Source organism: Staurois parvus, unplaced genomic scaffold, assembly GCF_062004578.1.
Source record: "Staurois parvus isolate SC_StPar_1 unplaced genomic scaffold, SC_StPar_1.0 ptg000106l, whole genome shotgun sequence".
Lineage (NCBI taxonomy): Eukaryota > Metazoa > Chordata > Amphibia > Anura > Ranidae > Staurois > Staurois parvus.
The window spans coordinates 4,185,511-4,329,689 of record NW_028317902.1 but is presented as its reverse complement, the minus strand read 5'-3'; the positions used below and the strand labels follow the sequence as shown (position 1 = coordinate 4,329,689).

The 144,179-nt window shown below is 41.8% G+C and overlaps 2 protein-coding genes and 1 long non-coding RNA gene across 4 annotated transcripts; 2 read left to right on the top strand and 1 right to left on the bottom strand.

Moving 5' to 3' along the window:
* Nucleotides 1–24,501: 24,501 nt before the first annotated feature.
* LOC149467538 (uncharacterized) lies at nucleotides 24,502–64,694 on the bottom strand. Of its 2 annotated transcripts, XM_089671499.1 has the most exons (15): nucleotides 64,569–64,693; nucleotides 64,399–64,466; nucleotides 63,228–63,281; nucleotides 59,945–60,001; nucleotides 58,554–58,604; nucleotides 55,365–55,430; nucleotides 46,065–46,112; nucleotides 45,595–45,636; nucleotides 44,972–45,019; nucleotides 40,520–40,570; nucleotides 36,951–37,007; nucleotides 33,095–33,166; nucleotides 31,463–31,498; nucleotides 26,757–26,829; nucleotides 24,502–24,689 (listed from the first exon to the last, which is right to left on the bottom strand). In XM_089671499.1, the coding sequence occupies exons 1-14, from the start codon at nucleotides 64,660–64,662 to the stop codon at nucleotides 26,791–26,793; spliced, it is 783 nt and encodes a 260-aa protein (XP_089527625.1). In that variant the 5' UTR covers nucleotides 64,663–64,693; the 3' UTR covers nucleotides 24,502–24,689; nucleotides 26,757–26,790. The 2 variants fall into 2 exon arrangements, with proteins under 2 accessions (XP_089527625.1, XP_089527626.1); XM_089671500.1 differs by lacking the exon at nucleotides 33,095–33,166 and having other exon boundaries at nucleotides 64,569–64,694.
* Nucleotides 64,695–74,992: 10,298 nt separating this feature from the next.
* LOC149467537 (uncharacterized) lies at nucleotides 74,993–75,358 on the top strand. Its single transcript, XR_016311916.1, has 2 exons — nucleotides 74,993–75,178; nucleotides 75,271–75,358. It is a non-coding gene; the product is annotated as an uncharacterized LOC149467537 (long non-coding RNA).
* A 671-nt stretch (nucleotides 75,359–76,029) lies between these two features.
* Nucleotides 76,030–82,123, top strand: LOC149467536 (uncharacterized). Its single transcript, XM_089671498.1, has 2 exons — nucleotides 76,030–81,943; nucleotides 82,036–82,123. The coding sequence occupies exon 1, from the start codon at nucleotides 76,036–76,038 to the stop codon at nucleotides 81,715–81,717; it is 5,682 nt and encodes a 1,893-aa protein (XP_089527624.1). The 5' UTR covers nucleotides 76,030–76,035; the 3' UTR covers nucleotides 81,718–81,943; nucleotides 82,036–82,123.
* The last annotated feature ends 62,056 nt before the right edge of the window (nucleotides 82,124–144,179 follow it).

The following is a 144,179-nucleotide window of genomic DNA, read 5'->3' as shown; positions in this document are numbered from 1 at the left end:
TCTCTCTCTCTCTCTCTCTCTCTCTCTCTTCTCCTCTCTCTTTCCCTCTCTCTCTTCTCCTCTCTCTCTCTCTCTCCTCTCCCTCTCTTCTCCCCCCTCTCTCTCTTCTCCTCTCTCTCTTCTCCTCTCTCCCCCTCTCTCTTTCTCTCTCACTTTTCACAAGATTAAAGTAATCTGGGGCTAACAAGCCGCTGGATTACTTTTACAGGCGGTGGAGAGGCGCCCCTCCCCCTCCTGTCACTGACGCCTTTACCAGGTTCTACCATGCAGTCCAAATGCATACAATCAGAATGATCTGTGTCTGATCGCATGCATTGTGAGGTCAGAGGAGAGATTTTAGGTCTAATAGACCCCAGATCTCTCCATAAACAGGAACTGTCATGGCCCATGCTATCACAAGGGATGTTGTTCATCCCTTGTAATAGAAATGAAGTTGATTAAAAAACAGTTAAAGGTACAAAAAAAATTAAAAAAAGAAATAATAAAATAGCAAAAAAAAATTAAAACACCCTTGTTCCCCTATGCTCACGCGCACATAGGTCCCTCATGCATATGTTAATTGGGATCGCACCACACCTGTGAGGTACTGCCATGAATGTCAGAGTGAGAGTAAAAATTCTAGCACCAGACATCCTGTGTAACGCTAAACTGGTAACGTGTAAAGGCTTTTAAAATGTTGCCTATGGAGATTTTTAGGTACCATAATTTGACACCAAATGGTATACCGTGGCTGGTGTGGGACAAATTCAGATGGTGGGGGAGTCCGATTTTAGTCTTGGGGGGGGGCGCCCAATTTTAGTCTTGCCTAGGACAGCATAAAAAAACGAAATACATCACTGATTGGAGGGGTGGCAATAAAACTCAAGATATAATTGCAGACATTAAAACTGAAAGGCCTGAATGCAGACCTAGATTTAAATTGTTTTATTTCAAATATCTGAAAGATCTCCTTTAGGTATAATTAAGAAGGGATATTGATTATATTTTATTTTAGGTAATAATATTAAAATATAAAAATGTTTTAAAAATTATAGTATGGTATAATAGAATAATATAATATAATCTTTTAATGTAGTTAGATCTAGGAGGGTTTATATATTAGCATGTAAAGATAATATTATTTAACTATTTTATAATCATTTTTATTTTATTTATTTTAATCCAATTTAGATATTAATACAAGTGTAGGACTCTGGACTTATTAGAGTCTGGAGATTTGTGATTATGGTATATAAAGTAGAAGTATTTTGGTAGAATTGGGATAAGGAATTATATATGAAATGCTGTATTCATATTTTACCACTAGATGGTGGATTGATTCATTTATGGATTTAGGTTCCTCTTTTATACATAATCTTTGATTATTATTATTATACAGGATTTATATAGCGCCAACGGTTTGCTCAGCGCTGTACATTATAATGGCAGACAATACACGAGACAGTACAGTAACAATACAATACACGAGGGGTTCGAGGGCGGGGAGAGTGGTACAGGAGGAAATAGCTGTGGGGGATGGAGTGGTGGGAAGAGCAGAGGAGATCAGCAATTAGGTGAGGGCGGGGTAGGCTTCTCTGAAGAGATGATTTTTCAGGGTGTGCCTGAAGGTAAGGAGGGAAGGTGACAGTCTGATGGATTGGGGTAGTGAGTTCCAGAGGATGGGGGAAGCACTGGAGAAGTCCTGGAGACGGGCATGGGAGGAGGAGACCAGGGAACTGAACAGAAGGAGGTCTTGTGAGGAGCGGAGAGTGTGTTTCGGGTGGTAGATGGATATCAGGTCGGTGATGTAGTTTGGGGCAGTGTTATGAACAGCTTTGTACGTTAATGTCAATATTTTAAATTTTATGCGTTGGGCAATCGGAAGCCAGTGGAGGGATTGGCAGAGGGGGGTGGCGGATACAGAGCGGTTGGTAAGGTGGATGAGTCTGGCCGCAGAATTCAGGATAGCCTGAAGCGGAGATAGCCTGTGTTGGGGTAGGCCGGCGAGGAGGGAGTTGCAATAGTCAAGTCGGGAGATGATAAGGGAGTGAGTGAGTTGCTTTGTTGTTTCTGTGCGTATTTTGGAGATGTTGCGGAGGTGGAGTCTGCATGAATTTGTCAGCGATTGGATCTGGGGCTGGAAAGACAGATTGGAGTCTAGAATGACACCTAGTACTCTGGCTTGCGTGGTGGGACTGATGGTGTGATCTAATATTTATAAGTTATTATATATATGAATTTCATTCCCTGTGTTATGAATTTCTCAATTGAGCACCTTATACTTAATATTATTTTGCAGAGAGATTCCTGTTATGTGGATTTAGTATTTTATGCATAATAATTCCCCCGCATAAGGTCCCCCGCATAAGGTATCTGCTTATTTAGTATAGTAAGTATTTGGTAGGAAGATACTACAGAATATATTCATATTTGTTAATAATGTAATTAAATTGTGTGATGGGGAAAGGCTGGTTATTGGTATTAGAGGAAGAGGTACGCTTAGCCCTAGTTAAAAATGGCGGATTGAGATGCGTTGGTCATTAGAAAATACAGTTAAATATGGCCGCTGATCCGACGAACACACCCCTTATGAGGGAGTCAGGAAGTGATGAAACGTGTCAAAGGACATGACGTTGGACGTTGCATGGTGACCGGAAGTGGCAGAGCGGCCATCTTAATTGAGGGAATATCATTATTGGCGTTCCTGGAAGCTGCTCCTGAGATGGGAATGGGAATATAAGCGGTTTTTATGTGATTTTATACTATTTTAATGTAAGCACAACTAATAAAGCCTGAATTTAATTTATGTGACATACTACACTATATGGTTATCTTTTTTCTATGAGTGATTACTAGAGATGAGCGAAGAATTGAAAAATTCGATTCGACTGATTCGGCGAATTCGTGGACAATATTCGATTCGAGTCGAATAAATTCGCTGTGAATTTAACTTAAAAAAGGGTGTTTCTAGGCTTCAGAGAGACTTAATATTAGTGCAGAACACTGTACCTTTAATTTAAATGCCCTTGGAGTCTGCTGGGGAAGAGAAATAATACTGTCACTCAGTATGACATGCAGATGAGTGCCGTCGATCTTAGAATCACCGCACACTTCACTCATTTGGCCAGTCACGGGGCCAAAACCAGTGTTTGGAGCCACAGTGTGGCGGTGGAGGCAGCAGCAATGGGAGGCCATACAGCAACCTATGACAAAATGGAAACCAGCAGGAGTGTGAGGAGACCTCAAAGTGGCACATGGCAGAGTGGGAGCAATGGGAGGCGGTACAGGGACCCAGGTCACACTGTGGGCCCAGCAGCAGCGTGACCAGGCGGTACGGGGGCCCATGGCAGATTTGGGGCCTGGCAGCACCTATGGGAGGCCTGTAACCTGCCAGCAACCTATGACAAAATGGAAAACCGCAGGAGTGTGAGGATACCTCAAAGTGGCACATGGCAGAGTGGGAGCAATGGGAGGCGGTACAGGGACCCAGGTCACACTGTGGGCCCAGCAGCAGCGTGACCAGGCGGTACGGGGGCCCATGGCCGATTTGGGGCCTGGCGGCACCTATGGGAGGCCTGTAATCTGCCAGCAACCTATGACAAAATGGAAAACCGCAGGAGTGTGAGGAGACCTCAAAGTGGCACATGGCAGAGTGGAAGCAATGGGAGGCCGTACAGGGACCCTGGTCACACTGTGGGCCCAGCAGCAGCGTGACCAGGCGGTACGGGGGGCCATGGCCGATTTGGGGCCTGGCGGCACCTATGGGAGGCCCGTAATCTGCCAGCACCCTATGACAAAATGGAACCCTGGGCTGGGGCAGGCAGAACCGCCGTATCTTTATCACGTTTTTCCCAGGCCACCGAATGGCGACGCTGCATATGCTGACGCAACGCTGTAGTCCCAACATGGGCCCCCTGGCAACGGCTACGTTTACTTCCTCGGGCGGCTTGACGAAAACTTGCCACACCGCCGAGTAGGAAACTTTGCACCCGCTACTCCTCACTGGCTGACTGCTACTTCCTCCGTGCACACCGGCACCACTACTGGCTGTGGTGGTAGGCTGCAGTGGAGCTGCTGCTCTACTCCGTGGCCGTTTGCCTCCACTGACACTGCTGCGACCCTGCTGCCTCCTGGCAGCAGCAATGGGAGGCCGTACAGGGACCCAGGTCACACTGTGGGCCCAGCAGCAGCGTGACCAGGCGGTACGGGGGCCCATGGCCGATTTGGGGCCTGGTGGCACCTATGGAAGGCCTGTAATCTGCCAGCAACCTATGACAAAATGGACAACCGCAGGAGTGTGAGGAGATTTCAAAGTGGCACATGGCAGAGTGGAAGCAATGGGAGGCCGTACAGGGACCCAGGTCACACTGTGGGCTCAGCAGCAGCGTGACCAGGCGGTACGGGGGCCCATGGCCGATATGGGGCCTGGCGGCACCTATGGAAGGCCTGTAATCTGCCAGCAACCTATGACAAAATGGAAAACCGCAGGAGTGTGAGGAGACCTCAAAGTGGCACATGGCAGAGTGGGAGCAATGGGAGGCCGTACAGGGACCCAGGTCACAGTGTGGGCTCAGCAGCAGCGTGACCAGGCGGTACGGGGCCCATGGCCGATATGGGGCCTGGCGGCACCTATGGGAGGCCTGTAATCTGCCAGCAACCTATGACAAAATGGAAAACCGCAGGAGTGTGAGGAGACCTCAAAGTGGCACATGGCAGAGTGGAAGCAATGGGAGGCCGTACAGGGACCCTGGTCACACTGTGGGACCAGCAGCAGCGTGACCAGGCGGTACGGGGGCCCATGGCCGATTTGGGGCCTAGTGGCACCTATGGAAGGCCTGTAATCTGCCAGCAACCTATGACAAAATGGACAACCGCAGGAGTGTGAGGAGACCTCAAAGTGGCACATGGCAGAGTGGGAGCAATGGGAGGCGGTACAGGGACCCAGGTCACACTGTGGGCTCAGCAGCAGCGTGACCAGGCGGTACGGGGGCCCATGGCCGATATGGGGCCTGGCGGCACCTATGGAAGGCCGCTAATCTGCCAGCAACCTATGACAAAATGGAAAACCGCAGGAGTGTGAGGAGACCTCAAAGTGGCACATGGCAGAGTGGGAGCAATGGGAGGCCGTACAGGGACCCAGGTCACACTGTGGGCTCAGCAGCAGCGTGACCAGGCGGTACGGGGGCCCATGGCCGATATGGGGCCTGGCGGCACCTATGGGAGGCCTGTAATCTGCCAGCAACCTATGACAAAATGGAAAACCGCAGGAGTGTGAGGAGACCTCAAAGTGGCACATGGCAGAGTGGAAGCAATGGGAGGCCGTACAGGGACCCAGGTCACACTGTGGGACCAGCAGCAACGTGACCAGGCGGTACGGGGGCCCATGGCCGATATGGGGCCTGGCGGCACCTATGGGAGGCCTGTAATCTGCCAGCAACCTATGACAAAATGGAAAACCGCAGGAGTGTGAGGAGACCTCAAAGTGGCACATGGTAGACTGGGAGCAATGGGAGGCGGTACAGGGATCCAGGTCACACTGTGGGCTCAGCAGCAGCGTGACCAGGCGGTATGGGGGCCCATGGCCGATATGGGGCCTGGCGGCACCTATGGAAGGCCGCTAATCTGCCAGCAACCTATGACAAAATGGAAAACCGCAGGAGTGTGAGGAGACCTCAAAGTGGCACATGGCAGAGTGGGAGCAATGGGAGGCCGTACAGGGACCCAGGTCACACTGTGGGCTCAGCAGCAGCGTGACCAGGCGGTACGGGGGCCCATGGCCGATATGGGGCCTGGCGGCACCTATGGGAGGCCTGTAATCTGCCAGCAACCTATGACAAAATGGAAAACCGCAGAAGTGTGAGGAGACCTCAAAGTGGCACATGGCAGAGTGGGAGCAATGGGAGGCCGTACAGGGACCCAGGTCACACTGTGGGCTCAGCAGCAGCGTGACCAGGCGGTACGGGGGCCCATGGCCGATATAGGGCCTGGCGGCACCTATGGGAGGCCTGTAATCTGCCAGCAACCTATGACAAAATGGAAAACCGCAGGAGTGTGAGGAGACCTCAAAGTGGCACATGGCAGAGTGGAAGCAATGGGAGGCCGTACAGGGACCCAGGTCACACTGTGGGACCAGCAGCAGCGTGACCAGGCGGTACGGGGGCCCATGGCCAATTTGGGGCCTGGCGGCACCTATGGAAGGCCTGTAATCTGCCAGCAACCTATGACAAAATGGACAACCGCAGGAGTGTGAGGAGATTTCAAAGTGGCACATGGCAGAGTGGAAGCAATGGGAGGCCGTACAGGGACCCAGGTCACACTGTGGGACCAGCAGCAGCGTGACCAGGCGGTACGGGGGCCCATGGCCGATTTGGGGCCTAGCGGCACCTATGGGAGGCCTGTAATCTGCCAGCAACCTATGTCAAAATGGAAAACCACAGGAGTGTGAGGAGACCTCAAAGTGGCACATGGCAGAGTGGAAGCAATGGGAGGCCGTACAGGGACCCAGGTCACACTGTGGGACCAGCAGCAGCGTGACCAGGCGGTACGGGGGCCCATGGCCGATTTGGGGCCTGGCGGCACCTATGGGAGGCCTGTAATCTGCCAGCAACCTATGTCAAAATGGAAAACCACAGGAGTGTGAGGAGACCTCAAAGTGGCACATGGCAGAGTGGAAGCAATGGGAGGCCGTACAGGGACCCAGGTCACACTGTGGGCCCAGCAGCAGCGTGACCAGGCGGTACGGGGGCCCATGGCCGATTTGGTTCCTGGCGGCACCTATGGGAGGCCCGAAATCTGCCAGCACCCTATGACAAAATGGAACCCTGGGCTGGGGCAGGCAGAACCGCCGTATCTTTATCACGTTTTTCCCAGGCCACCGAATGGCGACGCTGCATATGCTGACGCAACGCTGTAGTCCCAACATGGGCCCCCTGGCCACGCTTGACTTTCTGGCCACATAGTCGACATACGGCTACGTTTACTTCCTCGGGCGGCTTGACGAAAACTTGCCACACCGCCGAGTAGGAAACTTTGCACCCGCTACTCCTCACTGGCTGACTGCTACTTCCTCCGTGCACACCGGCACCACTACTGGCTGTGGTGGTAGGCTGCAGTGGAGCTGCTGCTCTACTCCGTGGCCGTTTGCCTCCACTGACACTGCTGCGACCCTGCTGCCTCCTGGCAGCAGCAATGGGAGGCCGTACAGGGACCCAGGTCACACTGTGGGCCCAGCAGCAGCGTGATCAGGCGGTACGGGGGCCCATGGCCGATTTGGGGCCTGGTGGCACCTATGGGAGGCCTGTAATCTGCCAGCAACCTATGACAAAATGGACAACCGCAGGAGTGTGAGGAGATTTCAAAGTGGCACATGGCAGAGTGGAAGCAATGGGAGGCCGTACAGGGACCCAGGTCACACTGTGGGACCAGCAGCAGCGTGACCAGGCGGTACAGGGGCCCATGGCCGATTTGGGGCCTGGCGGCACCTATGGAAGGCCTGTAATCTGCCAGCAACCTATGTCAAAATGGAAAAGCACAGGAGTGTGAGGAGACCTCAAAGTGGCACATGGCAGAGTGGAAGCAATGGGAGGCCGTACAGGGACCCAGGTCACACCGTGGGCTCAGCAGCAGCGTGACCAGGCGGTACGGGGGCCCATGGCCGATTTGGGGCCTGGCGGCACCTATGGAAGGCCTGTAATCTGCCAGCAACCTATGTCAAAATGGAAAAGCACAGGAGTGTGAGGAGACCTCAAAGTGGCACATGGCAGAGTGGAAACAATGGGAGGCCATACAGGGACCCAGGTCACACTGTGGGCTCAGCAGCAGCGTGACCAGGCGGTACGGGGCCCATGGCCGATTTGGGGCCTGGCGACACCTATGGAAGGCCTGTAATCTGCCAGCAACCTATGACAAAATGGACAACCGCAGGAGTGTGAGGAGATTTCAAAGTGGCACATGGCAGAGTGGAAGCAATGGGAGGCCGTACAGGGACCCAGGTCACACTGTGGGACCATCAGCAGCGTGACCAGGCGGTACGGGGGCCCATGGCCGATTTGACCTCGTTCATTACATAGTCCTGCCGACTCACAAATAGCGTGGCCTCCTCAAAGGGCCTGATCAAGCGCAGGTGTCACGCATGAGCTGCCAATGGCTGACATCTAAGTTACACAGGGAGTACCTTTATCCGCTTTTAACATCAGGAAATCTGTGATGACCTTTCGCTGTTCGTAAAGGCGGTCTAACATATGTAGGGTTGAATTACACCTTGTTGCAACGTCACAGCATGAGGAGTCGGTACGGGGGCCCATGGCAGATTACGTGCCTGGCAGCAGCAATGGGAGGCCCGTAATCTGCCAGCACCCTATGTCAAAAAATTCAACACACCAGCAGTGTGAAGAGACCTGAATGTGGCACATGGCAGAGTGTGGCGATGGAGACAGCAGCAATGGGAGGCCGTACAGGGACCCATGAGAGACTCTGGACTTGGCAGCAGCATGAGGAGGCGGTATATAGGGGCCCATGGCAGATTAGGGGCCTGGCAGCAGCTATGGGAGGCCCGTAATCTGCCAGCACCCTATGTCAAAAAATTCAACACAACAGCAGTGTGTGAGGAGACCTGAAAGTGGCACATGGCAGAGTGTGGCGATGGAGACAGCAGCAATGGGAGGCCGTACAGGGACCCATGAGAGACTCTGGACTTGGCAGCAGCATGAGGAGGCGGTATATAGGGGCCCATGGCAGATTAGGGGCCTGGCAGCAGCTATGGGAGGCCCGTAATCTGCCAGCACCCTATGTCAAAAAATTGAAAACACAAGCAGTGTGAAGAGACCTGAATGTTGCACATGGCAGAGTGTGGCGATGGAGACAGCAGCAATGGGAGGCCGTACAGGGACCCATGAGAGACTCTGGACTTGGCAGCAGCATGAGGAGGCGGTATATAGGGGCCCATGGCAGATTAGGGGGCTGGCAGCAGCTATGGGAGGCCCGTAATCTGCCAGCACCCTATGTCAAAAAATTCAACACAACAGCAGTGTGTGAGGAGACCTGAAAGTGGCACATGGCAGAGTGTGGCGATGGAGACAGCAGCAATGGGAGGCCGTACAGGGACCCATGAGAGACTCTGGACTTGGCAGCAGCATGAGGAGGCGGTATATAGGGGCCCATGGCAGATTAGGGGCCTGGCAGCAGCTATGGGAGGCCCGTAATCTGCCAGCACCCTATGTCAAAAAATTGAAAACACAAGCAGTGTGAAGAGACCTGAATGTGGCACATGGCAGAGTGTGGCGATGGAGACAGCAGCAATGGGAGGCCGTACAGGGACCCATGAGAGACTCTGGACTTGGCAGCAGCATGAGGAGGCGGTATATAGGGGCCCATGGCAGATTAGGGGCCTGGCAGCAGCTATGGGAGGCCCGTAATCTGCCAGCACCCTATGTCAAAAAATTGAAAACACAAGCAGTGTGAAGAGACCTGAATGTGGCACATGGCAGAGTGTGGCGATGGAGACAGCAGCAATGGGAGGCCGTACAGGGACCCATGAGAGACTCTGGACTTGGCAGCAGCATGAGGAGGCGGTATATAGGGGCCCATGGCAGATTAGGGGCCTAGCAGCAGCTATGGGAGGCCCGTAATCTGCCAGCACCCTATGTCAAAAAATTCAACACAACAGCAGTGTGAAGAGACCTGAATGTGGCACATGGCAGAGTGTGGCGATGGAGACAGCAGCAATGGGAGGCCCGTAATCTGCCAGCACCCTATGACAAAAAATGGAACACACCAGCAGTGTGTGAGGAGACCTGAAAGTGGCACATGGCAGGGGCATGATTCATGGCGGATTTAGACAGTTGTGTCAGGAACTGGTGGTTTGAAATCCAGACTAATCCACGCCTGATTCATTTTCACAAACGTGAGTCTCTCCACACTTTGGGTGGACAGTCGTGTCCTCCGCGGAGTTACAATACCTCCTGCCGCACTAAACACGCGCTCCGATGCCACGCTACTGGCCGGGCATGACAGCCTTTCAAGGGCAAATTCAGCTAGTTGGGGCCAAAGGTCAAGTTTCGTTGCCCAGTAGTCAAGGGGATTGTCTACCTCGGTTGGCAGGGTGCTGTCCAAGTAGGCCCAAGCCTGTTGTTTGAGCTCCTGCTCCAGGTCCACCTGATGCTGCTGCTGCTGCTGCGGCTGGTTAGTAGTTTCCTCACTGCGCTGGTGAAGAAAGCTACTCATCATCGACTGCAGACTGAGGCAGCCGCTGCTGGTGGAGCTGCCACTGCTCCTACCACCCCACCCCTCCCCTGCTGCCATGGCAGCGGAACGCGAGCGCACAGGGCCCACAGTGTCTGAGGATGGACGTTGGCGCACAAAGGCAGAGACCAACTGACTACATAGGTGGTTTTTATAGTACGTAATTTTGGCCTCCCTCTCAGCAGGTGTGAAAAAGGCCACCATTTTGGAACGATAGCGAGGGTCCAACAAGGTGGACAGCCAAAAGTCATCCCTCTGTCTGATGGTTATTATTCGGCTGTCGCTACGCAAGCAACCGAGCATGCTATGGGCCATTTGTGCCAAGGAATGCGAGGGACTCCCTGCCTCCATCTCCACAGCATACTGCCACGGTGCGTCTGGGTCCTCTGTCTCCTCCTCCTCCTCCTCTACCAGATGCTCCTGCTCCTCCACTCCTGTCCGCTGAGTGGAAAAACCACCCATTTCACTCAATAATTCCTGAGCACAAATGTCCTCCTCTACCTCCTCCTCTTCTTCCTGTCCTGGCCCCACAGGGGTCATGTGGCGTTGAGATCTGTGCGCCACGTCTACCGCACCCTGACCAGCCATTGTTAACAGCATTTGTTCCAGGACGTGCAACAGAGGAATGACGTCGTTCATCCCATAGTCCTGCCGACTCACGAATAGCGTGGCCTCCTCAAAGGGCCTGAGCAAGCGGCAGGTGTCACGCATGAGCTGCCAATGGCTGACATCTAAGTTACACAGGGGAGTACCTTTATCCGCTTGTAACATCAGCAAATCGGTGATGGCCTTTCGCTGCTCGTAAAGGCGGTCTAACATGTGTAGGGTTGAATTCCACCTTGTTGCAACGTCGCAGATCAGGCGATGCTGTGGAATTCCGTTCTGCCGCTGCAGCTCAATGAGGGTGTTCTTTGCGGTGTAGGAATGGCTGAAATGCATGCACAGTTTACGTGACATTTTAAGGATGTCTTGCAGTGGGATGGTGGATTTTAGGAACCGCTTGACAACCAGATTGAACACGTGAGCCATGCATGGCGCATGGCACAACCTTCCTTGACGCAGAGCAGACACCATGTTCTTTCCGTTGTCGGTCAACATGGTTCCGATTTTCAGTTTGCGCGGAGACAGCCATCTGTCGATTTCTCTGTTCATTACACTCAGAAGTTCCTCCCCTGTGTGACTACGTTCGCCAAGGCATACCAGGTGCAGCACAGCGTGACACCGTTGCGCCCTGCACATGTGATATGCCGGTCGGGTAATGGGACTTGGCACGGGGGTGGCGGCTGAGGACATGGCGGAAAAAGAGGTGGTAGAGGCGGACATGTTTGCTGGACCAAGGACGTGCAAACGTGGAGGCAAAAGCGTTGTGACCTGTCCAAGTTGCTGGTGCGGCTGTGCCAGCACCACGTTCACCCAGTGGGCCGTAAATGACATATACTGTCCCTGACCGTAGTTACAGCTCCACACGTCGGCGCTGCCGTGCACTTTGGCAGAGACCGACATGCTCAAAGACTGGCCCACCATCTCTTCTACATGTGAATGCAGGGCTGGCACTGCCTTTATGGCGAAGAAATGACGGCTTGGCACTCTCCACCGCGGCGCGGCACAAGCCATCATTTCTCGGAAAGGTGCTGAGTCCACCAGTTGGAAAGGGAGGGACTGCAGCACCAGCAACTTGGACAGGAGGACGTTCAGCTTTTGCACCATCGGGTGCGTGCTCGCAAACTGTTGTCTCTTGGAAACGGATTCCAAGAAAGACTGTTGACGGAATCCGAGAAGAGGAGTAGCAGGAGAAGGAGCATCTGAACGAGCGGAAGATGCCAACGAGCGACAACTCCCCTCAGCAGAGGTGTTGGAGCCTTGACTGGCTGATAGAGGGTGATTGACGACGTCGGGTGACGGAGCAAGTAACGGAGCGGGTGATGGAGCGGGGGCTGGGGCAGGCAGAACCGCCGTATCTTTATCACGGTTTTCCCAGGCCACCGAATGGTGACGCTGCATATGCTGACGCAACGCTGTAGTCCCAACATGGGCCCCCTGGCCACGCTTGCATTTCTGGCCACATAGTCGACATACGGCTACGTTTACTTCCTCGGGCGGCTTGACGAAAAATTGCCACACCACCGAGTAGGAAACTTTGCCCACGCTACTCCTCACTGGCTGACTGCTACTTCCTCCGTGCGCACCGGCACCATTACTGGCCGTGGTGGTAGGCTGCAGTGGAGCTGGTGCTCTACTCCGTGGACGTTTGGCTCCACTGACACTGATGCGACCCTGCTGCCTCCTGGGCAACCCACCGACTGTTTCGCTCGCTGCCAAGCTGGCACCCTCTTCTCCTGATGATGCGGAAGAAATTGCCTGATGACGACGAGGCAGCCAAGTGCGATCAACCTCCTCATCATCAAGTACGGTCTCCGCCTCACTACTAGCCCCCTCGGCTGCGTCTGGGTCAGGAGACAGACCTGTCTCTAGACCGGCTACCGAGCCACTCTCCTCGCCAGTACTTGTTCGCCTGGCTGCTGAAAAGGCCGATGTCTCCCCCCGTTCCTGACCGCCCTCTGTTAGCTCTTCCTCACTGTACAGTGGGGCTGAGCCCACAGCATGCGATACTTCGCTTGGTGAGGGAACAGCAAAGGACAGGGGCAGGTAGAGGACATGTGATTTCAGTGGGCTTGCTCCCGGGCCATGCCAACTAACGGTTGTGTCTGACGTACCCACCGACCGTTGGCTGTAGGTGTCAGAGGTGACCTGGGAAGAGGAAGACGACCGAGCCAACCAATCAATGACGGCAGGGTTGTCGGTGGAGACACGACCGCTGGATGACACCGGGAGCACTGGCCTCTGGCTGAGAATAGTGCTGCCTCGACCCCTTCCTCTGCTGCCACGTCTGCTCGCTCCTAAAACATTGCCTCCTCTGCCACTCCTCTGCATGTTGTCTGACATACTCTTTAATTCAACGATTATGTGTCCCTGAGTAACAATTCTGTGTCCCTGAGTAACAATTCTGTGTCTGTCCGAGTAACAATTCTGTGGCCCTAAGTAACAGTTCTGTGGCCCTCAGTAACAATTCTGTGTCCCTGAGTAACAATTCTGTGGCCCTAAGTAACGGTTCTGTGGCCCTCAGTAACAATTCTGTGTCCCTGATTAACGTTTATGTGGCCCTAAGTAACGGTTATGTGGCCCTCAGTAACAATTCTGTGTCCCTGATTAACGTTTATGTGGCCCTAAGTAACGGTTCTGTGGCCCTCAGTAACAATTCTGTGTCCCTCAAGAAACAATTCTGTGTCTGTCCCTGAGTAACAATTCTGTGGCCCTAAGTAACGGTTCTGTGGCCCTCAGTAACAATTCTGTGTCCCTGATTAACGTTTATGTGGCCCTAAGTAACGGTTCTGTGGCCCTCAGTAACAATTCTGTGTCCCTCAAGAAACAATTCTGTGTCTGTCCCTGAGTAACAATTCTGTGGCCCTAAGTAACGGTTCTGTGGCCCTCAGTAACAATTCTGTGTCCCTGATTAACATTTCTGTGGCCCCAAGTAACGGTTCTGTGGCCCTCAGTAACAATTCTGTGTCCCTGATTAACGTTTATGTGGCCCTAAGTAACGGTTCTGTGGCCCTTAGTAACAATTCTGTGTCCCTGAGTAACAATTCTGTGTCTGTGCGAGTAACAATTCTGTGGCCCTAAGTAACAGTTCTGTGGCCCTCAGTAACAGTTCTGTGTCCCTGAGTAACAATTCTGTGTCTGTGCGAGTAACAATTCTGTGGCCCTAAGTAACAGTTCTGTGGCCCTCAGTAACAATTCTGTGTCCCTGAGTAACAATTCTGTGGCCCTAAGTAACGGTTCTGTGGCCCTCAGTTACAATTCTGTGTCCCTGTGTAACAATTCTGTGTCTGTGCGAGTAACAATTCTGTGGCCCTAAGTAACGGTTCTGTGGCCCTCAGTAACAATTCTGTGTCCCTGAGTAACAATTCTGTGGCCCTAAGTAACGGTTCTGTGGCCCTCAGTAACAATTCTGTGTCCCTGTGTAACAATTCTGTGTCTGTGCGAGTAACAATTCTGTGGCCCTAAGTAACGGTTCTGTGGCCCTCAGTAACAATTCTGTGTCCCTGAGTAACAATTCTGTGTCTGTGCGAGTAACAATTCTGTGGCCCTAAGTAACAGTTCTGTGGCCCTCAGTAACAATTCTGTGTCTGTGCGAGTAACAATTCTGTGACCCTAAGTAACAGTTCTGTGGCCCTCAGTAACAGTTCTGTGTCCCTGAGTAACAATTCTGTGTCTGTGCGAGTAACAATTATGTGGCCCTAAGTAACAGTTCTGTGGCCCTCAGTAACAATTCTGTGTCCCTGAGTAACAATTCTGTGGCCCTAAGTAACGGTTCTGTGGCCCTCAGTAACAATTCTGTGTCCCTGAGTAACAATTCTGTGGCCCTAAGTAACGGTTCTGTGGCCCTCAGTAACAATTCTGTGTCCCTGTGTAACAATTCTATGTCTGTGCGAGTAACAATTCTGTGGCCCTAAGTAACGGTTCTGTGGCCCTCAGTAACAATTCTGTGTCCCTGAGTAACAATTCTGTGTCTGTGCGAGTAACATTTCTGTGGCCCTAAGTAACAGTTCTGTGGCCCTCAGTAACAGTTCTGTGTCCCTGAGTAACAATTCTATGTCTGTGCGAGTAACAGTTCTGTGGCCCTAAGTAACAGTTCTGTAGCCCTCAGTAACAATTCTGTGTCCCTGAGTAACAATTCTGTGGCCCTAAGTAACGGTTCTGTGGCCCTCAGTAACAATTCTGTGTCCCTGTGTAACAATTCTGTGTCTGTGCGAGTAACAATTCTGTGGCCCTAAGTAACAGTTCTGTGGCCCTCAGTAACAATTCTGTGTCCCTGAGTAACAATTCTGTGTCTTTGCGAGTAACAATTCTGTGGCCCTAAGTAACAGTTCTGTGGCCCTCAGTAACAATTCTGTGTCCCTGAGTAACAATTCTGTGGCCCTAAGTAACGGTTCTGTGGCCCTCAGTAACAATTCTGTGTCCCTGTGTAACAATTATGTGTTTGTGCGAGTAACAATTCTGTGGCCCTAAGTAACGGTTCTGTGGCCCTCAGTAACAATTCTGTGTCCCTGAGTAACAATTCTGTGTCTGTGCGAGTAACAATTCTGTGGCCCTAAGTAACAGTTCTGTGGCCCTCAGTAACAGTTCTGTGTCCCTGTGTAACAATTCTGTGTCTGTGCGAGTAACAATTCTGTGGCCCTAAGTAACAGTTCTGTGGCCCTCAGTAACAATTCTGTGTCCCTGAGTAACAATTCTGTGTCTGTGCGAGTAACAATTCTGTGGCCCTAAGTAACAGTTCTGTGGCCCTCAGTAACAATTCTGTGTCCCTGAGTAACAATTCTGTGGCCCTAAGTAACGGTTCTGTGGCCCTCAGTAACAATTCTGTGTCCCTGAGTAACAATTCTGTGGCCCTAAGTAACGGTTCTGTGGCCCTCAGTAACAATTCTGTGTCCCTGTGTAACAATTCTGTGTCTGTGCGAGTAACAATTCTGTGGCCCTAAGTAACGGTTCTGTTGCCCTCAGTAACATTTCTGTGTCCCTGAGTAACAATTCTGTGTCTGTGCGAGTAACAATTCTGTGGCCCTAAGTAACGGTTCTGTGGCCCTCAGTAACAATTCTGTGTCCCTGTGTAACAATTCTGTGTCTGTGCGAGTAACAATTCTGTGGCCCTAAGTAACGGTTCTGTGGCCCTCAGTAACAATTCTGTGTCCCTGAGTAACAATTCTGTGTCTGTGCGAGTAACAATTCTGTGGCCCTAAGTAACAGTTCTGTGGCCCTCAGTAACAGTTCTGTGTCCCTGTGTAACAATTCTGTGTCTGTGCGAGTAACAATTCTGTGGCCCTAAGTAACAGTTCTGTGGCCCTCAGTAACAATTCTGTGTCCCTGAGTAACAATTCTGTGTCTGTGCGAGTAACAATTCTGTGGCCCTAAGTAACAGTTCTGTGGCCCTCAGTAACAATTCTGTGTCCCTGAGTAACAATTCTGTGGCCCTAAGTAACGGTTCTGTGGCCCTCAGTAACAATTCTGTGTCCCTGAGTAACAATTCTGTGGCCCTAAGTAACGGTTCTGTGGCCCTCAGTAACAATTCTGTGTCCCTGTGTAACAATTCTGTGTCTGTGCGAGTAACAATTCTGTGGCCCTAAGTAACGGTTCTGTGGCCCTCAGTAACAATTCTGTGTCCCTGAGTAACAATTCTGTGTCCGTGCGAGTAACAATTCTGTGGCCCTAAGTAACAGTTCTGTGGCCCTCAGTAACAGTTCTGTGTCCCTGAGTAACAATTCTATGTCTGTGCGAGTAACAGTTCTGTGGCCCTAAGTAACAGTTCTGTGGCCCTCAGTAACAATTCTGTGTCCCTGAGTAACAATTCTGTGGCCCTAAGTAACGGTTCTGTGGCCCTCAGTAACAATTCTGTGTCCCTGTGCAACAATTCTGTGTCTGTGCGAGTAACAATTCTGTGGCCCTAAGTAACAGTTCTGTGGCCCTCAGTAACAATTCTGTGTCCCTGAGTAACAATTCTGTGTCTGTGTGAGTAACAATTCTGTGGCCCTAAGTAACAGTTCTGTGGCCCTCAGTAACAATTCTGTGTCCCTGAGTAACAATTCTGTGGCCCTAAGTAACGGTTCTGTGGCCCTCAGTAACAATTCTGTGTCCCTGTGTAACAATTCTGTGTCTGTGCGAGTAACAATTCTGTGGCCCTAAGTAACGGTTCTGTGGCCCTCAGTAACAATTCTGTGTCCCTGAGTAACAATTCTGTGTCTGTGCGAGTAACAATTCTGTGGCCCTAAGTAACAGTTCTGTGGCCCTCAGTAACAATTCTGTGTCCCTGAGTAACAATTCTGTGTCTGTGCGAGTAACAATTCTGTGGCCCTAAGTAACAGTTCTGTGGCCCTCAGTAACAATTCTGTGTCCCTGAGTAACAATTCTGTGGCCCTAAGTAACGGTTCTGTGGCCCTCAGTAACAATTCTGTGTCCCTGTGTAACAATTCTGTGTCTGTGCGAGTAACAATTCTGTGGCCCTAAGTAACAGTTCTTTGGCCCTCAGTAACAATTCTGTGTCCCTGAGTAACAATTCTGTGTCTGTGCGAGTAACAATTCTGTGGCCCTAAGTAACAGTTCTGTGGCCCTCAGTAACAATTTTGTGTCTGTCCCTGAGTAACAATTCTGTGGCCCTAACTAAAGTTTCTGTGGCCCTAAGTAACAGTTCTGTGGCCCTCAGTAACAATTCTGTGTCTGTCCCTGAGTAACAATTCTGTGGCCCTAACTAAAGTTTCTGTGGCCCTAAGTAACAGTTCTGTGGCCCTCAGTAACAATTCTGTGTCTGTCCCTGAGTAACAATTCTGTGGCCCTAACTAAAGTTTCTGTGGCCCTAAGTAACAATTCTCTGGCACTCAGTAACAATTCTGTCTGTCCCTGAGTAACAATTCTGTGGCCCTAATAACTTTCTGTGGCCCTAAGTAACAGTTCTGTGGCCCTCAGTAACAATTCTGTGTCTGTCCCTGAGTAACAATTCTGTGGCCCTAACTAAAGTTTCTGTGGCCCTAAGTAACAATTCTCTGGCACTCAGTAACAATTCTGTCTGTCCCTGAGTAACAATTCTGTGGCCCTAATAACGTTTCTGTGGCCCTAAGTAACAATTCTCTGGCACTCAGTAACAATTCTGTCTGTCCCTGAGTAAGAATTCTGTGGCCCTAACTAGCGTTTCTTTGTCCCTAAGTAACGATTCTGTGGCCCTCATTAACAATTCTGTGTCCCTGACTAATGGTTCTCTGTCCCTAAGTAACGTTTCTCTGTCCCCAAGTAACGTTTCTGTGGCCCTAACTCTGTCCCTAATACAGAGCGGTCTGCCTCTGTTCAATGACTGCAGGCAAATGAAGAATTCCAAATGGCCGCTATTTATAGCTCGACCATTACACAGTGCTGGCTGGCTGGCTGCTGATTGGCTGATGCGATCACATGTCATTGAGGAATGCATTATGGGTCAGCGCGCCTTGTCTGCGCGCCTTCCCAGACATCCCCGCTCCGTCGCCGCACATGTCCGCCGCCATTTTCGGAAAAATTTCGATTCGCGCGTCCGAAGTAGGCTATTTTTCGGATTCGGCGCGAATCGAAATTTTTCCGATATTCGACTCGAATTCCACTTCGGCTACTTCGATTCGCTCATCTCTAGTGATTACCTATGGATGGCTCTGGGAAGCAATACGTCATGTTTGGAAGTATGGGATACCTAAGGATTGATGGCCAATTGAATTATTTCTCTTAGAAGGCTTTTTGATCACATATTTAGGGTAAGAGTATTCACTCTAGCCACATAGAAGTGTTCACGGAAAAGTGTTTATATTGGAGTGTACACGGAGTGCCTCACTATTTCACGTGTTTTCACATTGTGTTTTTATATTGTGTTTTCACAATTTTTCACATATGTATATATGGTTTTGATCATTGATGCATTGAGAATAATACATTATCCAGTTTTTTTTTTTTGGAGGTACACATATTTTGGGATCCCTGGTTACTGTCACATCAGTTATATGATGATGCTGTATTGCACTGGTAACAGTATGTAAAAAAAAAATTGTGAAACTTTTTTTTCTCATTTTCCAAAAAATTATGGAAAAAAAATTACAACTTCAAAAAAGTTGCCATGAGTATAACTAAATATCTTGGACTCTCTACTTTGCAAAAAGGATCATATGGGGGATATCTGTATTGTGATGACATTTCTGGGCCTCAAGAATTTAGATTGTCCGTCAGTACTTTTTCAGATATACAGTGGGGCAAAAAAGTATTTAGTCAGCCACCAATTGTGCAAGTTCTCCCACTTAAAAAGATGAGAGAGGCCTGTAATTAACATCATAGGTAGACCACAACTATGAGGGACAAAATGAGAAAACAAATCCAGACAATCACATTGGCTGATTTGGAAAGAATTTATTTGCAAATTATGGTGGAAAATAAGTATTTGGTCACCTACAAACAAGCAAGATTTCTGGCTCCCAAAGACCTGTACCTTCTTCTTTAAGAGGCTTCTCTGTCCTGCACTCATTACCTGTATCAATGGCACCTGTTTGAACTTGTTATCAGTATAAAAGACACCTGTCCACAACCTCAAACATTCCCACTCCAAACTCCACTACGGTGAAGACTAAAGAGCTGTCGAAGGACACCAGAAACAAAATTGTAGACCTGCACCAGGCTGGGAAGACTGAATCTGCAATAGGCAAGCAGCTCGGTGTGAACAAATCAACTGTGGGAGCAATAACTACAAAATGGAAGACATAAAAGACCACTGATAATCTCCCTCGATCTGGGGGCTCCACGCAATATCTCGCCCCGTGGGGTCAAAATGATCACAAGAACTGTGAGCAAAAATCCCAGGACCACACGGGGGACCTAGTGAATGACCTGCAGGGAGCTGGGACCAACGTAACAAAGGCTACCGTCAGTAACACACTACGCTGCCAGGGACTCAGATCCTGTAGTGCCAGACGTGTCCCCCTGCTTAAGTCCACATATAAGAGGCCGCAGGGACAGGATAAACAGTATATCACGTGGTCAGTGGAACTCCACCCACTCTTCACCTACCGCCACTTCTTCTCCTTTTTTAGGCCTAAATTCCCCCCATTGAAAATGAAAACACACAGAGGCTGTAGGGGGGGACGAAGTAAACACCGCACCACACACCAAACACAAACATCGCAAACTGTAAAAATCTTCAACCTATCGAACCATCAATTATCAGACACTGAAATCTCTCTGCTTAATCGGGGTCTAAACTTTGCCCCCACCTCCCCACCAAACCTGTTCACACTATTCAAAGACCTACACAAATTGTTTTGCAACCTTACCCTAAAGAGATACTTTCACATTCAATCCATAAAAAAACAACAGACTGGCACCTCATCTGACATGGAAGATACTAATCTCCAAATCCACTTACCTCAAATTAACCAAAGATCTGCTACCTGAATTTAAACAAGAAGCCCTACTACTAACAAACACGGCTTTACTTGAGGGAGTCATCACTAAACAGGAAGCCTCCTTTTTATCCAAGGACTTCTATAACACCCCGTACGTCTACTTTCTACCCAAAGTTCATAAAAACCTTAATAACCCACCAGGAAGACCAATTGTAGCGGCTACAGGAAGCATTGCCAGTGGATGTTCACAATACATTGATCACATCCTACAACCACTGGCACAGGCCCAACATTCATACATCAGAGAAAGTGGACACTTGTTATAATTGCTAAAAACATATACATGGGAACCTGATTATTGTTGGGTCTCACTGGATGTTTGCTCACTGTACACTTCGATATCACATGACGTAGGCATTACTGCCATCCAACATTATCTATCCTTGGATCCATCACTCAATCCCATACAATCATCCTTTATAATAGATGCCACCACCTTCTGTCTCAAACACAATTATTTTACATTCAACAATGATTTTTACCTACAAACACAAGGCACGGCTATGGGAGCCAACTTTGCACCCTCATACGCCAACCTAACTATGAGCTTCTGGAAGGACACATACATATGGCGCAACAACCCCTTTGCCTCACATATCATCTTCTATGGCCGTTATATAGATGACATCATTGTCATTTGGGATGGCCCTACAACACACATAGACCAGTCTCTAACCCATTGTAATACCAATCCTTTTGGTCTATCCTTCACCTCCATTCACCACAAAGACACGTTAGTATTCCTTGATCTTGAACTATACCACGACAATCTCAACATATACACAAAGAATCGTTTTAAACCCGTATCTGGCAACTCATACCTTAACTTCAACAGCTGTCACCATCCCAAATGGATCCAGAATATACCTAAAAGACAATTCTGTCGCCTTAGACAAAACTGTACCACAGACTCGGATTACAACCTCCAGAGTGGCATCCTAATCAAGAAATTCCAAGACAAAGGTTATCCACACGATTTGGTAAATGATGCCTACTCCTTCTACCGAGAGGGCAGATCCCCAACACACAACAGTACAGAACCCTTAAACCAAGTAAGATTCATAACCAAGTTCCATAAACACTTCCACAAACTGGAATCCATCATTAACAGGCACTGGCCAATATTATTGCAAGACCCTCACCTTGTAGACATTCTGGACAAGAAACCCAAATACACTTACCGCAGAGCCACCATATAACCCCCCCACCAACACATTCAATTCACTTAGCCTCATACCTATTGTAGGTATGTACAAATGTAAAAAAGGTCTGTGCAAAACTTGCCAATTCGTTAAACATGGTCAGAAAACTTTCATCACAAAAGGCAAAACCTACACATTAAAAGAATTTTATAACTGCTCCACTGACCACGTGATATACTGTTTATCCTGTCCCTGCAGCCTCTTATATGTGGGGCGTACCATCAGACCCCTCCATGCCAGATTCGGAGAGCACAGACGCCTCATAGAAGATGGTAAGGACAAACACAGTGTCCCCCGTCACTTCCTGGAATACCATCATAAATCCACTGACGGCCTACAAGTCTAGATTTTAGAATCTATCCCCAAAAGTCTTTCAGAGTCTGAACGCTTTAATAAACTCTGCTCACAAGAAACTTATTGGATATTTATACTAGACACACTATCCCCGGGGGGGACTTAATGAGGAATTAGACATCAACACCATACTATAAACCCTTTTACAATTTCATTTACTATACTATATTTTCTTTTGCTTCTTATACTTTCTTGCTTTTTATTGCTCTCTTAATTTTTAATGTTTAATTTTTTTTTCATTATTTGTTTATTTTCTGTTGTGTATCTTTTCATTTTATATATTTATTCATTTTTTATTTTTTATTCTCCCAATTTATTATTCTGTGAATTTAAATTCGATCAATCTCAATTTTTATTCTAAATTTTACTTTTATTTTTATTTTTGTTTTTTATCTGTATTTTTATTATTTATTATTTTTTTTATTATTATTATTTTTAGTTTGTTTAGTATTTGTTTAGTACTTTTTATACATTTTTCAGTTTATATTCCATCCCATTTCTATATTAATTAATTTTTTACTTCATATTAATTTTACTTCATTCAAATTGTTATTCATATCCAACACTATGTTTATTCTTAACCTTCATTTTACAATCTACACCATTCCCTTTACTGATATCTAAGGGAGGATTATGCATAGAACCCCCCCCCCCTCTTTTTTTATCATCCTCACTATTACCATTATTTAGTTTATTGTTATTCCATCGGTTATAATTACTATGCCCACCACCTCTATTAAGTCCTTAATCACTATAATCCAATTATCATCACACCATTTTCAACCATATGGGCTATTTGTCATACCACTGTTACTTGTTATTTACTATTCATTATTTACTAAATGTACCACTGTTATCCCATGTTGATGTATCACTTTTGCAAGGCGATCCCCTTATTTTTATTTTACTTTTTATGATTTTTTTTAAAATCTATTTTTACTAAGCATGTGATTAATTCTAGCTTATCAATTGACTTACTCTTATTAATTTAAATTTTTTCAATATTTTCAAGTATTAATTTTTTTAATTTTTTCAATAATAATTTTTTCAACAATAATTTTTTCAACATTATTATCTCAGATTTTCCAATTTACACAATATCTTAGTTTTCTTACAGTGTGCACACTCTCACACGTAACCCCCCCCCCCCCCCTTGGTTTTTAATCACATCATGTTTCTTCTTTGTTATTTTTATTTTTATTTATTTTTCATTTTATTTTTATTTTTCTATTTATTTATTTTTCTTATTTTTCTTTTTCTTTTTGATTTTATTTTTACCATCCTTTTCCTTTTTACTTTATTTCATTTTTTCACCCATCTCGTTTACTTTTTTCATTTGTTCACTGTTCCCATCCATTCATCTTCCACATTTAATTTCCACAATTTTTTTCACCTCTTTTTTCATTTTTTTCTTCTTTTGTAAATTTCCCCCTTTTTTTCTCCGTGACTTTCCATCCATTTACATTCTAATCTAATAATCATCTTGCAGCAATGGTTCAATAACTTGTTTAATCACATGTGTACCCATTTGACTGGTTAATTGAAGTGTCAATTAGCCTCCTATTTCCGTATAAAGACAACATCCTTCTTCCACCTCCCCCTGCTTGATAAAGGAGCGCACTTTCACCTTGGCAGGCCAGAGCATGCTCCGAAATGTGTTGCAGTGCATTCTGGGTATCTGACGTCATCACGGCCACGCCGCCGCTGCGTTCCAGCTTGCGTTCCACCCAGCTCTGAAGGGAGGATGTGCATGCCGGCCGGCTCCTCAGCTGTTCCTCTCCAGCCACCACGCTGCTCCAGCGGCACGCTGACTACACTATCCTCCATTCTGATGACAGCTCTTCACCCTGTTCACCCATCTGACCGATGTTACAACCTACTACGGTTTTTTAATGCTTATATCAACCTCAACCATGTGGGTGTTTCTACCTTTCAACCTTAATAAAGTGGTATGCTGCACTTAGAGGCGCTTCTTCTCCTTCTCTTACTCCACTGAACAGCAAGGGGTCATTGGGAAAGTTTTGGAGGCCAGGGATGCTTTGCTTCTGTGTCCAGTGCCTATAGAGACTAAGCAGAAATGTACAAATCACACTTGGTACCATAGGATATTATCTGTTGCTATCTCTAGTAATTCAGTACTGGCTATGGAAAATCATTGTAAGGATACAGCATACAAATGATATGTATGTAAACTCTCCCTATATTACTGGGTTATATACTGCTAGTGTATTTATTCCTACTAAGTACTTTTGGTCAAGTACTCGCTGATACCGAGTACCGATACTTTGCAGTGCGATTTGCAGCAGAAGCGTTGGGGAAACAACATGAGATTCGATTAGGAATGGCACTGCATTCCTGTTCAAATTGCATGCCAATCTTTGCAGTGCGATTTGTGCCCATTCATTTTGTATGGATGCAAATCGCACTGCAAAGCATTGGTTTGGGGTATTAGGAGCATTTTCATGAGTACTTATGACAATACTGATATTGGTATCATCCCTACTAAATTCTATCAGATATGTTAGGCAAGATTTTCATTTTTACATTTAAAATCAAGGTAATTTAAATGTTCTTCAGATAACATGTTCAGAATGTAGTACAATACATTTTAATGAAAGCCTTAGAAGTTAGCCTTCCCAATTATTAAACTGTATACTTTACATAATATTCTAAATATTCTGGATAAAAATAACACAACTGCACACAAGCCATTAATTTGAAGGAAGTTTATTGATTAGAGATTTTAGTTACAGTTAGGAGATTTGTGGCACATATAAAGGAAATGTAAGAAAATCAGAAAAATAATCAAAAAGGTATATTTCATGATTAAATTTTATATTTTTTTTGTATTTTTCATGCATGCTGTCCTATTCACTACGTTTTGAAGTTCAAAATGCACCTAGAAAATAAATGTAAATTAGCCATATCAATAAACAACTAAATATAATGCATTCAGTACTGCAGCATGAAGAATATTTTATGTGTATCTCTTATCTGCACACAAAAACTTGACAAGAAGATTATTCAGATTTAAAGATGTAACTTTGGGTAGTGTTTTGATCAGTAATTAGGTGAAATTCAATGCTTTTAAAAGCAGAGGTCATGTTAACAATATAGCATATGTAGTGAAAAATGAGTTCTTAGTCTCATAGCACTGTATTAATTCATTTCAGATAATATTGAAATATTTGCAGTTCATGAATTTTGAATCCAAAACTTTTTTTAATTTCAATCTTCTAAAACTTAGTGCACTTTCATATTATGATGCCGTTGTAGTAAATACCTTCTCAGAAAAGACAGTGAAGGTTGCTCATCAGAGCACTTGTATGGCAAACTGTGACAATATACCCAGCCTACAGATCCAGTCAATTATTGAGTCATTACTTATGATGGTAATGAAGTCTATGCCTTTTTTGATGCTGAATGTGGTATTGATGACCACAAATGTGATAGTGTTTGTTATGTTGTGCACCAGAAAAACGTATAAAAGGCAGGAAACTGAAAACTGTTATGGTCAATGGCATCACTGATGGGATCCAAGATGAAAATCAGAGGTATTTAGTACCCTCATCCATCATCCATCTCTGCTCAGTTATTATACTACTCTGCTGTGGTTTTCCTATGCTGACCACAACTCACTCATCAGATTTTTGTCACCTTCTCTACCCTATAGAATTTTACAGGCCTTAAATCTACCTATTCTTTTTTGCATCAAGCAAGTTGCTCTGCCTGCTTCTCTTCCTTTCACCCAAAGATGTCTTCTCCACCTCCATACCATGAGCCATTTCCCAGACTTTATTCATTTTCTCATCATCTGTGCCACACTGATTAGAAACCAAATCTGATTTAGACCGAGTAAGGGAACTCATTTGCCAAATTGCAATCCTCCCACCAAAGCCAACACAACACTCCTGTGACACTGGCATCACCCAAAGGAATGAAGGATTTTATGTTTTCAGGATTCAGCTGTCTCTTCCCTTGGAACCCATCTTGATTCCATGTCACAATGTCATAGTCTGGTGGCTTTCCTGCAACTGCAAATGTGTGATGTACTCGTTAACGGTGATTATTGTGGAAATATGAGATTATTCAACTGTCTGGATAAAAGAGGGAAATGCTAACATGTGTTGCATACAGTATGTCAGTCTGCGCACAATTACTGATGCCACTAGCTTCCTTACCCCTTTAGCCATTTTGATTTTAAGTAGCATGGATGTCAGCTTTACCTCTGCTAACGACATGTCCAAAATATATTTTTGGGCGGCATAGTAAATAGCACTGAACTCACAAACTCTAACAGAACAATGAGTGGAAATTCTACTACAAAGTGCTTTAAAGCGGTTCTAAAGGCTGAAGGTTTTTTCAGTATGCAGCTTCCCCCACAGCCTCCCCAATATTTACCTGAGCCCAGTCGCATCCAACGATGTGTACAAGAGCGGCTGCTTTTTGTGGTCTGTGCCTCCTCATTAGCTGAGAGACCATTGATCTTCAAGTGGTTAATAGAGGAACAACTTTTTTTTTTTGCTAGAACAGTTTCTCAGTTTAGAAAACTTTAGCAGCTTTTAGGTCGTAAAACATCAAGCTCAGGACAGCCCTTGGTGGTATACTATGCCTGACAGTGCTGGGTAGAGAGAGCGAACACTAGTGTCAGGCTGGAACTCAGCTGCCTGGGAGAAATATCATAAATCAACAGACAGCTCAGTTTTGATCATTAATACTAACTTAGGCATACAAGTCTTGTGCCTAAAGGTGTCATATTCAATAAAAATGTATTTGCACGGAGTTGCTGACATTTGTGTGCAGTTAGCAACACATTAACATATCACATTTATTGCTGGAACGTGAGGGTAAGCTTTTCCTAAAATAAAGTTTCATTATAAGCCCTTCTGTTTTATTTTCTTGAAGTAAAATCCTGGTAGATGCATCAAAGAAGTATCAAACAAAATATATATAATATTAAACTTACCACAAGGTAATGTCATGAGCTGTTTCCATCCACCCTAACGACCAAGATCTAGTAGACTACCAACTGGGTCGATCTTGGGAACAAAATAAATAAATATATATAAATATATATATATATACATATATACACAGTAACTTAAAAAAGTAAGGAACCATATTGCTTCATGTCACGTTTGCATTGCAATATTTGGACTATTGAAATTTACATAAAATATAGATACTGTATTTTTAAGTTTCAGACTGCAGTGCAAAAATGGAAGACTATGTGATGCCTGATTGAACCACGGGAAAAAGCATTGCCTTTTATGGATTAAGGCCTTAGCTATACTTTATGGTGACATTTTAAGTATCATGATTTAATAAAGACAAGAACCTTTGGATACAGAGGCAGGTAGCAATACAGAAAAGAGGTCGTTCACACTGGTGGCAGTGCGGAATGCCCTCTGAACAGCAATATGCAGTGGATTACTTTTCAGAGGGTGGCATAGCAGCATTTGACAGACAATCCTGCCATTTTTTGGATTTCTGCTTTTTTTTTTTTTTTTTAATATCAAGGGTGATTTTGATTAAAAAAAACTGCACAGCAATCACAAGCCAAGCATTGGGCCCACAATTGCAGTGAGCTCACACTGACTTCAGAGGTGAGTTTCACAGGCATTGCCACCTGTCATACTCTGCGAGCTGAGTTAAAATTGACACAGCCATGCCATGTGTACAGCCCGCATTTGCTGCAATGTTTGAATTTAGGTGGGTGGTGGGGGGAGTTATTGAATGATGGTTCTACCATCTCTTTTTACTTCCCTCCCCGGCCATCAATGTGAGAGCCCTAAAAGGCATGGAAATTCTTACAGTGAAAGATTGGAAACTTGAGTATCTTTGGTTTGGAAAAGACATGTTAGAGGTAATTTAATTAAAATATTTAAATATGTCAAAAGCCAATACAACAATTTGGTGAATTGACTTTTTATTATGAGGACTGTACAGAGTACAAGGGGACATCCGCTGTGTATGGAAGAAAGGAGATTTTATCATCAGTCTAGAAAGAATTTCTTTACAGTAAGGGTGTAAGCTGTAGAATGCTTTACTGCATGATTAATAATGACACAGAAAATGGAATTTAAAAAAGGAATGAATGATTTTTTTGCAACTACTGAAGTCATAAAGACTAAGGTCAGTAGAGCAGTAGTTTGGTCCATGGATTTGATCCAACTGCCCTTGGCATGTCAAGAAAGACTTTTTTTCCTCCTCTGTGGAAATAAAATAGCAACAGTTTCCCAAGGGGTTTTGTTTTTCCTACTCTGAACCAAATCTGCAGGAGCTGATAATGTTTGTATTTGATAGGCTTGTATTTGATAAGTTTGTTTCCTTTAACCCACTGCCTGAGCTGATATTGCATTGTTTTTACACATTAAAATCATTTTAAGCCTGAAAATTAGTTAAAACCCCCAAACTGTATATATTGTCTATAAACAGAGAGCCTGGAGAATAAAATGGTGGTAGTTTCATTTTTTATGTCACATCATTACACAGGTTTATTAAATGCAAATTTTCAGTAAAAAATACACTAAAGTTAAAGTCTAAAGGTTTTTTTTCACCTTAGTGCATTCTCTGCATTAAGCTAAAAAAAAGTCCATAATCAACTTCTCCCAGCCCTTTCTAAATACTTCCTTGAGTCTTTTCTTGATCCAGCATTGTGCCTGAGAGCAGTAGTCCTGCTTTCTCTCTACTCACAGGACTCAGGGGCAGAAGCCATTGGCTCCTGCTGCTGTCAATCACATCCTTTGAAGAGGAAATGGGGGGTGGGGCACATTGTGTGCATCTATAGATGTACACAGCCTGGCTTGAGCCCACACATGTGCCCCAATAGCAAGAGCCTTGCTATGGGGGGCACTCTGAAGGGAGGAGGAGCCGAGAGCACCAGCAGGAGACTCCAAAAAAGGAGGTTCAGAGCCACTCTGTGCAAAACCATTGCAAAGAGAAAAGAAGTATAACATCTTCATTATTTTAAGAAAAGAAAAATGAACCTTTACAACCACTTTATTTTAGTGCACACAAATGCAATATATTAGCCAATCGTTTGGTAAAATATGAAAGATTAGGTGTGGACGTGTGCACAAAACCCCCTGCTGCTACCGACATATGCCATACATCATTGGCAAGGGGTTAAACATGCATGTACAATTTATCTAAATTTATATATTGTACTCTGTCATTATGTAAATTAAAGCCAAACTCTATCACTTTAAATAAGTTCAATTGGACCAGGCTGGTCCAAAAGAACTATTACCTTCAATAATATATGAACCCGCTGAGAGTCCTGAATAAGCTGTATGTAGTATCAGATTCATACAGTATACAGAGCTGTGTTCGGGCAGCAGGACAGGGACTTTTCTTCCCATTCCTAGAACTGGAACACTGCTCAGCCATCCACAGGATGCTTTGTGTTTTCCGAATGAGTGCAAAGCTTCCTCTGATTGGCTGAGATGGAGATCATGACACCATCTCCCTGCCTATCCAGCTCAGCCAATCAGAAGAAACCTTCTATTCATTTAGAAATCATTAAGCTTCATGTGAATGACTGAGCAGCGCTATCTCAGGTGCTGCTAAAACATGGGGCTGTATACTGTATGTAGTTGATGCGACATACAGTTTATACAGTGCTGACAGCGAGACCTGCTTGATCCAATGTAACTATTTTAAAGTGAGAGAAAGCTGGAGTCAGGCTACTTTCACATTGATCGGCCACAAAAACACAGCAAAAAGACGCAGGCGTTTTAACTGCACTTTTGCCGCGTTTTGTGAGCATTTTTTAAAGGACACGCAACTTAAAAGTGCACCAAAAACGCTTCTCAGAGGCTTTGGTTTTTAGGCGTTTTCCCAGCATTTTCCATTGATTTCAATGGGAAGAGGCATATTTGGGTTGTGTTTTTTAACGCACCAAACATGCCCCAAAGATGCTGCAAGCAGGAGTTTTTACACCGCAGCACAAGTGCAACACCTCAGTGTGAAAACATACATAGATATACATTCACATACATAGGGAAGCATTTTTCCAGGCGCTTCTTTAATGCAAAAACGCTTCAAAAACTCCTCTGTGTGAAAGTAGCCTTAGGCTTTAATTCTGTACTGTTTTCATGACCCTAAAGCAGGGCAGACACAGAATAAAACCTTGAGAGGGGTCTTGTTTAGGACATCACTGTATTTGTGCATTAGTGGATAGAACAACTTTAGAAATTAGAATTGTTGACAGCTTAGATTTAGATAAAACTATGTCTAAAGAGTCTTAGAGAAAATTTGGTTTAGACCAGACTAGTTCTTTAGAAGCAGCGGAGTGTGAAAATCAACATAAAGGTTGGACATAATTATTTTTTCACCCTCATTATCAATGATGCTATTAGGCCTCCCTCACACTATATGTGCAGAAAAACGGATGGAAACTGAAAATTTCACTTGCAGAGACATCAGTTTACATCAATTTTCATGAATGCTTCAATGAGTTTTATACATGTTGGATCCCTGAGCAGAAACAATCTGTACGTGATACTAGTGTAATGGTGTGAACAGGGCACATAGAGAACAATTGATTTTGCTGTGCCCTTGCAGAACGCATGCAGAAAAACTGACGTATGTGCACCATGGTGTGAACAAACCCTTACCCTAGGTTACACCCAGTGGCATCCCAAGGCAGGTGCGGGAGGTGCAGCCCGCATCAGTTTACACCGACCGCACGGGGTGACACCGGACCCGCTCCACGAAAAGGTGAGTTGTAAAGCAAGCCGACGATCCTCGCAGAATGGATCAGATCTGCGGATTGGGGAGAATAATGGATCGGACTCTGATCCATTATGCTCAGTCCTCAGATCCAAACCATCCTACGGAGGTCGTCGGCATGCAACCTATATGGGGTGACACTGGACCTGCTCCAAGTAAAGGTAAGCTGTAAAGAGAGCCAACGATCCCCGCAGGATGGATTGGATCTGCGGATTGAGCATAATGGATCGGAGTCCGATCCATTCTACTCAATCCGCAGATCCGATCCATTCTGCGGGGAATGTCGGAGGGGGTGTCACCAAGTGTTACTGCACTGGGTGACACCAACCCTAGGAACGCCTCTGTTTACACCTATACGTTTTTGCAGCGATTTGCAGAAATGCAGTACAGTCCATTTAACATGATCTCCTATGGGACAGGTTCAAATCTCTGCATTTTTTTATTGGAAAGGGTCAGGGACCTTTTTTGAATGCAAAATTTTGCATTTTTGGTTCCATAGACTTCAATGGGAACACTGTGGAAAAGCATGTATTGCATTTTTGCCACATTTTTTATGCGTTTTTGATGCGTTTTGTGTATAAAATCTGTCTAGCAACTAGAAAAATTATAAAAAAGAAAACAAAAGCAAAACGCATCAAACACGTGGCAAAAAAAGTAAAACATGTAAGTGCAAAAAGGCAAAATGCAATGCAGAAACGCCTCAAACACAACCTGCTTAGGTGTGAACCTAGACTTATTGTTAGAGTGAACTCTGTCTTTGATCATATACTGTTGCTGTAGATAAACTGTACTTAAAGAAATGTTTATACTTTTAGATATGATTTATCCAAACCTAAAGCAGATTATACTTACAATGCAGAATCTCAAAAATAATACTGCTTAAAATAAATAGCTTATGCAAAGCCGTATTTACTAAGGAATGCATTTCAAACTTACCAGCGGACATACAATACCAGCAATCAGTTTGAATTTCTATAATAAAGATAGGATAAGATAAAATAATTAACACACTAAGATAAAGCTATTTAAACAGTGGAATATTGTTTAGGTATTCATGCTGTTACATTTTTGCAGCTGTAAAGAAACATCACATAAATGTAGCACCCTTCTAGTTAGCTAGGGGGAGCTAGCTACTTTTTTTCAGCAAGAAAGGCTGAGTAGTAGCCTGGGCTGAGTCAGAGGGTCAGTTTTAGGCCAGAGCTGAGGGCTTTGCAGGTCAGTTCCCTGATACCTCCCCCTGCTCTAGAAACTTAGAGAAGGTTCTGTAAGCAGTGGGTGGGATGAGGAGGAGCTGGCCTGCACACTTATAGGACACTGGCCAATCCCCAAGCAGGAGGCTTGACATGGGGCCAGGGCAGCCTTTAAGTGTGAAAGAGCCTGCTCAGCAGGAGAAGAGTTCAGGTGGAAGATGTGAGAGAAGGCTGAGATGTAGGAGCCTGGGAGGGGGCCCAGTGGGAATGGGCCTACATACAGGCTGGGACCTTGAAAGAAGGAACACCTTTGGAGCCAGGGAAGGAGCCAGCCCAGCAGAAGGCCTGAAAGCAGCCACCAACCCTATTAGCTCACAGGATCGGACTGAGTGAGTAATCCTACACCCCCTGGGCCAGAGAGGGGGAGAGGGCACTCTGGTGTGAAACCTGACTAGCCCTCATCTGGGACTGTTAACATTTAGCCCTAGTTCACACTAATGTGGTGCGGCAGATCAGATGTGATTTGCACAGGAACCGCACCGCATTCCCGTGAAAATCACATGCAATGTCTGCGGTGCGATTTGAGCCATACATTTTGTATGGCTCAAGTCGCATCTGCACCAAAAAGACGCAGGACCCTTTTTTTCCCTCACCTGATTTGCATCGCATGAGAGTTCACACCCATGCGATACAAATTCTGGTAATCACTCTGTGTTTTGTGATCTGTTTTGGGGTGTCGTTTAACATTGACACCCGTAACAGTTCGCTTGGATACCGTGCAATTGCAATGCAGTGCGGGAAACAAACAGGATTCACTGCATTTCCTACACCGCATTAGTGTGAACCAGGGCTCAAAGTGGCAGCTTCGGATCCCCTTGCCCAGGGATTTCCTCCAGATAGGTGGATGAGAAGAGGATTCATCTAGGGTCTGGGGCAGTACACCAGGAGAGGCTGGAGAGCTCTCCCAGAAGAAAATTTCCTATCCTGCTCTTGTACATAGTTGCCAGGAAATTGTCCCCAGTTTACTGTTCCTTGGGCATCCCATGCATCCCTCTACCCTAAAAAATAAGTTTAAGGACTGTTTAATGTCTATGGAGTGCATTTCTGAGAAAATGCGTGCTGCCTGGCTGTGCAGGACTATAGGAGGACCCAAATCTTCAGCGACTCCTAAGGGCGGAGTGCTACATAGAGGTTACAAGTTTTTATTTTTCTTCAGCTGTAAAGTAGTTAGGCGGAATTTTTATTCTGGAAAATTAAAAAACAAAAAGTGTTTTTTGATTCCTGGTTGCTTTACTCCTAATTTGCCTAATGTAATATTAGCTGTATACAGCAGAATGAGGAATGCATACATAAATCATGAACCAACAGAACATTTTACCGCAGCAATAAGGAGTACTTTCTCAATCAGACCCTGAAGTACTTTTTTGCTAAGTGATCCCAGAAATTTTTCCTTAAAAAATAAAACAAATAAATTAGTGAAATCCTAAAACCACACAGACTGTTAGAGGTTAATACAAAGTAGCATTATTTAATGTGTTTATTGCTTTATATCTTTGTTGTATATTTTAGTTTAGCTTTTTTTGGTAGTATTTCAATAAACAAAAGAAGACCAAAAATTTTGAAAAAAACTCAAGTTTTTCTTGTTGTTGTTCTTTATAAGTGTATGCCTAATGTGTTTTGTTACAATTCTTTGGTGAAAATAACCAAAATTAGTGTATATTATTTAGTCTGTAGGAAATTATAAAGTCCGTAAACTATGGCATATATCTGAAAATTGGTCAGTCCTCATGTACTGACTGCACTGATCTCATTTCTTAAGGCCCAAAAATGTCAGGACAGTACAGATATCCCCAAAATTACCCCTTTTTGGAAAGTAGACAGTCTGCGGTGTTTAGTAAGAGGCATGGCAAGTTTTTTGAAGTTGTAATTGTTTGTCATAATTTTTGAAAATGAAGATATTATAAAAAACTAATTTTCACAATACTATTTTTCAAATACTTTCACTAAGCAGTACAGCGTTATCATATAACTGGTGTGGCGGCGATCAGAGACACTGACTGGTGACCGTGTTGAAAAAAAAATATATTTTTTTTAAAATTATTTATTTAATTACTTTTTTTCTCTTTTTTTAACTATTTATATATATATATATATATATATATATATATAATTTTTTTTTTTTTTTAATGAAACACTGTGGCCACATTTTGCGCATTTTTAGCCACACAATAGGTTTGGCTAAGACAGGAGGTGAGCGGATACCTATTATTTTGCACCGAGAGTGTTCCACGGCACAGAGTTTGACACTAACAAGATTGCAAGCACAGAGTGGACTGTAGTATATTTAATATGCACTTTACACAGTTTTGCACTGTTTGTAGCACTTTTTTAGCACTCTTTGTTCATTGCATTTTCAATTTATTATTTAATATTTTGTATATTTGTTTATATGGTTTTGATATTTAGATGCACATTGTAGAGCGCGACATATATGGTAATATTTATATATATTTTTTATGCACAATTTATGAGTATGTGTATAGTATTGCTGCACTACCTATTTATGGATATTTATTAGGTTTATTTAATTAATCATTTAGCAACAGTTTTTTCACAATAAGGAAATATCACATTTTAGCTCACAAGTATTTTCAAATTTTTTGACAGTAACAGATCTCGTCGCGGCACATGCAAGGCAGCGATCCGAGAGGACATCATATGAAGCCCACCCAGACCGACGAGAGTCCCGCTCAGCCATCATTCTCCTATGGGGATCGGGAACTGGTTAAGTAAGGCAAAATCCAAATGGATTTATGAAACCCTGGTACCGAAAGAACTCAATGTTGATTGAGTGCTTTATCTTAGAGAGATTCTTTAATTCTGTAAATTATATGGATTGATTATGCATATACATCATTTTTACATGATTTATTAAATATACATTTTAGATTACCATATGTTATAATATATATTGTAAACGGGAACCACACTTTGTAACCATTAGCGGGTTCTTTAAATATACACTAGTTAGGATTTCAGGCTGTTGAGCGATGTATCGCTGCACAGAGTAAATATTGCTATATCTATACATGCTATTTATATTCACTCAGTAATTAAGGATGAGTAAGGCTTACAAGTGGACGATGAGAGTGTTGCCATAGATACGTATAAACAGTTGGTATAGACAAAAGACGGCTAGCATCAGCCGACTCCAAACCTTCTGATGAAGCCACGCTCATGGTGTAATGTATAAGGGCTAGGAGCCAATGATGTAGTGTTCCAGATCATGTGACATACGAGGAGAATGTAGAGACACGGAGCAAGCGATGTACTACCAAGGGAATGAGTATGTGAGACATCTGCCTGTGGGAGCTCTTGCTCACAAGATAAGGATTCCATATCCCAAAGGGGATCTATGTGCTGGAATGCTTTTACTATGTCGTGCACCAGTCCAGTGCACATTTTAATGTGAGTGTCTTTCTAGCTTTTCGTTTAAATAAATTTGTTATATACGGAAAACACTATGATATTTTATTATATTCTGGGCATGATGTCAGGAAATTCAAAAGAGAACAAGAGGACATTCCTAATTCAACAGAAGCTAAATCTCCACTACCCTTAAAGGGACAAGCGCTATATAATCAATAATCTAGTAGGTCCATATCTTAAGGTGAGAGGCTGGTGGTGGTGGTTGTATCACAAAAGGTGATGAAGGTGCATGAAGACAGGTGCACTCACTGAGGAATTGGTGTGGTGAACCAGGAACAGTCATTAATGCAGCCACTGAGGACTATTTATTTGTGCATTTATTTATTTCTGTGGAATATTTTGATTACTTTGTCATATTGGAATGTATAGCATATTATTTTAAAGTGGCGGATGTATTTATGCCCATTTATAACTCGTGAATTTAATTAGTGCAGCGTTGGATCCTTTCAATTCTAATATCAGTTTTAGGTGTACTGCCTGGGAAACTGTCTTGTTCATCTTCTCCACTCCGAGCCTCAGTGTGACTTGTGTGGCTATGAGGTCAGGTCTTATTGGTATGATACTAAGGCTACTCAGTCAGCTGCACTAAGTGAGTAAGATAGTTGGTTTAGGGTTGCAGGTTGAAGTATAAATCTTGTCTTGGCTCTTTAGAATAATCTAACAAACATAATTTCCTCAATTTAGAGCACAGCTTATCAACCAGGTCCATATGTATCTCAGGAGATACTTTAGGCATTTTTAGGGGTACATACACTTGTAAAGAAAAAATCTATTATTAACAATGCAATGTTTTAGCAACTGAAGTCAGATATAAAACAGATTTTACCACATATTCTTTAAATAAGTTATTGTTTGGAAACCTTGATACACAGAGGGTACTAATGATCAGTGTATACCTGTCAAGGGTTGCAGTTCGGGATACAGTAATGATGAGGGGATGGTGGGAAGATCACTAAATGCAGTGGAAGTCACAGCAGATGGACACTGCCAGAAGTGTCTGTTTCAGAAGGAACTTCACCCCGGGGTTTCTCTGCATCGAAGCAGTGTTCAATACTCACAAGTAGTAGGATAGGTAAGTAATTTGCTTTCTTCTTTGCAATCACAGATCTCTTTAAGCAGCTTTTGCTTAAAGAAGAACTATAGGCATTTTGTTTTTTCATTTTGAATAGAGTAAGCGAGGATTATAACCTCTGTCAGTTTTTTTGCCATACAGTATGTGTCTCATTGGGGAGATTTCCCTTCACTTCTTATCCCATAGCCAAAACAGGAAGTGAGAGGAAATGTCTCTAAGGTGAGGGAATCCTGGAGTGTCACCAGGGTCACAAGAACTAGTGTCTACATTCGAAGAGTTCCCCTCTGTTCCTGTTCTGGTGTCAACCCAAAATTTGGCATTTTATTTTACTTTCACTTTCAAGGATAACAGTAAACAGGACAAATAGAGAGAGGGAATCTCAGTGACAGGGGCATTAAACAATAGACAACAATAAAAACCTAACAAGTTCTAGCCCCTCTCCACTCTATTCAAAACTTAAAAAAAAAAAGTTCACCTTTGGTTAATCTTTAAAAGTCACTTTAAGCTGAATTTTGTTACTGCAGTTATTATAAAGCCTGAGAAAATGATCATCAATTACATACTTTATTTGTTTAATCCACAGTTTAATTGCAACACAACCTGTTAGAGATGTTTCAAGGATTGACTGTAAGGATGAACATTCATTTAAATGCATTTTGAAGAACATTCTTACCAGTGTTTGATCTTCGTCCGTTCCAGCCACCTTATCAACGGCACATCCAGCTTTTTTCTGTTTAAAAAAGGTAAAAAGGAGTTTAGAACTATATATATATATATATATATATATATATATATATATATATATACTGCTCCAAAAAATTAAAGGAACACTTTGAAAACACATCAGATCTCAATGGGGAAAAATATCATGCTGGATATCTATTGGATATCTATAGTGATAGGGACTGAGCAATGTCTTAGGAATGTAAGGATGCCCTATCGTTTAATGGAAATGAAAAGTATCAACCTACAGAAGACTGAATTCAAAGACACCCAGAAAATCAAAGTGAAAAAAGGATTCAGCAGGCTAGTCCATTTTGCTGAAATTTCATTGCAGCAACTCAAAATGGTACTCAGTAGTTTGTATGGCCCCCACGTGCTTGTATGCATGCCTGACAATGTCAGGGTATGCTCCTGATGAGACAACAGATGGTGTCCTGGGGTATTTCTTCCCTGATCTGGTTCAGGGCATCACTGAGCTCCTGTACAGTCTGAGATGCAACCTGGCGATGTCGGATGGACCAAAACATGATATCTATTGGAATTGGGTCAAGAGAGCTTGGGGGTCATTCAATTATATCAATTCCTTCATCCTCCAGGAACTGCGTGCATGCTCTCGCCACATGAGGCCAGGCATTGTGCACCAGGAGGAACCAAGGACCCATTGCACCAGTGTAGGGTCTGACAAGGATTTCATCCCGATACCTAATGGCAGTCAGGGTGCCATTGTCTAGCCTGTAGAGGTCTGTGCGTCCCTCCATGGTTATGCCTCCCCAGACCATCACTGACCCACCACCAAAATGGTCATGCTGAACAATGTTACAGGCAGCATAATGTTCTCCATGGCTTCTCCAGAACCTTTCACGTCTGTCACATGTTCACCCTCATGAAGTCTGTTTCTGATTGTTTAGTCAAAGCCATTCACAGTCTGGCAGTGCTCATCCTTTTCCTTCTTGCACAAAGGAGCAGATACCAGTCCTGCTGATGGGTTTTGGACCTTCTACGGCCCTGTCCAGCTCTCCTACAGTAACTGCCTGTCTCCTGGAATCTCCTCCATGCTCTTGAGACTGTGCTGGGACACACAGCAAACCTTCTGGCAATGGCACATATTGATGTGCCATCCTGGAGGAGCTGGACTGCCTGTGCAAACTCTGTAGGGTCCAGGTATCGCCCCATGCTGCCAGTAGTGACACTGACCCTAGCCAAATGCAAAACTAGTGAAAAACAGTCAGAAAAGATGAGTAGGGAAAAAAATGTCAGTGGCCTCCACCTGTAAAACCATTCCTGTTTTGGGGATCGTCTCATTGTTGCTCATCTAGTGCACCTGTTGTTATTTTCATTAACACCAAAGCAGCTGAAATAGATTAACGACCCCCTCTGCTACTTAACTAACCAGATCAATATCCCAGGAGTTTAATTGACTTGATGCTATGCTCGGATTAAAAAGTGTTCTTTTAATTTTTTAAAAGAACTCTCCATATTACCTAATACAAATCTGCCATTTTCTACAGTGTTCATCTCAATGCTTCCTACTGATTTTGTTTCATGTAATATTTTAGCAACATGAAGGCACACATAGCAGCCAATTAGAACTGTTTTACTGATATCAGAATGGACATAATGCTTTCTCAATTGTTAACTTATATCAAAGTGTTTTTAAGATGTTTTGGAATATACAGGTGAAACTCAAAAAATTAGAATATCGTGCAAAAGTTAATTTATTTCAGTAATGCAACTTAAAAGGTGAATCTAATATATGAGATAGACTCATTACATGCAAAGCAAGATAGTTCAAGCTGTGATTTGTCATAATTGTGATGATTATGGCTTACAGCTCATGAAAACCCCAAATCCACAATCTCAGAAAATTAGAATATTGTGAAAAGGTGCAATATTCTCGGCTCAAAGTGTCCCACTCTAATCATCTAATTAAGCCATAACACCTGCAAAGGGTTCCTGAGCCTTTAAATGGTCTCCCAGTCTGGTTCAGTAGGAATCACAATCATGGGAAAGACTGCTGACCTGACAGCTGTGCAAAAAACCATCATTGACACCCTCCATAAGGGCGGAAAGCCTCAAAAGGTAATTGCAAAACAAGTTGGATGTTCCCAAAGTGCTGTATCAAAGCACATTAATAGAATGTTATGTGGAAGGGAAAAGTGTGGAAGAAAAAGGTGCACAAGCAGCAGGGATGACCGCAGCCTGGAGAGGATTGTCAGGAAATGGCCATTCAAACGTGTTGGGGACTTTCACAAGGAGTGGAGCCAGTGTATCAAGAGCCACCACACACAGACGGATCCTGGACATGGGCTTCAAATGTCGTTTTCCTCTTCGCTCCTGAACAACAAACAACGTCAGAAGCGTCTTATTTGGGCTAAATAAAAACAGACCTGGTCTGTTGCTCAGTGGTCCAAAGTCCTCTTTTCTGATGAGAGCAACTTTTGCATCTCATTTGGAAACCAAGGACCCAGAGTATGGAGGAAAAATGGAGAGGCACACACTGCAAGATGCTTCAAGTTCAGTGTGAAGTTTCCACAGTCTGTGTTTGGGGAGCCATGTCATCTGCTGGTGTTGGTCCACTGTGCTTCATTAAGTCCAGGGTCAACGCAGCCGCCTACCAGGAGATTTTGGAGCACTTCATGCTTCCTTCTGCAGACGAGCTTTATGGGGATGCTGACTTCATTTTCCAGCAGGAGTTGGCACCTGCCCACACTGCCAAAAGCACCAAAACCTGGTTCAATGACCGTGGGATCACTGTGCTTGATTGGCCAGCAAACTCGCCTGACCTGAACCCCATAGATAATCTATGGGGCATTGCCAAGAGAAAGATGAGAGACATGAGACCGAACAATGCAGAAGAGCTGAAGGGCGCTATTGAAGCATCCTGGTCTTCCATAACACTTCAGCAGTGCTACAGGCTGATAGCTTCCATGCCACACCGCACTGAGGCAGTAATTGCTGCAAAAGGGGCCCAAACCAAGTACTGAGTGCATATGCATGCTTATACTTTTCAGAGGTCCGATATTGTTCTATGTACAATCCTTGTTTTATTGATTGCATGTAATATTCTATTTTTCTGAGATTGTGGATTTGGGGTTTTCATGAGCTGTAAGCCATATTCATCACAATTATGACAAATTACAGCTTGAACTATCTTGCTTTGCATGTAATAAGTCTATCTCATATATTAGTTTCACCTTTTAAGTTGCATTACTGAAACAAATGAACTTTTACGCGATATTCTAATTTTTCGAGTTTCACCTGTATTACAGCAAGTGTTCAGAATTAAAACATTTGTTCTGCAGTTGTCATTTACCATGGCAGATTTGGAATTGAATACATTTGTGTATAATTGCCAAGCCCTGTGGGTTTATTCAAGAAGACAGTGCAAGTACAGCAGACTGGATACACAAAATGTATCCACATCTATGATATTTCAACTTACTCCCATCAGTTAACAAATAAATGGTGATTGGTTGGCAATCTACAATACTTTGCATCTACATTATGAAAGTTTCTTACCGCTATTTCTGTTACTGCAGCAGCAGCAGCAGCTGCACTCCCAGACTTTAGCTATAAAACAGAAAACAATGAATGTACATTCATATTTTATACAACACAGGCATTATGGCATTCAAAATACTGATTATAAGCTTTCTGTTTTGTTTGCCGGAATTTATAGAGTAAATCATTGTTAAAGTCAACCTAACCTGGCCACAGATGTTCTTGCTAAAATGCAGATATCAACGCATGCCTTTAGGCACCAGTGTCAGTCTTTACATCTATCCTTTTGTCTCTGTGGAACCCTTTGGATCTTGTGCCTAGGCTGTACACGCGGCCTTGACATCACTCTAAATTAAGATTTTATCCTTCATCTCCCAGTACATCTGTGTCATTTGACAGTTTAGCTATAAGGGTAGGACTTAAAGGATAACTGTACTTTCAATGAGAAAAAGGCAAAGAAAAAAAATATTATATCATATTCATCTGCTCCACATATTGCAATTTAATGTTATTAAAAACTGAAAATGTAATTTACTTCTTGTGTGATTTTCTGACTAAGCCACATTTTAGGCTGTAATGGAAATTTAAGTTTTGGTGATATACTTCCCAAGGGCTAAATGCTTCTGAAGGGGTGCAGACACTGCAGCTTTCCTCATTAGACCACTGGAAGTACACCAGGTCATTATAATGAACCAGATTGTGAAACAAACAGCTTTTTCTTCAAAGCAGAAAAAGTTTGTTAAAATCCCGCATTGTACATTATTCACCCAGGAGAATGGGGTTTATTTTTCTCAACAAAAGTGTATGAATGTGCAAAATAAAAAAGAAACACATATTTAACACATCTGTCAAATATATGCACCTTTCTCCATGATTTACATCTTTAATAATGGTGCACTCATTGACGAATACCTGTTGGTCCTTTAGAAATCCAGTGAGAATGTAACTTCCTGTGAACTCTGCTTTTGCTTCACCGAAATGCTGTGTACTACAGAACATTTCCCCTCTATGCTAAGTAGGCAAGGTGAGGGGGAAGTGTCGTCCTGTTCAGCAATGAGCAACCCAAAGTGAAAACACTGCTCTCCATATATACAGTATAGTGTGAAACAATTGTCACCCTGGGACATGTAGTGTAGTAGTACAAGGATCACCAGGTGAAAATAAAAGGAAAAAAGCTTGGGAAATTAATATGATTGCAGTCGTCATATCTAAGGACTGGTAAGCTGAACTTTTTGTTTTTTTGGGTTTAGATACATTTTAACACCAGACGTGGAAGCCCCATATATAGGTTGGGCACAAGGTGCTCCATAGGAACACAGAGGTCGATCTGAAGAATGGCAAAGATCATGAAGATTATCAGTAGACCCTGTGTGGTGCCAGCTCCTAAACACTGATGCTACCTTAAATAGTTAAGATACTTGTTTCTATAAATGTTTTGATTATTCAAAAAAAAAAAAAAATCCCACACACAGTATAAAGCAGTTTTATAAAACCACAGACTGTATGCTGTAGTGAAAAACACATTTTTGCTAACACAATGAACAATTAGATCATTCTGGTTTTGCTTGGTGAACATGCCTCTCATTGGATTGTTGGTTTATGCCAGAGTAGTAGTATTCCCTATTATTTCTATTTTTTAGTACAGTATAGTGATTGAGAACTATCACCATAGTACAGGCATTTTACTAGTGGAAGGAGCACCACATGAAAAAAAAGAAAGTTAAAATTAATGAAGCTACCACATCTAAGGTGAAGCCACAATATATTACATTTTTGGTCTTGAGTTTAGATACATTTTAACACCAGGAGAAGGGCTTAATCTCAGCCAGGAGAGATGTGGAAGACCCCTGTACAGGCTTGGCCAAGAAACACAGAAATTGACCTGAAGACTATCACAGGTTCTCCTCAGCACTGGTGTGACCTTAGATGTTTAAAAGATGTGTTTCTCTAAATATAGCCCTTCTAAACATTATTTAAATAACAATAAAATAAACTGTATTGAGTAGCAAAACACATTTTCTTCCCAACACAATGAACAATTAGATTTTTCTGGGTTTGTCTTGGGAATATGTCAGCTCATTCAGGTTGAATTCTGCTAACTTCATTATTCAATAAATAATTCAGAGCTGTGTTACTCCCTGACATTTACATGTTTGGCCACAGGGAGAGGGTGAAAAAAAGAAACACAGCACCTCTAAGTGTGTACTGTGAAGGTATTTAATAGAAAGATAAGTAGTAACTCACATCTTAGAATTTAAAAACAGGCACAGGGGTAAGATCAGGCTGCCTGATGAAAGATTGCGCCTGGACTCCTCACCGTCCTGCACATGCTCAGAAACGCGTCACATTTTGATGACGTCAGACGCCACATGTGCTGATCCCGGACATCTTGGAGACTCTGCCAGGCTCCACCATCCATGCTGCATATGCACAGCACTATCTGCTGGCAGACACCTTGGATATTCCACCAGGCTTACCATCCATGTTGCACATGCACAGCACCACCTGCTGACGGACTCAATCGATCTCCTCTCTAGATCAGACACACAACAACATTTGGCTACAGACGTCTCACCCTCTTACCCATGAGCCTGTTTTTAAATTCTAAGATGTGAGTTACTACTTATCTTTCTATTAAATACCTTCACAGTACACACTTAGAGGCGCTATGTTTCTTTGTTTCCCTTCTGCAGAGTTATGCTTCGCTCCTTTGCAGCTTGCCCTTAGTACCTACTGGACTACCTTCACCCCTGCCCATTTGGAACTCATCAAACACACATGGACTGCCACACCATGTGCCTGTTATCCCTCTTGTATTCATACGGAGAGGGTGGTCTATGGCATTCAGTGTTTGTGTGTTTTACAATATGCAGGTCACACAGAAAGGATATACACAAAGAGAATAAAAGAACACACATATAATATCTATATAGGTTATGAGAAATAAAACAAGTAAGCCAAAAGGAATTGAGGTGCATTTTTGAATTACAAACAATACTGCTAAAAGGGTTAAACGCAGAGTTTGGTTTTCACAGTTTTATCAATGATTTTTGATATTGGTAATATTTATTTTTGAACGCTAGATGGTGTTGTGTTATATTCTCAATGGGGATTAATGCTGATGAATTTAAATTAGGTTTTAATAGACATTTTATTGGTTTAATATTTACTTATTGTAATATGTGGACTTAAAGGGGAACTCCACCCAAAAGGGGTGGTTCAGCTTTAAGGCCTACTCATCCTGCCCTTTCACATTTGGCAATCTTTTTTGGAAGGGGGGAGGCAGGTACCTGATTTTGACAGGTACCCACTCCCACTTCTGCTCGGATCACCTAAGCGATCTGAGCGGAAGTGCTCCTTCCCCCCTCCCTCACCGCAGTCTTCTGGGACACAGTCAGATTCCAGGAAGACTGGGGGGAGGACTGGCGCATGTGCAGTGGGCAGCTGGAATGAAGCACTGGTGGCCAATCCTTTAAGAAGGCACTTGTATAAGTGATGAAACATTGATGGGGCGGGGCCAGTGACATCATCACCTCAGACCAGAAGTGAAAGAGGAAGTGAGCAGGCACCAGGCTCAGTGGTGCCGCTCATGATCTGCATTGTTTCCTTAAGGGGACAGGCACACTATTTTGCCACAGTACTCGGGAATTGTGTACACATACAAGTGAGTGTATTTTATATTGTTTTTAATAAAAGGAAATTCATACAGAAAGTACTGTGATCCTTTTGTATTTATTTTGAGCTTAGTCTGATCACCTTGTCTGGTGGATACTGTAGCTACTACCTTTTAAAGGGAAAAAGTATCTATTAACATTCGAGGTGGAAAAGAGTGAAAAGAGGATTCTGGTGAGTGTGGTGTGAGCATAGAGGGTGGTACACCTGGAAATATTTATACTTGAAGCATAATGAGTCCTGAAGTTGGATTTTGTGTACTGATCTATTGTATTTTTTATTGAGTTTTAATGTTTGTTTTACATATGCTATTTTTTATTTATTTATTAACATTGGTTGACACAAAAGGTTTAAGCGCATGGGACAATTTTTATTATTGCATATATATGAATTGAACATATATACTTTTTTATATTTATAGTAGCACTGGACTCTATGAATTAACACTTAACAGACAGCTTCCCTAATTCTCTGGGAATTTTGTTGGAAGGATTTCTATGCTGATGTTGCAGGGCTTTAAATATGTTGTGGCCATTGTTGGCAGGTTTGACAATATCTCCATCTGCTATTGAATTCCCTTTTGTGTTTGTTTTTATAAAAAATGCAGCATGGGATTTAGGGACACACAAAATTTTTGGGAAGAAAATGAGATAGAAGAAATACTGCAAGAAAATGAGTCCATGAGTTATGATATTTATGCTGAAAGGGGTATAATATTACTGAGTTTAGATATTTTAAAAAATAACATTTTCTTTTTATATAAAAAAAAATGCAGTTACAGATAGTATACCATATTACCTTACAAAACAGGTCTTTCAGATCTAGTATGCCCCCTGAAATAATATCCTGAAATGAAATACAGCAGTTCACTTAACAATTCACATTCAAATGACAAACATTAATTGAATAAACACAAACAATAGCAAAACTGTTTATACCTACATATATTTCTTTATATACTTTATGGCACGCTTTAGAGACAAACTCCAAATAAATCTATACATCTTTTCCCCTGTCAAAACATTTGTCATATTCTTGACGTTTTGAGATGAAGGCAAACCTAGCAGACCTGGCTTTTCTCAACAGCTTGGGTCACTAACCTTTAACTATTCTGCAGCCACTGTCAAAAATCATTTATGGATTTTATGGAGTGCATAACTGGATGAAACAGGGTTTGTTATGTCTGAATTAAGTTCAGCTTAATTAAATTAGCATGAAGATGTATATTAATGTTCATTAACCTCTGTGAAAAAAAAGTCTCTTCAATAATAATCTTAGGCTGTGTTTAGTATTAGACAAATGCCCAAATGATATCTAAAAGTTTAGATTCTGGTCTCATAGCAATCAATAAATCTAAACAACATAATACAGTCTATTGCTTCTGCCATTTCTATTTTACAGATGATATTTTATATACATACCGTAAGGGCTTTCACCGAGCAATCAGCAGGGATCAATTTGGACTATTGGAGGATATTATTTGTAATTAGTATATATGAGTAATTAAAGTTATGCATAAAGAAATCATGTAAATCTTCACACAATACAGTAAACACAGGCATGCATAGGTAAACACTATTTATTTAATATGATACGAGAAAGCATATTGTTTTTTCATATTGTTGTATTTAATAAATGATACAGTATGTTTTAGATGAGCAGGGCAACCTATTTCTTCTTCCATAGGTTGTGATGTTCTCAAATGTTGATTTATGTTATAGTCACAATTATTTCAATTTAATAATATACCATATTGTTTAAAACAGAAAAGCCCTTATTCATTACCTAATATTAATGTATTTACTGAGCAATGCATTGGAAAATATTATCATATTTAACATAATAAACAAAATAAATAATCTCAATTGTCAATATACAGTTTTGGCCTTACCAATGTGCACACAAGTTCTGCCTTGGTTTTGTCTAATCCAAACATTCCCTAAAACAACAAAAGTAAAAAAAAAAGATAATTATATTTCTTTACAAAAAGTATTATAGTAAGATCTGTACCCTGTCCCCATAGGCTTCAATAGGCTGCCTGCACATACCACTTGGTGGTTCAAGCCGCATAAACACACAGCCCATCCATAGACTACTGATCTTAGCGCACCTGTGAATGAAGATTAAAGCACAAAGAATTTTCTTCCCTGGGGACATAACTTTCTCATTGGCTTTGTACCTCAATCTTTGATTTGTCCCCCTTTCTAAGTGTATGTCACTTACATGACTCTTACTCATTGGTCTCAGCTGTAGCCCTTAATTTCTTGGGACAGGTTCTCTTTATATTAGAAGACAAGCAAGCCAATGGTTTTGATTTAATTATGGAATATAGATGGTTTACTTTGAAAATTAAGCGTTTACTTTGCTTAAGCTGCCCATACACAAGAGGAATTTCATATGATTCCTGCTGAAATGGCCAAAATCAAGCCATAAGTGTCCCTGAAAGCACCACCCAGCTCATCAAAAGTCAATAATAATAAAATTTTAATTGTACATAGCGCCTTTAACCACTTGCCCTCCTGAGGATTTACCCCCCTTAATGACCAGGCCTCTTTTTGCTACTTGGCGCTGCACTAATTCAACTGATAATTGCGCAGTCATGCAATGCTGCACCCAAACGAAATTTACGTCCATTTTTTTTACACAAATAGAGCTTTCTTTCAGTGGTATTTGATCACCTGTGCAATTTTTATTTTTCACGCTATAAACAAAAAAAGACCAAAAATTTTGAAGAAAAACTATTTTTTTACTTTCAGCTATAAAAAATATATAGTAAACTCAAAGTTAGTGATAAATTTAGGCCAAAATGTATTCTGTTCCATGTTTTTGGTAAAAAAAATCCCAATAAGTGTATATTGATTGCTTTGTGTGAAAGTTATAGCGTCTACAAACTATGGTTTTTTTGCTATACAGCGCTGTGCTAGTTTAATGGACAATTGCACGGTCATGCAATACGGTACATAAATGAAATTTATGTCCTTTTTTCAAACAAATAGAGCTTTCTTACAGTGGTATTTGATTGCCTGTGCGTTTTTTTTTTATTTTTTGAGCTATAAAAAAAAGGCTGACAATTTTGAGGAAAAAAAAACAATATTTTGGACTTTTTGCTATACAACATGTCCAGTAAAAAAAATTTAAAAATCAAATTTCATCATAAATTCCAGCCAAAATGCATTCTGCGACATGTCTTTGCTAAAGAAAACCCCAATACGTGTAAATTAATTGGTTTACGTGAAAGTTATAGCGTTTACAAATGGCGGGAAAGATACTGGGATTTTTAATTTTTTTTTATACTAATAATGGTGGCAATCAGCAACTTATGGCGGCGATCAGTGACTTATGGCAGCGATCAGCGACTTATGGCAGGACTGCGGGACTGCGGCGGACATATTGACACTGGGGGGGGGAACTGACTTGGGGTCACTGACATCCCCAGTGACACCAATACAGTGATCAGTGCACAAAAAAAAAAAACCAATGACACTGTACTAATGGCACTGGGGAGGAAGGGTTTAACTTTTTTATTCACTGAAAGGGTTAACTGTGTGAGGGGAGTGTTTTACTAGGGGGCAGGGGTGTGTACTGCACAGGAACACGGTGATCCGGAGAGATAAACTCTTCTTCCAGGATCAGCATGTCAGGAGCTGACAGGGAACTGACAGAAAGCAGAGCTACTGCAGCTGTGCTCTCTGTCATTGATTGCCGCTAATCGCTGGGACACAGCCGGAAATGACCGGCCGTGACCTGGCGACTGACATCCGCGGCCGCGATCGGCGGGGCACGTAGGGCGGTGGTGCGCCTCGCGTGCGCCCCCTACCTGTTTTGAAAAAGTAAGTTTTAAAAGTGGCTGGCCGGCAAGAAGTTAAAGGTAGCACCTTCCAGGTCCTCCCTAACCCCCCCTCCCTAACCTTCTCCTCCTTCGAGGCTCACTGCATCCGGCTCTTCTCACCCACCCCCTTAAGGATCGCAGTGATCTACAGGCCCCCCGGATCCATAGCCCGCTTCCTGGATGACTTCGCCGCCTGGCTTCCCTTCTTCCTCTCCTCTGAGCTACCGACCATCATCCTCGGGGACTTCAACATCCCCATCAACGACAACACCCCAGCTACCTCTCAACTCCTCCACTTAACCACCTCCTTCGCGCTCACACAACACACTCAATCCTCCACCCACATCAATGGGAACACCCTGGACCTCGTCTTCTCCCACCTCTGTACCCTTAACCACTTCACTAACACCCCCTTCCCTCTCTCCGACCACCACCTCCTCACGTTCTCCATCTCCCCTTCCCCTAACTCCCCCCCCCCAGTGCGCCAAACCATCACCAGCCGCAACCTCCGCAACCTGCACCCGGCCCCCCTCCACTCGGCTGCCGACCGCTTGCACGACAGCATCCTTCCACTGTCATGTCCTGACCTAGCCACCACCGCGTACAACGACTCACTATCAGCCACCCTAGACTCTCTGGCACCCCTAACCACACGCAACATCAAACCCAGACCGCTCCAACCATGGCAGAACGACCACACTAAATGCCTCAAACGTCGCAGTCGTGCGCTGGAGAGACTATGGCGCAAAACCAGGTCCCCTCATGCATTCTCCCTCTACAAATCTGCCTTCCTCACCTACACCTCCTCCCTCCACGCCGCCAAGCAGGCCTACTTCGTTGACCTGATCAACACCCTCTCTAACCGCCCTCGCCGACTCTTCTCCACCTTCAACTCCCTGCTCTCTCCCCCCCCTCCTCCACTCAGTACCTCACTTACCGCCCACGAGATTGCCACTCATCTCCATAGCAAGATTGACGCAATCCGCAAGGACATAGTCAACTTGCAGTCTACCTCCCCATCTAGCCTCCCCCCTTCCATCACCCTCTCATCTCTCCCCTCCTCTGACCTTGCAACGGCACTGCCCCCCACCACACCCAAGGCCCTGCCTACCGTAACCCCCCCATCACTGCACTCCTTCAGCCCTACTACCACTGAGGAAGTCACCAGAGTCTTCTCAGAAGCCCGCCTCACTACCTGCCCCCTGGACCCTATCCCCTCTCAACTCCTCCGGTCACCCCCCTCTTCCCTCATCCGCTCCCTTACCCACATCTTCAATCTCTCCCTCGCTACTGGCGTCTTCCCCTCCCCCCTAAAACATGCGCACATCACCCCCATACTCAAAAAGCCCTCCCTGGACTCCACTGACCTCAACAACCTCAGACCAATTTCCCTACTGCCACTCACGTCCAAGCTCCTTGAGCGCTTGGTCTACGATCGCCTAAGCGCCCACCTAACTGACAACAACCTCCTTGACCCACTACAGTCCGGCTTCCGTCCCCTACACTCCACCGAAACTGCCCTCCTCAAAATCACCAATGATCTACTAACCGCCAAAGCCAAAGGCGACTACTCTGTCCTCCTTCTCCTAGACCTCTCTGCGGCCTTTGACACAGTCGACCACCCCCTCCTCCTTAATAAACTACTCTCCCTTGGCATCAGAGACACCGCTCTCTCCTGGTTCTCCTCCTACCTATCCCAACGCTCCTTCAGCGTTTGCTACAACGGCGCCACCTCCTCTTCCCTCCCCCTCTCTGTTGGGGTCCCCCAGGGCTCTGTCCTTGGACCCCTTCTCTTCTCCATCTACACCTCCTCCCTTGGCAAACTCATACACTCCCACGGCTTCAACTACCACCTCTATGCTGATGATACTCAAATCTACCTATCCACCCCTCACCTCACCCCCACATTCTCCGCCCGCATCACTCACCTCCTAAACGACATCTCTGACTGGATGTCGCTCCATTTCCTCAAACTCAACCTCTCCAAAACCGAGCTTCTCGTCTTTCCCCCTTCCCGTGCCCCCCCCCCCATCCTTTCCATCACTACCAACAACACCACCATCAATCCCGCCCCGCAAGCCAAGGTCCTTGGCGTCATTCTGGACTCAAACCTTTCCTTTCAACCTCATATCAAATCTCTCACAAACTCATGCAGGCTCCACCTCCGGAACATCTCCAAGATACGCTCCTTCCTTACCCCAGACACCACTAAACTACTCGTTCACTCCCTGATTATCTCACGCCTTGACTACTGCAACTCCCTCCTCACCGGCCTACCCCAGTGCAAACTCACCCCGCTTCAGACCATCCTGAACTCAGCTGCCAGACTCATCCACCTCACCAGCCGCTCCACCTCTGCCACCCCCCTCTGCCTCTCCCTCCACTGGCTCCCCATTGCCCAACGCATTAAATTCAAACTGCTCACTCTGACCTATAAAGCCATTCACAACACTGCCCCTAACTACCTCACCGACCTGATTCCCAGATACCACCCTACCCGTACCCTTCGCTCTTCACAGGACCTCCTTCTATCTTGCTCCCTGGTCTCCTCCTCCCACGCACGACTGCAAGACTTCTCCAGGTCCTCCCCCATCCTCTGGAACTCACTACCCCAACCCATCAGACTGTCACCTTCCCTCCTCACCTTCAGGCGCTCCCTGAAAACCCACCTCTTCAGGGAAGCCTACCCCACCCTCACCTAACAGCCGCTGCCCTTCCCTCCTCCTTCCACTCCATCCCCCACAGCCATTTCCTCCTGTACCTCTACCCCCTCCCTCCTAGATTGTAAGCTCGAAAGAGTAGGGCCCTCTTACCCCTTGTGTGCTGTTTGATGTTACTGTACTGTTTCATGTATTGTCCCCCCTCTATTGTACAGCGCTGAGCAAACCCTTTGGCGCTATATAAACTCGATAAATAAATAAATAAATAAATAAATTCTCAAAGCACTTTACAAAGAAAATACAGGAAATACACAGTATAAACCAAAGGGGAAAAAAGGACAATTAAGTGAAAGCTTGTTTAAAGAAAAAAAGTTTTTAGATTTGATTTTATAGAAGACGACTCTCTGGAAGGGAATTCCAGAGTTTTGGAGCATAACAGGAGAAGGCTCTGTCTCCCATCGAGTGTAGGTGAGTAAGGGGGGATACACAGAAGACCAGAATGTGAGGAGCGGAGGTTATAAGAGGGGAGTAAGTAGATAAAAGTTCAGAGAAATAATGGGGTGCCAAGCCAAGAAGAGTCTTATAGCTGAGCAAGAGGATCTTAAAGTCTGTGCAAAACCTGAATGGTAGCCAGTGCAAGGACGCCAGGATAGGGGTAATATGGTCACTTGTACCAGACCTAGTCAGGATTCTAGCTGCAGAATTTTGTACATATTGTAGTTGATTATTAGTGGATTTAGGTGCACCAGCGAGTAAAGCATTGCAGTTAGTTGACACTCAATCTAAAATTTAAATGGGACAGGTAAAAAAAAATATCAGCCAGACAGTGTCTGCATCCTACTAGATGCAGTTACTGTTCAGGTATTCAGACAGCTGCAGGTTGTGTGGTTGGTGAATACAATAGCCAGCAGTGTAGATGCCCTGAACCACTATGTTTAGCTTGGATGGGGCAATAGACTAATTTTTCTACTTCAGACTGTGGAACTGAATGAGATACATAAAGCCATGTATGGTTAGACTTGGTAAACTAGGTGAAGCTTTGTTTGCTTTGAATGCTCATTCATTTGCAAAGGAAATAGACAGTGAGGGTTTTTGCCTGCATGTCACTAGATGATTAAAGTCAAACAGCTTACCGTATTCACTAAGCTAAGTCTCCGTTCCGTTAGTAACTAAACAATTAGCTTTTACTATAGCAGAAAGCAATGTTACAAGAAATCAACTAAGTCACTCCTTAAAAACACCTGGCCACCTTCTCTTATTCTTAGGACCATGGCACTATAGAGATCCTGGCCTATTCATAAATGACTTACTCCATTCACTGCTTCCCTGCAGGTCCGATGAGCAAGCTGTCTTTGGCAAGAGGTATTTTGCAGTGTATTTTCTCATTTTAGGGGGGACAGCATTTACACTTAAAGACATATTTATAAAGCAGTGAAGATGAAAATTAAACAATAGTTCACTGCAGGTGAATAATCCTAGTGAAATAGTTTTAATATGCAGTAAACTATTCACCACCAGTGAAAGTTCGATGAATGTCACCTTTGCCACCTTACAAAAATGCAACTAAATGTGCTGATGTATTGTATAGAATTGTTGGTTATTTCATTTTGTATTAGTGTTATACATGTTGGTGCATCCTTTGTATCAGGGGGAGTGACATTTTAATGCAGAACACAGCTATGGGAGGGTTAAAATGTTTGTTTGTTATTTAACCATTTCAATACCGTGCAATTTTACACCTTCCTGCCCAGGCCATTTTTCAGGTTTCAGCGCTCTCACACTTTGAATGACAATTGCGCGGTCATACAACACTGTACCCAAACTAAAATTTTATCATTTTCTTCACACAACTAGAGCTTTCTTTTGGTGGTATTTAATCACCGCTGGGGTTTTTATTTTTTGCTAAATTAACAAAAAAAGACCAAAACTTTTGAAAAAAAAACACATTTTTCTTTGTTTCTGTTATAAAAGTTTACAAATAAATAATTGTTCCTCATAAATTTAGGCCGAGATGTATTCTGCTACATGTCTTTGGTGAAAATAACCCAAATTAGGATGTATTTTTTAGTTTGTAGGAAAGTTATAGAGTTCACAAACTATGGTATAGATCTGAAAATTGATCAATCCTGAAGTACTGACAGCCAATCTAATATCTTGAGGTCCAAGAATGTCAGAACAGTACAGATATCCCCCAAATGACCCCTTTTTGCAGAGTAGACAGTCCGACGTACTTCATAAGAGGCATGGCGAGCTTTTTGAAGTTGTATTTTTATGTCATTTTTTTTTTCGGAAAATGAAAAAATTAAAAAAATTATTTTCACTATTTTTTTTTTACATACTGTCACCAGTGCAGTACAGCGTCATCATATAACTGGCATGGCGGTTAACAGAGACACTGACTGGTGACAGTATGAAAAAAAAAAATATATATATTTTTTTTTAATTTTTTATTACATTTTTTTTTTTTTTTTTTTTAAGATTTTTTTTTCATATTTTACTATGACCAAAGTAGTACAATGTTACCATAGTAACACTGTACTACTTTGATGAAGTGATCAGTATTTTTTTTTTTTTTTTACACAATTTGCTTATAGCAAAGAATTACTTTGCTATAAGCAAGCATTTACCTGAATGAAATCGATTCATTCAGCTTTTTTTTTTTTGTGCTTAGCTGTGATTTGGTCACAGCTAATCACATGACATGTGCATGTGATTAGCTGTGGCCATTCACAGCTAGGCACTAGTATACAATGGATGGCATCATGAATGAAGCCATCCATTGTATACAACTGTCATGTGACCTGCTGTGATTGGTCACAGCAGGTCACATGGTACCAGCAACGGGAGCCGGTACTCGGATCTGTCATCGGCCGTGTCCGAGGTGCACGGCTCGTGACAGATCGCGCTGCTGCGCCGCTCTGCATTACCGCAAACGGTGCATGTGCGGGAGCACGCCAAATGGCGTGCACCCGGAATGAAGAGGCACATCTGAAGCCGCCAAACGGCCATTGGCCGGGTGGCTAATGGTTAATGTAGGATTTGTAACATTGTTTGATTTGATGTAACATGGCTGTTGGTGGTTTGGATATCAGAGAAAGGGGATTGACACTGCTGATCACTTCTAACTGCTATGTAGAGAGATCCATCCTACAGGGATTGAGAGAGTTAATATGTTTGTTTAAGATTCAATTGAAGGTTTGCAATATTGTCTCTTCTTGTGGAACACAGCTTAAGGTGGTCCAAATGTGTGAGAAAGTACATTTACACTGCTAGTTACCACTGATTGCTGTGTATAGGGATCCATCTGTATGGGGATCCATCCCTGTCCTAGATACATCTAGGACAGGGTATATATTGTATATATAGTAGGTTTTCCAGCATTTGGACATCCCCCTTGATGAAGTCAGAATAGACGAAACATGTGGGGGCAGAGCCTGATGCTAGGAGTAAGAACCGTGTCCTGTCATTTTTGCTGTTTCTTTGATCTGAAGGATTGGTGTGGCTGGCAGTCAGCGGCTTCTCTGTATATCTTTTCCATCACATATATATGCTTGATTTTAAGTTTATGCATAAACAGTGTTTGTGAGTACCTTGATTACTTGTGTCAAAAAAGTGAGAATGTTTACAATAATACACTATGGAGCCCTGATTTTTTTTATTCTTTTTTTGCTGGCTAAAAAATCTAACCACTGAATGGGGAAAGGACAGCAATGGAGGTGAAACCTAAAAGCAAACTGCACCTCTTTGGAAGATCTTTGGAATTAATACAAGCTATGTTTACCTAATCTTGTATTGAGATAGGCATGCACTTTTGGGAAGTGCATTTTTCCATATTAGTGGTGGTGTTCACCTTGAATCAAAGATTTTCCACACGTGGAAGAATAAATAATATTGGTGATAGGATTTTTTTTTTCATTACACCATTTGATTGCTTTATTTGAATTATTTAGTTTAAATTAATTCTGGTTTAAAATATTTTACTGTATGGTTTGAAGGGCTTTGTTTGATCAAAATATGTATTGAATGGTTTATTGTGCCTAAATTTTCACACTAAAGAATATTTACTGAATCAGTACTGTAATTATTATTTTGTTACTGTATATCACTTAGGGGGGGTTATATTTATTTATAGCGACTGGTTATTAATAGAAGAATAAGTTATTTGGTTCACATTTTTTGCAACATAATTTTCTCATGTATTATATCCATCAGTGAGAAAGGGTTTATACATCCATTCCAATTTAGTTTGTTTTATTTTTTTAGAAATGTCCCTGAAGAATAAGTAACTCTTACTTTATAGACCAATGGGATTACGTGATATATAGTCATATAGCTCATTTCAGATAATTACAACTGGATCAGGGAAAGATGAATTGCCTTGCCATGTGCTTTACAGGGTTATCTTTTTTGTAATAACAAATATCTGCTGCGATCACTCGTTTGACCACAATGGCCTGATTCACTGAGGCTGATTCACTAAAGGAATTGAGAATGTTCACACTATAAGTTTTATGACCATTCACTTCAATGACCTAATTATAAGAAATAAATTCCCTGTTCATTTATTTTGTCTGCACATGACTGAGCAATTGAAGTGACTATTCAACAATTGATTGGGTGAACATTCTCAAATCAGCCTCATATATCTCTGGTCTACTGATATGAACAAACAGAAATGAACTGAGTGAAGAAGCAAACTTACCAGAATCTGGTGAACAAGTACAACTATGTCGGTTCCTTTATCTCCAATCTTATTTATAAGAGATTGCTATAAACAAAATGTAACAGGTTTATGTATGCATGCATACATCACTTCATTCCTCTGTATAAGGTGTAAATTTACAGACTACAAATGACTTACAAAGAAGAGAAAAGTTAACATTTCCGAAAAATTATCTTATATTTTAAAAAATAGATAAAAACATTTTTTGCGTCGTTGTTGTGTGTTCAGTGCTCATTTAAATTTCGAGCTTTGGCTTTTTTTTTCTTTATGAGTTTAGAAAGTGACCACAATGTCTACACTATCACAGTAACAGGTTCAAAACCTTTCTTTACAGCATTAATAGCTTTGATGGTTGATGATCATGGACGCGCACACTTTTTAGAAACCTTTATTTTTGTCATGTGGACATTTAGTAACTATGAAAGCTAGTGAACTTTGATATATATGTATTTGAGAGCAAAATAGTTTCTATCATATATATACTATAAATTATACTGTATATATATATATTGCTGGGAACTCTGACCTCCAATCCAGTCCTTACATATGCACACAATACATGAGGTATACCATTTGCTCCCATATGTAGACTATACTCTATGATACTTGTTCTGCAGCACCTCAGGTGATTTATTTAAATCAATTCAAAATCCACAAACTTCACATATGATACATCCATGCAATCTGTACAACAGTTTTGAACTGGTCATGGTCCTTCCTCGCGTAAAGTACGTGTAGAAATTGAAACAGATCATCTCCATCTTAAAGTTGTTACATAGGCTCAAGGTTTTTACCTTTGTGCATTCTATGCATGAAGGTAAAAGCCTTCTGTGTGTAGCACCCCCGGCCCCCCAATCCTTACCTGAGCCCCCTCCAGTCCAGCGATGTTCTCGACAGCCTCTGTTGTCTGGAGACTCTTCCTCCTCATTGAATGAGATAGTCAATTGGCTCCCTCTGCTGTCAATCACAGCCAATGAAGAGAGAGTGGGTGGCAGAGCAAAACCGTGGCTCTATGTGTCTTATGGATGCATAGAGCAGCAGCTCGGGGACGAGCACACATAGGTGCACCCAGGGTGAGTGGCTTTTCCTGGGGGCACTGCTTGAGAAGAAGGAGTCAGGAAGTGCAGAGGGGACCCAAAAAGAAGAGGCTGAATCAGGGCTGAATTGTGCAAAATCACTGCACAGACCAGGAAAGTATAGACATGTTTGGTATTTTAGAAAAAAACATGCTTTTAAATGTTAAATGCAACATGTAACACCTGCGCACACATCCTTCCATTATATTTTAAAAGGAAATGATCTGTTTCAGTACTATACATGCTTTACCTGAGCAAAGACTGCGATAGTTCAAGAGATTTATCACATATAAAGTTTGTGGATTTTGCACATTTTTCAATAAATCACATTTCTGAAATAGTCCAGTGATTGGACGATACGTGTCAAAGGATTTGGACTGTAAGGCCGATGATGTCACCAAGCTAATTGTGTGCTGCTGGAGAACAGTAAGAGTGGTGAGCTGCACACTGCTGTACCGAGAGGTGGAGGAATCAGTGCTGATGCCTCTTTCTGTTATGTTCTTGTACATTATGCTCCTGTGAGTGTTTTTAACCTTCTACTTTCTTCAAAATAAAAAAAACCAATGGAGAGCAATATGTCAGATTCTTCTGTTTTATGCGTGCTGCACTTGGCTCATATCAATGTCTGAACTTTGGATGGCTCCGATGGATCACTGAAAAGACTGTATTGGTTTCCTTACTTTCCCTTAAAGAGATACAAGTACTTTTGCCCTCTTTTAGGGTACATGCACACTTAAGCTCCCTTGGACACCGAGCTCTCCTGGCTGCTGAAAAACATACAAATGTATGTAAATGCGGTACCGTGTCTAACTGCGTTTAACACATGTTTAGCTGTGTTTGTTAATTTCATTGGCCAAACTGCTTGCCTTTGAAATGAATAAATGCCCAAGCGCTAAACACAGATAGTGTTTAGGAGTGTTTATACACATTTACACACTTTTTTGCTGCATTTTGTGTGTTTTGACAAAAAATGTTCCTCTTCTATTCCTTCTTCTGTGTCCAGGAGAGGGATGTTTAACTGCCCCTAAATGCTGCTGCTGCTAAACTCTGATAAAAGCCTATGTGTTCACGAGCACATAAGGTTTTGTTGAGTTGAGTTTAGAGACTTTGGCAAAAAAATATCAAAAGCTCCTAAACTCACAAATAGCAGCAGCAGTGTGTATGAGGCCTTACATTTTGAGGTCTGGATTGAAGGTCAGCAGCCTGTTTAATATTGGTGGTGATTGCACTAATGGAGCATGCAGGATGAGTGAGGAGGTTTGCTTTTATCACCAGACAATCACTTATGCTCTTATGTATTATGATTATAATATTTGATATTTGATTTAAATGTGTTTTATCCATTGAATTGTACATTGCAGTACGTTAACATTTACTATTAAATATTATTTTCAATTCATGGTAACAGGTAATAAATATAAACAGAATATATATATATATATATATATATATATATACATACAGTGTATATATAGCATATACACAGTACATAGATAGATATACAGATATACATACATACATACACGTACCACTCTGTTTGCATATTTTTTATATTTTCCCTCTGTGTACCCATGGCGATAATCAGAAGTTATTTAATTTCTGTCATTTATCATTCTCTTATCTCTATCAATATCTTACCAATATTTATAAAAAAATTTTTTGCCATTGTTTGTATTTATAAATGCAAACAGCAAAACACAGTGACCAACTGACAATCAGTGATTGTGTTTGTTTACTCTGAATGTTGTAATTCAGTGAAAGTCAAAATGTGATTGGTTAGCATATTTACTGCTCTTTGTGCATCTTCATTGCTCATTGAACTGGTTTACTGGGGTTGATTTTTCTCATGGAGCAGAAAATGCTCACGTTTGAATACTAAATCATGAGGAGAAGCATTTGAAAATTAAAATAAGATTTTTTGCCTTGTACATGATTGGATGATTCTTTACAGCTTTATTGAATAAAGACTGCTGAAATCATTTGGTTTTCTGCCATTTATCATATTTTAATGTGGCTCATGAGCTGGAAACACATTGCATACGCTATATTGAAATGAGATTTAAAAAATATAGATTGATGTAGAGAGACTTACAAAAGTTTCCTCTTCACCAAGATATCTATCAATTTGGCAGCCGAGACAGTTCTGCAAAGAGAGTATAAAGTACATAATTAGAGATAATAACAATAATAATAATAATAATAATATACTTAAAGGAAGATGGTGGATGAGGGAATTTCATTCATTTTTGTGATTTGTTTTTTTTTTTTTTTTCCATGTCTATAAGCTATACCATTAAAGTGGTTCTAAAGGTAGAAGGTTTTTTTTACCTTAATGCATTTTCTGTATTAAGGTAAAAAAAATGTGTTCAGCTCCTTCTTCCAGCCTCAATTATACTTACCTGAGCCTGATCTTGATCCAGCTCTGTACCTGAGAGCAGCGGCTCCCTCCACTCTCTCCCTCCCTTCTGTCCATGGAGTCAGTAGCCATTGAGCAGAGAGCAGAGGTGAGGCTGAGTCACTTTGTGCGCATCAATGGACACACAGAGTGCAGCTCAGGATCAAGCCTGCATGAGTGCCCCCACAGCAAGCGGCTTGCTATGGGGGCGCTCAGAAGGGGGGAGCACTGTCAGGGGACCCCAGAAGAGGAGGATGGGAATGCTCTGTTCAAACCCTTTGCACGGAGCAGGTAAGAATATATGTTTATAATGTAAAACAATTTCCCTATACAATTAGTTTAAAGCCTAAGGGTATTCAAACTCAAAAAGAAAATTCACCACAAGGGACATAACTTACAGTCAGTAGCATGTGTCCCATGTGCGGATTCCTTTTCTGGTGAAAACCTCCTCCATCCTACACATCACCAACTCTACCTTTGTAATCTTTCAGAGGGGTCTATGCTCCTTTACTGAATAGACTTTAGTAAATATTACCTATGTTCATGTTGGCCATAAAAAGAGAAAAAATATATTCTTGAACAGCTAATCAATGCTTTGTTGTAAAGGCTCAATGCTTCTTATCTTCATGCATTTTATGCATGAAGGTAAAAAACCTTCTCTGTGCAGCAGCTCCCCCAGCACCCCCTAATACTCACCTAAGCTCTCTCTCGATCCAGCGATGTACACTGGAGTCTCAGCAATCCCTGGACTCCCTCTCCTCATTGGCTGAGACAGCAGTGGGAGCTATTGGCTCCCTCTGCTGTCAATAGCAACCAGTGAGCCAATGAGAAGAGAGGGGGTGGGGCCAAGCAGCAGCTCCGTGTGTGAATGGACACATGGAGCAGCGAGTGCCCCCATAGCAAGCTGCTTGCTGTGGGGGGCACCCAACAGGAGGGAGGGGCTAGGGGCTCCCCCTGGGGGACCCGAGAAGAGGAGGATGTGGGCTGCTCTGTGCAAAACCACTGCAGAGAGCAGGTAAGTATGATGTGTTATTAAAAAAATTAAGCCTCTAATGTCATTTTAAAGTCTTAAAATTAGTATCCCATACCAACGTTATAACGAACTGTTTTGATGTAGCTCTTATTTTTTCATCGTCTATTTTTTCCTGAAAAAAAAAAACACAAGTCAGACTTACCTAAAGAAAAGTGGATGCATCTATTGTCATTAATCATATAATATATAGCACATGGTTTGTATAAAATTAATTTTATACAGTTATTTTAACTGCCCTATTAAAAATAAAATCACTTAAAGCAATCTCAAAAAATCACTAACACTTTAATGAAAGCCTTTAGGCAGATGACAGCTGGTTTCTGTGCATGTGTCTGCCTGGATGTTCTAAGGCCATTGGCCTAAACCTTCATGGCAAACAAAAATTTTCCTCTATTCAGGAAGTAATGAGGCTCTTCTTCAGCTGACCCCTTGCTATGTTGTCCTCTTCCACCCCTTCCCAGTTATTATTTTGGCAAAAGCCCCAATACTGAAGGGTGAATCATTTCCCACACTTTGCAATCATTTTAACTTTCTGGTCCTCCCAGCTCTATAGCCTATGCCCTACAGAAGTATTTCATCCAGTCACACTGTATTGTTCACCGGAGTTAAGAGACCTTCAGCTTAGTTCAGCCCTTCTCTGGGACATGCTGTTTCCTGGAAACCCTATCTCTACTCCACCATCCTTTTTCTTTTGTCTTTATAGGTCTCAATTTGTTACATATACCTCACAAATATTGTTATCTTTGACAGGATATATCCAATGCTCACTTGATCATTGTACATATCTCTCCCATTCTGGTAGTTTGGGCAGACAGCCTTTATACACATTTATACACATTTGTATTTGTGTTCTTTACAGTATTGTTATATACCTTTGTTGAATCCTCTTTTCAACTAATTAAGAATTTGAAAAAGAGATTTAAAAAAAAAAAAGAGGGTTATTTACTAAAACTGGAGAGTATAAAATCTGGTGCAGCTCTGCATAGAAACCAATCAGCTTCCAGGTTTTATCGCCAAAGCTTAATTGAACAAACTGACGTTAGAAACTGATTGGCTACCATGTACAGCTCCACCAGATTCTGAATGCTTCAGTTTTAGTAAATCTACCCTAAAGTGTCCTAGACAACAAAATGCTTTCAGAAAACTTAATCAGATCTGTTGGCAGTAATTAAATTGTCCATTTATGAACCCAATATATGTCACAATAACGACTATCACTTATCTCCACTGTGCATCAGTTTATGTGGCTGTGATGAGGAGTGGAGATGTTGTTCTCTGTCCCATTGCAGCGGAAAGAGAGTAATCACCTCCCTCCCTGCTTCTCCACCTCAGAGGTGGCAATAGCAGGGAAAGAGAAGAGAGAAACAGTCATGATGTGATGAAGAAGCAGATAAATGTCACCATGTGGAAATTTTATTTCATTTCATATTAGTTTGTTAACCTAATCATTTTGTTTTGTCATATTCATTATGTTAGAATGATTCATTTTCAGAATTTGTTTCTTATATTCAGAATTTTTTCAATATTTTCAATTGATTTGAAATTTGAATTTCAAAATTTTAATTTTGGAAGACAGCTATATTCATTCTATTATATTCTAATCTATTCTGTTCTTTTATTTTTTATTCTATTCTTTTTTTCTCTATTCTTTTATATTCTATTATACTCTAATCTGTTATGTTCTACTATATTCTTTTCTATTCTATTGTTTTATTTTTTATTCTATTCTGTTTTATGCTATTCTATGCTGTTCTATTCTACTCTATTATTTTCTGTTCTATTCTATAAAGTAGATATCATCATTTTATTTCACTTTTATACCTTACTGTATTGCAATGTTTCCATGTTTCATTTTGAACTCAAATTAATTTTAAAATTTAAAATTTTGAATTCATATTTGAATTTGGATGACTCTTTTGTTATATTTTTATTTAGATTCATTGAAATTCTTCACTATTGTGATGCATCCAAATTTTCGAATAACAAAAAATTATTATGAATTTCAATTTGTAACTAAACGAATCGCACATGTCTAGTCACCCTCCTCATTCAGGTTATATAAATAGATCTATGTGTGTACATATGATGGGGGAGTCTTTTTGACCCTTGAAATGTGGTGTTTTTTTTCTGCTATGAACCAGATTTATCAGTAAAAGCTTTGGCTGTTTGTTTGGTGCTGTCATTAGCCGATATATACAGTATGTTTTTTTTTGCTGTCTGTGTCCCTGCTAAAAAGTTCTACCTTCCCTGTTTGTCCTGATGACCATTTTCGCAGGATTTAAGGTGATGGAAAATGCAAAATGTTACAGCCATCACCAGGACAAGAGTTCTCTGGACAAGAGAGGAAATCTTGCAATGAGGGGACACCTGTTTCTGTAACAACTGTCTAAGAAGAAAATTTCCCCATATTATGCAGATTTCCTCTCTCTTCCTGTTGCATCTCCAGGATGGAAATTAAAGAGAAATCTCCCTATTGGTACATCGACAGCAAAAAAGAAGAGATAAAACAAAGCATAATAGGTAAACACAGAGATTTTGAAACATTGTATGCTTATTTCTATCTATCCATCCAGTTGTAACCGACCCTTGGCGATTGCATGGACTGTCACTCGTAAGCAACTTTTTCCATGAATTCTCTTAGCAATTATTTTTACAAGGTAGGTTGCCAGGTCTTTCCCCAACCCCCACCATGCAGGAGATCCCGCATGGCCAGGGATGAAACTAGGACAATTTTAGACAGGAGCCAATTAACCTACCGGCATGTCTTTGGAGTGTGGGAGGAAACCCACGCAAGCACAGGGAGAACATGCAAACTCCATGCAGAAGGCACCATGGTCAGGAATTGAACCCATGACCCATCTACTGCACTGCAGATGTGCTAACCACTAAGCCACTGTGCCTCCTGCATGCTTATTGAGATATATCTTTATTTCTTTATCTTTTTTTAAAATGATTTAGTTTACTGTCTTGCAGTTAATAGGATAATCTCAAGTGAGCTGAAGACAGTGAAAATTATAATTTAGAATTAGTAACATTCATGTTACCAAGGATAACATCTCCTTAACTTACATTTAAGCTTCACTTGTCATTCTCATCCAGCTCTTTCCACTGTTTTACAAAAACCTCTTCATGGGAAAAATAATCACAATTTGTATACCTAGTAGTAGTTAGCTGGAGGTGAATATGACTTACTATGACTTACTACTACTAGGTATGCCATGACCTGGAGAAATAAGATGCTCCACAGGCATTATATTTGCCTTGTGGCCCTTTAGAAACAGTACTCCCAAAATAGGTTTATTTTATAACACGTTGTTGTAGTCACAAATAAAATTTACCTCACTGGCTGCACAGGACATGTCGACAAAATCTTGATAAAATTTTCCAAATTCCTGAAAATGAACAACATATCTTAGTGATGAATATATCACACTATTAACAAAGAAATGTATTGTAATATTACAGGATAATGATAGTTTGTTTGGCAAAAGGAACTTATGAACTGAATGGAGTTGATTTAGTAAAGGAATAGAGACTGTGTGAAGTAAAGCTTAGCAAATCAATGACACTGAGGTTTATTTACTAAAGCTGGAGGCTGAAGAGTGCAAAATCGGGCTCACTTCGGCATAGAAACCAATCAACTTACAGGTTTTATTGCCAAAGCTTAATTGAACAAGCTGAGGTTAGAATTTAATTTGTTTCTATGCAGAAGTGAGCCTGATTTTGCTCACTCCAGCTTTAGTAAATAAACCTGACTGTGTTCACTTCAATCACACTTAAGCAGCTTTGACAGGGACTGGCCAAATGTTGATCCATGTATGGACTAGCTGGTTGTACACAAGTTGATCTATCAATCAACTTGTATACAACCAGCTTGTTGGGTTTTTCCCGAGCGTTCAGTGCCAGAACATAATAGCACCACATTGAGTGTATGCATGGAGGAATCTGATCTTTTTTTTTGTTCAACCCGCTGGTTGAACAAAAAAGATCAGTGTATGGGCTGCCTTAAGTAACAATCCTGTGTTTTAAATGTGAACACACTTTTTCCTTATTTACTCTGCTAAGTGAACAGCCTCTCTATTCCTTTAGTACAGTAACCTTGTAAAAGTGAGGACTTTTTTTTATAAAACAAATTCAGCATGGCATTGCTTTTTTAGTTAAAATTAAAGATACAGTATATTTGTTGATGACAAAAATGTAATACAAGATGTCGTATTTTTTTTTTAACAAAGTCAACAAAACATGTGTGTAACCAAGGACAGTTCTATACCATAGGATATCTGGGCTCTATTATCCATTCTATATTAAAATCTTAAAATAAAATTAGGGGTGACATAATAGCATGATTTAGTTTTGAGCAGTTGTACTGGATGCCACTTACCCATATAATGCATTACCCAGATTCCTATTGAACTGAATTAAAAACAATAGGCTCTACCTTGTCTTGATGACAAATTAAGCAAATAAAAAAAATCTGAAAAATAATTTTCTTGTTAATTATCACTTTACCTTTACTGCTTGTGCCAAACAGTTTACATCATTTGGTTCAGGAAGAGGCTTTACTGTACATTCACTATCTACAATGCAATAACATAACATAAACATAGATTAATATTACCCAAAGACCTCCCAAAAAGTGTCCAATATAGTGCAAACATTTAATGATTAATAATGCTTACCCTGACAGAAGCTCACACCAAACAGTGCAAAAAGCAGGATGACCTTCATTGTACTGATTGTTGATTTCAACTCAGTGGGTGGTTGCCTGTACATCTCAGGTCCTCTTTTAAACTTGTTAAAATCAGTGACATCATTGAACACATGGCATAGTGCCACACACACTGACACGTGTCCTAGATATTAAAAAATGTTCATGAGGAGGAAACATCCAATCAAATCTGTTGGCAGCAGTTAAGAAAACAAGAGGCGCTTGCCAACACTAAATGTAAACATTAAAGACAACATGACTTCCTATCATCTCATTTCTATGCACATCTGCACATCATGACCTATTTACTAGTTATATGTATTTTATGATAATACATTTAAAAAATGTTAAGTGTTGATAATTTTCTGAAACAGGCTAAACCATTTCTCTTGGCACTATTCCTTTTAATTCAAGCAGGCTTAGTTTCTATATTTTATGGGGAAAATACATTTTGCTTTTACCATAAGGTAACCACCAACAGAAGGTTGCAGAGTAAGTACTCAGATAAATGTTTATAGTAAATATTATGTAGTGTATACTTACAAAAAAGCATATGGACAGTTTTAGGGACATCCTACTATCCTGCATTCTTTAAATAGTCATGATCAACAATGCACCTCACCGCCCCCCCCCCCCCGCCCCCCCCCCCCCGTCAGGTTCTCAAGTAGGACTAGATGTGCTTATTAAAACAACTAGCAAGAGTAGTGCAAAAATGAGTAATAGATCAAACTTTGACCTTAAACCTAATAAGGTATAAGTCCACTTGCCTTGGCTGCAGAACCTCACTGGAGTATGGACTTAGATGGATCCCACTAGTACATATAGATAACACAATAATAGAGACAGAGGGCAACACCACTGAAGTTTAGATTTAGATAAAATAATAAAAACATGCATGAATGGACTCTCTATGATAAAAGAGTAACCAGTATATCAAACAGCCCAAATCCTATAAATCCTTCCCTTATAATCAAATCATTGACTGGGGATATGTAGAAGCTGAATACATACTGCAGAGTTTGTAAGAAAAACAGCCTGGTATAGCACCATAGAGTGGAAAAGTGGCCACATGGATGGATAGACTATGGCTGGCTAAAATACCTCCTGGACAATCTGTCCCAGAATAATTTTAGCAGGTTACTGTCTGTGTGAAGCTCTTAGCCCTTGAAGACTCATTGCAACATGTCAGGAACTGATAACTAAGGCCCGTTTTGCATGGACAACACTATTAACAACTCAAACCTTCCTTTTCCTGAACTGATTGCCCTTTGGTAACTGGACGTTGGCTTTAGTAACCCATTTAGTCTGCTTTCCAGAGCCCTATAACTGCAAATATTAGTCCGTTTTCTGAATAGTGCCCATTTATGTTGGTGACCAATGAAAAGGCCCCTTACATAGTGGGTCAGAGCTAATGTGCCCCTTTATATTGGTCAGCAGTAGGGTGGTCCTTCACAATGGTTGGCAGCTTTGCAATAGCCTCAATTGTTGTTTGGGGGTAAGTGGTGAAGTTCTTTCCTATATTGGTGGTCAGCATTATGGTGCTCCCTTACATGTGTGATCAATTTTGTAATGCCCTACTTCATTAGTGGTCAGTGGGGAAGTGTATTATTACATTGGTGATCATTGATGGAGTTGTCTATTATGTTGTGGGACAGTGGGATCTAAATAAAGCAAGGATGTAAGTGGATTAGGTACCTGACAGAGGAGAGGAGTTTTGTCATATTTTTCTGGAATAGTTTCTAAGCAGTGAGGCCAGCAATACAACTATGCAAGCGCTATGGTACAGGAGAAGGTGCCTGTACGCTGGGTATGACACCCCTGCTGTTTGCTCTTGCAGTTAAGAATGCAAAAAATGAAAAACACAACTGAATGAGCATTGCATGATACATATTTAGACAATAGCCACAAGTATTGTACAATGTCTGAACAGAATGTAAGCAGCTTGATGAAGCTGCAATTTAAGCGGGGGTGTATACCCAAAAAAACTTGCACTCAGTGTGCACAAACCAATGGAAAAGCTGCACAAGAAACTATTCAAATACAAAATATCCTAAAAAATGTGTCAAATACAGGTGCACTTTCCCTTTTAAGTCAGTAAGAACTAAAACCACAGCATCACAATTTGTATGAAATAAAAATCAGTAACTGAAATAACAGATTATCATGAAAAATCATATAAGGTGCCTGCCGCTTTATATTAAAAAGCAAGATCAATGTCTGCAGTAAGGATTCCAAAATCAATCTACCAATCGTGTCCACTTCAGTGTGTCACACCAAACCACTGTTCCAAAACTTACTTAGGAGATAGATAAGATCTCTGATATACAAGAGATCAACTGAGCACAAGATGTATGTAACATGGCAACACCTGTCACCATGGCTCATCTGGCCACAAGCTGTATGCTCAGTAAAAGAATCACATATACCATGGGGGAAAAGACACAAGAGCAGACCTCATAGTGTAGTAGTTTAAAAATGCATGATTTTATTTTAAAAGTGTTACTCACAATCTACAGTGCTGTGAAAATGCCCCCTTTCTAATTTTTTTGTATATGTTTTCACACCTAAATGATTCAGATCATCAAACACATTTCAATATTACACAAGGATAACCCAAGTAAGTACAAAATGATGAGTTCATTTATTAAGGGAAAAAAAGCTGTCCAAACCTGCCTGGCCATATGTGACAAAGTAATTGCCCCCCCCCCTTCTTTGCTAAATCTTGAATGAACTGTGATTACCACATTTTTTTTGAAAGCTGAGTTAATTTTCACTTGCTGTACCAAGGCCTTATTACTGCAAGACCTATTGAATCAAGAAGAAATAGCAAGAAATAGAAGATGTCTGACAAAGTGAAGCACACTAAAAGATCTCTCAAAACGCAACACATCATGCCACGATCTACAGAAATTCAAGAACAACTGAGAAATAAAGTCATTGACATTCATCAGTCTGGAAAGGATTACAAAGCCACTGGATAACCATGGGGAAAGCCATTATCCACAAATGGAAAAAACTTGGAACAGTAGTGAACCTTTCCAGAGTGGTTGGCCTAGAAAACTTACTCCAAGAGCACAATGACGACTCATTCAGGAGGTCATAAAAGAACCCAGAGCAACATCTAAAGAACTGCAGGCCTTACTTGCCTCAGTTAAGGTCAGTGTTCATGATTCAACTATAAGAAACAGACTGGGCAAAAATGGCCTCCATGAGAGAGTTCCAAGACAAAAGACATTGCTGACCAAAAAGAACACAAAGGCTCGTCTCACATTTGCCAAACAACATCTTGATTGTCCCCAAGACTTTTGGGAACATATTTTGTGGACTGATGAGACAAAGATGAACTTTTTGGAAGTTGTGCATCCCGTTACATTTGGCATAAAACTGACACAGCAGTTTATAAAAAGAACATCAAACCAAAACTCAAACTTGGTGGTAGTGTGATGATCTGGGGCTGCTTTTCAGCTTCAGAACCTAGATGACTTCACATAATTGATGAAACCATAAATTATGCGCTTTACCAGAATATCCGGCCATCAGTTTGTGACCTCAAGCTTACTTGGGTTATGCAGCAGGACTGAAACACACCAGCCAGTCCACCTCTGAATGGCTAAAAAAAAAAAAAAACTAAGGTTTTGGAGTGGCCTAGTAAATGTTCCGACTTAAATCCAATTGAAATGCTATGGTATGACCTTAAACAGACCACTCATGTTCGAAAAACCTCCAATGTGGCTGAACTAAAACAAATCTGCAAAGGAGAGTGTACCAAAATTCCTCCACAGAGATGGACTCATTGCCAGTTATCACAAATGCTTGATTGCAGTTCTTGCCGCCAAGGGTGGTACAACCAGTATTTAGATTTAGGGGGCAAATACTTTTTTACATAGGGCCAGGCAGCTTTGGACAGCTTTTTTTCCGTTAATAAATGAAATCATCAGTTAAAAACTGCACTTAAGTGTGACAAATATTTATAAAACAATCAGAAAGGGGGCAAATGCTTTTTCACTGCACTTTACAGGTTACCTCAAGCAAGTGGGTGTGATGACCTCATTGGCTACAGCTCCACCCAAGGAGCACCACAGTGGCTCCATGTATGGGTAGCACAGTGGCTAAGTGGTTAGCACTTCCACCTAGCAGCACTAAGGTCACTGGTTTGAATCCCAACCAAGACACTATCTGACTGTTTGTTCTCCTTGTGCCTGCGTGGGTTTCCTTCAGGTACTTCAGTTTTCTCCAACATGCAAAAGACATGCTGGTAGGTTAATTGGATCCCACTTAATTTGGTCCTAGTATGTGTATGAATGTGAGTTAGGGACCCTAGATTGCAAGCTTCTTAAGAGCAGGGACTGTACAATATATATGTAAAGTGCTGTGTACATTGACAGCACTATATAAGGACCTGTAATAAATAAATAAAAAAATATTAAAGCAACATAAAAATACTTGGTATCCCAAAATAGTTGCACATACTGTATAGGGAGACAGTGTAAATAAAATATGAAATAAATAAAATAAAAATGAATAAAATTAAAATAAAATAAATTAAATACACAGTGATTTAAATAAATAAACAGTTAAACTTCTAGGTTGGTTCATGCTCCATAAAGACTAATCTATATACAAAATATCCACTAAAAAACATAATAAAAGAATGGGCTATGGACCTCAAATGGATAAAAAATATAATTAAATAAAATGGTAGCTTGGTAAAATATAAGAGCAATATTATTAAAAAGGTGGAAGATGTAAACATTGTGGAGTTCCTTTTTACCCATTTGAGGTCCATAGCCTATTCCTTAATTATGTTTATAGGTGCATAATTTTATATAGATTAGTTTCTAGGGAGCATGAACTAACCCAGTGGTTTAACTGTTTATTCATTTATTTAAATCACTTTGTATTTATTTTATTTTCACTGTTTTGATTTCTTTATGTTCTGATGTTTCCCTATATAGTTATTTTTTGGGGGATACTAAAGATTAGTAGTTTCCCTCTAGTATAATTATTGCCAGTCCAGTTTACAGCAGAGGCTTGAGAAAGGAGTTAGGCAGCTTTGAAATGCGTAAGTATGTCCACTTGCATTCCACCGGCGTATGATGTCACTCCCAGTCTGGCACTGCATTCTACAGAGATCACTGCTTCCTGGTGCTCAGGCAATTCTTGGTTCACTACAACATCCGGCCAGCAGTGTCTTTTATCCATTAAAGTGGGGGTCAGCATCTGTGAATTGCAATCTACCTGTCGCTTTTTTCCTTGGCTCTCCCTAGAATCTGGAAAGAATGGGGGGGTGGCATTTCAGGAATCAATCCCCTGTATTTCCCTCCTGCAGTAGCTGAATGCCATCTTCTCCTTCTCTTCTTCTTCAGCTGCTGCAGGAGGAAAATCCAGAGGGTCGGTTCCAGTAAATGATACCCCCACCTTTCTGGACCTCCCAGTGTACTCCCCTGCCTTCTGTCCCCCCACATCCCTGCCAGCTTCCCTCTTCTCTTCTCCTGCCGGCTGCTGTGGGGAATCTTTTCAGGAAGAGGATCAGGGGAAGGGGACAGTAAATATGTCTTTTATATCAGTAACGATCACTCAGTGTGCTCATTCATAACTGATGTATAGTAAACTGTGTTTATTATGCTTCAGTTTATGAATGAACAGGAAGCTGCTCAGCACAGAGCACTCCCCTTCTGAGAAATCGGGGGTCTGTTTGGACCCCTGATATTTTACCAAATCATAAAACATAATTAACCACTTCCCGCCCGACCAATAGGAAAATGACGGCCGGGCGGAACTCTTTTCGATCCGGGTGGGTGTTATATGACGTCCTTCCCGGATCGTGCCTTGCGCGTGCCTGCAGGACCACGCTGTGGCAAGATTTGTCACTGGCTCTGTACCTCGGACATAGCCGATGACAGGCCTATGTATCGGTCTGTTGCCAGTACCATGTGACCTGCTGTGACCAATCACAGAAGGTCACATGACAATTGTAAACAATGGATGGCTTCCTTTCATGCCATTCATTGTATACAAGTCTGTCTAGCTGTAAACAGTGATCACATGCACAGGCTGGACCAACACAGCCCATCTGTGTCAGGTGATTAGCCATGGTCAATCACAGCTAATCACAGCAAAAAAACCTGAATGAATCAATTTCATTCAGTTAAATGCTTGCTTATTGCAAAGAAATTAGTTGCTATAAGGAATAAAAAAATAAATAAATACTGATCACTTCCCGAAAGTAGCGCAATGTTACTATGGTAACATTATATTACTTTGGTCATAGTATAATATGAAAAGAAAATCTTAAAAAAAGAGAAAAAATGTAATTAAAAAAAAAATAAATAAATAATAATAAAATAAATTATGACAAAAAAATTACAACTTCAAAAAACTCGCCATGCCTCTTATGAAATACGTCGGACTGTCTACTTTGCAAAAAGGGGTCATTTTGGGAACATCTGTACTGTTCTGGCATGTTTGGGCCTCAAGAAATTAGATTGGCCGTCAGTACTTCAGGATTGATCAATTTTCAGATATACTGTATATACCATAGTTTTTAAACTCTATAATTTCCTACAAACTAAATAATAAATACTGATTTGGGTTATTTTCACCAAAGAAATGTAGCAAAATAGATCTTGGCCTAAATTTTTGAAGAACAATTATTTATTTGCAAACTTTTATAACAGAAACAAAGAAACACGTGGGTTTTTTACCAAAAATTTCAGTCTTTTTTTGTTAATTTAGCAAAAAATAAAAGCCCCAGTGGTGATTAAATGCCAACAAAAGAAAGCTCTAGTTGTGTGAACAAAATGATAACATTTTAGTTTGGGTACAGACTTGCATGACCACGCAATTGTCATTCAAAGTGTGAGAGAGCTGAAACCTTAAAATTGGCCTGGGCAGGAAGGGGGTAAAAATGCCCGGTATTGAAGTGGTTAAAAAAATAAAATTATAAAAATAATAAAATAATACAAATATACTGACACCATCCACTGCCCTATCGACTCCATCCACTGCCCTACTGACACCATCCACTGCCCTATCGACTCCATCCACTGCCCTACTGACATCATCCACTGTCTTTCTATCAGCACTGCTCTACTGACACCATCTTCTACCCTACTGACACAAACTTTTGCTCTTTTGACACCGTCAACATTAGAAATTTGGCATCTGAGGTCCAGCTATGGAAACTTTGTGTGCCACCTTTATAGTGCTGGAGCACAGGACTAGGCTGCAAACTTTAACACACAGCATAAGATTCAACCTGCAGCAAAATTAGGAATTTGGCAACTGAAACCCAGCTGCAGAAACATTGTGTGGCACCTTTACAGTCCCTAGGCAGAGAACTAGGCTGCAAACTTTGATGCACAATGCAGGATTTACACTGAAGCAAACAGAAATTTGGCAGTTGACATCCGGCTTCAGAAAGGTGGTGTGGCATCTTTACAGTGTCAACGTATGGAAATAGGCCAGGAGCGGTGGCAGTAGCTCGTAATGACGACAGGTAATCCAAGACTGCTTGATTTCAGTGAAAAGAAGATTATCTACACTGTTAGGCCCCATGTACATGGGACACTGAACGATGGAAACTGACATCTGGAAAACGTTTGTTTAACCGCTTGCCGCCCTGCCACTGTATATATACGTGTGCAGGGCGGCACTGGGGCGCAAAACCACGTTTTAAAACGGGTTCCGCGCTACCGAAGTTTTCACCGGCAGGGGGGGCGAGCGCGCGCTCCCGTCGACCCGCGGGTGACACCATTCGATCCCGGAGGGATCAATCATTAGATTTCAGCCAGTGATGTCTGGCTGAAATCAGATGATCAGTCCCTGTCCTATCCTGTCCTGTGTTGACATTTACACAGGACAGGATATGATGTCATTCTTCTCTGCCTGGACACATTCCGTTCCAGACAGAGAAGAAGACACAGTAAACGTGAGTAAAACACTACACATTTACAGTTAGAACACACCTAGGTCACATTTAACCCCCTGATCGCCCCCCCCCCCCCCGTTAACCCCTTCACTGCCCTGTCACCAGTGTCACTGATCAGTGAACCGATTTTTACTGATCACTGTATCAGTGTCGCTGGCGACTTCCGATAGTGTTAGCGCCCCTCCCAGATAGCGCCAGATTTCCCGCTAATACACCAGTGATCCTGTCTAACCCCTTGATCCCCCCCCCCCCCGAGTTAACCCCTTCACTGCCCTGTCACCAGTGTCACTGATCAGTGAACAGATTTTTACTGATCACTGTATTAGTGTCACTGGTGACTTCCGATAGTGTTAGTTCCCCTCCCATATAGCGCCAGTTTGCCCGCTAATGCATGGGATTTTTTTTACCAAAAACATGTAGCAGAATACATTTTGGCTTAAATTTATGACTAACTTTGAGTTTACAATATATTTTTTATAGCTGAAAGTAGAAAATATTGTTTTTTTTCAAAATTTTTGTGTTTTTTTTTATAGCGCAAAAAAAAAGCGCACAGGTGATAACATACCACCAAAAGAAAGCTCTTGTTGTGTGAAAAAAAAGGACGTAAATTTCGTTTGGGTACAGCATTGCATGACCGCGCAATTATCATTTGACTTAGTGCAGCGCCAAACAGCAAAAAAAGGCCTGGTCATTAAGGGGGGTAAATCCTCAGGAGCTCAAGTGGTTAAAAAACGTCTGTTTAGCCACGTTTACATAACGCATGTATGCGCATTTAAGTGCGTTTGCGTTTAGAAGTGTTTTTTAAAGATAAGCACAGGAGAACCTCCCAAATGCCCAGAATGCACTGAAAAGTGGTAAATTATTAACTATTTTAGACTGTGTCAGAGAAACACAGAGAGTAGAAGCAGAGACAGCTGTATGTGTTGAGATTTAGCTTAGGTGTGAGTTGCTCATTAGCATTTCTTTTGTTTCCAAGGGTGGGAAAGGTGTATGGTGGCCTGAGTCATTAAGGCCACCTGGCAGGGGGTCTGCATGAGGAATTTGAGGTGTGAATGGTCATTAACATATCTTTTGTTTCCAAGGGTGGGAGAGGTCTGAGGTGTGAATTGGTCATTACAATGTGTGACAGGCTTGGTAGGAACATTCTGTGTTCAGTGTTTTATCCATCTTTGTACCTTGAAAATGCTTTGCTCATGATGAAAAAAGGCTCTGGACAGCATCGGGAACTGGAAGAGTTAAAACATTTTTTCAAACGCTTATAAACGTGATTTTCCAGGTTTAGCCGCGTTTTACTTTTGAAAGGCTGATCAAAATTGACTGCTGAACGCAAGTTTTCTGAGTTCAAAAAAATGACCGTAAACTCAAATGCCTGTAAATGACTGTAAATGAAGATGTGTACATAGACACATAGGAAAACATTAGGGTGAGTTCAGGGGCTACTGAAAAAAATGCTGAACAGCTCCTACACGTGAGTTTATCAGCTGCAGTGTACATGAGACTTAAAGGGACAGAAGAATGTGTCTCATGCTGTGCTGCAAGCAAGCTGGAAGCTGCAGAGCATACTGTGCAAACTCGATGGTCCTACATGGACACCCAGTAGACTTTAGGGTTCTCAGTTTAAGAGTGTTCACATCAGTCCAGTACCACATGTACTCAGCAATCATGTGGTTCAGGTGTTGTGATGCCTGCAGCCAGCCTAGGTTATGCGTAAAAGCAGTGATGAGACAGCCATCACCACTGCTGCTCATTTCTTCAGGGATCAGAGGATCACCAGGAAATGCTGCACAGAGGTCCTTAGGCAGCATATCCTCAAAGTTCTGCATTCTGTTCTTGCAGGGATGGTAGCAGTATCCGTCAATATACTTGTTTATCAAGAATCTAATAGGGTGGCCACCCAATTGTGGTTGTTCTCTTTCATGCCCCAAATCCTGGGGTCCCTGTGCAGGCTTTTGCAAAATAAAGACCATGCTTTGCACAATAGGGATGAAACATCTCAAAGCCTGCCCCATTTTTTCTTCTTCCTCACAATCAGCACCCCAAACCCCCTTCTCCTCATTTATCTTGTCTGCCTCTTGCTGCCACTGCTTTATAGGGATGGAGGCAGTGAGGAAAAGATCCTTCTGGTCCCAAAACAGGAGCAAGTTCTTCTCTTCCTGCTACTGCTGTGTCTCTAATCTATCAGGCCACAGAATGTGTGCTCCAGGAGGAACATGAGATGAATTGTATTACTAATCCCCACCTCTTTGCAGCTCAGCATTTTGGTAGTCTCTTTAAAAGGTGGCAAAATGCTACGCACATCCTATGTGATGAGCCACTTACATTGTGAAAAAAAAAACCCAGCTTCCCAGAGCCTGTCCTTAAGTTAGTTAAAGCGTGTGGGGGTTGCACAGATGAGGCAGTTATCAGGCAACATGTATTGGTACTGCATTTCAAAACCTACTGACCAGGTAAAGCACCTTGTGCTGCCTTGTATTACACAAGGCATTCTTTAGCATTCAGCAGTGTCTGTCCCTTTAAGGCTAGGGACGTCCTGTTTGCTAACTTGGGAGGAAGTGACCTCATCTCTTCAGACTGAAGAAATTCTACAATGCAAGTACATGTGGGATGCTGTTCCCTCTTCATATATGGGCTTGATTAGACCCCCAAAGTCTGTAAGTACCCTTCCTATGTACTGTGGAATGTTATGCACATAGCTAGGAAGTTAGATATGTACTTATGTTTGTTTATTCTGTTTGTATTTCAGTTTTACCGCATTTGTTCACATTCGCGCATTTATTCACGCGCATTCTCATTATGTCACATGTTATCAGTAAAAGATCATCGGTTATCAATCATCGACTCTTTACTGTGTGGACATCAAAGGTTATACTGCCTGTAATCCTCTGTAACCCTTTCATAACTGCAGAGAAGGCAGGACAGTAAAAAGACTTACACGGTTACTTCAGAGCACATTGTGTGAAAAATCTACAGCAGGCCCCACAACACAGAGGAGACTCTTAACTGTTAATACAGCAGCACGTGTGTGTGTGAAATCCCCACAGCACAGCCAGTCTAAGGCATAGCAAAGTGAAACTAACTCAGCTTTATGAAAGATATGAAAGATATCACTAAATTAACCCTTCCTAAAATCTCGTGCAAACAGGAAGAAAATATGCACAGTACACTGGAAACTAGGTCACAATGCAGCACGCCGAGAACTTATAACAAATCGGATCTGTCGTCATCCAAAGCAGAAACCGCCAGATCTAAGCGTTCAAGTTCCAGGCATTCAAACGTCACAGACCTATCGTCAGTCAGTGCTGGGGCAGCCAGGAGTAAGCATACCAGTTCCAGACATTCTAGCGTCACAAACTTGTCTTCAGTCAGCGCTATCGCAGCCAGGGCACAAGCCAAGGCCGAGGCCGCATGCGCCATGGCCTCTTATGCCATACAGGAAGCAAAGCTTATGAAAGAGCAAGGCTACCTAGATGAAGAGCAGAAAAAGAGGCAAGCTGAAGGGGAAGCAGAAATGCTTAGGAGAAAGGCAGAAGTACAAGCCTCTTTACACATACTTAAGCAACAGAAAATAGCTGCAGCAGCCATAGCTGAAGCCGAAGTTCTTGCGAGAGCTGCAGATATTCAGTTTGTAGAGAGCGATGTACTGGAAACCCTGATAACACCTCTCAGTACATTCCAACGCACCCGTGAGTACGTGCAATCACAAGCAACCCTGTACCCTGATAAACAGCCTAGTGATGCACCGAAACCATCAAGGACCCAGTTGGGAGCAGACAGCTTTGATGTTACGCATCACTACAAGACTGAACCTGAACCGCCACGTGATAAGTTAACCAATCACGGGCTCAGATACCAAACCGCCAACACGCTAAGAAACCAAGTAGATGGCGATATAACCTCTCCTCGTGCAAAACCAGATCTAGACTACAATAGAGGAGAGCAACCATCTGACCAAAATAGACTTAGTCAAATACCTCAACGAACCCATCAGTCACTATCAGCCAGTAGTCCCGCATTTGTACCCAGAACAAACGCACCTGACACAGCAAGGGTTACAGACGTGTCGAAATACCTGATGCGCCGTGAGATGGTGAGCACTGGTCTCTTGAAGTTTGACGATCGTCCTGAAAACTACTGGGCCTGGAGGTCATCCTTCCTAAGCAGCACCCAAAACTTAGAGCTGACAGACAGAGAGAAGCTCGACCTACTCGCCAAATACCTAGGACCAGAGTCCTCAGAGCAGGCCAAAAGAATCAGGTCAGTGCATGTCCATGATGCAACAGCAGGACTTGCGATGGTCTGGCAGAGAATGGAAGACTGCTATGGGTCACCTGAAGTAATTGAAGAAGCACTTTTAAAGAAAATTGAAACTTGCCCAAAAATGACAAACAAAGACAATCAGAAGCTGAGAGAGCTCGGAGACCTACTCTTAGAGATAGAAGCAGCAAAGACTAGTGGAACTCTGCCAGGTCTCTTATACTTAGACACAGCACGTGGAGTAGAGCCCATAATCGAGAAGCTCCCTTTCAACCTGCAAGAAAGGTGGGTCTCTCAAGCATCCAGATACAAGAAAGACTATCGAGTTGCATTTCCACCATTTGTCTTCCTCGCTGAATTCGTTGTAGACCAAGCTAAGACACGCAATGACCCAAGCTTCGCCTTCCTGAACAAGAGAGTTGCAAGCTCCCCAAGGACAGAGAAGCAGCCACCAGTACACTACAAAGAACGCAGAGCAACAGTGTCTGTGCGGAAGACAGAAGTCCCGCCTGAGGCTGCAGCCAATCAGGAAGACAACACAAGCAAGGAAGTTGAGGATCCAGACAAACAGTGCCCAATACACAACAAGCCTCATCCACTAAGAAAATGTCGCAGTTTCAGAAGTAAGACATTAGAGGAGCGCAAGGCTTACCTTAAAGACAATCACATTTGTTTCAGATGCTGCGCCTCAATGCAACATCTTGCAAAAGACTGTAAGAGAGAAATACGGTGCACAGAATGCAACAATGACCGACATCTGTCAGCACTGCACCCAGGACCACCACCATGGAGATCAGAAGTTCCAGCAACTCAAGAAGATCATGGTGGGGAGCAAAAAGAAAGTGCAACACCAGCGATAACTTCAAAGTGCACTGAGATCTGTACAGAACCAGGACTCTCTAGATCATGCTCCAAGATATGCTTAGTCAAAGTGTATCCCAACGGTCTCAGAGAAAAGGCAGTGAAGATGTATACAGTCCTAGACGAACAAAGCAACAGGTCTCTAGCAAAGACAGAGTTCTTTGACCTCTTCGGGGACAAAGGAAGTTCAACTCCATACACCTTGAAGACATGTTCTGGAGTTATAGAGACATCAGGGAGAAGAGCAAACAACTACACCATCGAGTCATTAGATGGAAAGACGCAGCTGACTCTTCCTACCCTCATAGAATGTGACATGATACCAGATGACAGGTCAGAGATTCCCACACCTGAAGTGGCACGTCACTACCCTCATCTCATGCGAATAGCAGACAAGATCCCAGCACTCAACCCAGATGCTGCAATCGTCCTTCTACTAGGAAGAGACATACTGAGAGTGCACAAGGTCAGAGAACAATACAATGGGCCGCACAATGCACCATTTGCTCAACGTCTTGATCTTGGATGGGTTATCGTTGGAAATGTATGTCTTGACGGACTTCACAAACCCGCAAAGGTGAATGTCTACAGAACAAATCTGCTGCAGAACGGTCGCACGTCATGTCTTTGCCCATGTAACAACAGCATGCAGATTAAAGAGAAACTATCTAACCCAACACATCCCCAGAACATCCAGAGGTTCCTGGAAGATACAGCCTCAGCTGAAGATTCAGATCAGCTAGGCCACAAAGTGTTTGAGAGAACTCAAGATGATGACAAACTAGCACCATCTGTTGAAGATAACCTCTTCCTTGAGATCATGGACAGAGAAGTCTTCAAAGACAAAGCAGGCAGTTGGGTAGCCCCACTACCATTCCGTACACCACGGCATCGTCTTCCCAACAACAGAGTGCAAGCAGAGAAACGCCTTGCGCTATTGCAGCGCACTCTTGAAAGAAAGCCAGACATGAAAGAACACTTCCAAGAATTCATGCGGAAAATCTTTGACAAAGATCAAGCTGAAAAAGCACCAGCACTGCATGAAACACAAGAACGCTGGTACTTGCCAATATTCGGAGTGTACCATCCTCAAAAACCAGGTCAGATACGTGTAGTATTTGATTCCAGTGCAAAGCATGAAGGTATTTCCCTTAATGATGTACTTCTCAGCGGACCAGACCTGAACAACACACTTCTTGGAGTCCTTATCAGATTCCGAAGAGAACTTGTTGCAGTAACAGCAGATGTACAGCAGATGTTCTACTGTTTCCTTGTCCGTGAAGACCACAGAGACTACCTGAGGTTCCTATGGTATGAAGACAACGACCTCAACAAAGGTATTATAGAGTATAGGATGAAAGTACATGTGTTTGGGAACAGTCCCTCACCAGCTGTCGCTATCTACAGCTTGAGACGAGCAGCGCAGCAAGGTGACAGACACAACCCTGAAGCCAAACAATTTGTTATGAAAAACTTTTATGTAGACGATGGACTTGCTTCCTTCTCCAGTAGTGGAGAAGCCATTAACATTTTAAAAAACACTAGAGACTTGCTAGCAGAATCTAACATAAGACTGCACAAAGTGGCTTCCAACAACAGCAAAGTCATGGAAGCATTCCCAGCAGAAGACCGTGCAAAAGACCTCAAAGACTTAGATCTAGGTACAGATTCACCACCCCTTCAAAGAAGCTTAGGGCTTAGTTGGGACTTGAAAACTGACAGCTTCACCTTCCGAGTATCCAGGGAAGAGAAGCCTTTCACAAAGCGAGGTGTCTTGTCTACGGTCAACAGTCTTTACGATCCCTTGGGGTTCGTAGCACCCATCACCATGCAAGGCAAAGCTCTTTTGAGGGAGATTACAACTGAGCTAGAACAAAGTGATTGGGACACACCTCTACCTGAAAAGAAAGAAATGCAGTGGAAGTTGTGGAAAGACTCTTTGCTGGAGCTTGAGCGATTTAGCATCCAAAGACCATACGTCTCTGTTTCTTTGTCTGTTACAAAACGAAGAGAGATACACGTCTTTTCAGATGCATCCACCGTGGCTATAGCAGCTGTAGCCTACCTTAGAGTCATAGACACTCAGGGACAAAGCCATGCAGGATTCATCCTGGGAAAGTCTAAACTGGCTCCAAGACCTGCTCACACGGTCCCACGCTTAGAACTTTGTGCTGCTGTCCTAGCTGTGGAGATAGCAGACTTACTCATTGCAGAACTGGACATCGAGATCCATGCAGTGAACTTCTACACAGACAGCAAGATTGTTTTAGGTTATATCTATAACGCTTCAAGAAGATTCTACACATACGTGTCAAACAGAGTAACACGTATCAGAAGGTGTACAAGTCCAGAACAGTGGCATCACATCAGTACAGACAAGAACCCTGCTGATCATGGGACTAGACTGGTACCAGCTGCTGTCCTCAAACAGACTAACTGGTTCACAGGTCCATCCTTCTTGACTGGACCAGAAACTGAAGAGACTGATCAGAAAGGAACTTTTCAGCTTGTAGAACCAGACCAAGACAAAGAGGTAAGACCTCTAGTTGCAGTTTACAAGACTCTAACCACCAGAGAAGGTCTTGGCTCATGTAGGTTCGAAAGGTTTTCCAGCTGGAAGTCACTCATCCGTGCCATAGGGAAACTCATCTGCTTGGCCAGATCCTTCAGCAAAACAGCCAGTGTTGACCAGGGTAACAATGACTATCTTGAGCAAGCCAATGTCACCATTATCAGATGTGTTCAGCAGGAAGCCTTTAAGGAAGAAATTCAATGTCTTCTCAAGAAAGAAGAACTTTCTAAACACAGCCCGCTCAAAAAGTTGAACCCTGTCCTTGATGAAGATGGAGTGATGAGACTTGGAGGTCGTCTACCCGCAGCTGATACGACTATTCTAGAAAAACATCCCTTTGTCATACCCAAGAATCATCATGTTGCCGTTCTTCTGACAAGACACCACCACGAGCAAGTTGCACATCAAGGTCGCCACCTCACTGAAGGAGCAGTCCGCTCAGCTGGATTGTGGATCCTAGGAGGTAAAAGACTAGTCTCCAGTGTGATTAACAAATGTGTAACTTGCAAGAAAATCAGAGGAAAACTTGAAGTCCAGAAGATGTCAGACTTACCTCCAGACAGGCTGGCTTCAGATCCTCCATTCACAAATGTAGGCCTAGACGTTTTTGGTCCTTGGAACATTTCTTCTCGCAAGACCAGAGGAGGCAGTGCAGAGAGCAAACGCTGGGCTGTTCTTTTCTCGTGTATGAGTACCAGAGCAGTTCACATTGAGGTAATTGAGTCTCTATCTACCTCAAGCTTCATCAATGCCTTGAGAAGATTTTTCTCCATTCGAGGACCAGCAAAACAGATTCGTTCTGATTGTGGCACAAACTTTATTGGAGCCTGCAAGGAATTGAAGATCATTGCAACAGACTCAGAGACAAGTAACTATCTTCAAAACCAAAGATGCACTTGGATCTTCAATCCTCCTCATGCCTCACATATGGGAGGAGCTTGGGAGAGGATGATTGGAGTAGCTCGCCGCATTCTAGATGCAATGCTTCTAAAGATTGGATCTACTCGTCTCACACACGAAGTCCTAACCACGCTGATGGCTGAAGTCATGGCTATCATGAATGCCAGACCTTTGGTCCCAGTGTCTACTGACCCAGAGATGCCAACCGTCTTGACACCAGCAACGTTGCTGACCCAGAAGATGGAGATGGTGACAGCTCCCAACGGGGACTTTGATCTTAAAGACTTGTACACCAAGCAATGGAAACAAGTTCAAAGCCTTGCCGATATCTTCTGGAAGAGATGGAGACAGGAGTACCTGACGACCCTCCAACCACGCAACAAATGGCAAGCCGACAAGCCCAACTTACAAGTGGGAGATGTTGTTCTACTAAAAGACTCTCAGGTCCACAGGAACGAGTGGCCAATTGGACTCATTGTGGGGACTGATGCTAGTAGTGATAGCAGAGTCAGGAAAGTAGAGGTCAGAGTAGTAAAACGGGGCACCCCTAAGGTGTACCTTAGACCCATCACGGAAGTCGTTTTACTCCTTCCAAGAGTTTAATAGTGGCATATCATTATTATGCCAGGTGGGGAGTGTGCTGCCTTGTATTACACAAGGCATTCTTTAGCATTCAGCAGTGTCTGTCCCTTTAAGGCTAGGGACGTCCTGTTTGCTAACTTGGGAGGAAGTGACCTCATCTCTTCAGACTGAAGAAATTCTACAATGCAAGTACATGTGGGATGCTGTTCCCTCTTCATATATGGGCTTGATTAGACCCCCAAAGTCTGTAAGTACCCTTCCTATGTACTGTGGAATGTTATGCACATAGCTAGGAAGTTAGATATGTACTTATGTTTGTTTATTCTGTTTGTATTTCAGTTTTACCGCATTTGTTCACATTCGCGCATTTATTCACGCGCATTCTCATTATGTCACATGTTATCAGTAAAAGATCATCGGTTATCAATCATCGACTCTTTACTGTGTGGACATCAAAGGTTATACTGCCTGTAATCCTCTGTAACCCTTTCATAACTGCAGAGAAGGCAGGACACACCTCCTGGAAGCTTGGGTATCTAATGAGGAACCACTACATCACCAGCTTGAGGACATATGGCAGTCAAGCTATGTGTGTCATTTTCCCTGGTGAAGAGGAGCCAGCATGTCAGTGCTGTTATCACACACAACCCTAGTTGAGTGAAGATGGCATGTGGTTATCCACTTCTTAGCATGGGCCTCGCCCACTGTGACTTATTTCTTCCAATCATATGAGCTGAACTGCATAGCAACATTTACCCCAGGATATTGCATATGCAGCTCTACCAACAGACTACTGGTTCCAAGGAGTCAGAGGAAGAGGCCATTGAGGAGGAGGGGTACAGGTAACTGCACTGTCAGCAATCTAAAGCGCACCACTAGATTTAACATTTTTTTTTTCGCATTCTGCATCCTTCCCAGCTGCCAGATGATTGGCCCAGTGGAGGATATGTAGCATCCCTACCCATGCTTGCTTGAACAGATGTCCATAGTTATGTGTACTCTATTACTAACAGCATGGTCCAGTCATACAGACACATTCCATATGCTCATGGAGGGCAGTGATGGTCTGCTAAAAAAATGGTAGTCCTGGTGCTGTCTTACTTATCCTCAAAATGAGAAATGAAGAATACTTGTGAATGGCCAAGATCATCCTCCTGCAGCACGTCAGTGATTAAAGTGGAACTACACTGTATCTGATTGCCACAAAATAAAAGAACTTTTTAATTCATTATTAATATTCAAAGCAAAATCCCCCATCCTTCCATGTCTCCGTGCTTTATTTTACCGAAAAATCACTTTGAAAAACACCCCCTAGCATTTCTGGCGTGGCCACCTTGAGTAAGGGCAAATGATTCATGTAGCATTTGCTTCCTGGAATCCATCTGCCCTTAGATCTGACATGTAGGATGGAGGTTGTGATTAGCTGAGAAAACCCCTCCCCCTGAAGATTGCTGAGATGTATGACATCATTTGCCTAGACATGGAAACTAGGAAGTATCTAAAGAAAAACTATTTAAAACAAGTAAATATAATATACTTTCAAATCTATTTACTAATGGTAGCAGCATAAGGATTTATAATAGTTAGTATACTAGTAATAGTTAAGTACTTGCCCTCCAGAGGATTTACACCCCTTCCTGACCAGGCCATTTTTTGCAATACGGCACTGCGTTATTTTAACTGACATCAAGCAGTCATGCAACACTGTGCATAAATGAAATTTGTTCTTTTTTTCCCACAAATAGAGCTTTCTTTCAGTGGTATTTGATCAGCTGTGCATTTTTATTTTTTGCGCTATAAACAAAAAAAGACCAACAATTTTGAAAAAAAAAATCATATTTTTGACTTCTTGCTATAAAACATGTCCAGTAAAAATATTTAAAAAATCAAATTTCGTAATACATTTAGGCCAAAATGTATTCTGCTACATGTCTTTGCTAAAAAAAAGTCCCGATACGTGTAAATGAATTGATTTAAGTGAAAGTTATAGTGTCTACAAGTGGCGGTATATGTACTGGAATTTTAATTTAAATTTTTTTTATACTATTAATGGCGGCGATCAGTGACTTTTAGCGGGACTGCAGTGGAACTGGGTACAAACTGACTAATTGCCACTGACAGTGTCACTAATACAGCGATCAGTGTTAATAAAAAGCACTGACCCTGTACAAATGACACTGGGCAGGAAGGGGTTAACATCTGGGGTGATCAAAGGGTTAACTGTGTGCTATGTGTGTTTCATATTATGTGCTGTGTGCTGTTTTACAACGGAGACATGCTGCTTTGTATTTCTCTGCTGCGCAGAGAAATACAAAGCAGTATATTCTTGCTGACAGTAGAGAGACCTGTGTTGTTTGCACACAGGTCTCTCCCCTGTCAGCTTTTCCCCGACGATCACCGGGCGCTGGCGGGGATTCGCCAGCGATTGACATCTCTAGCCGCCAATGGCAGTGCAGGTAGGGCGGTGAGCATGCCCCCTACCCATAAAATGCAAATCACATATATATACATGATTTTGCGCAGCCCTGTAGAAGTACTTCTACTATAGGGCAGCAGGCAAGCGGTTAATATAGGTTCCTATCTATTTACTAATGGTAGCAGTATAAGGATTTAAAATAGTCAGTTTTGACAGAGAGCGAAGTTACATTTTATTTCCATTAACTTGACATTGCCAGTTTGCAAGGCTATGGCAGGATTAGCAGAAGAGGAGGGGGGGAAGAACAGATTAGCAGCAGTTATGGGCAACTTGCTGCTCTGCACTTGAGAGGAGAAAAAAGATTGAAGTCTTTGTCAACCATTCAACTACCTTCCTTGTGGTTGTATAGCATGGGCACTCTGAGCTGAAAAGGCAAACATGCCATGTCTCTAGATCAGTGGTTCTTAACCTTGTTGGAGGTACTGAACCCCACCAGTTTCATATGCGCATTCACCGAACCCTTCTTAATGGGAAAAATAAAATATGATTTTTAAAATTCAAAACATAGGTATGTATTTATATAGTAATTCATCCCCCATAGTAATTCATCCCCCATATAGTAATTCATCCCCCATAGTAATTCATCCCCCGTATAGTAATTCATCCCCCATAGTAATTCATCCCTCATAGTAATTCATCCCCCATATAGTAAATCACCCCCCATATAGTAATTCATCCCCCATAGTAATTCATCCCCCATAGTAATTCATCCCCCATATAGTAATTCATCCCCCATATAGTAATTCATCCCCCATAGTAATACATCCCCCATATAGTAATTCATCCCCCATAGTAATTCATCCCCCATATAGTAATTCATCCCCCATAGTAATTCATCCCCCATATAGTAATTCATCCCCCATAGTAATACATCCCCCATATAGTAATTCATCCCCCATATAGTAAATCATCCCCCATATAGTAATTCATCCCCCATAGTAATTCATCCCCCATATAGTAATTCATCCCCCATAGTAATACATCCCCCATATAGTATTTCATCCCCCATATAGTAATTCATCCCCCATAGTAATTCATCCCCCATAGTAATTCATCCCCCATATAGTAATTCATCTCCCATAGTAATTCATCCCCCTTAATGGGAAAAATAAAATATGATTTTTAAAATTCAAAACATAGGTATGTATTTATACATAGGTGCACAGAATGAACAAAACCGTTAAGAACAAAGAACAAAACCATTAAAACATGATTTTCACACAAAAACAAAAACATAATAATGAATATTTACTGCACGAATCATATGAGTCGGGTGTGGGTCTTCACCTCTGCTGAACCCGCGAGACTGACTCACTGAACCCCTGGGATTCGATCGAACCCAGGTTAAGAACCACTGTTTTATAGTAATTCATCCCCCATAGTAATTCATCCCCCATATAGTAATTCATCCCCCATATAGTAATTCATCCCCCATAGTAATTCATCCCCCCAATAGTAATTCATCCCCCATATAGTAATTCATCCCCCATAGTAATTCATCCCCCATATAGTAATTCATCCCCCCTATAGTAATTCATCCCCCATATAGTAATTCATCCCCCATAGTAATTCATCCCCCCTATAGTAATTCATCCCCCATATAGTAATTCATCCCCCATAGTAATTCATCCCCCATAGTAATCCATCCCCCATATAGTAATTCATCCCCCATAGTAATTCATCCCCCATATAGTAATTCATCCCCCATAGTAATTCATCCCCCGTATAGTAATTCATCCCCCATAGTAATTCATCCCTCATAGTAATTCATCCCCCATATAGTAATTCACCCCCCATATAGTAATTCATCCCCCATAGTAATTCATCCCCCATAGTAATTCATCCCCCATATAGTAATTCATCCCCCATATAGTAATTCATCCCCCATAGTAATACATCCCCCATATAGTAATTCATCCCCCATAGTAATTCATCCCCCATATAGTAATTCATCCCCCATAGTAATTCATCCCCCATATAGTAATTCATCCCCCATAGTAATACATCCCCCATATAGTAATTCATCCCCCATATAGTAAATCATCCCCCATATAGTAATTCATCCCCCATAGTAATTCATCCCCCATATAGTAATTCATCCCCCATATAGTAATTCATCCCCCATAGTAATACATCCCCCATATAGTATTTCATCCCCCATATAGTAATTCATCCCCCATAGTAATTCATCCCCCATATAGTAATTCATCTCCCATATAGTAATTCATCCCCCCTATAGTAATTCATCCCCCATATTAATTCATCCCTTATATAGTAGTAGTAAGTAAGTAGCAAGTAGTAAGCCAAGTCCCCCCTGTGTCAATTCACTTACCTTTGCTCCGCGCGTTCCTCTCGCCGTATTCCCGCGCCGTTCCGGTCTTCAGGGCGGACTGTGAGAGGAGCCTAGCTCCTCTCTCACGTTCGTCACGCTGCCCCGCCTACACACATCCTGACAGCCAATCACTGGCTATCAGGATGTGAGTGGCAGCGAGACTGGCCAATCATTGCATTTGAGCGCGCTGCCCTGGCTGTTTTTTTTTTTGGATCACGCTGCAGAGTCCCTGCCGCCCGAGAGGAGGGAGGGGAGCGGGTGCCCGGCACACAAGAGCCGCATTAAAGCGTGTAAAGAGCCGCATGTGGCTCGCGAGCCGCGGCTTGCCGACCACTGGGCTAAGCGATGTTGCGTGACCACCTGCAGCCAATGATGGACAAGCGGGGCATGTCATCACGAATCATATGAGTCGGGTGTGGGTCTTCACCTCCGCCGAACCCGCGAGACTGACTCACCGAACCCCTGGGGTTCGATCGAACCCAGGTTAAGAACCACTGCTCTAGATGGTGTGGCCGATCATCACCTTGTTCTGCAGAACCTGTTTTCTCCCTAATACCACTGCATACAGAACTTTTACCTCTCCCTTTAGGCCTGCCTGATGTTTTCTAATAAAGGGGATTGCCTAAATGTAATTCCAGCGATGACAATAGAGAGGGAAAATATATATTGCTTGCTGCGCAATACTTTAACACACCAGTATGTTGTAAACAAAGCACCGCTTTACATGTTTCAGCAACAAGTGTATACCGTGGACCTCAAAATATAGCACACTACATCACTGTATTGCAACTAATTCTCCCTACACACAAACTCAGCTCTCCCTAAACTACTACAGCACACACTGACAAATGGCTGCTGGGTACCAACACATTTATAGTGAAGGGGTTAGCACATGACAAAGGCCATTAAAGGCCCTGCTGTGTCCCCTGACTCAAGACCACGTAGTGCATTATTTTTACAAGCCGGCAAATTCCCATACTATTTTTCCAGGTCTGTGAACCTCAAATACACAGGATCCACCTCAAACCCATGGTAACACTCAACCTCATGCCTATTACTGTGCCCTGTACAGATGTGGGGATCAGCAGGAGGAACCAGTGAGAACTGTGGGGGACCCAGAATTTCAACACTTCTCAAAGTGTAGGTTTCCCTGTGGGCATCACATGAACATTTCTCTCACTATATTTTTTTAAATTACCTTAGTTACAGCTCATCTTAGTGTTTTAGTGAGTTGGGTTACATATACTTTAATAAACTATAAGGTTTTGTCCATACATCAGGTCACACAGTAATGGGTATGAGACAAATGTTCACAATGTGCAGGGGTTAACCAATTCTACATGTTGCTTTAAGCAGCAGGTATACCTCACCATAGGTGTGTCATAAAGGAAGCTGGACCTGCTAAGAAGAACAAATAAAATGAAAAAAGCCTCCAGTATATGTTTAATCAATGTTCTGTACACAAAATATTAATGAGAAATATGAGGAAGAAAGTCTTCATGGAATATGAAAGGTGCGGAGGCTTCTATAATCAGGATCCATTTGGCAGCAATGGCATGCAAACATCCTGGAGAGATACTGGCAGAGGTCGTCACAAACATTACTGTTGTTGCATCAGACTTTGTTAACTGAAAGGAAATTTCCATTATTATAGAGATGGTAAAAGAAATGACCAGATCTTACATTTAAAATAGAGGTTTGTTAAATCTTGTTAATTGCAGAACTGATCCATATATCGTAATGTACAGCTTCCTATATTACAAACTACTTTAGCCCATGCTGGATTGCAGTTCCAAGCAGAATTGTAGCCTGTGGGGTCCAATCCTGGGTGACTCTTCAGCAGTATACTAACATGAAAATAACATAGTAAAGGGAATCCATATTGGGTAGATCTATTGTAAATTACACTTAGCTCAGTTTTGGAGTTGGGTTAGCAATACGCAACTGGAATTTCATTTAATTCTTGATGATTTGGCCAAAATGCTAACCACAAGTGGCCCTGTGGGCACCACCTGGCTCAATACACTGTGATTAAAAAATTTAAAAATGTGGGTGGATATTGTCAGCTGAACAGTAATTGCATCAAATCAAATGCAGTCACTGTTTAGATATTCAAAGGCTGACTAAATACAATAACAGACAGTACAGATTCCGCCATCCATGCTGTTAAGCATGAATAGGGGAATCAGCTGGTTTGTGGGGCTGAATGAGCGAAATCTACAAGTATATAGCCAGCCTAAATCATATGACCAGGAGCTAAGGTAATGGTGATTCACAGGCCACTGAATATTCAGCACTGCCATTCAGCATCATCCCTAAAAAAAAGATTATTTTTATCCCCATATGAGAGTTCAGAGTCTTTTCTGACAACTGTATACAGGAATGCTAAAACATACAAATATATTTAGTGTCATATAATGTGCTGTTGGTACTATCAGAGCAGTCAGAGCTTTGTCCATCAGAACAGTTGTAGATTCAGCAGTTATAGAAATGTTTAAAAGGCTGCTACAGATACGCTATATTGCCAAAAGTACTGGGACACCTCTCCAAATCATTCGATTCAGGTGTTCTAATAACCTCCATAGCCGCAGGTGTGTAAAATCAAATACCTAGGCATGCAGTCTGCTTCTACAAACATTTGTGAAAGAATGGGTCGCTCTCAGGAGCTCAGTGAATTCAAGCGTGGTACCGTGATAGGTTGCCACCTGTGCAATAAATCCATCCGTGAAATTTCCTTGCTACTAAATATTCCACGATCAACTGTTAGTGGCATTATAACAAAGTGGAAGCAACTGGGAACAACAGCAACTCAGCAACGAAGTAGTAGGCCATGTAAAATGACAGAACATGCTGTACAGTGCGCAGAAGTTGCCGACTGTCTGCAGAGTCAATAGTTAAAGACCCCCAAACTTCACGTGGCTTTCAGATTAGCACAACAACAGTGCATAGAGAGCTTCATGGAATGGCTTTCCATGGCTGAGCATCTGCATCCAAGCCCTACATCATCAAGTGCAATGCAAAGCATCGGATGCAGTGGTGTAAAACACGCTGTCACTGGATTCTAGAGCAATGGAGACGTGTTCTCTGGAGTGATGAATCACGCTTCTCTGTCTGACAATCTGATAGATGTGTCTGAGTTTGGTGGTTGCCAGCAGAACAGTACTTACTTGACTGCATTGTGTCAAGTGTAAAGTTTGGTGGAGGGGGGGTTATGGTGTGGGGTTGTTTTTTAGTGGTTGGGCTTGGCCCCTTAATTCCAGTGAAGAGAACTCTTAAGGCGTCAGCATACCAAGACATTTTGGACAACTTTGTGCTCCTAACTTGAAGGAGCGAGTTAGGGGTGGATGAACTTGAGTGGCCTGCACAGTGTCCTGACCTCAACCCGATAAAACACCTTTGGGATGAATTAGAGTGGAGACTGCGAGCCAGGCCTTCTCGTCCGACATCAGTGCTTGACTTCACAAATGCGCTTCTGGATGAATGGTCAAACATTCCCATAGACACTTTGTGGACAGTCTTCCCAGAAGAGTTGAAGCTGTTGTAGCTGTAAAGGGTAGGCCAGCTCAATATTGAACCCTACGGATTAAGACCATTCAAGTTCATGTGCGTGTAAAGGCAGGTGTTCCAATACTTTTTGCAATATAGTGTATGTGTAGCTATAGGTGTTGACATTGTTGGAGACCAAGATACATATTTAAAGCCTTCTAGATCTACTGTAACTGCCTGTTGATTATTTTGTTAGAGTGAAAATGTAGGCAAAAGCAAAAAAGACATACTGTATATGATGTCTGACATTAAATTAGTATTAAACCTTCAGCTTACAATTCATATTTCTCTCAAGCTTCACTTTATTAGCTGTACTTTCAAAGCTTTTTTTTATCATTTTGCTCCAAAACATGATTTCTTTATCGCTTTAAATCTTGCTTGCTGCTGTCTTTCCCATCTGCTTCCCCAAACTTCCAATAAGGGAGCTCATACTGTTTATAGCATACAATCATAATTTTATATTTTTTTCAATATTGCTCAGATTTTTCTTCCCACTGGTCTCTCTTCCCTCAGATTCCTGCTTTGGAGAACCAGCATATATTTTTTTTTTCATATATTTTTTTTTACAATAAACGTTGTTCCCCAGCTTTTTTTTTACAGTGCTCTAACAAATGATGTGATCATGTGCAGTCTGCTGTCCTGCCTGGGAGCTCTCATGACACGGTAACTACGTTGAAGCTCCAGGGAGACTCAAAGGGAAACATAACCACTCTATAGACTGAAGTGTTCATGATAAGCAGTTCTAATTCTCCGTTTCAAGACAAAAGGGCACAAGGTAATAAGCAAGCCAGCATTTCAGCATAATTTATGCCGCCACATTATTTTTTGATAGCGTATGTATGTAATAGTACTTTAATACAGCAGTCCCCATATAAAAAATAGTTTTTCTACCTGTTGATCCTGCCAGTGGATCTATTGATTTTTCACTTCCTGTAATACTGTGCCAATGCTGTTCACCCTGCAGTGAAATTGCTGAAGCATTGCCATTAGGGATGAGCTCAAAACTCAGACCAATCTGGCTGTTCAGGTGTTCAGACAAATGCCCGAACATTTACCCATTTAACAAGAGCCAAATTTCACGTACAATAGTGATATTACTATTGCTATTATACATGACAACTTCCCATTGTCAATGGTTGTTAAGGACATTGGCAGTGGGCACTTACACTCATAACCCAGACTTGGAACCCCCATCCATGTAAGCAAAAGGGGATCCCAATAATTTCATTGACCATATATGATCATGTCTCTACACAGTCAATGACTTCACTGGTAGATCGCACCCTCTTGTATGTAACAGTTGTTATCCAGCTGTCTCATCATTCAATGGGTGACAAGCAAACAACTGGGAAGTTACCTGGTGATGGCATTGTTTCTTCTTTTGGTGGGATATCATCTTTCGGATATTATAATTGTCATGGATCTGTATTGCTGGATGACATGAATAATAATGGATTTACAATGAGGGCCAATTTTTGGGGATTTGTATTTTTAAAAAAACATGGCAATCTTTTTGGTGGATGGAATCTTTTTATGTCCCCTGCCCGAGTGCCAGAATGGTCAGTCCACCCCTAGTCTGGTATGGATTTTTGGGGGGCCTTTTTTGTTTTTTTTGTGTGAGGTATCCCCTAACATCCATACCAGATGCATTTTGGGGGGAGACTTTACCAATTTTTTTTCATTCATGATTTAGGATATGTTATAGTAAAAATGACATTTACGAAGAAAAAGTGGCACACTTTAAATTGCAGCCCATGACATTCATTGGCAGCTTCTTTAAAACAAAATCACACAGACCCCTATAAAGGTCTAAAGGTCCCCCAAATACATAGCAGATCCTTTTTTTTTTCCTTTGTAAATGTCAAAGCTGCATCAGCACCATCTGTCCATTACAGAAATGCATCCTTTTCAGGCAGGAAAAAGACACCCACCAGGCATGTTATTTAAAGGAATTGGATGTGTTTAATGTTTCACTTTATATATTTTTAAAAAATCACTACTCTTGACCGAATGTATTTTAAAATGGTTTTTGCATTGGTACATGTTCCCCAGGGCAGTGTCCACCTCCGTGCTATTTTTTGACACCTCCCTTGCCTGTCAACCCAGAAAATAGTCATTTTTAATTTGACAGACTCAGCTCCCATTGATTTCATTGGGGTTCAGGTTCAACACCTGAACTTCTTTGAAGTTTGTTGAACAACCCCTGCTGAGGTGAATCCAGGGCAGTTTGGCTCATCACTAGTTTTCACCCTATGGACAGGGTAGTCTTAAATGGACTTTATCCAGTTTTAGCAAAAGGAAGTCCTGAGAAAAAAAACATGAATGAGCCCTATAGAATATAGCATTACATCATTTTATGCTCAGTGTCATGTTCAACAAGTCATTTTACTGAAGTGGAACAATACTTTCAGAATAGAGCCATATTAAATGAGGAGTCATATAGTGTTAGAAAGGCATAATCTCTAATGTTTTAAAATCATTTCCAGAAGTATCTAGTTGTAGGCACATCTATGCAGGGAAATAGCCAATAATTCACAAAAGACTGATTTTTTTGATAATGTAGGTTTGAGCACAGAAATATTGGTTGTGTTCCAACAAAACCCATCTTATTTGGTATACAGTTGCAAGAAAAAGTATGTGAACCCCTTGGGATTACGTGGAGTTTTGCATGAATTGGGCATAAAATGTGCTCTGAACGTCATCTAAGTCACAACAATAGAAGAACACAGTCTGCTGAACATAATACTACACAAACATTAGATGTTGCCATGGTTTAATTGCACATAACATGTAAACATTCACAGTGCAGGGAGGAAAAAGTATGTGAGGCCCTAGCTTAATGACTTCTCCCAGAGCTAATTGGAGCCAGGAGTGAGCCAACCTTGACTCCAATCAGTGTGATGATATTGGATGTGTTGCTGACAGCTGTCCTGCCCTTAAAAAACACACACCTGTTTTGGGTTTACTGGTTTCAAGAAGCACTGTTTGATGTGAACCATGCCTCGCAGAAAAGAGCTCTCAGAAGACCTACAATCAAGAATTGTTGACTTGCATGAAGCTGGAAAGGGTTACAAAAGTATCTCCAAAAGCCTTGATGTTCATGTGTCCATGGTAAGACAGACTGTCTACAAATGGAGAACGTTTAGCACTGTTGCTACTCTCCCTAGGCGTGGCCGTCCTGTAAAAATGACTGCAAGAGCACAGCACAGAATGCTGCATGAGGTAAAGAAGAATCCCAGAGTGTCAGCTAAAGACCTACAGAAATCTCTGGCACATGCTAACATTTTTGTTGACACATCTACAATAAGGAAAACATTAAACAAGAATGGAGTACATGGGAGGACACCACGGAGGAAGCCATTGCTGTCCAAAAAGAATATTGCAGCACGTTTGAAGTTTGCAAAAGAGCACCTAGATGTTCCATGGCACTACTGGCAAAATATACTGTGGACAGATGAAACCAAGATTGAGTTGTTTGGGAAGAACACACAACACTATGTGTGGAGAAAAAAAGGCAAAGCACACCAACATCAAAACCTCATCCCCACTGTAAAATATGGCGGAGGGAGCATCATGGTTTGGGGCTGCTTTGCTGCCTCAGGGCCTGGACGGATTGTTGTCAATGATGGGAAAATGAATTCCAGAGTTTATCAAGACATTTTGCAGGAAAACGTACGACCATCTGTCCGCCAACTGAAGCTCCGCAGAGGATGGGTGATGCAACAGGACAATGACCCAAAGCATACAAGTAATTCAACAAAATAATGGCTGTAACAGCACAGAATACGCCTTCTGGAGTGGCCCAGTCAGAGTCCTGACCTCAACCCGATTGAAATGCTGTGGCATGACCTTAAGAGAGCGATTCACACCAGACATCCCAAGAATATTGCTACACTGAAACAGTTTTGTGAAGAGGAGTGGTCCAAAATTACTCAGGATTGTTATGCAGGTCTGATCTGCAACTACAGGAAACGTTTGGTTGAGGGTATTGCTACCAAAGGAGGGTCAACCAGTTACTAAGTCCAAAGGTTCACATACTTTTTCCTCCCTGCACTGTGAATGTTTACATGTTATGTGCAATTAAACCATGGCAACATCTAATGTTTGTGTAGTATTATGTTCAGCAAACTGTGTTCTTCTATTGTTGTGACTTAGATGACGTTCAGAGCACATTTTATGCCCAATTCATGCAAAACTCCACGTAATCCCAAGGGGTTCACATTCTTTTTCTTGCAACTGTATAATATTATTGTTAAGTTCATTTTAACTGAAATGTTTACATCAAGAAATCACAAACTCTTTATTCATGAGAGTACCTTTGTGAAGCCTCTTCTTATAAAATATTGGGGTTTGTTTTCATGTTAAACATAAATTAGTCACCTGGTTAGACCTTTATGGCTTAATTATATTTTTTAATAACTCAGAATAATAACTCTAGAAGTGTTTCATTTACAGTTTAGTTTCAAATATATTTTGTCAATACGATAGATTTTGTTACATTCTAATACAGTATGTCTGTTTGCTGTCAAAAGAAGGCACAAGAGATCTTCTGCTTCTACTCATAGTATTCAAACACAGATTTATTAAAAAGCCAATGGGCAACTTACATGGAAAAGGCAGGCATGTCTGATTTATCTTTGCTCTGACGGTGGGCACAAGCAATTTTCCTATCTCCTACCTGGTCGTGATGGAAATGACATGTTTGTGTTCAAACTACTGTAAATATTTTTTATTGTATTAAGCCTCAAGCGCACTAAGCATTTATCCCGTGTGTGGGAAACTCCAGCATTTAAGTGTGGGTGGAAGACACCGATGCACACATGTCCATATTCTGATACAGGCAGCCAGAAAAACTCTACGGGAGGATGAAAGCTGCTGCCAGCTGGGGAGGATTCATCCATCCATGAAATGTAACATGTATGGAAGAATCTGTTAGATTTAAAAAATCTAATAGAGTATGACCAGCTTAAAAAGACTGTATGTATTTTTTTTAAGTCCAAGCTCTAGATGACTGTTTCGTAATGATCTATGCAACTTACAAACAAGATGTTCTTCCCCAGCTCCTTTTATATCCTTCAGGTTATGTTATGTACAATTCCTCTTCAGTGTCACCACTTAGAAAAGCAGTTTTAATACCATGATTAACTAAATATGATCATGTTCATAACTGGTCAATGGTGACACCTGGGTGACTTTGTCCCTTTGTTTGCATTTAGCAGCAGGGATTGGGAGCTGTCGTTTGCGATGAGTGAACAATGGGATTGGATGTGGTTTTCTTCTTTTGTTGGGCCTCGTTTATTGTGATTGACAAAGATTAGGGGTTACTTCTTACTATTTATTTGACATATTGTTATCTCCAAAGTTGCTACATTATTTCTGATTTAGGACTAGCTCTCACTGTCCCTAAAGGTCCTCTAGTGGTCATGTTATTATTTTCAAGCTTTTCATAGTTCAGGAGTGTACACCTCTAGCAAGTTCTTTTTGCTTATTACAAAACAATTATATAAAATACAATTAAATATTTTTGTGGCATATATACCCAATATGTTAGTGTGTAACATGTTCAACTGGATTGGAGATGCAACCAGTGCACATTCTGCACCATATATATGTTCCTTGAGCAACTGTTTGAAGGTGAATACTGCTGTGTGAAATTTGAGCAAGCTTTTTCCTTGAAAACTCAGATATTGAATCTAAGGATGCAACTATCAATACTTTGAAACATCTCCAACTTGGAAGAGAGTTTGGACCATACCCATCAGGTGCTTGCAAGGATCAGCATAGAGGTGAGTGGTGATATGAAGATAAAGGTACCATAGGTAGGTAATTCGGTGACAGAAGCAAGGTTGAAAGGTAAAGTGATAGAGAGACCAGTCCTGAGCTGATGCATTACAATAAATATGCGCAGTTGGGGATATAAATACATTAATGGCAGTGCTAGAGCAGAGTGACTCCTCTAGCTGGCAGGGGAACAACTCCACCAGTGAATATTGAGGCAAGGTTAGAGAAAGGATTACTGGTGGTAGGGGACTCAGTTATTAGAAAGGCAGATAGGGCAATCTGTCACATAGACCGTGATCACCGAACAGTATATAATTTACTCGGTACTCGGATTCGGCACATCATGAATTAGATGAACAAATTGTTCGGGGGGACTGGGGAGGAAGCAGCTTTCATGGTACATATTGGTACCAATGTCAAAGTTAGAGAAAGATGTTGCATCCCAAAAATGATTTCAGGGACTTTTAAAGACTGTGTAAACCCAACATTTCATGTTCCTAATATGTGCCTGCTGTACCATGTACTTGTATGAAAAAATATCCTGTTATCTTTTTACTGCTTCCTTTGTGTGAAATATCTGGTGTTCCTGCCAGTCCTTCTGCTTTCCTAATAAAAAAAACTGACCACACTAGGCATGAGTGCACAGGGTGGACAGTTTTCTGGCTCTTCTGGGAACTCAGCCTACTCCCCTCTAAGGTTTAGACTTTTGCTGGCATGCCCAGCACAGTCATTCACTGCGAAGACCAGTATGCTGCTGCTTCTTCTCCCCTAGCTCTCTATGCAGCTGAAAACAGAGGGTATGTGATCACTTATAAAAAAGGGGAACAATATTTATATTCTTTTAATGTGTATACACAAATGTTGCTCTTTCATTTCTATTTTAAACTGAATGGGTTACTTTAAGGAACAGAACCTCCAAGGCAGTATTCTTAGAAATACTGTCTGTACATCGAGCCAGGCAGGCAGCAGGTGCTTAGGAAACTTAACAAGTGTCCGAGGAACTGGTGCAGTGAGGAGGATTTTGGTTTCATGGAGAAATGGACTGACTTCTCAGTAAGTTACCAGCTTTATATCAGAGACAGACTGCAGCTAAATGGGAAGGGTGCAGCTTTGTAGGCCAGAAGGTTGGAGGAACTTTTTGGAGAAACTACGTGGTGGGAGAGGGATTGGAGTAAGCTATACCAGGCAGTGAGAGAAAGTCAGAGGAGGACGCTGTAGACAGTGTTTGTAGTGAAGCTAGAGTACCTGAGACCTATGTGTGTAGGATGGCCGAATCCTATTGCAGCCTTAGAACAAACAAGGAGAAAACAATATGCGCTTGTACAAAATTACAAGGCATGTTCACATGTGCTAGAAGTTTGGTTAACAAAATGGGAGAACTGGAACTGCTGTTAAATGAGGAGGATTTTGACAACTCACATGACTGGCTTGTCACTGTCCAGAGGTACTCCCTGTATCCGATGGACACAGTATGCCTGCATGTAAAAAGTGATTTGCTTGTGAATACAAGGGATGACACTGTTAACGGAGCAGGAGAGGAGGTGAAACACTTGTGACTGGAGTTACAAAGGGAAGAAACAAATGGGAAATGAATAGTGGGTGTAAATTACAGGCCCCCTAACCTGAAGGATGTTGAAGCAACCGATCTCCTTGTATAGTCAGAAATGGCAGCAATTCAGGGCATTTTCATGGAGGCTTCAATTATCCAGATATTGACTAGGCAGATAGCACTGTCCACTAAATGTTAAATGTTTTGCAGGACAATTTCGTGTGTCAATTGGTGGATGCCCAAGCAGTAATAATGCTCAGCTGGACCTACTAATTGCAAACAACACAGATCTAACTTCAGATGTGGAAGTAAGGGATAACTTAGGAAACAGTGATCACAATGTAAATCATGTGAAAAGGAGCTAAAAGAGTAAGATGAGAATATTAAATTTCAATTTTAATAACGTGCACTCCATACTACATGGCATTATATGGGATCAAATTCCGAGAAACAAGGAACACTGAGTGCTTTACCCTCTTTGCACTGGAGGTACACATATATGTGTCCTCTCAGTTAAGCAGCTTTAACACTGAAAACATGTTTCTGTGCTGGGAGTGCTTGCCCTGTGTTCTCCCAGCACAGTTATTGGCCTGGACCAGAAAGCTCCCAATGCATACTTGCGATCAGGAGTTTTCTGATCATGCGACCGCTGTGACAGCGAATAACAGTAGTCACATGACCCGAATACCCTCCTAAGCCTCCTAGCATTTAGAAGCTCTTAAAGGGCCTGGAGACTCATCGGAAAGGGATTGAGGACATAATAAATAATAATATCAGGTAGCCACTGCATTTCAATGGGCAACAAATATAAAAGAACTACAGTAAAAACCTGTTTTTTTTGGTATTCGTGACAAAAAAACCCATCCTTTAAGAAATATGGCTGTGACGTCACCATCAGCATCCCAGCGGTACAAGGAATGCATTGAGAAAAGTAAGAGCACAATCAGAGCAGCTAAAGTAGACCACAAGAGACACATGGAGGAGGGTAAAAAAAAATCTCCCCTATTTTTTAAATATATTAATAGTAAAAAGGCAAGGTCTGAGGATATTAATCCCATAAAGAATAATCAGGGGAATTTGTTTACAAGTGTAAAGGAGAAGGCAACTGTATTAAATACATTTTTCTCTTTGGTTTTTACAATAGAAAAGGAGGGGGTGTTAAAAAAAAGGCTTGAATAAGTCACCAGGACCGAAAGGCTTACATCTGAACATCCCTAAATAACTAAGCCATGTACAGCCAGACAGGTATTTTGAATCTTTAAGGACAGTTTCCATTTGGAATAGTACCAGTTGATTGTCAAAAAGCTAACCTGGTAGTAATATTTAAAAAAAAGGCCCAGATATATATCTGTAAACTATAGCCCAGTTAGCCTAACATCAACAGTATGTAAACTCTTGGAGGGGATGTTAAGGGACCACATCCAAAAATTTGCTAATGAAAATGAAAATAATATCATCAGCAGTAACCAGTATTGAAACCAACATGTTAGCGTTCTATGAGGAAGAGAACTGTAATCTAAATAGAGGGAGACCTGTGGATATGTATATCTTGATTTCACCAAAGCAGTTGATACAGTATCCCATAAATGCTTAATTTACAAATTGAAGTCTAATGGCATTGACAACAGTACCTATATAGAAAACTGGTTACAGGAGCATGTCCAAAGGCTGGTAATAAATAACATATCTTCTGAATGGTCTAAAGTTGTAAGTGGGGTACCCCAATGCTCTGTCTTGGGACCAATTCTGTTTAACTTGTTCATAATGATATAGAGGTTGATATAAATAGTTCAATCTCAGTGTTTGCTGGTGATACAAAGCTAAGCAGGGTAAAAACTATACTACAGGATATAGTTACTTTACAGGAACAAATCAATAAAATGAAGGGATAGTCAAATACACAGTAAATGAAGCTTAATAATAAAAAGTGTAAAGTATTGTGCTTTGATTGCATGTTCATCGCTCGAGGAAAACCTCTTGGGGGACCGAGGATGGAAAAGAATCCGGGGGTCCTAGTAGATCACAGACTCAGCAATAGCATGCAATGCCAAGCTGCAGCAAGCAAAGCTAGCAGGCTATTAGCATGCATCAATATAGGGTATGTACTACCTCAGTCTTCTATATACTGAGTGGGGCCTTAAGCCCTTTGCTCAGTTGAGAGATGAATTTAACCTTCCTTCTTCCTTCACATTCCTTTATTGCCAGCGCTGCCATGCCCTTGGAGCACAATTTGGCTCACATTTGTCTCCATTATCTATGGCCCCATTAGAGAAACTACTGAGAAGGCCAGACACTACTAAGTTAATCTCTGAATATTACTCTGCCCTAATGGCTGACTCTAATCCTAAATTTGCTGCTGTACAAGATCAGTGAACTGCATTGGATATTCAGTTTACTGATGAGGACTGGACTGAATTTATTGATACCTATAGGAGCTCAGTGATATCATCTAGATACAAAATTATACAAATAAAGATATTTCACCATAACCACCTTACCCCCTTTTGGATGTGTAAGATGGGCCTACGCCCCACATCTGAATGTTTTAGAGGCTGCAGGGAAGCTGTTGACTTTTTTACACTGTTTTTGGTCTTGTCCTTTAGTTCATACGTTTCGATCAGAAGTCGACACATTCCTATCCACCATAATGGGTTTACCTAATATACTGCACCCTGCCTGTTAAGTATTTTTGGAGAACTATCTGCTTCTGCACATGTCAAACATCTATTACATATACTGTACTTCTTCGCCAAGAAAACCATACTTATATCCTGGAAAGGAGCAACTCGAACTATTCTGAACACTTGATTTAAATTAATAAATCTTGTATTGAACTGTGTTGTCTCCCGTTACATTGTAAAGCGCTGAGCAAACTGTTGGCGCTATATAAATCCTGTGTAAAAATAATAATAATACATTTTAGTTTACCTCTGTACAAACTTACCTTTGAACTATGAAAGAAAACCCATCTCAAAACTATGGCATAAAAGGGTGTTTAGCCCCCTTACCCTGCCATCTTTAGATCTAGGATATTAATCTGATCTCTTTTATTTCTTATTGTCCCCAATATTGCTTCTCAGTCAGTATTTACACCCTCTATCTACAATATATATAGATTGTGTTTACTGTATATTGTCATTTTCTTCACCATCATTGGAACTTCCATAGGCATGTGAGACATGGTTTGGTTATGTCTGTAACCTGTTTATTGGTCCAACCAAACTAATTAAAGTTCAGAAAATCTGGAGTTAGGCTTTAAAGTCAAACCGTAAAAGCATTCTAGAAGTGAGTCAAACCATTAAAAAGCATATGTTGTGAGTCCTGAGCTTGTGACACTGTTGGTGGTATAGAGTTTAATGTGGTTGTGGTTGTAAAGACTGAAGGGTTTTTTTTACCATTCTATGCATGAAGGTAAAAAAAACCTACTCTGTGCTGCTCTCTACACAGACCCATCCCCCCCCCAACACTTACCTTAGCCCGATCTTGGTCCCGTGCTGTGCACAGGAGCCTTGGCTCTCCTGGGTCTCTCTCCTCATTGGCTGAGACATAGCAGCAGGAGCTATTGGCTTCCACTGTTGTCAATTACAGCTAGAGAGGAGGGAGCAAGGGTTGGGGCTGAACCATGCTCTGTGTGTCTTATAGACACACAGAGTGGGTCTCTGGAGCAAGCATGCACGTATATTAAACAGCTTCCAATGGGGGCACTCAGCAGGAGAGAGGGGCCAGGAATGCCGAGGAGGAAGACCGGTGCTGCTCTGTAGAAAATCAATGTACAAAGTAATAGTGTGGCACTAACAATATACAAGCTATAACTGAGTGAATAATGAATAGCACCTAATATACACAATAAAGATAACTTATTCATAGTGCATTTACAAAAAAAATCATAAAGTGAGTCCAAATAAGTCAAACATTCTCCAGAAAGTCCTCCAAAAGAAGTGCAGTACTATGGAACTCTTCACAAAAATACCCAGTGCCATCAGCTGTGTGCAAAAAGGTCAGCATCTTACTAAATAATACTGTATATACCTATGCTAAAAAGCAAATAGTCTACATGCGCCTTTAGGGTTGTTCCAGCCACCCTACTGCCAAAGGATCATCTGTGCTGCAATCGTAATATCCAATGCGGCTCTCAAAAGTAAGAACGCCATGCCGGCCCATAATGCAAAACCGCATAAAAGCACTTTATTGCTTAAAACAAAGCATTACACTTACATTTAAAAGTGTCCAATACCGGCCAAACAGCACATCAATCACACCATGGAAAGCATTACTGTGGGTTGCTCAGACAGCTGTCAAATCGTCTCCAATCATCTCGCGGTGCATGACGACATGTGCGTTTGGGAGAACACATTGGTAATATCAAACAAGTATTTTCTGGACATAATTTGTCCAAACATTATGCTAGACACCATGCTAAAAAAAGGGTACAATTTTCTTGCTTTTGAGAGATATGTCCCACACATTAGGAGAGCTATTGCCAGGTTAGGGACCCACTAGATTTTAGCCTCCAAACTTATGTCCCATATGGGCACAATGTTGATTGGGATATAAACAGTTTTATCAATAATAGTTGATTGGTATTCCCCTCTTTTAACTTTGCTCTTATGCAACTTTATTTTTCTGTGTTTAGGTGTTCCTGGTGGGCTGCTGGACTCAATTATATTGCTAATACTTTAGTAATATTTTCCTTTTATATTTTTTATAATTTGAGGTTTTCTTATCATATTCTTCATATGTTTTCCTTTTTTCTGAGGCTTTTCAAATCCTGTCAGTGATGTAGTGTTTGTAAAGGACACCAAAAGGCGCAGGGTAAGCCTTTCCTTGTTAACCTTCATCGTTTCTGTAGGATGTGACATTTATTCCTTTTGACCCTGCTGCTTTACAGTCCAAAAGGGCACAAGCCAGTTTTCAAAATGGTGTCGTTTGTCTCAGCAGCTGGTATATATTTAGCGCGATGCAAGGTGTCCGTCTGTGGCCCATCCCCCTGAAGACATCATTTGTGTCGAAACACGTTTTATGGAGCTTACAGGAGTGATGTCATCATGCACCATGATACGATTAGAGATGTTTTGACATCTTTCTGAGCAGCCCACAGGAACGCTTTCAGTGGTGTGATATGATGTGCTGTTTGGCCGGTATTGGACGCTTTTAAATGTAAGTACAATGCTTTGTTTTACACTATGGGCCGACATTGTGTTCTTACTTTTGAGAGCCACTGAGGAGTTCTATTGGATATGAAGATTGCGGCACAGATGATCCTTTGGCAGGAGGGTGGCCATAAAATCCCTAAAGGCGCATGTAGACCATTTGCTTTTTAGCATAGGCATATATATATTATCTCCTAAGCTGCTGACCTTTTTGCACACAGTTGGTGGCACTGGGTGTTTTTGTGAAGAGTTCCATAGTACTGCACTTCTATTGGAGGACTTTCTGGAGAATGTTTGATTTATTTGGACTCACTTTATTTTTATTTTTTTAATGAATGCACTGTGAATAAGTTATTTTTATTGTGTCTATTAGGTGCTATTCATTACTCACTCAATTATAGCTTGTATGTTATTAGCGCTACACTATTACTGTGTACATTGTTTGTTTGGGCTTTCGTTTTTAAACCCAGGATCCTGCATTCACTATATCTCATCTCCCACAGTACACAGAACATTGAAGTGCAATTAATTTATTAACTATAAACTGCTAAATACCTTTTCTCATCAGCAGTTAGAGCAGTCTTGTGACTTCTATCAGTGTCCAGCTGAGCACTGGTTAAAGCTTGTTGGAGGAGTTTTAATTCGCTCTAGGAGGATACAGAATCCCCTGACCTCTGTCTGGACAGTACTAATTGGCCCTGTGCTGATCACATGCACTCTCCCAAGATTAAAAAAAGACTCTCCAGCAATACGCACCAAGCTGAGCATGTGCAGATTGACTCCACACGATATGTCTCATCAGGAGATAAGAGGGGGACACTGGAGGAAAGGGAGGATCAGAAAGGTCAGAATCAAACAGCCTTTTTACACAATGTAGAGGATTAACCCCTTAGGTTCTACAGCGAGTATAACAAGCATGCTTTATTGCATATACAGACTGATTTTACTGTTGCGGGTTTAGTAACACTTTAATATTACGAGTCTTTTCAGTGTTGGCAGCTGCATTTTGGATTAGGGACTTTATCCTTGAGTGCAGAGGTTTCTTTTTACATAACCTGTACAAAATCATTGCGCAGAGCAGGTAAGTATTTTCTTTTTAAATGAGCCTTTAATATCACTTTAATTAGCACTGCTAACCCTTACATCAACCAGAAATACAGGTAATCACTAATTACAAAGCTCCCTTACATAGACCATCTTGCCACATGGCTGATCAATCTGCACTGCCAGGTATTTGGCTGCATATTCTGGCTGATGGCTGAGGGTATGAAATTGTTGGTGGGGGAGCTAGAGTTTTACTTATGGCTGAGGGTTCACCATTATCACGCCTGCTAGTACATAAAAAGGGCAATGGGGTAAATATAATGTAGACAGAGCAGAACATTAGGCTGTATTATTGTAATTAACCACTTGCCGCCCAGCCACTGTAGATATACGGCGGCAGGGCGGCACTCGCAGGCAAAACCACGTTTTAAAACGTGTGTTTTGTAAACAAATAGGGGGCGCGCGCGAGGCGCGCCGCCGCCCTATCTGTCCCGCTGATCACTGCCGCAGATGTGAGTCGCCGGGTCACAGTCGGTCCTTAGCGGCTGTTTCCCGGCGATCGGTGGCAAACAGTGACAGACAGCACAGCTGCAGTAGCTGTGCTGTCTGTCACTTCCCTGTCAGCTCGAGGATGAGCTGATCGAGAAAGAACAGTTTCTCTTTCTCGATCAGCCTTGTCCCATCCAGTACACACCCCGGCCCCCTAGTAAAACACTCCCCTCACTCCTATAACCCTTCCCTGCAAAATAAAGTTAACCCATTCCTAGCCAGTGCCATTAGTACAGTGTCAGTGTTTTTTTTTTTTGCACTGATCACTGTATTAGTGTTTTTGGGGATGTCAGTGACCCCAAGTCAGTACCCCCCAATGTCAGAATGTCCCGCCATAAGTCGCTGGTTGCTGCCATAAGTCCCTTATCGCCGCCATTCGCTGATCGCCGCCATTATTAGTATAAAAAAAACCCTAAAAATCCCAGTATCTTTCCCGCCATTTGTAAATGCTATAACTTTCACGTAAACCAATTAATTTACACGTATTGTTTTTTTTTTTTAGCAAAGGCATGTCGCAGAATGCATTTTGTCAGAGATTTATGACTAAATTTGATTTTTGCATTTTTTTTTACTGGACATGTTTTATAGCAAAAAGTCCAAAATATTGTTTTTTTTCCTCAAAATTGTCAGCCTTTTTTTTATAGCGCAAAAAATAAAAACCGCACATGCGATCAAATACCACTGAAAGAAAGCTCAATTTGTGGGGAAAAAAAGGATGTAAATTTCATTTATGTACCATATTGCATGACCGCGCAATTGTCCGTTAAACTAGCGCAGCGCTGTATAGCAGAAAAATGGCGTAAATTGCAGTATTTATACCATAGTTTGTAGACGCTATAACTTCCACACAAAGCAATCAATATACACTTATTGAGATTTTTTTTACCAAAAACATGTAGCAGAATACATTTTGGCCTAAATTTATAGCCAACTTTGAGTTTACTATATATTTTTTATAGCTGAAAGTAAAACATATTGTTTTTCTTCAAAATTTTTGGTATTTTTTTGTTTATAGCGTGAAAAATAAAAAGCGCACAGGTGATCAAATTACACTGAAAGAAAGCTCTATTTGTGTGAAAAAAAGGACGTAAATTTCGTTTGGGTGCAGCATTGCATGACCGTGCAATTATCAGTTGAATTAGTGCAGCGCCGAGTAGCAAAAAGAGGCCTGGTCATTAAGGGGGGTAAATCCTCCTGAGCTCAAGTGGTTAAGCAATGTCAAACAGCACACAGTGGATGAAGCTGGTACAAGAACAATATGGCTTTTTGCTTGAAGTACATAAGGATCTAAGGACATAAGGAAGTGCCTGAGGTGTTTATTTTTTAATATGTACTGTACACATTAAGTTAACAAGAACTTTGAAGAAGAATGTTGGAAGAAAGATTAAAGAAGTTGTTAATATTATTTCCTGGTAGCATTTGGCAAATTGAATAGCACATACATACCCTTGAAAACTCGTCAGAGAACAGGAGGAAAACCAGATTTACTGTGCAAGTTTCCCCTAACATTTACTCACGTGCCCAGAAAACATACAACCTCTTGACTGTCTATACTGTTTATATGGAACCATTAAAAAGGGGAAATATGTGTAATAAATAAAAAAGACCAGGATGGTTATAAAACTTAAAGTGTTACTAAAGCCACAACAGTAAAATCAGTCTGTACATGTAATAAATCATGTTTGATATACTCACTGTGGAAGCTAAGAGGTTAATCCTCTGCATTTTGTAAAAAAAGCTGTTTGATCTTGACTTATCTGATCCTCCCCTTCTTCCAGTGTCTCCCTCTTATCTCCTGATAAGACATATCATGTGGAGACACTATGAATATGCTCAGTTTGGTGTGTATTGCTAGAGAGGTTTTTTTTTTCTTGGGAGGGTGCATGTGATCAGCACAGGGCCAACCAGCACTGATCAGACAGAGGTCATGGGTTCTGCATCCTCCTAGAGCAGAAAGAAAACTCCTCCTACAAGCTTTAACCAGTGCTCAGCTGAAAACCGATAGAAGTCACAAGACTGCTCTAACTGCTAATGAGAAAAGGTATTTAGCAGTTTATATTTACTAAGATAATTGCATTTCCATTTTCTGTGTCCTGTGGGAGACCAGATATTGTGAATGCAGGGTCCTGGGTTTAGTAACACTTTAAGCACTGGTAACTCGTTCAAAACAATTCACGGAACTCAAATTCTCCATCACAAACAGGTTGTGCATATGTTTCACATCTAAATGTTAACTTGCTATTAGGAGGCCTACTGCCTGCGATTTCTTTGCATCCAACACATCAGAGTCGGCTTTATAATCACATCAGAGTCGGCTTCAGTCATGTGTATCCCCTGTCCACCAGGCAGAAGACGGGATTGGTTCTCGAACACGTCCTCTACAAAGCTCATGTGACCGGCGTCCCTGTCATACAACAAACAGGAAACAGTAGAGAAATATTCCCAGGAAGAGGAGGGCAACGGTGACCAGTATAACCAGAATGAGGCACTTCTATCTGCTCCACAGAATGTACTTCAGTGTCTTGTGTAGAGGGCATGTCTGTGTGCTCCCGAGCTGTGTATCTATGGAGCCATGCTCCATGAACTTACATAGCCAGACTTAGCCCCACTCCCCCACTACCTCCTCACTGCATTTGAGTGACAGCAGCAGGAGTCAATGGCTCCTGCTGCTGCTTGAGTCCCTGTGGGAAGAGGAAAGGAGGGTAGAACAGATGCATCCATGCACAGCACTGGATCTATTCTCCCCTTTCTTCCCCTTTACACAGGGAAGGGGGATGCAGAGATAGAAGACATTTTTTCCTTAATGAAAGGAATGCATTAAGGTAAAAAAAAACATATTTTGGCTTTAGCATCACTTTAAGAGCTAAAAAGTCATGTCTTCCACAGTGTGGTCAGGTTGTGAAAATGATATCACACAGGTGTTCAGAAATCCTCTTCTTTATGTTCTTTAATGGTGTGTCTGTGTAAATTCATTATTTTTTTTATAATTTGTTTTCTTGTTTTGCCAGTGTAAGATCCTTGGTTGCAATTTTTGCATTGGATGAGATACTCAACATTATTTGAGGTGCAACTGTATGTTCCTGTAATTCTGAAGGTCCCTTTTGCATGTGTGAGACTTTTTATTAGATTGATTTGCCTACAAATGGTATGACTGCACAGTTTGCAGAGTTTTTGTTATAATGCTTGGATCCTATTTGTGACTTCACAATCAGATTGAAGTGTTCTGCTGATTAATTTATATCTGAGGTTAGGTGCTATCTGAAAGCCAGCACTGGGGGTTGCTGGAATTTTTCTTTCAGAGTTTCCTCCTCTGATACGATGGGCTGCAGATCTTTGATTATCTTTATTATACCTTCTAATGCTGGATTGTTTGTGGCTACTAGAGGCAGTGCTGACACAGGGTCATCCAGCTCCCAGGGCAAAGATGCCAAACTATGCCCCCCTCAGGTACATGCTGTGCAGGCTTAGGGGATCCTTCACCCAGCAGTCACTCACTTGTTAACATCACTGGCACTCTCACTACTCCTGTCAGCCTTGTGATAGAAGGAAGGCACCCCTAACCCTACAGCAAACCAGAGCAAGTGCTTATTCGCCCACCCCTTGTTTCAGCCCTAACTAGAGGTACACAGTTATTTGGTTTTTTTTTTCTTTTTTGTATTGTAGGAGATTTTTACTTTGGGTTTTCAAGGCTGGGTTTATGCGTGTATTGATGGTTTTGTTTATGTATCCTTTCCCTTTCCATAGCCCTTCCCTTTCCTTATCTCACCAACTATCCAATTTTGAATTAATAGTGCTGGGTGTTTGTGTTTTTCCTTACAGAAAGCCAAAAGCCTGTCCTGAAAATTTGGATGTTAGTGCAAATAAAGATGTATCATGGACAATACTCAATTGTTTTTGTCACATAAAGGCTAAAAGAGATCTGCAAAATGGAGCAAAACTGTATCCCCAAAAGGAGACATGTCCAGTTGCATAGTCATAGCCTAAGCTAGGGAGCCTAAAGTGGTTCTTGATTCAAACTGTTTTTCCTACATTAAGTCAAAAAGCTCCCCACGAACTGTCCTTTCTACCCCTCCACCATAAACACTTACCCAAGTACTTATGAAGGAATTCCTCCTGCGCACAAAAAGGAAGTGATATATATTCCTATAGATAACTGCTGCTGACACTCTAAACTGATACCGTAACAGTGATAAATAAGATTTTTCAAAACCTACCCAAGTACTGTCAGTGATCCAGCGCTGTCCCAGCTGCAGCTCTTCCCTTCACTTCCTGCCCTCACAGGAGACAAAAGCAGCAGAGGGATCCTCGGGATCCTGCTGTTGTCAGTAAAATCATGTAAGGAAGGGAGTGGGGGTGTGGACAAGCCATGCTGTGTGTTTATAGACTATAGCTATAGAAGCAACCTCAGGAAGAAAGAGCAGAGAATGCTGGTGGGGGACTCCAGAAGAGACAATAAGAGGCCACTCTGTGTGATACCATTGCACAGAGCAGGTACGTTTAATCTCTTTTTTATTGCAAAAATAGGTAATCTTGTCCAATCTAGCAGCAGGTTTAAAGGAATATGAGGTTTTGTTCCCCCCGATCCCCAATTTGACAGCTAACGGGGGATCTTCTCCCCCCCTCCTTAGCTGTCAAATTAAAAAAATTAATTGGCCGTGTGGGGCTCCACCCACACGGCCGCATCAGTCAGTCACAGTCATCTGTGAATGAGACATTACAAGTCCCGGCAGCCTTAGCGGCTGTCGGCTTGTAGTCCTCCATGAAGCGCCATGGTAGTTCATTAATTCTTCATGTCAGAATATCTGCTTGCTTGTACATCTCGTACGGCAAGCAGGTATTCTGACAGGTCTGCAGGAGAACTGCACGGCATCAGCAATCTACTAATCACTGGTGCAATGCTTTCCAGGCTCCTGCAGAAAAAAATAATAAATGCACATTTTTTTTACTTGTAAAAAAATGTGCATTTATTATTTTTTTCTAAAAGGTGAACTTATCCTTTAACTCCCTTAAGCAATCACTCCCATTCAAATGGAATATGAAGGCTAATAAATATTTGGGTATATATCTAACAGTCAATTTAACAACATTGTATCTGGAGAACTATGTCCCTTAAGTACATAGGATAAAAAAAGAAATCTAGAAGGTTGAGATAAAGCCATGTTCATGTGCTTAGGTAGAAATAATAATATAAAAATGAATGTGCTACCAAAGGTGTTATTTTTTCTGCAGACGGTGCCTATTGCAATTCCAAAGATTTCTTTCTTCTATTGTATATTCAGCAGATTTTTACAACTTTCATGTGCAAAAAAGCTAAACCCAGATTAGCATATCAAATTCTTATGAAAACTAGAGGGTGGATCAAGACTCTCAAATGTGAAAATTATTATACAGCAGTAGCTCTGACTAGAATACTTAGTTGAAAACATCATGTGGAATAAAAAATCTGGGTAAGGTTGGAGGAAACTATGGTAGATCATAAGATAGCCGATGCACCATGGATTCCAGGGGTATACCAAGGCCTGTCAATAACTACCTCTCCCCTTGCTATTGCGACTTTGAAAATGTGGAAATTATAAATAAACAAGGAATAACATCCACAGGTTTATCCCCTCTTCACCCATTGGGGGGCTTTTTATGGTTCCCTCTGCAGTAATCTCTTCCTCTTTTCAAGACCTGGGCAGTGGATGTTGATGTAACTGTTGTATGCTGGGAAATTATGTCCATTGGGGGAACTAAGAGAGGTTTATGGACAATTCTCCTTAGACGCCTGGTGAAATCAACAGTTATAGCATTTTACCACCTTAAATCTGAGGGGACTTATAACGGCAAAGTCCCTAACAGGATTTGAATCTTTCTGGCGAAAGCTTCCTGTTGTTACTGGATTGTTATCCATCTCTTATAAATTATGGAATAATTTTGGATCATACACAGGCCTTAGGTTTTTGGGAAATGGGAGGTGGAGTTTGGGTGTAAATATTCTGAGACACAGAGGTGTGCAATCCAGACTCTGACCCATACCCCCTGTCTGTGCAAAGACACAGGAGAAGAATTACAAAATCTTAACGAGGTTGGTAGCTGAAGCCGGTGTCTGTGATGTACCCATGTGTCTCAGATAAGTGTTTGATGGGGTGTGGATAGCAGGGTTCATATATTGATATTTGGTGGGAATGCACTAAGCTTAGATCATTCTGGATGGAGATCAGAAAATTGTTCTTAGATATTACCTCAGTACAAATAGATAAAATATCACTTTAATTAACACTGCTAACCCTTACATCAACCAGAAATACAGGTAATCACTAATTACAAAGCTCCCTTACATAGACCATCTTGCCACATGGCTGATCAATCTGCACTGCCAGGTATTTGGCTGCATATTCTGGCTGATGGCTGAGGGTATGAAACTGTTGGTGGGGGAGCTAGAGTTTTACTTATGGCTGAGGGTTCACCATTATAATGCCTGCTAGTACATAATAAGGTCAATGGGGTAACTATAATGTAGACAGAGCAGAACATTAGGCTGTATTATTGTAATTAAGCAGTGTCAAACAGCACACAGTGGATGAAGCTGGTACAAGAACAATATGGCTTTTTCCTTGAAGTACATAAGGATCTAAGGACATAAGGAAGTGCCTGCGGTGTTTATTTTTTAATATGTACTGTACACATTAAGTTAACAAGAACTTTGAAGAAGAATGTTGGAAGAAAGATTAAAGAAGTTGTTAATATTATTTCCTTGTAGCATTTGGCAAATTGAATAACACATACATACCCTTGAAAACTCGTCAGAGAACAGGAGGAAAACCAGATTTACTGTGCAAGTTTCCCCTAACATTTACTCACGTGCCCAGAAAACATACAACCTCTTGACTGTCTATACTGTTTATATGGAACCATTAAAAAGGGAAAATATGTGTAATAAATAAAAAAGACCAGGATGGTTATAAAACTTAAAGTGTTACTAAAGCCACAACAGTAAAATCAGTCTGTATATGTAATAAAGCATGCTTGATATACTCACTGTGGAAGCTAAGAGGTTAATCCTCTGCATTTTGTAAAAAAGCTGTTTGATCTTGACTTATCTGATCCTCCCCTTCTTCCAGTGTCTCCCTCTTATCTCCTGATAAGACATATCATGTGGAGACACTATGAATATGCTCAGTTTGGTGTGTATTGCTAGAGAGGTTTTTTGTTTTCTTGGGAGGGTGCATGTGATCAGCACAGGGCCAACCAGCACTAACCAGACAGAGGTCATGGGTTCTGCATCCTCCTAGAGCAGAAAGAAAACTCCTCCTACAAGCTTTAACCAGTGCTCAGCTGAAAACCGATAGAAGTCACAAGACTGCTCTAACTGCTAATGAGAAAAGGTATTTAGCAGTTTATATTTACTAAAATAATTGCATTTCCATTTTCTGTGTCCTGTGGGAGACCAGATATTGTGAATGCAGGGTCCTGGGTTTAGTAACACTTTAAGCACTGGTAACTCGTTCAAAACAATTCACGGAACTCAAATTCTCCATCACAAACAGGTTGTGTATATCTTTCACATCTAAATGTTAACTTGCTATTAGGAGGCCTACTGCCTGCGATTTCTTTGCATCCAACAGCTTTATAATCACATCAGAGTCGGCTTCAGTCATGTGTATCCCCTGTCCACCAGGCAGAAGACGGGATTGGTTCTCGAACACGTCCTCTACAAAGCTCATGTGACCGGCGTCCCTGTCATACAACAAACAGGAAACAGTAGAGAAATATTCCCAGGAAGAGGAGGGCAACGGTGACCAGTATAACCAGAATGAGGCACTTCTATCTGCTCCACAGAATGTACTTCAGTGTCTTGTGTAGAGGGCATGTCTGTGTGCTCCCGAGCTGTGTATCTATGGAGCCATGCTCCATGAACTTACATAGCCAGACTTAGCCCCGCTCCCCCACTTCCTCCTCACTGCATTTGAGTGACAGCAGCAGGAGTCAATGGCTTCTGCTGCTGCTTGAGTCCCTGTGTGAAGAGGAAAGGAGGGTAGAACAGATGCATCCATGCATAGCACTAGATCTATTTTCCCTTTTCTTCCCCTTTACGCAGGGAAGGGGGATTCAGAGATAGAATAAATTTTTTCCTTAATGAAAGGAATGCATTAAGGTAAAAAAATCATATTTACATATTTTGGCTTTAGCATCACTTTAAGAGCTAAAAAAGTCATGTCTTCCACAGTGTGGTCAGGTTGTGAAAATGATATCACACAGGTGTTCAGAAATCCTCTTCTTTATGTTCTTTAATGGTGTGTCTGTGTAAATTCATTATTTTTTTTTATAATTTCTTTTCTTGTTTTGCCAGTGTAAGATCCTTGGTTACAATTTTTGCATTGGATGAGATACTCAACATTATTGGAGGTGCAACTGTATGTTCCTGTAATTCTGAAGGTCCCTTTTGCATGTGTGAGACTTTTTATTAGATTGATTTGCCTACAAATGATATGACTGCACAGTTTGCAGAGTTTTTGTTATAATGCTTGGATCCTATTTGTGACTTCACAATCAGATTGAAGTGTTCTGCTGATTAATTTATATCTGAGGTTAGGTGCTATCTGAAAGCCAGCACTGGGGGTTGCTGGAATTTTTCTTTCAGAGTTTCCTCCTCTGTTACGATGGGCTGCAGATCTTTGATTATCTTTCTTATACCTTCTAATGCTGGATTGTTTGTGGCTACTAGAGGCAGTGCCGACACAGGGTTATCCAGCTCCCAGGGCAAAGATGCCAAACTATGCCCCCCTCAGGTACATGCTGTGCAGGCTTAGGGGATCCTTCACCCAGCAGTCACTCACTTGTTAACATCACTGGCACTCTCACTACTCCTGACAGCCTTGTGATAGAAGGAAGGCACCCCTAACCCTACAGCAAACCAGAGCAAGTGCTTATTCGCCCACCCCTTGTTTCAGCCCTAACTAGAGGTACACAGTTATTTGGTTTTTTTTTTCTTTTTTGTATTGTAGGAGATTTTTACTTTGGGTTTTCAAGGCTGGGTTCATGCTTGTATTGATGGTTTTGTTTATGTATCCTTTCCCTTTCCATAGTCCTTCCCTTTCCTTATCTCACCAACTATCCAATTTTGAATTAATAATGCTGGGTGTTTGTGTTTTTCCTTACAGAAAGCCAAAAGCCTGTCCTGAAAATTTGGATGTTAGTGCAAATAAAGATGTATCATGGACAATACTCAATTGTTTTTGTCACATAAAGGCTAAAAGAGATCTGCAAAATGGAGCAAAACTGTATCCCCAAAAGGAGACATGTCCAGTTGCATAGTCCTAGCCTAAGCTAGGGAGCCTAAAGTGGTTCTTGATTCAAACAGTTTTTCCTACATTAAGTCAAAAAGCTCCCCACGAACTGTCCTTTCTACCCCTCCACCGTAAACACTTACCCAAGTACTTATGAAGGAATTCCTCCTGCGCACAAAAAGGAAGTGATATATATTCCTATAGATAACTGCTGCTGACACTCTAAACTGATACCGTAACAGTGATAAATAATATTTTTCAAAACTTACCCAAGTACTGTCAGTGATCCAACGCTGTCCCAGCTGCAGCTCTTCCCTTCACTTCCTGCCCTCACAGGAGACAAAAGCAGCAGAGGGATCCTCGGGATCCTGCTGTTGTCAGTAAAATCATGTAAGGAAGGGAGTGGGGGGTGTGGACAAGCCATGCTGTGTGTTTATAGACTATAGCTATGGAAGCAACCTCAGGAAGAAAGAGCAGAGAATGCTGGTGGGGGACTCCAGAAGAGACAATAAGAGGCCACTCTGTGTGATACCATTGCACAGAGCAGGTACGTTTAATCTCTTCTTTATTGCAAAAATAGGTAACCTTGTCCAATCTAACAGCAGGTTTAAAGGAATATGAGGTTTTGTTCCCCCTGATCCCCAATTTGACAGCTAGCGGGGGATCTTCTCCCCCCCTCCTTAGCTGTCAAATTAAAAAAATTAATTGGCCGTGTGGGGCTCCACCCACACGGCCGCATCAGTCAGTCACAGTCATCTGTGAATGAGACATTACTAGTCCCGGCAGCCTTAGCGGCTGTCGGCTTGTAGTCCTCAATGAAGCGCCATGGTAGTTCATTAATTCTTCATGTCAGAATATCTGCTTGCTTGTACATCTCGTACGGCAAGCAGGTATTCTGACAGCTCTGCAGGAGAACTGCACGGCATCGGCAATCTACTAATCACTGGTGCAATGCTTTCCAGGCTCCTGCAGAAAAAATAATAAATGCGCATTTTTTTTACTTGTAAAAAAATGTGCATTTATTATTTTTTTCTAAAAGGTGAACTTATCCTTTAACTCCCTTAAGCAATCACTCCCATTCAAATGGAATATGAAGGCTAATAAATATTTGGGTATATATCTAACAGTCAATTTAACAACATTGTATCTGGAGAACTATGTCCCTTAAGTACATAGGATAAAAAAAGAAATCTAGAAGGTTGAGATAAAGCCATGTTCATGTGCTTAGGTAGAAATAATAATATAAAAATGAATTTGCTACCATAGATGTTATTTTTTCTGCAGACGCTGCCTATTGCAATTCCAAAGATTTCTTTCTTCTATTGTATATTCAGCAGATTTTTACAACTTTCATGTGCAAAAAAGCAAAACCCAGATTAGCATATCAAATTCTTATGAAAACTAGAGGGTGGATCAAGACTCTCAAATGTGAAAATTATTATACAGCAGTAGCTCTAACTAGAATACTTAGTTGAAAACATCATGTGGAATAAAAAATCTGGGTAAGGTTGGAGGAAACTATGGTAGATCATAAGATAGCCGATGCACCATGGATTCCAGGGGTATACCAAGGCCTGTCAATAACTACCTCTCCCCTTGCTATTGCGACTTTGAAAATGTGGAAATTATAAATAAACAAGGAATAACATCCACAGGTTTATCCCCTCTTCACCCATTGGGGGGCTTTTTATGGTTCCCTCTGCAGTAATCTCTTCCTCTTTTCAAGACCTGGGCAGTGGATGTTGATGTAACTGTTGTATGCTGGGAAATTATGTCCATTGGGGGAACTAAGAGAGGTTTATGGACAATTCTCCTTAGACGCCTGGTGAAATCAACAGTTATAGCATTTTACCACCTTAAATCTGAGGGGACTTATAACGGCAAAGTCCCTAACAGGATTTGAATCTTTCTGGCGTAAGCTTCCTGTTGTTACTGGATTGTTATCCATCTCTTATAAATTATGGAATAATTTTGGATCATACACAGGCCTTAGGTTTTTGGGAAATGGGAGGTGGAGTTTGGGTGTAAATATTCTGAGACACAGAGGTGTGCAATCCAGACTCTGACCCATACCTCCTGTCTGTGTAAAGACACAGGAGAAGAATTACAAAATCTTAACGAGGTTGGTAGCTGAAGCCGGTGTCTGTGATGTACCCATGTGTCTCAGATAAGTGTTGGATGGAGTGTGGATGGCAGGGTTCATATATTGATATTTGGTGGGAATGCACTAAGCTTAGATCATTCTGGATGGAGATCAGAAAATTGTTCTTAGATATTACCTCAGTACAAATAGATAAAATATCACTTTAATTAACACTGCTAACCCTTACATCAACCAGAAATACAGGTAATCACTAATTACCTTATTCCCTTTTTGATGATGTGCGGTTAGCACGAAACGCGTCAGTGTAGGAGCTACAGCGTCATTATCTTCTTGCCGCCGGCACCATGGAGGTCCCGGCGGCCATCTTTTAATCCACCTCATGGTCAGTGTTTGTCTTGTTTATTTATCCTCACCTATGCTATACTGCTTAGAATAAAATCTTTGAAACGGTATCACGCTATTGGTCTCCTTTCTTTGTGGCCCTTGGTGAGTCACATATCACCTGTAGAGCCATCTTTGAGAGAGACTGTGGATTATCAGCAACATCCAGCGGGTGGAGGAATATCTGGTTTGACCTGACCTTAAAGAGCTATCAGTGGATCTTGCAGAGATAATTTATCTCTAAATGCGCAGTTACGCTGTGCATCTGGTGAGTGCACAGCCTTATCCTTTTCACGTTCACCGCATGGAAACAGCACTTTGAAGGAGAGAAATTACCACAAAGACTGTTTTTGCACTGCATGTTACTCTGCTTACTGTTCAGGATCACATTAGTCACTTATGATCACTATATTGATATCTTGGATATTTTTCATTACTTGTGATATAGCGCCGCATCTTTTATATTTTATGTTTTTGTAAGGTTTATTGGTATCCTTTTTGATGCTGTGGCTGCTTTAGTTTTATAGCGCTCGCAACTTCTTTTACATTTACTAATTACAAAGCTCCCTTACATAGACCATCTTGCCACATGGCTGATCAATCTGCACTGCCAGGTATTTGGCTGCATATTCTGGCTGATGGCTGAGGGTATGAAACTGTTGGTGGGGGAGCTAGAGTTTTACTTATGGCTGAGGGTTCACCATTATAATGCCTGCTAGTACATAATAAGGTCAATGGGGTAACTATAATGTAGACAGAGCAGAATATTAGGCTGTATTGTTGTAATTAAGCAGTGTCAAAAAGCGCACAGTGGATGAAGCTGGTACAAGAACAATATGGCTTTTTCCTTGAAGTACATAAGGATCTAAGGACATAAGGAAGTACCTGAGGTGTTTATTTTTTAATATGTACTGTACACATTAAGTTAACAAGAACTTTGAAGAAGAATGTTGGAAGAAAGATTAAAGAAGATGTTAATATTATTTCCTTGTAGCATTTGGCAAATTGAATAGCACATACATACCCTTGAAAACTCGTCAGAGAACAGGAGGAAAACCAGATTTACTGTGCAAGTTTCCCCTAACATTTACTCACGTGCCCAGAAAACATACAACCTCTTGACTGTCTATACTGTTTATATGGAACCATTAAAAAGGGAAAATATGTGTAATAAATAAAAAAGACCAGGATGGTTATAAAACTTAAAGTGTTACTAAAGCCACAACAGTAAAATCAGTCTGTATATGTAATAAAGCATGCTTGATATACTCACTGTGGAAGTTAAGAGGTTAATCCTCTGCATTTTGTAAAAAAGCTGTTTGATCTTGACTTATCTGATCCTCCCCTTCTTCCAGTGTCTCCCTCTTATCTCCTGATAAGACATATCATGTGGAGACACTATGAATATGCTCAGTTTGGTGTGTATTGCTAGAGAGGTTTTTTTTTTTCTTGGGAGGGTGCATGTGATCAGCACAGGGCCAACCAGCACTGACCAGACAGAGGTCATGGGTTCTGCATCCTCCTAGAGCAGAAAGAAAACTCCTCCTACAAGCTTTAACCAGTGCTCAGCTGAAAAGCGATAGAAGTCACAAGACTGCTCTAACTGGTAATGAGAAAAGGTATTTAGCAGTTTATATTTACTAAGATAATTGCATTTCCATTTTCTGTGTCCTGTGGGAGACCAGATATTGTGAATGCAGGGTCCTGGGTTTAGTAACACTTTAAGCACTGGTAACTCGTTCAAAACAATTCACGGAACTCAAATTCTCCATCACAAACAGGTTGTGTATATCTTTCACATCTAAATGTTAACTTGCTATTAGGAGGCCTACTGCCTGCGATTTCTTTGCATCCAACAGCTTTATAATCACATCAGAGTCGGCTTCAGTCATGTGTATCCCCTGTCCACCAGGCAGAAGACGGGATTGGTTCTCGAACACGTCCTCTACAAAGCTCATGTGACCGGCGTCCCTGTCATACAACAAACAGGAAACAGTAGAGAAATATTCCCAGGAAGAGGAGGGCAATGGTGACCAGTATAACCAGAATGAGGCACTTCTATCTGCTCCACAGAATGTACTTCAGTGTCTTGTGTAGAGGGCATGTCTGTGTGCTCCCGAGCTGTGTATCTATGGAGCCATGCTCCATGAATTTACATAGCCAGACTTAGCCCCGCTCCCCCACTTCCTCCTCACTGCATTTGAGTGACAGCAGCAGGAGTCAATGGCTTCTGCTGCTGCTTGAGTCCCTGTGTGAAGAGGAAAGGAGGGTAGAACAGATGCATCCATGCATAGCACTAGATCTATTTTCCCTTTTCTTCCCCTTTACACAGGGAAGGGGGATGCAGAGATAGAATACATTTTTTCCTTAATGAAAGGAATGCATTAAGGTAAAAAAAACATATTTACATATTTTGGTTTTAGCATCACTTTAATAGCTAAAAAGTCATGTCTTCCACAGTGTGGTCAGGTTGTGAAAATTATATCACACAGGTGTTCAGAAATCCTCTTCTTTATGTTCTTTAATGGTGTGTCTGTGTAAATTCATTATTTTTTTTATAATTTCTTTTCTTGTTTTGCCAGTGTAAGATCCTTGGTTACAATTTTTGCATTGGATGAGATACTCAACATTATTGGAGGTGCAACTGTATGTTCCTGTAATTCTGAAGGTCCCTTTAGCATTTGTGAGACTTTTTATTAGATTGATTTGCCTACAAATGATATGACTGCACAGTTTGCAGAGTTTTTGTTATAATGCTTGGATCCTATTTGTGACTTCACAATCAGATTGAAGTGTTCTGCTGATTAATTTATATCTGAGGTTAGGTGCTATCTGAAAGCCAGCACTGGGGGTTGCTGGAATTTTTCTTTCAGAGTTCCCTCCTCTGTTACGATGGGCTGCAGATCTTTGATCACACTGTTCAACAGGTAAAAAGTTTTGGGCATAAAATTAGCTAATCTTACATAATTTTGGGGTGCTGAAAATGAAAATGACCCTAAAAAATGTTGATTGGCTCTAGTTTCCATGATATATTCACCCATCTAATGACGTAAGCCATTCAAAATTATGATGCAACTTCAGCTGCATATTGCGCAATTGATACTGGTGACCAATAGAAAATTGCATGTATACTGAGATGATGCAATATTAGCCTTTAATTGCATCACTTCACTGCATAAAAGCTGCAGTATCTGTAGCTGATTGTAGTTCGACAGCGTCTTTACATTTCATTTTATGCTTATATAGGCTACTCAGTAATGCCTCGAACTTGTGTGAATAAAGCAGATAACTTCTGCTATATCTGCGGTGAAATAACTTTTATCTCACAAAAAAGGAGGATAACAGGAATGATTAAGAAAGCCTACAACTTGTATTTTGGCTGCAAGATAGGAGACCAGGACAAGAGCTGGGCACCACATATATGCTGCAATTCTTGTGGGACGGCACTGGAGCAATGGTTGAATGGAAAAAAGGCATCTATGCCTTTTGCTGTGCCAATGATTTGGAGAGAGCCAACAGATCATGTTAGTAATTGTTACTTTTGTATGGTGCCTCCAATTGTAAAAGGGCTAAATAAGAAGAAAAAGTTATCTGTGCACTATCCAAATATTCCATCGGCAATACGTCCAGTTCCTCATGGAGAGGGGCTACCAATTCCTAAAGCACCAGAATCCTTCGTGGTTGAGTCAAGTGAGGAAGAACCTGAAGCGTGTAGTCACGTGCAGTTGTAAGAGATAGCCCTTTCCTCGAATACAAGAGAAAAGCCAAGAGAAGCAAAACCGACACAAACTGAAGACAAAACTAGTGAGAATCCTAATTATTAAAATGATTCAACTTAGCTTATGGCTATAATTTTTCTTGGTAATCCTATGCAATATATTATGCCATTTAGGCTTTGTTATGTAGTCAATATCACTTGCTTTATATTTGTGGAAAGACATCTATCTATATAATTATTGTGCATTATGTAGTCATTACGCCTATAGTAGAAAACTTTCCGTTTACAGAAAAACTAGAGCCAATTGACAAATTTCATTGTTATATTTGAACTCAGAATGTGAAATTCATTAAGAAATGGATCCTTTTGTTTCCAAAACTGGCAAAAAATAAAAATTTGTTGAACAGTGTTATCTTTCTTATACCTTCTAATGCTGGATTGTTTGTGGCTACTAGAGGCAGTGCCGACACAGGGTCATCCAGCTCCCAGGGCAAAGATGCCAAACTATGCCCCCCTCAGGTACATGCTGTGCAGGCTTAGGGGATCCTTACCCAGCAGTCACTCACTTGTTAACATCACTGGCACTCTCACTACTCCTGTCAGCCTTGTGATAGAAGGAAGGCACCCCTAACCCTACAGCAAACCAGGGCAAGCGCTTATTCGCCCACCCCTTGTTTCAGCCCTAACTAGAGGTACACAGTTATTTGTTTTTTTTTTGTTTTTTTTGTATTGTAGGAGATTTTTACTTTGGGTTTTCAAGGCTGGGTTTATGCTTGTATTGATGGTTTTGCTTATGTATCCTTTCCCTTTCCATAGCCCTTCCCTTTCCTTATCTCACCAACTATCCAATTTTGAATTAATAGTGCTGGGTGTTTGTGTTTTTCCTTACAGAAAGCCAAAAGCCTGTCCTGAAAATTTGGATGTTAGTGCAAATAAAGATGTATCATGGACATTACTCAATTGTTTTTGTCACATAAAGGCTAAAAGAGATCTGCAAAATGGAGCAAAACTGTATCCCCAAAAGGAGACATGTCCAGTTGCATAGTCATAGCCTAAGCTAGGGAGCCTAAAGTGGTTCTTGATTCAAACTGTTTTTCCTACATTAAGTCAAAAAGCTCCCCACAAACTGTCCTTTCTACCCCTCCACCGTAAACACTTACCCAAGTACTTATGAAGGAATTCCTCCTGCGCACAAAAAGGAAGTGATATATATTCCTATAGATAACTGCTGCTGACACTCTAAACTGATACCGTAACAGTGATAAATAATATTTTTCAAAACTTACCCAAGTACTGTCAGTGATCCAGCGCTGTTCCAGCTGCAGCTCTTCCCTTCACTTCCTGCCCTCACAGGAGACAAAAGCAGCAGAGGGATCCTCGGGATCCTGCTGTTGTCAGTAAAATCATGTAAGGAAGGGAGTGGGGGGTGTGGGCAAGCCATGCTGTGTGTTTATAGACTATAGCTATGGAAGCAACCTCAGGAAGAAAGAGCAGAGACTGCTGGTGGGGGACTCCAGAAGAGACAATAAGAGGCCACTCTGTGTGATACCATTGCACAGAGCAGGTACGTTTAATCTCTTCTTTATTGCAAAAATAGGTAACCTTGTCCAATCTAACAGCAGGTTTAAAGGAATATGAGGTTTTGTTCCCCCCGATCCCCAATTTGACAGCTAACGGGGGATCTTCTCCCCCCCTCCTTAGCTGTCAAATTAAAAAAATGAATTGGTCGTGTGCGGCTCCACCCACACGGCCGCTTCAGTCAGTCACAGTCATCTGTGAATGAGACATTACAAGTCCCGGCAGCCTTAGCGGCTGTCGGCTTGTAGTCCTCAATGAAGCGCCATGGTAGTTCATTAATTCTTCATGTCAGAATATCTGTTTGCTTGTACATCTCGTACGGCAAGCAGGTATTCTGACAGGTCTGCAGGAGAACTGCACGGCATCAGCAATCTACTAATCACTGGTGCAATGCTTTCCAGGCTCCTGCAGAAAAAAATAAATGTAAAAATACTTGTAAAAAAATGTGCATTTATTATTTTTTTCTAAAAGGTGAACTTATCCTTTAACTCCCTTAAGCAATCACTCCCATTCAAATGGAATATGAAGGCTAATAAATATTTGGGTATATATCTAACAGTCAATTTAACAACATTGTATCTGGAGAACTATGTCCCTTAAGTACATAGGATAAAAAAAGAAATCTAGAAGGTTGAGATAAAGCCATGTTCATGTGCTTAGGTAGAAATAATAATATAAAAATGAATGTGCTACCAAAGGTGTTATTTTTTCTGCAGACGGTGCCTATTGCAATTCCAAAGATTTCTTTCTTCTATTGTATATTCAGCAGATGTTTATAACTTTCATGTGCAAAAAAGCTAAACCCAGATTAATAATAAAAATGTGAAAAATATACAAATCACAAATAATAGCGCAAACCAAATCACACAACTAAATATAACCACCACCAAATAAGTGCATATTAATAGTGCAAACAAAAAATCAATGAATGGGGAATCTCAATATAGTCCATTCAGAAAAGTCCATATAAACATGATCCTCAGTAAATGAAGTAATGAGATCCTCCTTCATAAGCAATGTGGTATTCAGTGCTCAAAAACACCCCATCAAAATGCACACTCACCATGTGCTAGTAATTAACCAGCATGTTAGTATATATTCAGCATTCACCAAACAGACTTCAAAGGACGATCCTCATGTGTTGGTAATTACTCAGCATACTACTATGTATCCAGCATATCACCAAACAAACTCCAGAGAAGATCCTCTCATATCCAGATTACAACATGTGGGTAAAGAAAATACTCGCCATAGTGCAGTATCATCCAACAAATTTATTGCCAAACAAACCCCCCTTAAAATCACACTCACAATGAGCAAATAAAAACAAGGCGTTTTGTTATATCAGAGCTCCAGTCGGAAGAAGTCATTGGACGAAGCGCATCAGGGTGTGGCCATCCTGTGACGTCACTACTCATGCTGATGCACGTGTCCGGATCACGTGACCGCGCCATTACCATCTTGAATGCGGGCTGGCTGGTGAGACACAGGATGCAGAGACTGGAGCTCTGATATAACAAAACGCCTTGTTTTTATTTGCTCATTGTGAGTGTGATTTTAAGGGGGGTTTGTTTGGCAATAAATGTGTTGGATGATACTGCACTATGGCGAGTATTTTCTTTACCCACATGCTGTAATCTGGATATGAGAGGATCTTCTCTGGAGTTTGTTTGGTGATATGCTGGATACATAGTAGTATGCTGAGTAATTACCAACACATGAGGATTGTCCTTTGAAGTCTGTTTGGTGAATGCTGGATATATACTAACATGCTGGTTAATTACTAGCACATGGTGAGTGTGCATTTTGATGGGGTGTTTTTGAGCACTGAATACCACATTGCTTATGAAGGAGGATCTCATTACTTCATTTACTGAGGATCATGTTTATATGGACTTTTCTGAATGAACTATAGTGAGATTCCCCATTTATTGATTTTTTGTTTGCACTATTAATATGCAGTTATTTGGTGGTGGTTATATTTAGTTGTGTGATTTGGTTTGCGCTATTATTTGTGATTTGTATATTTTTCACATTTTTATTATTATTTTGAGTTTTTTAATAATAGCAGCATCCAGTGAGTGTATTTCCTCTCTTTATTACATTGGCGCAATGATGTTGGTATAATAGAAGTGTTGTATTTATTAGAAAATGTCTTTGGTAACTAACTTTTTAGTAAACCCAGATTAGCATATCAAATTCTTATGAAAACTAGAGGGTGGATCAAGACTCTCAAATGTGAAAATTATTATACAGCAGTAGCTCTGACTAGAATACTTAGTTGAAAACATCCTGTGGAATAAAAAATCTGGGTAAGGTTGGAGGAAACTATGGTAGATCATAAGATAGCCGATGCACCATGGATTCCAGGGGTATACCAAGGCCTGTCAATAACTACCTCTCCCCTTGCTATTGCGACTTTGAAAATGTGGAAATTATAAATAAACAAGGAATAACATCCACAGATTTATCCCCTCTTCACCCATTGGGGGGGCTTTTTATGGTTCCCTCTGCAGTAATCTCTTCCTCTTTTCAAGACCTGGGCAGTGGATGTTGATGTAACTGTTGTATGCTGGGAAATTATGTCCATTGGGGGAACTAAGAAAGGTTTATGGACAATTCTCCTTAGACGCCTGGTGAAATCAACAGTTATAGCCAGGGGCGGACTGACAACTCATGGGGCCCCCGGGCAATATGGGATCATGGGGCCCCTGTGTCCTTGCCCAAACTCAAAAAAGCCTATGAAAAAGGTACCAGGGGCATCTCATGGGGCCCCCTACTGACCCCAGGCCCTCGGGCAGTGCCCGAGTTTCCAAATGGTCAGTCCGCCCCTGGTTATAGCATTTTACCACCTCAAATCTGAGGGGACGTATAACGGCAAAGTCCCTAACAGGATTTGAATCTTTCTGGCGTAAGCTTCCTGTTGTTACTGGATTGTTATCCATCTCTTATAAATTATGGAATAATTTTGGATCATACATAGGCCTTAGGTTTTTGGGAAATGGGAGGTGGAGTTTGGGTGTAAATATTCTGAGACACAGAGGTGTGCAATCCAGACTCTGACCCATACCCCCTGTCTGTGCAAAGACACAGGAGAAGAATTACAAAATCTTAACGAGGTTGGTAGCTGAAGCCGGTGTCTGTGATGTACCCATGTGTCTCAGATAAGTGTTGGATGGGGTGTGGATAGCAGGGTTCATATATTGATATTTGGTGGGAATGCACTAAGCTTAGATCATTCTGGATCGAGATCAGAAAATTGTTCTTAGATATTACCTCAGTACAAATAGATGATAACTGGGCACAATGGCTGCAACATGTCCCATATTGACCATGGTGTATAAGAAAAGTATAGTTTCCAATTTTTTAAAAGCAGCTAAAGGTTTAACTTTTGTTTATTGGAAAAAAACCCCACAAATGCTGTGACTGGATTAAACAGGTTAATTTTGTTCTGGATGTAAATAAATGGATCTATATTTTCCATGATAGATAAAAGCAGTTTAATCAAAAGTGGGAGATTTGAAAGAGTTCTGCCTCTCTGGGATGGCATGGAACAAATTCAATTTAATAGATGCTGGAGCATATATAACTGCAATCCATATTAGTATATGGAAAAGGTTCTCTGAGCTCTCTCTCCCTTCTTTTTTTTTTCCCTCTGTGTTGTATTTTTTCCTTTTGTCTATTTGTTCATGTAGTCACCTGAAAATGTGGTAATATACACTATATTGCCAAAAGTATTGGGACACCCCTCCAAATTATTGGATTCAGATATTCCAATCACCTCCATGTCCACAAGTGTATAAAATCAAGCACCTAGGCATGCAGACTGCTTCTACAAACATTTGTGAAAGAATGGGTTGCTCTCAGGAGCTCGGTGAATACAAGCGTGGTACCGTGATAGGTTTCCACCTGTGCAATAAGTCCATCCGTGAAATTTCCTTGCTACTATATATTCCACGGTCATCTGTTAGTGGTATTATAGTATATAGTGGAAGCAACTGGGAACAACAGCAACTCAGCTATGAAGTTGTAGGCCACGTAAAATAATAGAACGGTGTCAGCGCATGCTGAAGAGCACAGGGCGCAGAAGTCACCAACTGTCTGCAGAGTCAATAGCTAAAGATCTGAAATAGAGCTTCATGGAATGGGTTTCCGTGGCCAAGCAGCTGCATCCAAGCCTTACATCACCAAGTGCAACGCAAAGCGTTGGATGCAGTGGTGTAAAGCATGCCACCACTGGACTTTAGAGCAGTGGAGATGTGTTCTCTGGAGTGACCAATCATACTTCTCTGTCTGGAAATCCGATGGATATGTATGGGTTTGGCAATTGCCAGGAGAACGGTACTTGTCTTACTGCATTGTGCCAAGTGTAAAGTTTTGTGGAGGTTGGATTATGGTGTGGGTTTGCTTTTCAGGGGTTGGGCTTGGCCTCTTAGTTCCAGTAAAGGGAACACTTAAGGCTCAGCATACCAAGACATTTTGGGCAATGTCATGCTCCCAACTTTGTGAAAACAGTTTGGGGATGGCCCCTTCCTGTTCCAACATGACTGCGCACCAGTGCACAAAGCAAGGTCCATAAACACATGGATGAGCGAGTTTGGAGTGGAGGAACTTGACTGGCCTAAGCTCAACCCGATAGAGCACCTTTGGGATGAATTAGAGTGGAGACTGTGAGCCAGGCCTTCTTGGCTGACATCAGTGCCTGAAATCACAAATGCACTTCTGGCAGAATGGTCAAACATTCCCATAGACACACTCCTAAACCTTGTGGACAGCCTTCCCAGAATAGTTGAAGCAGTTATAGCTGCAAAGGGTGAACCAACTCAATATTGAACCCTACGGACTAAGACCGTTAAAGTTCATGTGCGTGTAAAGGCAGGCGTTCCAATATTTTTAGCAATATAGTGTAAGTCAAGGAGTGCTGTAGCCTTGGCCCATGTTGGGCATATAGGTATTGTCATGTAATGGGAATTTTTTTTGAGTTTGTGTTTTTGTATTTTATATTTTTGGGTTATATGTAATGTAAAATAAAGAGTATAAAAATAGGCTTTATCATCACTTTAATACGATAGCAAGATTAATTGTAAGAGATCTGACCAAAGGATCTTTTCAAAGATCACTGGACTCCGTACCTTTGAGAAAAGATTCCTACTAGATAACAGTGTCTTGCAAAGAAGATTTCTGAAAACAATAGCTCACAAGGTGCAGGACCCAAAAAGAGAAACTTTAAACTTTAAGGTGTTATGGCACTAGTATTGTTGTTCGCTAAAGGAAAAGCAAATCCCTGTACTGAATTGCATTATGGGGCAGTAGATGATGCATGTCTCTGCAACTGGGCCACAGAAGAGATTATGTAGATAATCCAAAAGCCCACAACCTTAGAGCCCCATTTCATGTGCGTTTATACTGCCAACCTCTGGTGAAATAATTTAAGAAGTGGTATACAGTATGTGAGGCACTGGATGCAATTATTTTATCTGTCTGACAAGCAGAATTGGCTATACTTGATAAATGAACCACAGCAGCTATGCCACAAAGTGGGTTAACCAAAAACAGGCAGTGGCCTCCACTGAGAACGAAGACACTATGGAGAGTGTCAGTCAATCACCTTAAGAATTATCATCATTTCTTCTGTATTCAGACAAGATCGGACAGTTGCTGGAGCGGTTTACCTCTCCGGCAGCTTTCTGTTCCTGACTGCAGTAGGGGTCAGTGTGGTGTGCGATTCAGTGCATCACTCACAGCTCCCTTGTTTCTTTGGTTTTGTACAAACTTTATTTGAAGTGTATAAAACTACACTTCATTCATGTTGCTTTATAGCAGCGAGCTGCACTGCTGTACAGTGCCATGAGATTCTGTATAGCATATTGCTAACCAAGCATTCTGCATTTTATCTACGCATCCTGCAGTGCAGCTCCAGGCTGCAATGCAGTGTGAATAGGATACACACAACACAATTGTTTTCTGTGTCTCCTTGCCACAGAAGGGATCATGCAGCTAAACCCGAGGCCCACAACTTTTCAGCCATACTCCACACATAATTCAGGCCTGTGAAACATAACACACCAACAAAATGCAAAAAAAAAAAGCCTGCAGCCAGTGGTTAAAGTATTAGTAAAGGCAAAACCTTTTTTTAGTTTTGGATAGAGCAAAGAAGGATAAGAACACCTGTCAGGTTTGTCAGGTTTTTATTGCCCTCTGTGCTCCTGTTAGAGATATCCACCCTATTTGTCCTGTTTACCATTACCATTGAAAGTGAAAGTAAAACAAAATCCCAAATTTTGGATTGTTCCCAGAATTGTAATAGAGGAGAAATCTTCCAATGGAAGCACTAGTTCTGATGACCTGGGGGAGGGGGGGAATCCCTTAATTTGCAGGGATTTCCCCTCACTTCCCCTTTTGGCTATGGAACAGGAAGTAAAGGGATATGCTCCTAATGGGACACAGATGGCATAAAAACTGAAAAGGGTTATAACCCTCCTTAACTATATCCAAAATTAAACAAAAATTATGCATATAGCGGGTATGACCAAGATTAAAAAATGCTTGCCATTGATGGCCAAGGAGAGGAAAAAAGTTTGGCATTAGAAGTCAGGATGAGGGAAAAAGGTTCAATATTGGTGGTCAAGGGGAGAAAACAAATGCCAGAATTGGTGGATAACAGGTGGAAAACTAGCCCCAGTAGGGGGGCCACTGGTGCTCAGTAGGGAGATAGGAGGACATTGTTTCTATGTGGAGGGAAAGGGGGGCCCCAGTACTCTTTGGAGAGAGAGGGGGCACTGGGGTGCTGAAGTAAGAGGGACATGGTATTAACCCACTGTGGAGGAAGAGGGGGCAATAGTGCTCTGTGGAGGGGAGACACCAATGCTCTCCAGAAAGGAGCATTAGTACACTGTATGGAAAGAGGGGGCACAGATGCTCTGCAGAGAGACTTAAGCAGATGTTGGGACTTTAATGTAGGAGGGAGCTAAAAACACCAGGAAATATTCCTATGAAGCTGCCCCAGCAGAACCTGAACTGGGAGATGTTTTGGGGTAGTTACCTTAGTAGAAAAGCTATGCAGAGAACTTCTTCTCAATGGAAGCCTTCCAGCACTGACTGATTGAAAACACTTCTATTATTGCACTATAAGGAACCAAAAGAAAGATTTCCCTGGGTTCATTCCTTACCTGACAACCAATAACAGAAGAGGTTCCCTTCTTTGAAGTGTACAAGTAGATACTAGGAGACGAATTTGGAGTCCAGGGAGTTGCAGCTGGAGCACATGCAGCTGTAGGTGGTCTTTGTGGAGTGGGGCCAAGTCAGGTGGTCGCTGCCTTCAGTTCCTAGGAGTTTGCATTGTAGGAAAAGGGTGGTACTGCAGTGGCCCCACTGACCCTTCAAAAACAAATGGTGGGCAGTTATGGCATCAGAACTCAAGGCAAGTGTACTAGCAATGTCTCTGTCCAGCAGTGTGACATAATCTGGATTCGCAGGATGCTGTGATTTTGTTAGAATAGTCTCCTTGGAAGGTGTACTTACTATTTGTGGATAATGCATATTTTAGAACACTGCATTAATCCCTTGTGGTTCCATTGATTTTCAATGGCACCCCAATACACTAACACAAGGTACCTGTGTTGCTGTGAGCATTTTTCATTCTGGGGCATTGATAGTCCATTCAAATAACAGGGCTGCCTTAACACAATGCACATTAGTGCATCAGCATTAAGGTAAAATACCACAAAAGAAAGGTGAGAGGGGATCCTTGAATGGGGGTTGTCTTGGAAATTCGCTTTAACGAATTTCTCCTTACCGTGAGTACTCGCAGTTGGATGCGCAGAAATCCCCCATAAAGCTGTGCGAATCTCGCTTACCACGACTGCAGCTAAACTACACGATTCCTGCCCATCCAAATGGGTTAGCTCTGTTGAAATGTGGGGGGTGGAGCTCCGTTACCCTAGAATGATCACACGACACTCTAAGGCTGCCGTTGGAATTCACATAAGGGCAGTTTTCATTCTCCCCTTTGGTTTTATTACAAATACACACACGCCCCCCCACATGAATAAGGTCAAACCCCTCCCACAGAACAATGCAATGGGGAGTGCCTATACACAGGATGTACATTCCGATTGGAGCATAGCCTTTCCTATTATCTATCACTGGTCCTCCCCCATGAGCCTTCTGAGGTCAGCAGACTTCCTCCCCTTCCCCCCATGAGCCTTCTAAGGTCAGCAGAACATCAGTCTGTACCTGGATGGGCCCGATACGATCTTTATTAAAACACATCCATCCAAGATACAGTTCAGGTCGGTAATGGGTTGTAAGATATGCATAAGCCTACACGCGGAGTTCGTACCGCTTGGCGCCTTGCGTTATGAAGTCCATGTGGTACTATGCTGCTGATATGTGGATACAGGCCCGCGGTCTACTGCCAGCGGCATTCGCATCGAATGCCGTGGTGGTATACACGCCGGTCTATAAGCGCAGATCCGCCATCTCATCCATTACCGAGCTGAGTACTGTAATACATACATTGTACATGCGCATGGCCCAATTGCAGCCTTCAGAGCTTTAATTAAGCCACACGAGAGACATATGAATAACAAGAATATATGACACATTTAAAGTTCGACCAACAATACAAAATTTCCATGACAGGGTGTATAATGTTGTCTTTATACAGATCTGAGAAACAATTGGATAATCCCAAATTAATTAAGCAACTACTTTTTTTCTCCACTCTTATCTAATCTCGTCCCCAACTAAACAAAACACTCATTCACTTTCAGGAACTGGTGATATAATTTGTTTTTGCACTTGCACCCAAAAAATGAGAATCCACAAAGGCTGAGAAGATTGGAAAAGGATTCACTGTATTTTGTTTCCACCTGTTCAGGCTTCTTCAAGCTCTCTTGTGACCTCATGGTGAAATTGAAACTTTACCCATAACAACTTGAAAAAAAATAATGTTCTTTAGCAAGGAACAAACATTCCACATTAATAATTATGCTACCAAAATGAGTGTGTGCTGTAAATTGCCTCCAGCATTGCTCCTTCTCTTTCTGTAACCTTCACTACCATTTTCTTCTCTCTTTTCTTTATTTCATAGTACTCTATTTGGTTGTCTCAGTCATTCCTGCATTCCCCGTACCTCAGCCCGACTGTTTTAATTGGATGAGATCTTTGAGTGATTTACCATCCACGCCTCACCATCCTTCAAAACCAATACCGTTTAATGTGTAGCATTAGGTACCATTCTCCTACTACTGAAAAATATTTTGGCTGTTAACTTTAACATTATTCTGAAGTCTTTGGCATGCCTATATACTCTTTTTTATAATCTAGCTTGTACCATGTTTCTTTATTGTTAAACTCATTAAAATGTGTTGACCAGTTCTAGTTCTATCCTACAAGTACAAATTAGCATTTTTTTGCTGGAAAACTACTTAGATGCACCTTGTCCATCAATACTTCCCTCGTTAAATCCAGCTACTATAGAGTAAATCACTACAGAGTAAATCTCTAAACTTTTTTCTAATGTTTCCTCCCCCACATGCTCCTTCCCCTGATTTCTCTGTCAAGATCGATGGCACAACTATCAACCAGTTCCTGTATACCAGGGTGCCGGGGGTAACCCTTGAATATGAACTGTCCTTTCAGGCCCACATCCAATCTCTGTCCAAATCATTCTGTCTCAATCTCTGCAACATCTCCAGAATGCACCCTTTTTTACCAACGACATCACCAAGCTTCTAATTCCCTCTTTTTCATCTCGAGTGTTGCAACTCCCTCCTCATTGGACTACCATTACATAGGTTATTCCCCCTTTAGTCCATCATGAATGCTGCTGCCAGACTCATCCATCTTTCCAACCGTTCAGTGTCTGCCACCCCTCTTTGCCAATCCCTCCACTGGTTTCCACTCTACCCAACGTATAAAATTCAAAATACTTGCAACAACTTGCAAAGCCATCTACAACTCTGCCCCCAGCTACATCACTAGCCTAGTCTCAGAGTATCAACCAAACCGCTTTCCTCAGTCCTCCCATGACCTCCTGCTCTTTAGCTCCCTTGTTACCTCCTCCCATTCTCACCTCCAGGACTTCTCCCAAGCTTCTCCCATCCTATTGAACTGTTTACCGCAATCTGTCTGACTATCTCAGAATCTATCCATCTTTAGATGATCTCTGAAAACTCTTCTCATTCAAGAAGCCTATCCTGCTTCCAACTAATACACTGTGTTTTTGCTTTCTACATCAGCTCATCCCCCACAGTTATTGTTATAATTTGTATCACTTTACCCTCCCTCTAAGATTGTAAGCTCGAACGGGCAGGGCCCTCTCATTTCTCTTGTACCAAATTGGTGGCTTAGATTCTTTTTATACACAGTAAGCACTTACTTATTCAGTCTGAGAACAATAAGACTACTGGGGTGTTACACTTTTATTTATTTTTATCACTGATAATAAGCACATCATCAATTTAGTTTAACACTTTTGGGTTAGAAAAGATAGGGGAGAGGGAGTGCGCATGCGCGGCCGGCGGGACGGACATGTCCCGATGAGGCTCCGGCTCCCCGTCGGGTGACAGCGCCGTGGAGCAGCGGGACCCGGCCCGCGATACAGCTCAGGGGGCTCCGATCCGCCCTGACCAACGGCGGATTTGCCGCAGCTGGTCGGAGAAATCCGACAGGGGACTCTGTCCCCATACTGAGCCGCACACAGGCCCGCCCACTAATGCCTGCACTTTCCTGAGGCAGAGGAGAGGGAACGAGAGAGCAGGGGGGCTGACATCTGCATAACAGCCCCCCCTTCTTGCAAACAGTAAAATGGTTAAAGGGGCACCCCGGCACCAGGTCCCCCCTCCTACCAAAACAATTAAGGAGGCCCTGGCAAAGGCCTCCGCAAAGATGGCCGCCACCCCAGCTCGTGGAAGCCAGCAAGCTGCAGGGGCATATGCAGCCCTACAAGATCCGCAGCCCAGCCATCCCTGCACATCTGACGGTGAGTCTGACACTGAAACGGACATCTCTGCACATGCCCTGACGCCTGGCCTTACACCCCCTGACCTACTGTCACGCTTCGAAAAAACGCTACACAAAGCTTTGAAGCAGACCTCGGACCGCATCACTGCCACGCTATCTAGGGAAATCCGTGAACTAGGACAACGCACTGCGGACCTAGAACAGAGGGTAGATGGTCTTGATGCCTCGCTTCAGACACATACGGATGACCTTGATCTCCTGCGTGACGAAAATGCAACACTAATGACACGACTGGAGGACTTTGAAAACCGGGCACGGCGCTCAAACCTGCGTATCCGTGGCCTTCCGGAAACGATCGTCGATGTCCAATCAACGGTAAAAGCTCTGTTCCAAGAGCTTGCCCCAGCTATCCCAATCGAAAGATTAGAATTGGATAGAGTACACAGGGGATTAGCACCGCGACGCACGGATGGTCCACCACGTGACATTATTGCCAAGCTCCACTTTTTCCGCACCAAAGAGCAACTCCTACAAGCTGACCGTAACACAGAATCTTTACAGTTCCAAGGTCATACCTACCAACTATTCCAAAACCTATGTCCCTCAACTATCTCCAAGCGCAGGGCTATGAAACCTCACCTACAAGTACTTCAACAACACGCTATACAATATAGGTGGAGCTTCCCTTTCGCAGTGCGATTCCGATACCAGTCTCAAGATTACACCTGCAAGACTCCAGAAGACCTACTAGACACCTTGCGGATCCTACAACTACATCCCCCAGCGACGCCTTCAGAAAGCGACAAGCGGAGGTCCACATCCTGCACGCGGAAGTCCTTCCCCACGCGTGCTACTGAAGGCCCACTCAACCTCCACAAACGTGGACGTTTTTCGTCTCCGGGTCTCTCTTCACAAGATACCATGGACTGAACTATGTCCCCAGTTTGTCCTTCTTTTTCCCACCTTTTTTTTGGCCACACACACCAAACGGTGTACTCTTTTGACTGTCGCTACGGTTACCAACGCTGATATCCTTTCTCCCTCTACCTGTTAAATTTTGGTTGCTCCGCAACCTGGGGATTGATCTGCACCCCCCCCCCCCGGGCTCCATTTTAGTTTAGTTTAGTTTATATTTGGGAGCCTAGGCTTTGACGGCATACGATGCTACACCCCCTCCCCCGTGATGTCTCACTAGTTCTGCTAATGCCGTCTAGGTCTGGGATACCTTGATATTCTTAAATGTGTTTTCTTTACACACCTGTTTTTTCTACCGGGACCTCGCCACCATTTATCAATCAAGTTGCTGTCATCCTTATGGACCGTGTACCTGCGCACTCCAACCTAGCCCCTGTGTTATTGGTTATTTGATAACACTTGGGCTACTATTGTTCCCTAGCCCACCCTGATTTAGGGTGTCCTTGGGAACCCACCTTTTAGGCCTTAAATGGCCCCTTACACCCCTTCTTTCCTGTTACCTCTCTCATACCGTATCCCTCCTCCTTCCCTCCAACATGACTCCATGACTCTGCACAACACACTCCACTACGTTCTCATTTCCAACAGTAACCGTCAGGCTCTACCCCGGGAGGTAGTGACATGCTATCCTAACCAATATGCACTTTCCCCATGGGCTCGTTAAATATCCTTACCCTGAATGTACAGGGCCTCAATATCCCACAGAAACGTAATAAGGCGTTCCGAACCTTTGCTACACTTAAAGCTCACGTGGTCTGTCTACAGGAAACACACTTCACTCCCAACTCCACTCCTAAGTTTTTTGGCCCTCGATATCCTCAGGTCTATACAGCCTCTGCCACCACCAAACGCAGGGGGGTACTGATTGCCTTTCATCGCACAACACCTTTCACGCTATGCACCGAAATCAAAGACCCGGAGGGTCGTTACCTCCTGTTAGTAGGGCAACTCCTTGATGTAGATGTCACCATTGTTGCATACTATGCCCCAAACCAAGACCCCTTACCATTCCTTTCCCACATACTCTCGGTTATAGACCACCATAAGCGCGGAACTTTAATTGTTAGTGGAGACTCTAACAGTGTAATATATCCCTTTCTCGATAAATCCCCTCAACCATCCCCAGTCCCTGCCTCTAAACAAACTTTCCAAGCCATACTACACCGTTATTCTTTGATAGATACATGGCGAGAACTTAACCCGGCCAAACGCCAATACACCTTTTACTCTCATCCCCACCAGTCATTCTCCAGGATAGATCATATTTTCATTACCACCGCCTCTACCCCCCGGCTCCTGACTTCTGAAATAATTCCAATCCCCTGGTCTGACCATTGCGCCGTATTCACGGCTATGACCTCATTAGCCCCATCCCCCACTGAACCCTCTTGGATTATCAATGATAACCTGCTTGCAAACCCAGCTCACTGTCTAGAAATCGAAGCAGCCCTTAAAGACTATTTTTCTCTTAACCAATCGCCTGATATTTCTCCTCTCCTGTTATGGGAAGCACATAAACCGGTATTGCGAGGGTTTTGCATTAGCAAAGCATCCTTCTTAAATAAAAGCAAAAGGCAACAACGTCTCTCACTGGAGCAAACATATGATTGTTCTCATCAAGTCTTCCAGACGGCTCCTACGCCTGCCAACCGTGAGGCCCTGGAGTGGTCTAGATTGGCTCTAGATCTCTTTCTCACGGATCAAGCAGAACTCTCACTCCGTAGATCTAGGCACAAATATTACACTAGGGCGAATAAACCCAATACATTCCTGACCCTCTCACTTCGCAGGCTCGACCAGCTCACTAGACTGGATACGCACCTCTTCTGGCAACCTCACTAGTAACCCAGAACACATTCTACAGACTTTCCATAAACACCTGTCACAGCTTTATTCCTCTTCCACACCTTTTGACCCCGCCCAAGCTGATGCCCTTCTAACTTCCATGTCCTTCCCAAAACTTTCAGAGTGCCAGTTAGTGGCACTTGAGCGACCCATCTCCCAAGCCGAAACTTTAGATGCAATTAAAAACCTAAAACTACGTAAACGCCCAGGACCAGATGGCTTCTCAGCCACTTATTATAAAAAATTTGCTCATCTCATTACACCTATCCTCACTAATGCTTTTAACGCTTTACTGTCTGGCCACACCTTTAACCATGAAACAGTGCAAGCGAACATTTCAATGATCCCAAAGCCGAATTCTGACGACACACAGTGGTCCAATTATAGGCCAATCTCTCTCCTCAACATAGACATCAAACTGTTAGCCAAATCCTCTCTTCACGTCTCAACCTGTGTATTGGCTCTCTAATTCATAACGACCAAGTTGGCTTTATCCCAACTAGGTAAGCGGGAGATAACATCAGACGTGCATCTCTCTTAGCTAATTTAGCCAGGTCTCGCAATATTCCCGCCTGTTTCCTGTCCCTAGATATCCGAAAAGCATTTGATACAGTCTCATGGCCATACCTCAGCTATATATTGCATCGTTGGGGTTTTGGCCCACACTTTTTAACCTGGATTTTCTCGCTGTATCAAGAGCCCTCGGCCAGAATTAGGTATCTGGGGCACAGGTCAGCTCAGTTCCCGATCTCCAGAGGCACGAGACAGGGCTGCCCTCTGTCCCCTTTGCTCTTTGCCCTGGCTATAGAGCCTCTGGCCCTCTTAATCAGAGCTAACCCGAATATCAGGGGACTCGAGATAGGAGGCACGCATCATAAGTTATGTCTCTTTGCGGATGACGTCTTACTCTTTCTCACATCTCCATTGACTTCCTCTCCTTCCCTACTCTGGCTTCTCGAGGCGTTTGGCTCGCTCTCTGGTTTAAAAATAAACCCTAATAAATCGACAGCACTCAACATCTCTCTCCCCCCTTTAGAGTTGACGCATCTAAAGCAGATTTTACCATTCCCTTGGTCACAGTGTCATATCCCTTTTTTGGGAATAAAACTGACCCCTAAGTTATCAGACCTTTACGCAGCCAACTATCTTCCGATGCTAAACCATCTTTCTGCCCTTTTGACCAAATGGTCTTTCCTACCCCTCGCATGGCTAGGCAGAATAGCAGTTATCAAGATGTCAATCCTCCCAAAAATTCTATATTTATTTAGAGTCCTCCCAGTCCCCCCTCACTACCTCCGCACACTGCAGCGTCGTATTTTTTCCTATGTATGGGGCGATACTCGTCCTCGTATACCTCGCTCCACCCTATACCGTCCCAAGCTCAATGGTGGTCTAGGCTTACCTGACATCAGCAAATACTATCAAGCAGCGCATTTAGCCCAATTACCTAAATATCATGCAACCTTTGAAATCCCTCAATGGGTTGCTCTTGAATCGATAGAATGTGACCCCTTATCTCCAGCTAACTTACTCTGGTTGAGGCCTATAGACCGCCGCTCTATAACCAACCCCATCACTTCTCACTTTTTATCCTTATGGGATAAACTGAAAACCCGATATCTCCTCCAATCACTACATAATCCCCTGCTCTTGTTTCTACGAAACCCAGCTTTTCCCCCGGCCTGGCAGACACCCCTTTTGTTCAAAGCCTGGTCCTCTGCTAATTCGCTCCGCACGCATCATTTCCTACAGAGGAATAAGTTTAAATCCTTTGCCTCGCTGCGGGAAACGCATAGCCTCCCAGCTTCTGAGATATTTCGATACTTGCAGCTACAACACTTTTACGCCCCCTACACTACAACAACCAATCAGCCAGATGCGATGTCTCTCTTCGAACGAGCGTGTTACAAAGATCCTCATAGATGTGGGCTTATCTCGTGCTTATATTCACTCTTCACTACTCCGATTACCACGTCCCCACCTCGGTATACTCATAAGTGGGAAGTGGATTTAGGTAAGAAACTCGACCCATCTGATTGGGATCACATTTGGGCCAACACAAAATCATCTTCGCAGAACATTGTAGCTAGAGATGAGCGAATTATTCAAAAATTCGATTCGGCTGATTCGCCGAATTTGCGGGAGAAATTCGACTCGATGCGAATTTATTCGCTGCGAATTTAACTAATTAAAAGGGTTTCTAGGCTTCAGAGAGCCTTTATATTAGTGCAGAACACTGTACCTTTTATTTAAATGCCCTTGGAGTCTGCTGGGGAAGAGAAATAATACTGTCAGTCAGTATGACATGCAGATGAGTGCCGTCGATCTTACAATCACCGCACACTTCACTCATTTGGGCAGTCACGGGGCACGACGAAGAAGAAGAAGAAGAATGAAAAGAAGAAGAAGAAGAATGAAAAGAAGAATGAAAAGAAGAAGAATGAAAAGAAGAATGAGAAGAAGAATGAGAAGAAGAATGAGAAGAATGAGAAGAATGAAAAGAAGAAGAATGAAAAGAAGAAGAATGAAAAGAAGAATGAAAAGAAGAAGAATGAAAAGAAGAATGAGAAGAAGAATGAGAAGAATGAAAAGAAGAATGAGAAGAATGAAAAGAAGAATGAGAAGAATGAAAAGAAGAATGAAACGAAGAAGAAGAATGAAAAGAAGAAGAAGAATGAAAAGAAGAATGAAAAGAAGAAGAAGAATGAAAAGAAGAAGAAGAATGAAAAGAAGAATGAAAAGAAGAAGAAGAATGAACAGAAGAATGAAAAGAAGAAGAAGAATGAAAGAAGAATTAAAAAGAAGAATGAACTATATTACTATATCAGTCTCTAATGGATGCTGGAGAGTTAAACCCCCTAACACCTGCTGTGCCCATTATGAGGGGTTCCCACCATCCCTGTGCTGAGGTTCCAGGTCTGCACACCAGCTGCGCCCATTATGAGAAGTTCCCACCATCCCTGTGCTGAGTTCCTGGGTCTGTACACCTGCTCTGCCCATTAGGAGGAGTTCCCACCATCCCTGTGCTAAATTCCTGGGTCTGTACACCTGCTGTTCCCATTATGAGGGGTTTCTACCATCCCTGTGCTGAGGTCCCAGGTCTGCACACCTGCTGCGCCCATTACTAGGGGTTCCCACCATCCCTGTGCTGAGGTTCTGGGTATGCACACCTGCTGTGCCCATTATGAGGGGTTCCTACCATCCATGTGCTGAGATTCCGGGTCTGCCCACCTGCTTTACCCATTATTAGGGGTTCCCACTGTCCCTGTGTTGAATTCCTGGGTCTGTATGTACACCTGCTGTGTCCATTGTGAGGGATTCCCACCATTCCTGCACTGAGTACCTGAGTCTGTACACCTGCCAAAAGAAAGTTTCAGGATTTTGAAGGAGCAAAATACAGTAATACTGGAACAAAAATGAGCTGCGTGGTGGAGTTGCCAGAAGAAGAAGAAGAAGAAGAAGAAAAGAAGAAGAATGAAAAGAAGAATGAAAAGAAGAAGAATGAAAAGAAGAATGAAAAGAAGAATGAAAAGAAGAAGAAGAATGAAAAGAAGAATGAAAAGAAAAATGAGAAGAATGAAAAGATTCTTCTTCTTCTTCTTTTCATTCTTCTTTTCATTCTTCTTCTTCTTTTCATTCTTCTTCTTCTTCTTTTCATTCTTCTTTTCATTCTTCTCATTCTTCTTTTCATTCTTCTTCTCATTCTTCTTTTCATTCTTCTTCTTCTTTTCATTCTTCTCATTCTTCTTTTCATTCTTCTTCTCATTCTTCTTCTCATTCTTCTTTTCATTCTTCTTCTTCTTCTTTTCATTCTTCTTCTTCTTTTCATTCTTCTTTTCATTCTTCTCATTCTTCTTCTCATTCTTCTTTTCATTCTTCTTCTCATTCTTCTTTTCATTCTTCTTCTTCTTTTCATTCTTCTTTTCATTCTTCTCCCTCTTCTTTTCATTCTTCTTCTCATTCTTCTTTTCATGAAAAAGAATGAGAAGAATGAAAAGAAGAATGAAAAGAAGAAGACGAAGGAAAAGAAGAAGAAGAAGAATGAAAAGAAGAATGAAAAGAAGAAGAAGAAGAATGAAAAGAAGAAGAAGTAGAACGAAAAGAAGAATGAAAAGAAGAAGAAGAATGAAAAGAAGAATGAAAAGAAGAAGAAGAATGAAAAGAAGAAGAATGAAAAGAAGAATGAAAAGAAGGAGAAGAATGAAAAGAAGAATGAAAAAAAGAAGAATGAAAAGAAGAATGAGAAGAAGAATGAAAAGAAGAATGAGAAGAATGAAAAGAAGAATGAAAAGAAGAGGAAGAAGAATGAAAAGAAAAAGAAGAATGAAAAGAAGAAGAAGAAGAATGAAAAGAAGAAGAATGAAAAGAAGAAGAATGAAAAGAAGAATGAGAAGAATGAAAAGAAGAATGAAAAGAAGAATGAAAAGAAGAAAAAGAATGAAAAGAAGAATGAAAAGAAGAAGAAGAAGAAGAAGAATGAAAAGAAGAAGAAGAAGAATGAAAAGAAGAATGAAAAGAAGAAGAAGAATGAAAAGAAGAAGAAGAAGAATGAAAAGAAGAATGAAAAGAAGAATGAAAAGAAGAAGAATGAAAAGAAGAAGAAGAATGAAAAGAAGAAGAATGAAAAGAAGAATGAGAAGAATGAAAAGAAGAAGAAGAAGAATGAAAAGAAGAATGAAAAGAAGAAGAAGAATGAAAAGAAGAAGAAGAATGAAAAGAAGAATGAAAAGAAGAATGAGAAGAATGAAAAGATTCTTCTTCTTCTTCTTCTCATTCTTCTTTTCATTCTTCTTCTTCTTTTCATTCTTCTTCTTCTTCTTCTTTTCATTCTTCTTTTCATTCTTCTCATTCTTCTTCTCATTCTTCTTTTCATTCTTCTTCTCATTCTTCTTTTGATTCTTCTTCTTCTTTTCATTCTTCTTTTCATTCTTCTTTTCATTCTTCTTCTACTTCTTTTCATTCTTCTTCTTCTTTTCATTCTTCTTTTCATTCTTCTCATTCTTCTTTTCATTCTTCTCATTCTTCTTCTCATTCTTCTTTTCATTCTTCTTCTCATTCTTCTTTTCATTCTTCTTCTTTTCATTCTTCTTTTCATTCTTCTTCTTTTCATTCTTCTTTTCATTCTTCTCATTCTTCTTTTCATTCTTCTTCTCATTCTTCTTCTTCTTTTCATTCTTCTTTTCATTCTTCTTCTCATTCTTCTTTTCATGAAGAAGAAAAGAAGAATGAAAAGAAGAAGAAGAAGAATGAGAAGAATGAAAAGAAGAATGAAAAGAAGAAGAATGAAAAGAAGAATGAGAAGAATGAAAAGAAGAATGAGAAGAATGAAAAGAAGAATGAGAAGAATGAAAAGAAGAATGAAAAGAAGAAGAAGAAGAATGAAAAGAAGAAGAAGAATGAAAAGAAGAATGAAAAGAAGAAGAAGAATGAAAAGAAGAATAAGAAGAATGAAAAGAAGAAGAAGAAGAATGAAAAGAAGAATGAAAAGAAGAAGAAGAATGAAAAGAAGAAGAAGAAGAATGAAAAGAAGAAGAAGAAGAAGAATGAAAAGAAAAATGAAAAGAAGAAGAATGAAAAGAAGAAGAAGAATGAAAAGAAGAATGAGAAGAATGAAAAGATTCTTCTTCTTCTTTTCATTCTTCTTCTTTTCATTCTTCTTCTTCTTCTTTTCATTCTTCTTTTCATTCTTCTCATTCTTCTTTTCATTCTTCTCATTCTTCTTTTCATTCTTCTTCTCATTCTTCTTTTCATTCTTCTTCTTCTTTTCATTCTTCTTTTCATTCTTCTCATTCTTCTTTTCATTCTTCTCATTCTTCTTTTCATTCTTCTTTTCATTCTTCTTCTCATTCTTCTTCTTCTTTTCATTCTTCTTTTCATTCTTCTCATTCTTCCTTTCATTCTTCTTCTCATTCTTCTTTTCATTCTTCTCATTCTTCTTTTCATTCTTCTTCTCATTCTTCTTTTCATGAAGAAGAAAAGAAGAATGAGAAGAATGAAAAGAAGAAGAAGAATGAAAAGAAGAATGAGAAGAAGAATGAAAAGAAGAATGAAAAGAAGAATGAGAAGAATGAAAAGAAGAATGAAAAGAAGAAGTATTCCAGTACAGCAAAAAGTGTATCTGCAGAGAGCTCCGCTATTTCTGACAGTTCTCTGACAGTTCCTTCACATTTACAGCGGTTGAAACATTGTATCTGTTTCCGAATAAAAACATCTGTATCCCAAATGGAAACAAATAGATACAATGTTTCAACCGCTGTACATGTGAAGGAACTGTCAGAGAACTGTCAGAAATAGCGGAGCTCTCTGCAGGGACACTTTTGCCGGCTGATCGGGAAAAATCCGATTCGCGCACCCGAAGTATGCTAATATTCGGATTCGCCGCGAATCGAATTTTTCCTGAAATTCGAAACGAATTCCACTTCGCCTGGTTCGATTCGCTCATCTCTAATTGTAGCTTTGGAAACAAATTATAAAGTTTTAACCCGCTGGTACCTGGTCCCAGCGAGAATCGCAAAATTTACCCCTAATTACTCGCCCAACTGTTTTAGAGGCTGTACGGATTCAGGAACACACTTTCATATGTGGTGGGAATGCCCAGTGGCCCGAGTCTTTTGGGATGAAATTTTCACCATGATATCTACACTTAGCACTATCACTCTACGACCCGACCCGACCCGACAACAGCCCTACTCAATCAGTGCCCCCCTGCCGTCTCCAACTCGCAATTCAAGCTCCTTATGCAAGTTACGACGGCAGCTAAGCAGGTTATAGCGAAATCCTGGAAATCCCCCCCTAAGTGTTGCGGCTGTCAAAACCAGAATAACACAAGCCATGATACATGCAAAGGTGGAAGCCACAATTCTAGACAAGATTCCTAAATTCTTGCGCATATGGAGCCCATGGGTAGAGCGCTTCCTCCCGCCTAACTTTGATGAATCACTCCTTCTCCCTTGATTTGTATACTGTGCGCCAAGGATACTGTCAATAGCCCTTTGCAGGCAACACGTGGGGTCTGCTGTAAATTTGATGAATGCTCATGGAGTCATCGTTGTTGTTCCTCTTCCCCTTCCCTCCCTTCCACCCCCCGTCTGACCCCCATCCAAACTTCCCCTTATTTCTTTAATACACTTGGGAGACGTTACTCTGATTGGCTGGGACAATAATGTCATCTGTTGTCAACTCTTATTTACCTGTTTCCGCTAGAAAAGTATAGACATTTGTAATGTGATCCTCATCCATTTTTTTCTATGTCCTACTGCCACTTCAATGTCCAATGTACATTACCAAACTCTCCTTGTTTATGTTATTATGGTTTTTTGTTAATAAAAATGTTTGAACAAGAAAAGATAGGGGAGAGCAAAGATAAATTAATAAAAAAAAAGTTGTGGGACAATATTGGTATCTTCATTATATCTGGCAGCCCACAGCAAAATGGGAGACATTTATCATTTGGTATTTAAATTATATTTCAAGCAACCCATGCTAGGTGGATGTTCTTTGATCTGAAAATCTGTCAAACTGTGTATATGTATTTTTTCTTATATTCATTGTTGACTATCACACTTTAGACAACCAAACACAACTAATTTCTTGTAGTGTCATTTATTGGAATATGTGAGCTTGATTTACTTTATAGCAGTCAATATAGTTTCAGAAGATCATTAATGCATATCAGTACATTTTCTCTTGGGTGGCCTCAGAAACTGTGATTTGTATAAGATCCTAATTACATATAATTTCACATACAGTGAGTTATGATTAATCTATTATAACATCAACTGCAAACTGACTCTCCTTACTTGCATGCCTATTTGAATAAGGAGCTCATTGATGTATCTTTGCATGCATAGTGGATAGCAATCTGTATACACAGCAGATTACAACCAATTTTATTATAAACCTAAATAGTTCTATGTGAGCATTTTTTCTGGATGAAAATTTCAGATTATATGTTAACTTTAGACCTAGTAGTCATCAAATCTGATGGATTTATCAAAGTTTATAATGTGAAGTTTGATTTGAACTTTCAACTGATTTAGTGATACCAAGCAATTACAGTGTTTTGCCTATAACCCGTTCTACTACAATATACAGTATTTCTGCAAGAAGACTTCAGACGTAATGTGTATATCAAAAGTATTCAAGAATTTTGTCTTGACCAATTTTGACAATTAGTCTTTTGTGATAGCATATATTCGGTACATGCAGGGTTTAACCTTGCTGGAGTTTTTCTCTTCCTTCATACAAAGCAGATGTCATGATATCATAATGGAGGTGGTCCTGGATCTACATGTGAAGTTTGGTCTTCCTCTTATTGTTTACAATTATTGGTGAATATATTCGTTAGGTTATTTGAAATAAGATTAGACTGGGCCATGTATAGTCTTTTCAATATATTTTTTATACTTTATTATTTATATGTGGAGATTTATTCTTATGATTTAAACAAAGAAACCAATTTCAACTACTTTTGTTTATGATATAAATGGTAATTTATGAGAATTTTATAATGATATATTTTTCAGCTATTTATTTGACCGTACAAGTTCCCATGGTTATTAGTTATTTAGATGTGACCAAATTGATTGTGCAGCTTAGTGGAAGTCTAGTTTGTTTTACATTAATACAGATAAGGATTCTGAATACATTGATCACCCTGTTATATTAGAATGTGAAAGTGGGTTTGATATACTAGGCAGCAAGTGAACATGTTGTCTTTGAAGTTGATGTGTTAAAAGCCGAAAAAATGGGCAAGCATAAGGATTTTAGCAACTTTGACAAAGGCAAAATTATATTGACTGGATGACTGGGTCAGAACATCACCAAAACTTCTGCTCTCGTTGGACGTTCCAGGTCTGCAGTGGTCAGGACTTACCAGATGTGGTTCAAGGAAGGAAAACTGGTGAACTGGTGATAAGGTCATGGGCAGACAAGGCTTATTGTTGCACATGGGGAGTGAAGGCAGGCCCTTGTAGTATGATCCAAAAGCTATTGTAGCAAGTAATTATCTCAATTCCATTACCTCTGCCAATCTTTTGCCCTCAGAAGCGCTTTTAGTACATATCACAATTTTGCCTAAGCCAGGGAAAGACCCTCAATATTGTGCTAATTATAGGCCCAACTCTTTATTGAACTCTGATACTAAGATACTGGCCAAGATCCTCACGATGCGCTTGCAGGACCCTGTTGCAGACCTAGTTCACCAGGATCAGACTGGT

Bases quoted from the DNA above. Each gene is read 5' to 3' on its own strand.
- LOC149467538 (XM_089671499.1), bottom strand. From the start codon at position 64,662: ATGTACAGGCAACCACCCACTGAGTTGAAATCAACAATCAGTACAATG. The intron at 64,467-64,568 runs GTAAGCATTATT...ATTGCATTGTAG, and splicing joins TGGTGTGAGCTTCTGTCAGG to ATAGTGAATGTACAGTAAAG. The intron at 31,499-33,094 runs GTAAAATGTTCT...TCTTTATTATAG, and splicing joins AAGTACTCCTTATTGCTGCG to AAATTCAAACTGATTGCTGG.
- LOC149467536 (XM_089671498.1), top strand. From the start codon at position 76,036: ATGCTTAGGAGAAAGGCAGAAGTACAAGCCTCTTTACACATACTTAAG.